This window comes from Salminus brasiliensis, chromosome 22 (genome assembly GCF_030463535.1).
Source record: "Salminus brasiliensis chromosome 22, fSalBra1.hap2, whole genome shotgun sequence".
NCBI lineage: Eukaryota > Metazoa > Chordata > Actinopteri > Characiformes > Bryconidae > Salminus > Salminus brasiliensis.
Window position 1 is genome coordinate 18,239,539 of NC_132899.1, and position 130,729 is coordinate 18,370,267.

The window sequence follows — 130,729 nt, forward strand, 5'->3', positions numbered from 1 at the left end:
ATAAAAGCCAGTGTTGCACTCCGCTTCAAATGCTGGCTTCGCTCCGTCATGTCTAACATGTCTTGTGGGGGAAGCAGAGCAAAGACTTTTACCACCACTAAGCAGACTATCCACACTGAGTCTACATCACTCAAACCAGTATTAGAACATACCACCACTAAGCAGACTAACCACACTGAGTCTGCATCACTCAACCCAGTATTAGAAAACAGCAGAGTTGACAAACACCACCAACCCCACAAACCAGCAAACAGTGCAGACCACATTTAACCACCACTGACAGTCAGGAAGCTAAAGGATTTGGGATGTTTTAGCACTAGACAGGGCAGTTCTGCACAGGAATTCACTGCTGTCTCAGCTCATGCTTGAGGTTCCACAACATTTCTGAATCTAATGTGGTTGATTCCAAATAGCAAAGTACATTTCATCTTGAGAGACAATGCACAGAACCTTTCAGAAGCCCTGCACAGTGATGCTTTACCAAGTTCGCCTGGAAAGGTTAATGCAGCATTCAGCCCCGTCCTCGATCAGTATCGGTGGCAGATTTACATTTAAGCAGACACTCTTATCCAGAGTGACTTACAATAGTGCTTCTCTGTTTACTCAGAAAATACCCTTAGCTAGTTTGTAGGATCCAAAAGATACCTCTAAGCTTGAAAACTATTAAATACAAAAATCAGAAAGGATACCACAATACTCAACATACACTGGAAGAGGTGGGTCTTCAGTCTGTGTTTGACCACAGCAAGAGACCCAGGGGAAGTTCGTCCCCCACTTCAGTGCCAGGACAGACAAAAGTCCGGATGCTTGTCTTCAGATTACACTGATTGTACAGATTGTACAGTACAGTACAGACTGTACTGAAAGGCTCTCAGCGATCAGTATCAGCTCCAAAAACACTGATCGTCCATCTCAATTTGTGAACAGGTTAAATAAGTGAAGCAAGTTTCCAGTTTGAGGTAATACAGTTTAAAAAAAAAAAAGAAAATGTAAAGCCGGTGTTTGCCTGAGTAAGAGATGTTTGTTGGAGCGCCACCCTTTGGTGTGTCAATGCTGCCGCTTTCGTACATATTCAGTCAATAGAGTGTGACCCTTTACAAACACAACAGTTTCTCATTAGGTTGAATGGGATTTCTGCCAAAGTTCTGTACAGCTTGTCCACTTGCTAGCAAAGAACATACTGTCGCTGTGGGCAGAGCGTGGAGAGGTCACTTCATACACTGCAGAATAGATTTAGTGTCTGTCTTGTTCACAACGTAATGCTTCTAAAAAGCTAATCCAGTCCTCAGACCGCAGGCCTGTAGCTCGCACATACCACCTTCCTAAAGAAAAAGGAGACGGACGTTCTTGATGTTCCCTTTTTCATTGAAGTATCTGGTCCAACATCATTCCGGCAGAGAGGAGAGAAGGTTGTCTCCATGGTGATCTGCCGACCGATTTGTAACTTTCAGTTCGGACTTCTGTAAGTGAGTGAACGTCCTTTGAATACGGCCAACACTGAAGAGTACATGAAGGAACTGTTGCAGTTGCCTCTGATCTAAAACCAAAAGACTTGCGAAAATGAAGTGTAAGTAGCGTGCGTTTGTCTTTAAGGGCTGAAACATGCTTCTGAAGTGCTTCTTATGCGTGTTTAAGACAGGTGTGCAGGCATCAGTAGAAAATCCAATTCTACCCAATTGTTCTCTAAAGAGGAGGAGCAGTGTCTTGGAATAGTGCACACACATATTTTTTTTTTCTTCTTCTTGATTGCGAGTGCCAGTCTCACCTGCATAGACCTCTCTTTGGTAACTGCTGGCTTCATCTGTAGTGAATCTGGGTCATGCAGTTTGGGTCGGGATCTTGACTGTGGAGTGCTTGGAGCCTGACTGTGAAATGGGCAATCACAATGGTCTCTGAGCAGAGACTAAAAGTGATTCATCATCATCCTCTTTTGACTCGGAAATGAGGTTCGGCGCTGCCACTCCTGTGATTCTTCGGATGATACAGATCGTGGGTTGAGGATGGCGCCATTTTTTTTTTTTTTTTTTACATCCTGAAAAAAAGTTTGCACAAGTTGGAGCATTTGTATTTCACTCTTATACAATATAAGAATACATTCGTAAACACCACAACCGTCCAATAAACACCACATCCACTTCAGCTTATCTACATTCAGAGTACAGATCATGACTGTTGTGGCCAAGTTCAAGTCAAACTGAATACACAGTGACGCACACAACCACTGTATGAAATGATGAAAAGACATGCATAAAGCATAAAGCTTCCATAGCCGAAACTAATTCAGCTGCTGTTCATTCACGAGAGACAGTGTGCTTAGGCTGGAGACCTTGAGAAATGCTTGAAACATTATAAATAATAGCAATGTTGCTCATTAAAAAAGGAAATGCCTGCTGCTGTAGAGTAAAGCAGTGAAGATAGTGAATACACAGGCTTTCAGAACAGGCCAGTACATGCAGCTATCATGGCCTGAAGATAAAGAGAAAGAAGCAGGCTTCCATGAACACTATTAAGTAGCTTCATTATTGGGGGGCAAGCTTTGGGAGTATCACTCAGTATTATTCTGTCACAGCTTTAATGGCTGTTATGTTAAAAAGCTACTGTCATTGCATTACATCCACTGAAGAGACTAAGATCAAAGTGGTCTAAATCATGGAAAATTAATGTTTCCTCAGTTTTTAAATAAAAAAGTTTGATAAAGTATGTAAACATTATTCAGGTTTTGTCACTGATAGCCGACAACTAGACCTGTTTTGAATTCACTGTGTTTGTGACTAATGGTTTTGCATATATTCAAATATTAAACCAACAGCAGTGAGCTTGGTCTGTTTACATTATAAAGTCACAAGTTATACACAGTAAATTAGCTTAGACTGTATTATTTAACATTTGGCAGTGTACAGCCAGATCATTTACATATCATTGCTGACACAAAAACCTTGTCTCTCCTAAATGGCAATTTTTAAGATGAAGGAAAAAACCTTTTGTCACTGTCAATGGAAATCATTGTAAAACGGGTTTATTCAAAAGCATTCTGAAGCATTTCTGTTCCATTTATCCTGAAATTTTGCCAGATTCAAATGATGCCAAAAAGTTAAAACTGCAAACTGCAAAACTGCATAAATAGTTGTACCAAAATGTTATATTGGTACAGAACACACAGTTAAAAGTTCCAAAAGATCCTTGAGGAAGTTTTGGAGGTTCTTCAGTTTGAAACTATGGTGGAACCTCCTAAGGTGCTTTGAGGAACCTTTAAGGAACCTTTTTAAAAAAAAGTTTCTTGACGTTTCTTCAAAGCACCTTCCAGATGTAAAGCTTCCTCCTGTTTCAAACTGAGGAACCTCCAAAAACCTCTCAAGGATCTTATACTTTTAATGCTATTACAAAAACAGTTGATGTAGGTGGGTTTAAGCCAGAAAAGCACAAACTGCGCAGGACAGACGCATTCGGCAACCAAAACACCAGTAATAATTTCAGCCCAACAAGCAAATATGCATATTCTGTCCTACACAGTAATCAGATTTCAGTCTGACTAACCGGAGATGCATTTGACTACCAAGTGCAAATGCATGTGGCTGAAGTCCTTCAGGATACAATCCAGATACTTGTCACATGAAGTGACCAGATGTGAATGCAATGTTTTGTTGGTCTTCCATCACCCAATATTATAGCTTTTTTTTTTATACTTTTTTTGCTTCAAACAGAAGCATCCGTTTAGGTCATGGATGTACGAGTGTGATCAGAGTGCTAGGATGTGTCTGCATAAAAGCTGAACCCACAATGTGGGCTGTGCTGTACAGTGGTAGGGGCCAAATGAGATAATTAGTCTTGATCTCTGTTCAAATTCGCCCACCATGAATTAGCACTGTTATTGTAAACACTGTAGCCTTCGAAAGGCTTGACAGGCTTTTGTTTTTGATTAATTATGTTTGATAATGAGTCTCACTGTTAGACATGATTATTACATCAATGGAGTAATTAGTGTTTATTTTGGAGTTAGCTTTGTGAATTATGCAAAGTGACAAACAAAAAAATAAGCCTCTTTGACACCAGTGTCAGCAGATGTAAAAATGTTGACGTATTAAAGGTCAGCGTATTAAATTTACATCTCGGCTGTATGAAATGCCAGGGCGCCAAAGCAAAAGAGCCACATCTCTTTGCGGCGTCTTTCTGCTCTCTCTCTCTCTCTCTCTCTTTCTCTATTTCCTCTAGCTAATGACAAGCATGAAGAAGTACCACTGGAACACTGAGGTAATTACCAGGTCATGAGGTTGCTGTGCACAGCAAGAAAGATAGGGCAGAAAAAGGAGGATAACAACACAGCATGGTAAGGACCGTCCACAGCAGAGTAAGGACGCAAACGTGAAAGGAGCGAAGGCAGTCCGGCACAAGAGTAAGCATGTTTTGGATGAGGCATGTTTAATAATGTAATTACATACCAATTAATACAGAACAATAAAGACAACAATTAGACAGCAGTTAGGTGCGATTAGGGGTGTACGGAGCATTAAGCTGTAATGAGACATGGGGGAGTGGAGCCCTCAAGGCTGAAGGGCTACCTGGAGACCAGAGGAAAGGGGCACGAGAAGTGGGGGGGGGGGGTTGCAATTAACACCATCTGCTAAAGCGCTAGAGCAACATGAGAAGCACAGATAAAGTTCCACTATGGAAATTAGGAGAGAAAGGGGCAGGTCAGGTAACATACAGCAACACATACACACACATACTATACCCTCACTAGTTATATTTCCATAGACGTTCTGCACAAATTACACACACTAAAAGGAAAATGCATGAAAATCTTGCTTGTTGTCATTAAACTGACAATTTTAGAAGGTCTATAGTCTTTTCTGGACATCGCTCTCTGCTATCTCTCCCTGTCAGAGGTGAAAAGTGGCATCAGTACTTCAAGAAAACATGAAGATGGTGCACTCAGGACACAGTATTTGTCACTAAATGTCATGTAAATGGAACAAATTTTCCTGTGTATGTTTTTGTTACACCTGGTTTACACCTGATCACTTCATGTGACCAGTATCTGGATTGTATCCGTATAAGATTTTAAGCCACTACTGTAGTCCAATGCAGTACTCAAGTATGTCTCCAGCTAGTCTGCCTGAAATCTGATTGCTGTGTGGGAGGGAATATGCAAATTCGCTCATTATGCTTTGATTATTACTGGTGTTTTAGTTGTACTTGGAGGTGTTTTGTTTGTCTAAAGTGTTTTGGAGAGACGGATGAAGTGGTTTGAGTGATCGGATTTGTATCTTTTTAAAAGTCTTGGGTGCTTATACACTTGCAGTTTTACATGGTTTGGCCTTATCTAGATATAATCCTGCTACTCAAGACACAGGAGGTGATCATGTGTAAACGGGGTCAAACAGTTGATACAGTAAAATTAAATGAAAATGTTCTATAAAATATTACACAACTTTCCAGTTCCATAGCCTTCATTTGCAAACCATTAAAACTGACCATGATCCATGATCATTTTTTGCATGCAAATGTAGCTACTGTCTCTCTCCATCATATTGATATATGAGTTTGATGTAACATGCATTATTACAATTATAGTGGATTCAGAAATCATAACTCTTCTCCAACACTGCCTTATGTTGAAACGAAACATGGTTGAGGATCTGAGCTAGCTGAGCATTTTCGCTCTATGATCGGGTGGGGCGGTGGCAGTGGGAGTTGAAACATGATATTATTAGTTAATAATGTGTTTTTTTCCCCCTATGGTGACATTGTGATGTATAGAGGCTGGCAAAAGTCATTAGATTTTGATGAAAGGTTGCAAGAATTCTGTCTTGTAAATGAGATGCTGTATAAAGCTTCATACGACCAGGCACATGAACTAAGAAGGATCATATCAAGCTTCAAAATGCACTGTTCACTTCCCAGTTTATTCGTAGAAACTAAGCCACAAAAACTGCCTGTTTTGTGATGTTATAGAAAACCAGAGCTTTTACACATGAAAAAAGCCTGCAGCAGTTGTAATGAGGAATGATTCTAAGGCTATGTTCACACAGCAGGTAAAGTGGCCCAAATCTGATTTTCCCACCAAATCCAATATTTTTTTTTGAAAATGACCAACAATGATCCAACAATTATTGATGTGCATGCACAGAAGGGCAATTCCTTATGTGAACTTTCGGCTTCACCTTCATCACAGAAGCTATCAAGGAATTCCAGTGTCTGACAGCAAGAATATGTTCAAGCTTTCCGTTCTGCAACGACCACTTCTTTGACTCGTGTCCTTGTTTTCTTTAAACTTGGCTTTTATGTATTTTTTTATTTTCCTGTCTGTTATCTTGATCTCCCGCCCCTAAAAACCTCCCTCACTGCTGTCCCCCATCTCCCCTTCTCCTTAGCAAATGTCGAGCTGAATTGATTGATTAATTCTGATCTGGCTGTTCAGACTGCCATTGCAAGTGGAAGTGAGAATGTCAGATTCAGTGTGTGTTTTGCCGTTCACACTGCCACACAGACAACACATCTGTGTCACATATGATAAAAAACAGATCAGGCTTTGGCCACTTTTACATGGTGTTTGAGCGAAGCCTAAGGTACAATACAGACTAACCAATCAAAAGAGGTCTCTGAAGAGTGGATGTTGGGGTAAAATCTAAGATATGGGACCTTTAAGGCATGCAGTTTTGGATGGTTGTGCACCTAAAATGACCATATTTTGACATCACATAGAAATCCTTTAGGCCTGAAGCAGCAAACACATGAGATGACATATACACATTCACACAGGCACGCACACACACACACACTTCAGAAAAGAGTTTTATTTAGGCCTGTCACACACACAGGCACCAGCGTCAGACACACCTGTCTGCTGAGGCACTGCAGGAGACAGAAAGAGAGAGAAGAGAAGTCAGAGAGAGAGAGAGCGAGAGAGAGAGCGAGAGAGTGAGAGAGAGAGAGAGAGAGAGAGAGGATAGCTGGAGGCGGAGTGAAATTAAAACCCATAGAGATGCTAAACAATGAAGCAACAACCCTGCAGGAAGTGAGAGAGTGGCAGAGGAAAAACAAAAGACAAAAGAAAGAACAAGAGGAGCAAGGAGACTTCAGGAAGAGAGAGAGAGAGAGAGAGACAGAAGAAAGACAAAAGCGACCACACAAGGGCACACTTGTGAGGAACAAAACACAGCAAAAAAGAAAAGAACAGAGTGACGAAAATCCAGAAGTGAGGAGGGGCTAAAGACCAGCAGTAAGCATGCAGCATTTAAAACACACATATTTACTCTGCATTAAACAGAGCACATGCTGGGCTTCCCTTACTTTCTGAAGACCACCAAGAGGAGAAAGAACTACAGAGAAGAAGGGAAAAAAACAAAAAGAAAGAAAGCCGCCTCCAGAATAAAGAAACAGCCACCAGAGTTGAGAGGCACTTAAAGAAAGCCTACCTGCTGCTCTGGTTCCATAAACTAGCCATCAAGATGATGCAGCAGATCCTCCAAGACATGTACATCGAGCCTGATCTGCTGAGGGAGCTGAACGAGGAGCAGAAGCAGATTCTGTTCTATAAGATCCGTGAGGAGCAGGTGCGTCGCTGGAATGAGAGGGAGAGCAGAGACCCCGGCCCGGCCGTTCGCAAGAAGTGTGAGTTCACAACCAGTCAGTTTACAATTTACACACTATACACATAAAGGTGCTTCAAAGGGTTCTGTGGAGAGTTGACATGGAAGAGGAACCACCTGTGGGTCAATAAGGACTTTGTAAAAGGTGGTGGTTTCTTCAGCACAGGTGTTCTGTTCATTTCCGAGGACAGGAGAATAACTTAATTAATGCCCACTGTCCACGACTGTACGCGATATGTACATTCATGAATTCATTCAGCTTCTTCAAGTTGCACTTATTGCTGATGCAAATGTGCATATGCACACACACACACCTGTAGAGAAGCACTGCATGTAGAATAAGACTCTCTGGAGCATATAAACAGGAACCTATTGGCACTGTGCCAATGCCAGACATGGGCATGAGGGGTACAAAGCCACCCAGCAGTGAGCTGTGGAGCAGTGAAAGAACTGTGTTCTCTGGAATGATGGTGCTCCATCCAGTACTTTTGGGATGAGTTGGGGGAGTTGGGGATGAGGTGGGGTGGTGATAATCCAACATCCTAACCTTACTAATACTCTTGCCACTGAATGCAATCAAATCCTCACAAAAATGCTCTAAAATTTGTAGAAATTCTGAAACAAAAGCAAGGTAAACTTTTTTTTTTTTACATACTTTTGGAATAAAAACAATGAATGAGCTGGTGTCCCAATACCTTTGTCCATACAGTGTAAGTTAGAGATAGACAGAAATTAGGTTGAAAATGGAAAGAGAGCAGAAGGTGGCACTGCTCCAAAGAACAGCTTTGGCACCTTTATGTAAAGAGCCTACGGTCCTTCTCAGCACTGGGACTAGTTCTGTGCAAAAGTCAAACACCACTCTTCAACCACTCTTCATTTATTACATTTACACACTCCATCTCTCTCTTTTATTGTTCTGCATTAAAGCCCATTCACACTGAAGTACGACTTTTTTTATGCATTTATTTTATTTCTGTGCTCTGTAAACTAGGCTAGAAACTCCATAGCTCTCACAAATTCCCACTATTTCTGGTTCTCAGCACCACCACTGGACAGGATCTCCTTGTGAATAAAAAAAAAATGATATGTACAAATTACACGTACAATACGTGCAAATGTTTTGAATGTCTTGAGGTACACTTAGCACAAAGTTTATGAGACCTTGTTGATTCAGTTATTGATCTTATGAAATATAAGGTAATGAGAGTAGGGAACTGAACTATTGGCACTTAACAGGTCATTGCAACTCAGCATGTCTCAAATTTCTAGAAAATGTGCATTAATATTTGACTGCATTGTTTATTTCAGATGAGAGTCTTACTTGTTACAAGTAATAGCGCAGAGCTGGAAGAGTAGTTATGTCTCAGTTTACAGCAACACTCCATTAATAATGGAATTTGTTTGCATCTTTTTTTCTAAAAACAAACATCAGAATCATCAAACACCATCAGCAGGTCATTCCATTTGCTCTGTGTGAAGTCTTCCTGATGAGACACCTCACAGTCTTGTATTGCTTGTGTTTTCTGTGGATGTTGTCACGTTCGAGCCGTTGCTTCCAGCAGCGTGTGAATAATCTTCTGTAACAGTGTGGTGTCATCTATTTGTTTTTGTTTTTTGTGGCTTTATCTTATCTGAGTTTCAGTCACGAAGGGAGGCTACGTTCAGTGCCAGTTCTCCTCACTTCTCACTGTGTGTGTGTGTGTGTGTGTGTGTACTGTATGTGGCCAGGCGGCCGGCGAGGGATCCGTTGGCTTCTGGGCTCAGATGGTGAGTTGTGGGTGTGGGTGATGGGGGAGGCCCCCGGAGACAAGCCATATGAGGAGATAGCAGAGGAGCTGATGGAGGAGAGAGCCAGGAAGCAGGCCCAGAGAGAAGCTCAGGAGCTCCGGTGAGAAAGCACTGAAAAACTAAAGCAGGGGTCCTGTGGTGCAGCTCTCAGCAGTGCAGGCAGGGAAATCACACTGGGGCCCACAGCACGGGTGGTCCATGGTGAATGGGTCCCATAACATTTCTGTTGGACTTCTTGTATAACTTCTTATGCAATGTTATTCCCGCCAAGGGCGTAGGTTTAATTTTGACATTGTTTGGGACATAAAAGCGGTCCACAGGGACCCTGGCAGCTGAGGCTTTTTGCATTTAAGGCTTTTAATCACAATTTCATGTTATCAACAGCCTTTATTTATATATATATATGGTGGCCAACACACTCATACAGGGAGGTTTTTGCAGTCAGTATGTTCCTGAGATAATAATTACACAATTTTGATAATGTAAACCAACAGCATTGCAGTTAGCTTTCTGTACTTCAAGAAAGAACATCTAAACAAGCAAACATTGGGAAACAAACTGAGAAAAACATGCTATCCAGGGATTTACATTTAGGTTTTTAATCTATACTGAATTCAGTCATCATTTAAAAGTACCTGTGACCCTGCTTGTCCACATGCCTCTCTTCTGTCTGAGCTGCTGCACAGTCAGGTTGTTTGACACCCAGCAAAATAACAGCCATATGAACAGTAAGCAAATTATTCATTGCTTTCTTAAGTTTTATTATTAGCAGTATTGTTGACTCTACACATTAGCAACTGAGACTAGTTCTAAAGTAGATCCTTATGTCCAACTGGCTAAGCATATTACCAAATTAGGCCACCGGTTCTGTATAATAGCAATTGTGGATGTATAATGCACGGTCCCTCAGTACGGGATGTGATTTTTTTTTAGCAACCTACATGTACATCTAGTTCACAGAGCATTGGTGCTTCTTACAACCACAGCCTCTCACACATTGTAACGTTTGGGGGGGTTGAGGCCGGATGCAAGTGCGAGTTACTTTTCACAATCCTTTTAATATCATTCCTGACAGAGGTCACAGAACCCAGAAGTGCAGAAATAGCCATACTATAACACAAAGAAACAAACCCCAAAATAAATACAAGACAAGGAACCCAAACCACAGCAAGCAAACCGACATCAACAATGCTAGACAAGCGACAGAGCAAACACAGGGGTTTAAGAGAACAAGACACAAACAGTAACACAAAGAGAGGATAACTAGGGGCAGGGCAACAAAGGAGACACAGGTGGGAACACTAATGACTAGGCGGGGCTAGGGCGGAGACAATAACACAAAATAGAGCCATGTGCAGAACAGACATGGAGCAGGAAGAGAAAACAAAGGCATAACAGAGACGCCCAATACACATGTTAGCAACGGCAAAGACAATCCTGTTAGCAATTTTGATTAGGTGGGTGGGGGTTGTAGTAGAGAACAAGAACTGGTAACCATTTCTGTATCAAATACATACATACATATACATACATACTGGTGGACCAAATTTCAATTTTTGAACAGAATTATTGCTAGTGACAAATCAGTAGTTCCTGGATATAGGTAGGGACATGTCCCTAATTCTGGGACATAGAACATTACCCGATTTTACGCCCTGACAATGGAAGATACATTTCAGTCACAGCCAGTGTGTACCTTTAAATACCCACATTTTGGCTAAACAGTTTCTCCTTACAAGTCAGATGTTATTGGTGAACCTGCTGCTTTCGCTTTCCCTCACAGGGTTCATCACTAAAGCAGCTCAATTTCTGGAAACTAAAACACAGGAAACTGTTAAACCTGATCCATTCTATGCCGCAGTACATTCATTCATTCGTTACTCTTCAGACAAAGCGTATCTGTGCTCCTAAAAGCACTAGACCCCTACTGTGTCTGGCAGGGAACTGAATTAAACAGTCTTGATCTCAGTCAGTTTCCTTCATATTTACCACTATGTAACATAGACTGCTCCGCCTCTGATCAAACGCAAGGTATCCACCCAGAAGTACCACAGGCCTGTATGTTTACAAGCATCACATTATCATTACAAGACAAAGAACCTGTTCTCAGTACTACATAGAACCCTTTTGCTTAGAGTGTGTAGCAATAGCAAATATATTAGCAAAACACACTGGATATTTTTTATTCATTTAAGTGATGTTAGTATGAGGAGACAATACAGTGTTTTAAAGATTTAAGAGAGAGAGAGAGAAACAGACAGAGAGAGAAGATTAGATTGATGCCATTGGGAACAGAGGTAGAGGGAGAAAGATGAAAATTGGTGAGTAGGACTGAGGAGGATGGAGGCAAGGTGTGAAGATTGACAGATGTGAGCCACCTAAAACAGCGAGGGGTAAAGAGAAGGGGGAGAAAGAGAATGAAAATGAGATGATAAACAGAGATGCAAGAGAAAGTGAGAGAACAGAAACTTATTGGGTAGTGAAAAACACAGACATACAGAGACACTCATAAAGAGAAGAGGGCTGAGGAAGGGAGAGGGAGAGTGTGACAGAGGCTGAAAGTAAGATGAAGAGGACAGTGATAAAAAAAAGAAGTGAGGCAGAGTGAAAATGGAGAAAGACTGAGATGAAGAGGATAGTTGATTAGAAGGAGAGTGGAGGGATGAGACAGACAAACAGACAGACAGACAGACAGAAAGAGCTTGGGTGAAGAGGATGTTGATAAAGAGATATAGATACAGCAAGAGAGTGAGACAGGCAGAGGGAGGGAGAGAGAACGATATGAATAAAATAAAGGTAAAGGTGCACGTATTTGTCACTGTACAGTGTACACTGTACAGCGAAATGTGTCCTCCGCACAAAAAAAAACTGTGGTAGTGAACACACACACACACTAGTGAACTAGGGGCAGTGCGTACACACACACCAAGAGCGGTGGGCAGCCAACTGGGTAGCAGAGAGGGTAAAGGGCCTTGCTCAAGGGCCCAACAGTGGCAGCTTGCCAAGCCCGGGAATCGAACCCACAACCCTGTAATCGATAGCCCAGTGCTCTAATAGCTGAGCCACCACTGCCACCATGAATAAAATGAGACAAGATTATAAACAAAGGAGTGAAAGAAAGAGAAAGACAGCTAGAGAGACACACTGATCCTGGAGGTCGTGGTTCAAATCCCGAGCCATGCCGATTTGCCATTAGCACCTAGAGTCTGGGAGAGCGCAATTGGCCGTGCTCTCTCCGGGTGGGTAGATGGCGGTCTTTCTCCTCATCACTCCTGAGCAGGTGTGGTGGATCTAGGAACCTGCCGCTGTCCTCCAAGTGCATCGGCTGCCCGGCAGGGTCACATCGGCAAAGGTTTAAATTGAGGTGGTGGCTGGCTTTGCATGCATCCGATGAGACGTGTCCTTACCCTCTTAGCTTTGCTAGCACCAAATTGGTCAGAAAAAAGGGGGGGGAAATAGACAAACAAAAAATTTTAAAAAGAGAGAGAGAAATACAGAACGAGCAAGACAGACAGTGAGACATACTGACAGTAAGTTGATGAAGAGGCAGCTAAAAGAGAAGAGTAAGAGAGAGAGAGACAGCGAGAGAAAGACTAAAAGGGAAATGATGAGAACTGTTGATAAACGAGAGATGAGAGAGAGAGACAGATAGAGAGATATAGAAAGTGTGAGAGAGAGACTGAAAGTGAGATAATGAAGAGGATACTGATAAAGAAGGAGCAGCATATGTGTGTGCGTGTGTGTGTATGTCACTCATCTCCTGCTGGATTTTCCGAGGCGTGTGAAGGAAGCAGAGATTGAAAAGAAGTTCCGTGATGCCATGGCGAAGGAGAAGGCTCGCTTTGTGGCAGAGAAATGGAGGGAGGAGACAGATGACAGAAAGGCAGCCAAGCACGAGGAGGAAGTGGAGGATCGCATTCGGGAGGAGCTGAAGGTGGGTCTGTGATAATGTCAGATCAAATATACTGTGCGCCTCTTAAAAAAAGATTACACGTCTGTGACCAAAATAAAGTCAAGTGGAGCATGACTCCCCTCTACAATCCTATTAGTGCAGTTCCACAGGGACACTGCCACCAAGATCACGTCGTGTCAGAATCCTTAAATTTCTCCTTCGATCAAGCCTTTAATTACAAACTCACAATGGTGATTGAGTTTAATTAGCCCTAATTGCTACGTGTTTCGTGTTCGTGGGGCTGAATTATTGAAGAGCTGGCAACCTTGAAGAATGCAGATAGCAATCTTAGAAAGACAAGGCCAGCGTTTGTAGGGCTGCTGTTTTTGATGGCCAGGGTTAAAAGCGTGATGTCCAGGCTAATGACGCAGTCCAGCAGATTAATCAGCACGATTCCCGGCCTTAATGAGACAGAACATAAGAAAAATATGATCGGCAATTGAGGGATTTTACTGGGAAAAGCTGATCCACTCTGGCTGGATAGGGAGAAAAAGAGAAAGACCATGGAATGAGTTCTCCATCTTTGTTTCCCCAGAAATGCGAGGAAGAAGAGAGGCAGAGGGGTGAGGAGGAAATCCGGCAAACGGAAGAAAGGCGGGCAAAGGAGCTGTACATCTCTCTAAAACAGGAGGAGAAGAGGAGTGACAGGGATGACAAAGAATGGCAGGAACAATGTGAGGGAACAGAGCAGAGTGGAACAAAGATCCGCCAGATGGGCCAGTCCCATTAAAGCAGCTGATTTATATTCAAATCCCTGTGTGCTTCACAGTGCGCCGCTCCAAAGCGGCCGACGAGGAGATGAAGTGCAAGGCCCGGCGTGCCAGAGATGAGTACAAACGCCAGTCCCTGAGAGCGATCGAGAAGGGCCTGGTGGCCGGCCTCAGTGGACTCTTCCAGAAGACCCATCTAAACGGCTCGGGTCAGAACCGGCGCCACGGTGGCGTCATCGAGCAGTCTGCCGCTCCGGCCGAGGCCAACCAGCCGGCCGGAAGTGCGCCCACTCCAGTTCATTGCCGCCGCAGACAGAACCGCAGATTCAGCAGCCCTGTGACACAGTCCATAACGGAATGGTACCCTGATCATTACCACCAACCTTAGCTACACTCTTTAACAAAAAAGGGTTCTAAAGGCCTGTATTACCAAAGAAATACTCTTTCAAATGGAACTCCTCTTCCTGCTATATATAGAGCTAATTTTAGACAGGAACAGGACAAAGAATCCATTACAGAGAAGAACAATTTAACAGTGCAAAGTACCATTTATGCATTACAACAATGTTCTTTGAGCATTTACAGTTCTATGTATTGAATTTGGCCTAAAGAACCCCTGAGGAACCATTTTAAAGGTGTATGACTGACCTAAAGCCCTTAAGCACTTTTCATGCTTTTTTAAACAATTTACTCCACACTAACGAGAAAAAAGGGTTCTTTGACTTGTAAGAATAGTTAAATCCTTTTTTGTTGCTAGAAGCATTTTAAAGGTCCTATAAAGAAAAAGAAAAAAAAATAATAATAATATATATATATATAGCAAAGAAGCCTTAAGCATGTTTTTTTGTTATGCACTTGTCATGTTTCTACACAGAAACATGACCTATTCTACAGATGCATGTGACCATTTTTTTCCCCACCTCATATATTAAAGCAGTAGAATACGAGAGGGACTGTGTTATCGTGAAATAACAGCTGTGATGGGTCATATTATTGCTATTATATATCTATTATAGCTATTATTTCACGATAACACACTGCCTGTCGTGTTTTACACACAACAATAAAGTCAGAAATACAGAAATTGACACATGAGTGTAGCATTAAATATGTTTTAATGTTACCATTTTCTTCCGGCAAATCATAGTTCCTTAACAAACAGCTTGTTGCTAAGTCACAGTAACGAACTCCACTCACTCACTGTACCACCAGCAGTTTCGTCTCCAGCTCTTATAAAGACATTCAGCAGAGTGATACAGTGTCTTACACAAAAACATACAGTCATGGCAAAATAACAGTACAGTCAGAATGCTTCTTAGCCAAACAGCTTGCGCTAGGGTTAAGGTTAAAGTTAGCGTTTAGGATTAAGCTTTAGTTAGGGTGAGGGTTATGAACTAGCTGTTGCTTAATGTTACAGTGAACATCCACAATGCCTTTGGATCAAACTATGTACTCATTGGCTATCTGTTATGTTCTGCTCTCCAGTCCAGTGTGGATTCGACCACCCAGGCCAACCTCTCGTGACTCCATCCTCCGCTGGTTTAAGGAAGAGCAGAGGCCAAGAAGGGCTGGATTCGAGCGGAGCAGCAATACTATCGCCCCATGGTTCCATGGTAAGATACACTAGGATACTGTGTTAAAAGCCTAAATAGCTGTCACTCCAACAAACTGTTAGAGAGTTCAGTAGATTAAAATTGTAATATGAACATTCATTTGCTTTAGCTATTTCTTTTTTTTTTTTTTTGCATTTTTGCATACAAACTAACAATATAAAGCCAATTCAGTCTTGAAACTAATTATCTGTAATTAGTTACAGAGATGGCATTTCAGAATTTATGGGTATTGGTAGCGGACCAATATCAGCAGAAAATTCTGGATCTGATATTGGAAGGAGAAAAAGAATGAATACAATCCAGTTTTTTCAGAGAGACTACAAATTCTTCTTGGTAGAGAGAATGGAGTATGGCCAGAGCAGGCATCAAACTTCCATGTCTGAGCATTTCACTGTGATAAGTAGTTCTGCCCAATATTATGAAATTATAAACCTACAAACAAAAATTTGGATTGAAGTGATTTGTTTGATGTGAGAACAGTCAAGTGCATCATCACTCACTACCAGTGTTAGCTGTAGCTGACCAGTGTTACACTTTTCTGAAGAAGGTTCACCCAATGTTTTACTTTATGCTCTAACTCATAGATTAACTGAAGATTCATCTACTTGATTTGTTATGTAAAATCCGTCACTCAGAGAGTTCAGCACATTTTACAGACCTGTAACATTGCAAGTTCAGCTTCCACCTTCATCCTCGTTAATGTGCAACAATGATCTCCATTTGGAAGAAAACGTTTATTGTTGTGAAGTCTTTGGCCAGCACAGCGAGATCTCACAATGACATAGGGTTCTCATGGGCTTCATCTATGTGATATTGGCCTAGCAGACAGAGATAGGGGTGGGGTCAGCAGCGCTGGGTACTGAGATGTTGAACAATGTCTCATACAGATTGACAGGAGATCAGTCTGAACACAGACGGTACAGATTGGGATGCCATTTAAAAAAAAAAAAGGTTTAATTTTTAAAAAGGCACCTAATAATATGTGCCGATGTCATTACTAAAATATTATTTTTAAAAAAGGAAGAAAAAGAAGAATTTTATTATTTACATATTTCACAATTTTGGACTAGTTAGAAAAGGCAGAGAAGATCAACTCATACTCAGCTGATCCTCAGCAGAAACCCAAGAAAAATTGGCACTGTGCCATCACTAATGCATGATGCGATTACATATTTAGACTGAAATATGCATGTCTTGTGGAAAGTGGAAGGTACAGCAAAACAATGCTAATAACCTGAAAGGGTTAGGCTGCAGGTATCTAAGTCAGGTAACAGGCGTTACAGTGGAGAGTATGAGGACACTAGTGGTTCCGGTGAGAGAGAGCAGTATTGATTGAGCTGAAGGAGAGTGATAAAGAGTCAGAGGAATGGGTGAGAGAAACAGACGGCAGAGCACAGGGCCAGCGCAGAGGGAGAGAGACTCAATAATTCACAGCTTGGGCTTCGCTGATTGGGGTCACCGTGTTTCACTCCTGATTGGTGGGATGATAAGATCAACGAGCTTCTGAGTGATGCCTTTCCACTACGGCAACACGAGAGTGACACTGGTGTCACGCCAAAACATCTGTGCTCTCTCGCACGTACAACCCATTCTTCGCTATCACTCTGTATCTTACTCCTGTCTGTCTTGCACTTTCTCCCATCTGCCCTGGGTGGCTCTTCTTCAATCTAAATGTGTCTTGCTCCTTCGCTCTCTCCTTCACACCGCGTCCGTCACCAATCCTTCACTCAATAAAAAAAGAACTAAAAGCCTGTTTGACTTACAAATTGAAAATATGTCGACATTAACTGCCATTGACCTCTCCATGCTCCTCCCACAAATGTGACTTTCATAGCAGGGATGATCGATAATAGGGATTTTCATAAGGCTAATATTGATTAATATGATCAGGTTAGTATTAAATAAACTGTCTTATAACCTGAGCACTTAGTGAAGTTGAAATAACTGCAAATAATAAATATGATCTGCTAGCATAAAGCAATCATTCTGTCATCTGTGGCTGTGTGCGCGCATGTATGTTTGTATGAGAAAATAAGTAGGTTTTTTTTCCATTTGCTACCGTTACTTTTTTCATTTTTTTCAGCATCAAAGTTTACTTTGCTTAAAGAAAACACCTAGTATTGACATTTTGTTCTGGGAGCATTGATTCACAAAAAAAATAAATGCCAGGACTGGAACAATCAATACTTCAGTACCTCAAAACAACTCATAGCAACTGTTGCTAGGCTTGACCAGTTTTACAGAACACAAACATGAAAAATTATAGTGCAAAATGGCAAAATATAGGAATTTAGAGTGCAATTCTTTTAAAATGCTGTAAGTGTTTGCATGGTCACACTGCTGGGGGACATCAAATGAAGGTTTTTTTTTGTCATGTAGTTGACGCAGCTTTAGCACTGAGGGAAAGATGCTATTTCCAACCTAGCTAGTCTGGGTTAGCCACATTTCTGTCCAGCTCTGTAATAAACGATTGTAAACGGGAAATTCTATAGCAATTCTAAACACACACTGTTGCCCATTTTCAATAGACTGAATAGTATATCTACTAATATATCCATTTGTCTACTAATTACTAATGTATCCATATCCAATATATATATATATATATATATATATATATATATATATATATATCCATTTGCAAAAATACATTTGATAAAAGTACTTGAACTATATTATTTTCCCATATGGGGGTATATTCTTCCTCTTCTCCATCAGACTGAATGAAAAAGGTGTGCAGGGCTTCTTCTGGACTACAGACAAGGAACAGATAGCTGTAATTTCATTACTATAATGATAGATGGAATATAACTATAATGATAGGCTGTTAATATAATAATCATAATAATATTATTAAATTAAGTGGGAGAGCATTCTAAAGAGTTTGCATGGCGATAAGCATTTACTCACCATTTAGAATAGTAAACAGTGGAGCTCAGTAGATTAAAACTCATGTTGGTTTAAGGTCACACAGATGAATTCATTAAGGGTCCAAAAGACCCAACTGAATAATAAATAAACTAATAAGGATATACCATATGGTTGTATATCCACTTTTTTTTCTATACAGTTTCCATACAAGTTCCAAACATTAGGGGAATATGCTGTACTTCGTGGGGTGGGGAGTAGCATAAGCAGCACAAGGAGCGCAAATGGTTCTACATTTACGTGGCATCTGCGTCAGGTTATCCTGCATTATTTTAAAACTGACAAACAATCAAAAAGTTCAGTTTGCTCACAGGGTCACAGACTAAGTGAACAAATGTGCACACGTTAAATCAATCCTTCGCTAAATGTTAAACCCTCAGCATGACGAGAACAAATGTGAAACTGCTCTGAATCAGAAGAGCTGGTTGCATTAGAGAGAGAGAGAGGGAGTAAGAGAGAGAGAGAGAGAGAGAGAGAGAGAGAGAGAGAGAGAGAGAGAGAGAGAGAGAAAGAGAGAGAGAGGAAAAGGGGTTCTCCAAAGAGCCCCCTCTGGCTACACTCTGGCAGCCATTCCCTTTCTATTCTCACTACCCCCAGGAAATCTCTTTCTGACTGACACTCTGAGGTTCTGTGGTTCTTCCCTTTTATCTCACCTACCTGTTGTCATCTGAGCACGAGCTGGTCTAACTCACCAATCCAAACTAACCATGTGTTAATACCTCCTCTTCCGTCGAGGGGCAGAGTGGGAATCTTACAGCGGAAAGATGTACAGATTGTACTACATGTGTGATAATTAAATTAAATCCATGCAAGGAATTCGACTGCCCTCTCTCTCTCTCTGTCTGATTTCCCTATAGGAATAATTTCACGGCAGGAATCCGAGTCTCTGCTGATGAACGCCTCAGAAGGCTGTTTCCTGGTAAGAGTGAGCGAGAGAATTTGGGGATACACCCTGTCCTACCGCACAGCCTCCGGCTTCAAACACTTCCTCATCGATGCCTCAGGCGATTACTACAGCTTCCTTGGGGTGGACCAGAACCGCCACGCCACCTTAGCTGACCTCATCGACTTCCACAAGGTCAGCTGTGGTCAGCTCGCCGTCCGCCTCCAACTTTTTCTCCAAGCTGAAACTTGCTTGAAACTCTGCCTTGGCACATGCACACACACACACACACACACACACACACAGACACACACAGACACACACACACACACACAGACACACACACACAACCACACAGTTTAGAGAAAGCACACACGCACAGTGGCAGGGAAACACACATGGGGTGATGATCACAGAGCTCTAGGGGAATGACTAACACAGACATGGTGAGCACAACTGTCCTTCCATCTGTGCTGCTGACAGAGAGAATTGATTTTGCTGCTAAACAAGGTTACCTATACCTGGGCTGTGGCTGATTTGCCTTCCTGTGTGCTGTGTGTTTCTCCTCAGGAGGAAGTGATAACCACATCTGGAGGTGAGCTGCTGCAGGACTCGTGCAGGCAGAAGGGCTCGAGTCTGGATTACGGGGGACTTTTTCAGTGAGACTTCTTCAACCATCCTCCTCTCTCAAGAAGCTGACCTCCACCTGCATATTACAGTAGATAATCAAATGATTTAGGCACAATCATTCTACACAGCTTCGTCTAGAAGCATGTCTGAAGTTTGCTTTTCATGTTTTGCACTGAAGACACAGCTTATGTAGCTACCAAGCAATGGAAGGTTACACCATTCCACCATCTGGGAATCTGCCAAGTGCATGTCAAAAACATAAATTATTTAATAATATCAAACAGACTAGAGTAACAGTTTCAATACAGTATTGTACCTGTGTCCCTGTTTCGCTTATTGCACAAAGTTGCATCATCCTTTGGAGCACAGTGGTCATGCCCATTAGTGACTTGTTAAGAGCTGAAGAGTAATTTGCAGAGTCTGGGTTTGCTCCTTTCATGCTCTCCCTTTGGTCTCTTCTGAGGGTCTCCCATTTGCCATCTTTTTAGAAACCACTGCCTCTGATCAAAACTAGACTAAATCTGGGTTCATCCCATAGACTGTATATAAGAGTAGCCTGGACGGCAGTGGTTGAAACATCAAGACAAAATGCCTTGTATGCCCTCTGGGGGTTGCCTGTAGTACAACTTTTCACCCCGCCCAATTCTATGTAAGTAAACAGAGCAGAAAGGTATTTCTTCACAATTAATGTTTTTCCAGATATTTGGTGATATTTAAATGGGTGTGCTGAAGAGGTGATTGCCAAGCTGATAGACAGCTAATACTTAACGTCTAATATTGTGAGCCTGCAGATATTTCCACACAGTAAATAGCATACGGATGTGCTTCCAAACGTGCCGATCGCTGTACGAGATCCCGTTAACAGGCTTTGTCAGTCGTGTGTTTATTGTCTCTGATTAAACCGAAAGGCCATTTTTGAGGTACTGTTAAAGTGAGCGGTAAAAGTAACAGCAACAAGCTTACATATGTACATAATCTTTGGTAGCATTGAAAGCAATAAAACTGAAGAAGCAGAAGCAAAATGAGAAGATGCCAGGAACCGTTCTTTGAATAAATTGTCATGAATTGACAAGATTGACCCAAATGACCTGACCACAACAAGGAAGAATGCGGTCACTGCTGCCTCCAACCTCGTTCTTGGATATAACCAACTGTGGTTGGACTGTGAACAGTTTGGAAACTATAAATCTTCTGAAGCCCACAGATATTTCATGGGTGCAGGATTTGTTTACAGAAGGACTACAGAAATACACATGCATTCAATTTTCCTCCCATTAAAGCAAGATGTTTCAAATATATTACAAATTTAGGCTGTAATGATGATGATAATGTAGTACTTAAGTAAAGCAGAGGATTGCAGGACATTTTACACTCTAAACTAGACCAGATTAATCCATTTCCGCTGCCCTGCATGGGTGTCTGTTTCCTAGCATGGCTAATCCAAAATAACACATGGATATAAAAAAGGTTAATGATAGCTACTTTAGAAGAGTTAAGAAAACTCACAACAAAATTCACCTACAAAAGAAAGTGAATGAAAAGTAAAAAAAAAAAGTAATCAGAGATGATTACAGAATACAGAAAAATTATGAATTAAAACTCTCTTTTTTTTTACGTCATCTGTCAGTGACTGATAGGAACAGGTATAGGGCTTGCCACTAAGAAATATGGACAGGTTTCGGAAGTCACAACTGTGCATGCTCTGGTTCCAATTACGCTCAGCACAAACAAGATGGCGGCTTCCATTTCGTACATATTATATATACATAGCCCTTAAAAAAAATAAATAAATGTATGTGGAAAGGTGGTTATTGTTACTACTCTACCTATGTGTTTCCTACACTGTATGATACACTGCTTCTTTTACATAAGACAAGGACAAAAGTATATAACGTACGTCCGTGCTGTACTCTGTTTTTATAGATAACTATGCCATGCACTATGTCTTGCACTTTCTCGTATCTGCCCTGGGTGCCTCTTCTTCAGTCTAAATGTGTTTTGTTCTTTTGTTCTCTCCTTCACACTGCCTCTGTCACCAATCCTTCACTCCAGAAATAAATAAAGAAATAAATAACCTGTCACATGAGTTGTGAGCTCGAGGTTGCTGTGCTTAGCCTATAGTCTAGTTTCTTTGGGGTTTTTTTATTTAAATTTTTTTTACTGTCTATACTGTGTATTCTCCCTAGCCCTTAGTATATGACCAGTGGCTATCTCGAGTTCTACTGTAATAATGACTATGGCTCACAGATCATCTGTAATAAACCTCCTCCACTTGCATCCTGCTTCCTCCTCAGCATTAACGTTAGATAACCAAGGGGGTTTGTTTGACTTACAAAGTGAAAACATGTAGACCTTAATTGCAATTGACATATCTTTACTTGTAGTAGGGATGAGCGTCACCACAGATGTTCTTTTCGACCTTTGATCCCAAGTAACACGGCTGATATTAAAGCTAATATTCTGACTAATATGCTAATATGTTGGCACTTTTACAGCTTTTAAAGGGCATGCACACAGTTGTAGGGGAAGAAAAGTTGAGAAGGATTTAGGTGAACAGTTTGCACAGTGCTAACTAACTAACTACCTGTCAACTGCATTAGTCGTATAGCTTTTGTTTGAAAGTAAAGAAGCAAGCTTTGGACACTTGACATGTCTTGGCTGATGGTCTAGATTTGAGGCAGCCATTCAGCCCAACCATCATTAAAAACGCTTAGACACGATGTAATAAGTCAATTACAACCCTGATTTTAATTTTCTGGAAGGCTCCTGAGGGAAAGAAAAGCTGTAAGCAAGCATAAGAGATTGTAACTGGTTAGCTTGTAGCCTTTCCTCGAATCACATCCCCAGGTTTGGCTTTCTCGTGTCTTACCCGTAAGAATAAGCCAGTACTTTTACTTCTAAAGTGTGATCAGCTCCAGTTTGTTTTTCGAGGGAGCAGACAATAGAGAGAAGAGATGGTTAAAGGTTAGCTTTTAACCTAGCTCAGATCCCGGTTTGCTTCCGCAGCTTTGCTGACACCATCGCTAGCAGCATCTGGTGGGGATGTGCTGCACTCCAGTATCAACAACTTGATCCTTAAAAAGTCACTGTCCGACCTTTGACCAGGGCTTCTGGCCTAGTATCTGGCTGCAGACTTCCAACGAGAGGCCCATCTCTCATACCTTTAGCAGGAGGACAATGTGACGTCATCTGGCGTCACTCACAAGAGGCGGAAGTTAGCTTCATTTTTAAATCCCCTTGGCGCCGCTTGCTGTGTTCACCGCGTTAGCTTAGCGCTACCTAATGTTTATTGACAGGGAGAATTTGAGGCCTGCCACACAATGGTGAACAGAAAATCCCAAAGAGTTTTCTGGTACCGTTGTGCTGCCCCGAATCCTGGAGATGAAAGAGGAGGAGGCTGCAGAGGCTGTTCAGCTCTACCTCTCACGCAGAGACAGCTGGAATGAAAGTGCAAAGGAGGAAAGCTGGTGTTCTGTCAAGTTGTGCTACCTTGTAAAAGCGTGCTACTGTAGTGTATATTCACAGGTACAGATGCCTAAATGTAACAGTGGTGTGACCAGAATATTGTCTGTTTCTATCATACCTACTATCAGAATCGTACCATACTGTTTAATTTAGGTGTCCGTACCTGTAAATATATACGCTATGGTAGCCCACTTTGACAAGGTAGCAAAAGTTAACAGAACATGCAAGCATAAAACCGCTTAGCAGTACATATCAGTGTGTAGCACAAATCAAAAGAACTCCTGGGCACTTTCTGTTTTGAATTTTAGAGTGGTATTTGTGGTGTGTAGCTTGTTGTTTATAGTGTACAGGCATGTTATTAAGATTAATATAGAGATATAGACTAATATCTCAGTGTACTGTGTTTATAGACTAATATGTTTTTAAAGTATATGATTTACTTCATAACAGCGTATATTATGCCAGTACCAAGGAAAGAATATGTTAATATAATGGACAGTATAAGTGCAGTGTTTAATTCTATGGATTAGTCAAAAGTTCAAATCATCATTCTCTATTTTTACTATATTTATATATCTCTAACATTAACTATTTGCTGCTTATTTTTAACCTTTTGTCTCCCCAATTTTGATCACATGAAATGCTTCCGATACTGGGAGGGTGAAGACCGGCATGCACCTACTCCAATATGTGCGCAGTCAGCCAACGGTTCTTTTTCGAAACTGCTGATAATGCAGCATCACCAGGCAACTGGTTCAGAGGAAAGCGCCAAGTACCTGAATCAGCCAGCAGATACCAGTGTCAGCTTCACAGCATCACACTGGAGTAATGCGGAGTGAAATCTACCCACCCTGAGGAGAGCAAGGCCAACGTGCTCTCTCTGGCCCCGGCTGCTGATGGCTAGCAGCATGATCAGGATTCGAACCAGCGATCAAACTGTGGTTCCTTAATTTGACTGCTTACTTACTTTCGATACAAATCTTTTGATGGCATAATCATTAAAAACACACAGTAAGTACACTATACTTCTCGTAAACAAGGATTAGCTAGCGCTTAGAGAATGCAATGAACACTAATCTCTTCTGAGAGATCCCAGATGACGCCACAGGGTACTTCCACAGGAGGCGTGAGAAACAGACCTCTCACTAGAGGTCTGCAGCTGGACCCTTCTTCCCTTGGTCTGGTCATTTTCTTTTCAGTGAAGAGACCACAGTGTTTAAGGTTCATTGTATGATCATTCCACATTGCAAACTCTCATTGTTCAACTAGGCCAAGGTGAATACTGTTTGGGATTCATGAGGTCCTTTAAGTATCATGTTACGTAGAAGCACAATTTTGGTCCACCATCACACATCATGCTTGTTTGAATTATGTTTAAACCTTTGGCAGCAGTAAATGAACCAATTTTTTATATGCATGTATTTGGCCACTTCGTCATACTGGGAATACTGGTACTGGTGCATCGTGTGTTGTGTGGGCCTGGCAGGATTAGTGTAAAGTGGCATGTGCAAGTCTGTGCCTCAAACACTCTCACTTCAGTGAGCTCAATCCTGTAGCGCTACAAAACCTCCCTCCTCCATTCAGCTTCCAGTTCCGTCTGCCTGGCCATTCACATCGCAGTCCACCTGCTTCCTCCTGCCTCGGCGCACTCGGAACCCACCCACGTACACACAAACACTCCCACACACAGAGGCGTAAATGGGGGCTCAGGTTTCTGTGAAGTGCATGGCTGACCTTGCTAAGCTGTGTATTGTTCAAGGGGAAGCAGCTATTTCGGCCAGTGGCAGAGACAAAGCCTTCACAAACGCGGCTCGCTGGGGGGGTTGGAGAAAGCACAATGAAAATGGAGGGAAAGGGGGAAGAGAGGTTTCACTTTACCTCCATATTTCCAGTGAAGATAGCAGAAACGTTTCCGATGGCCATCAGTTATTGATAAGGCCAGTGTGTGTAGGGGGAGTGGGGGTGGTGGTGGAACTGGAACGGAAAAGTAGATGCATATCAGTGCACACTTTACACAGGGCAGTCATTGACATTCAGTCTGTTGTCACAAAGCTATCATCCAGAGGGCAAAGCCTTCCTGCCACAAGGCAAAACACTGGCCAGGGTAACCAAACACTGCACGAAATGGCCTTTACCCAGCTCAGAGGGACTAAATGAAGCCAGCACAATGACAAATTGCAACACATTACCATCTTAAAGCAATTAATCTCCAAAACAGCGCAAAGAACTTGGTCGTCTTGATATTACTCATCAACTTCCCATTCTGTTCCGACCAGGGAATTCTTTCATCCAAGGAAATTAATAGAGCTGAACTGTAACAGCAAGCACTGATGTTTGCAAAGCCCCTGCTTTGCAATATTGCACTTAATTAGAAATGGCTTGTCCTCAGAGTCGTGCTCTCAGTGCCAAGCTGAAGTCGCATTCACAGAGTGCACTGGGGTGAAGGACAGAACAGATACTGAGAGACTTCCACTGACCTGAGCGCAGAGTTTGCGCCAGGGCCTGCAGGCATCAGTCTTCAGAGACACAACAGCTCCAGGTCAGACAGAACTCACTTCATGACCTAGACACCCATAACCTTGAACGGGAAGACAAAGCACTGCAGAAGCTTAATTACAAGCATTAATTACTCTCAATTTGACAGATACACGTTGTCTGACCTGCAGAGCACCCACTCATACAGTACACCAGTGCACCCTTTATTGAATACAATAGTCAGACGTTTTCTCTAGTCATTGGTAGATGTCCTACCCAAACACACATGGGCTTTTGGCTTGAAGGTTTTTGGGTTAGGAATGTTTTGATTCCTTTTTCACAGCAGATGTGAAGGTAAAACTAATGTAGCCTAATAGAAATGCACATTCTATGAGCACATTCATAATGTTATAATGCATAAGGAAAATTATTAAATGTGTATTATTACATACTAAATATTTTCATTACACTCAGCAACCACGTTTAGTACACATTATGAATTGCTTATGGGAAATTACTACACTGATCTGGATAAAATAAGAGCTCATGGCCATGGACCGTCAATGGACCGTAGTGCGTGTCTAATCACGACAGATGCCAAAACCACAATCAGCTTCAAGAAACACTAGTCATCTGTCAGAACATAAACCTAGTTAGTGCAGAATGTCAAAGGAAGAGACTATGTTCTCAAAGAACAACATAATTGCACTGAACAGGCTGAAATTCATCCTAAATGTAAAACACGGGTGGCAACATTGAGGTTCTGCAAGATTGTTCTGCCACTTCCTCGCCTTGGCAGTTTGTTATTACTGCCTCACGCAAACTCCACAGTGTAGCAGAGAACACTTCAGAAGGATGTCTGAACATCAGAAGAAAGCAATCTGTCAAAATCTGATAACACTTAAACAAATCCACTACAGAATGGCTCAAAAAGAAGAAATGAATTTTCTGACAGGCCAAGGCAAAGGCAGACAGCAAAAAAATATATAAATAAAAAAATAATAAAATAAACTCAGTTGCTGCATGGAGGACTTGCAGAAGAATGTACTGTACATCTAAGCGCTCAAGCAGTTCTGTTCTGTGGAAGAGGGGGCCTAACAAAGCCGAACACCTGAAAATACAGAAGTTTGGCACCATCATACGCTGTAAAACTCGGAAGAACTTTGAGATCACGTACATACATAAGCAAATCCAAGTGTCAGTCACGTTCACACGATTCGACAACTCTTGTTCAAATGACATTTTGTTGATTGTCTTTGCGCAAATCAAGCACAAATCTCATACAATGAAGAACTTAAATTACATTTTACCACATGGCAGAGAACAATTACTATATTTGATAAATGTAACATATCGGGGGAAAAAACTGCCTGTTAAAATGTGCAGAACTGTGTGTTTTATAAGGACGTGCACTTCTAAATCAACAATACACGTCATTTAACTGGGAGCACCCCTGACCGCAAGTGTTCTACACTAAATATATAAACGTAAGCTTTTCCAGCTATCCATTTGAAGCTGAATGTATACTGTCAATGCATCTTTTACCTATAGTATTGTCACATGTTAAAACATTTTGAACACAGAGGACATTACAATTGAACAATAAAAAAATAATAAATAAATAAAGAAACTGCAATAAAATCCTTTCAATATCATATAAACAAACCCACTTTCCTCTGCTGAATTGCTCATATGCTTAAGCCTTAGGCACAAACATACCCACATAGAAAGCATCGTCTTTGGGGCATCACTGACTAAACAGTCTTTCGTAGAAAGGAGAGGCGTACTTAATAAAAGGGCCCACTCACTTTATGCTTCAGCATATTTGTAAATGTCTGCATAAACATTATTCGCAAAAGCAATTGCATCCGTACAGGCTGAATCATACAGGAATCAGCTCTTTTACACTGTGCACACTCCATGGATGGACCTTCTTAAATAAAATTATGTTGAGTACCTGGTCGCAAATCCTCTACAGTCGATTAAAGCCTGAAATCTGCGACAGGCAGACATCAAACGCTGACTCTCGATGCTCTTCCAGATCTGGAGTGTAACCATTTTTCGATCTCTGCTCGTTTCAGCAGCTTTTTTACCCTTCAGTCTTGTCTTCAGCAAGTGCGCTGCATACTTAATAGGGTTCAGGTTAGGTGACACTTTACCAGCAAAGAACATTTTTACTTTCTGTCCCTGAAAACCCCAAAGCTGCTTCAGCAGGAACTTTCAGGTCATTGTTCTGCTGCAAGGTGAATCACCTCCCTCTACGTTGAGGAATCTGAATTTGGATCGGAGCAGAAATTTCTGTTCACCTGAGAATTCCTTCTGCTGCTGACATCATCAAGACAGGCGTACAGGTCTATGGTGGTATTGTGGTCGCTCAGGACCATGAGCATTTTTTTTTTACTCTCCACACCTCCCTTCACAGCATCTCTCCTAGACCAGGTTTATCCTCATCTCCAATTTGGCCTTAAGGATGTACAAGCTTTCTCAGGGCATGGGTATGCAGTTCTGGTCCTGGTGAGCTACCAGCCTGCAGAGAGATCGAACACAACTAAAGTGCGCTACACAATATGGACAAAAGTATTGGGACACCTGCTCATTTATTGTTCCTTCTGCATTAGCCATGGTGCTTCTAGGTCTATGTGTGTGTATTTGCACATCCGTGTCAGCAGTAGCCGGATGCATTCATTAGAAGGGGTGTCCACAAACATTTGCATATTTTTGTAGGGTGATAGATCACCAGGACCAAGATTTTGAATCTCTAGGTTAGGGTTAAACTTACTAACCGGGCAAAAACAAATGTCCTCATGGGCCATTACAGCCTATACTTCGGGCTGCCCTGCTGTAGGCTTCTGTAGGCTTTTTCTTCCATGGTCCGCTGGCTTGTTTGCTGTTGCTAAGATAACCAGTGCAGCCTTGCTTTTTAACAACATACCAAGCACTCAACTTAATATTCTGGTATGGTCTTTTTGATCAATTTATTCAGAATATTCAGCCTCCAGATGCACATGCCACATCTAGAATTAATGCCAGGCTGGTTAAGCTCTCTTGTTAATTAACTAATGGCATGATAGAATAAAACCCTGCAACAACTGAGCATTAAAAAGAGGAGAGTATGCTCAAACATGTGAAATAAAGAACATTGATTATGTGGTTACAATATCACCCGTCAAGAAGTGGGATCTACATATTAGGCAGGAAGTAAACAGCCAGTTCTTGAAGTTGATGTGTTAGAAGCAGGAATATGGGCAAGCATGAAGATTTAAGAACATCTCCCACATCAAGCAGGTTTTACGAGGTGTTCCCAGGAAGTAGTGTTCAGTACTTACCAAAAATGCTCCAAGAAAGGACAACCAGTGAACCAACAACAGGGTCGCTGTCGCCCAAGACTCACTGATGTGACCCATGGAGGACTCACCTCACAATATACAGGACTTAAATAATCCACTGTCAACATGTTGGTGCCAGATACAACAGGAAACCTTCAGAGGTCTTGTGGAGTGACCATGACCCTACCCAAACACTAGATCACCAGTTACACGCCTAAATATTAACCTTAATATAAAATCTGAAATAGTATCAGTAATTTTATCAAAGTTCAGATAAAATTCAGTACCCATTTAAAAAAAGTCACCATATTACAATAATAGTTGTGCTATATGTCCAAAAATGTAAGAGACAAAAGACAAAATCTTGTGAGGCAAGATCTCTGATCTCGTACATTGCTTCCAAGCATGTTTGTAAAAAATGATGTCCTGGAAGACCAGAGATAATCCAGTCACTGCCGCTGCTACTCCTACAGATCTGAGTCAACAGCTAGCAGCTGCAATTTTTAAACCACTATTTGTCCTAGTGATTAGTGATGGGTATTGATGTAAAAACTCCCTCATCCTCTCTGACAAACGCAAACTTATCTACAAGGACACAATACCAGCTGAAAGGGACTCGCCTTTCCTTTTATCTTACCTTTAAGGATCTTCAAAAGATTACTTCTTACGCTTTTGTCAGAAAAAAACAGATTTTTATTAAAATCATCTTCATGAAGCACTCACATGGCATCATGCTGATACGGCTGGTATGAATAAGAAAACCAGGAAGTCTATACACCCCTCCACAATTCAGAGCTCATCCACAGTGCCTAACTGGTAGCAGGTTCAGGAGGTTCTTGCTCATGTGGAGGTAGTAGGTTTAACGACATACAAAGTGCCAGCTTCACGTCTCACATGACTATACAAATCCACACGGGGAGGACCGCCAGCATGAGGTCCGAGTCACTGACTCATTATAACAACTCAACTTGGAGCATAGCAGGATCCGGTGGGTCTACAGGGTTGAGGGTCGAATAGGAGTTCCACACACACGCTCAGTCATTCTTAGACGCTCCCTTCAGGCTAGACTTTAGTTTCTTCTTCTCCTTTTGTCCCATGGCACGGTACACCTTCTTTCTCTCTTCCTTCTGCCTCCTCTGCTTCTCCTCCTCCTGCTTCTCCCTCTGCTTCAGGAATTCTTTGTGCTTTTCACGTTGCTCCACATGGGCCTTCTTGTTCTTGTGGTTATAAACTGTGCTCAGCGCAGTGAGCAACGCCGCCACCTAGTGGACAGAGAAAGCATTACATACGACTATAGATTACCTGTAAAGAGTCCTTTTAAAACCTCCAAAAACAAACAAACAAACAAAAACATAAACATGCAAGACAAATCGTGTGGGGCAAAGAACTCCGTACTGTAGCACTCATGCACTGAAATTGTTCATGAAAACAGAGGGACTTGAAATACAGGGAGATTTCAACTTGAGCAAAAGTAGGACAGTAGACAATTTCAGACACCTAAATTACTTAATCCAGGTTGGCTTCACAGGCAAGTGTAAATCGCTGGAGACCACAAATACTGACCCATACAAATGCCTACAGAATGCCAGTATGTTTATTACTATTCCTTTTAAACCGGAATAGAAACCTCAATCATGTCTAAAACCCTCTGTGCATGCTGCAATTTAAACAGAGACCAGAAGTAAGCATCTGTGCTGCTACAACAAAAGACAATTTTGATGTGCGTCTACGGTGAAATACACTGAAAATATGTTGGCTTCCCACTATTTGAATGGCACACAAGGATGACAGGGCAAAACTAGGAAGAAAAAAAAAGCAGCAGCTGAAAATACTACACGCCCTGTTCCGTTTAAGAACAGGGATTGTTTGAGAGATTTCATGGGGATTGGTTCAGGAATTGGCCAGCAAGCTGTCTGCGCTATTTGCCAGGGACAAGGATTAAAGAAATGTGATATTTAGAAAGCCAGTGCTCTGCAGGCAGCCTCGGTGGATTAACTTGAGTCTAATGATAGGTATTAGAACACGTTGGAAATGGCAGGAAAATAGTATTAAATTCAGTTAGTGATGCACAAAGCCTGTGTTCGGGACAGGATACAGGGTCAGCCTCTGCTCCTCACCTTTCTCTCATGGGGTTCCCGGATTATAGCGGGTCTCTGGAGGTCACGAGGGGTTCTGCCCTTAGCCTCCTGGTTTTTAGGCTTGTTCTTGAAGGGCAGGGCCTTCTGCAGCTCTTTGGGGATGTGCAGTGGGTTGAAGTGTCGCGTCTGCCTCACCACTGGCTGTAGGGAACAAGGACAGAGCATATTTGGTCATGCCTTTCCTAATACTGACGGCTCAAACGGTTCAGACATCATTTTTACAAAAGGACTTACTCTGTAGAGGGAGTCATTGTTGGGTTGGTTTCTTATTCCCAAGTCGTGTTTGAGTTGTCCCACTGTCCTCATACCAGCCCATGTGTCTTTCTGACCAACCGGCATCAGTAGAGACGTCACTGGGTTATACAGCTGAGGGACCGTCACAGGGTACCAGGAACGCAGGAATACAATATCTACACACGTGTACATTCTTTAGTTAGGTCCACAGTTTTAGCAAAAGGCCCAAATTCAGACGCATTAGTTATCCAGTCATGCGCAAACAAGTCACTGTGTCAGCAATAGTTATACAACAAGAGAGTTAAATAAAGAAACTTTTATAGATAAATAAAACATTTTCTTTCAAGCGTGCCGACTTCTAATTACTGGAGACATTGAACAGTACTTTGCACTTTCATTTTTGGGAACCAAGAATCTGGAGGAGCCTAATAAACACTGTATTTGCAAGACCAAGGCTTCCACATATAAACACAAGGAAAATACAAAATAACAGACTGACTTAAAAGTCTGGTATCCTAAAATCTCTTCCACACACATGATACAAATAGAAACAGTCATAAATGGATGTTTCCTTGTTTTTCTGGGAGAAAAACAATTAAAAACTAAACAAAAAAAAAACACCCAACACCTGTGCCGCTGTGGCAGTTGCTCCATTGCTCAACAGTTTCTTTTTTCCCAGGAGCATGGTGGGAAATAAACAAAATTTAGCTGCAATCTTGCAAATCGTGATGCTGCAATACTCAGTTTTAGCAAAATCAGCTAGTGAGTGATGACAAATTGAGAGCCTGTCAGACTTTAGTCTTTTAAAAGTATTTTCAAAATCTTTTTCAAAGTCTTCTAGCGTAAAGTACCAGACTAAGAGAGGTGAAAAGGGTTACTCACACTCACTTGATGAGTGTCTTGATATTTGACAGCGAGGTAGCTGGTGGTGTTCATGTTCATGGATTAAACTACAGCAAAGACCACACCCTCTCACTCACATGTTTATGTTCACACGTTGCTTGTAAAGCCATTTGTTGAAAGAAAAAAAAAAAACAGCAACTAAGAGAGGCTGGACTTGCCAGAATAGTGCATTTAAACATCTGGAGGCTTCTATGAAACTAGTACCACCCACTTGACCCACTCCACATTACACTTTATTGCAAATATAGCTCCCATGTCAGAATAAAAATTATTCATATTAATATTAGGATAAAAGGATTTTGAGCCTGAGGAGGTAAAATATGATTTTTGAAGGATGAACAGTTCTTTCATGTTGTGGATTAAAAATAAATAAATAAAGTGAAGTAATTCTTTAAATTACTATGTGGAAAGGGCACCAGTCTTGCAGAATGACTCACCTACTAACGTAAGACGTGTGGTGGAATGGCTTTGATGTGTATTAATGCACATTTGCCATATTTTGAGAATAATGAAAAGATATAATGATGATGATAGGAAATCTTCCCAGCCCTACAATGAGTTATAGGTCTACAGTAAACACACAAAGCTGTAGAAGTGTGCTGATGCAGTTTTCCGTGTGCTCTGTTCCACAAAGAGTGGCATCACAAGTGGTAATAATTTCCCACCATTTTGGGCTGAATGGCTCTTCTGGGAGCCATTACTTCCACAAGCTATCCTGGTGACTTTGGAAGACAAATACCAGTCCCTATGGCACACCCTGAGACTTCCATGACACAGTTATATGCAGATCCTAAAAAAAAGGGCCCAGCAGTGAAAAATATCAGCATGCGGATACCTAGCCTAACACAAAGTAGAACACAGCAATTCATTACGAGGCAGACAGTACTCACCACTCATGAGGACCCTGTCCTCGAATGTGGCACGGAAGGCCCCAGGCGGAGTGCGCAGAGCTTTTTTTATCTGGCCTTTGATCCCGCTGACCGTCCGGAGGGAGGCACCCTCGAACTTGGCGACCTCCAGCACTGTGTTAAACATTCCCTTTGGGAGAAAAGAAGACAAAGATAATTATATAAATAATATATATAAATATATAAATAATCAGGGCTTTAAAAAAAAGGGTCAACATTCATGTTAAGATCCTTCTTTTATTTTGCCCAAGATTTCAATTCTCAGTTTTTCATAAAACATCATCTGCAGGCCAGTGCATGTCATTAAGCTAGCTGTAGTAGAGGCAGCTGGGGTAGACCACATTTCTTGGCTGGTAAATCACTGTAACCTGTCTCATTGTGTAGAATCCTTTGAATGCTCATTTATCCCTCATGTATTGTAAATTTAGCAGAACAGCATACCTTCTTAACTTTCAATGGAAGTCGATAAAAATAAAATAATAATAATAAAAAAAACATATACAAACATACATTCATCATGATATTTTTAAACTGACAGATTATTATTTATTTTTTTATTTATTTATTTTTTCCTTCTTTCTATTAAGGATGAAACAAAATGCAACATTCTGAACTTTCCACATTCAATCCTTTTGACAAGTCACGTGTTTATTATTAGTCTCCCATACATCATTTACTTCATGTTCAATCCTGGGTATAATGTAAAGAAATGGCCATTTCGGTCACAGTATAATCAGCTAAAATAAAGATATTTAGCATTCTGAACCATCTCCATCTCCAGGTTTGTTATTGGTATTGCTGAAGATCACTGAGCTAGAACAGCACTTATGTTCAAAGCTGTGGCTGTGCTTTTGAATACTGAGTTTGCAGAAAGAGTTTCCCCTAATAAATAACAAACTAGGAAACCAAAGACATGCTAGACAGAACATCACATCCTTCTCAAAATCATACTCAAGACAAACTAATCTACAGATTAGTCCTTTCTCAAAATCCTTCTACAGATTGATTTTGCTCAGATTAATAGAAGTTTGCCTGCCGCTGCACCACCTAACAAAACAAACCCAATCATTTGAGCATGAGTGCATACATAACATAAGCTCTTCCCCCTCTTTGTCCACTTCACTCATTCACGTTGGTTTCCATGCGAGGCCTTGGGAAGATGCCGAGGCATATAACCGGTGATGAGGTTTTCAAAGCAGATACGATGTTTGAAACTGGACTTATGTATTCATATGTATTAGAGCTGGGCAATATGATAATATTTTATTGTATCATGTACATGTATCACTATGCTTCTATGAGTGTATTGTGGGTAGAGTCAGTGCTTACAGAGCACTGATTATCTGCATGTTTCATTACAAAGAGTGTAATCAGTCTTATTTATTTAAATGGAGTGAAGCATATTTAAAGCACATAAAAATCACAGTACTCCGTATGGGAGAGTATTTGGATTGCAGGTTTTAAACATTTTTACTCTGTTAGAGCATTTGGTCAACATGAGGAAATATTGTGACAAATATTGTGATATTAAATTTTTCCATATTGCTCAGCTCAAATATGTATACTTCTGTTATGTCCTCATTCTCTATGAGCAGCACACCATTAAAATGTACAAACACACTCCCACAAGTTCTTTTTCAAAACAAGAGTATTGCGTAAACAGTTCTGGTATAAAATCAGGATCTGTGCATTCACAGCCAAAAGACAGGAACTACTTTGCAAATGTTATAGCATGTTCATGACACTTCAGGGCACAGTCTTTAACATTTTCTGAGATAGAGAAGCATAAAGCGAAACAGATGAATTTGGCACTGCTTGACCCAACTTTTCCGCATGCACTAGTTATTTAACTTTTCTCCCCAATTTGGTCATAGCAATTTCTGACCTTCTGCCCAACAGTTTCTCCAATTTAATAGGCCAAAGGCTAGCACATCTCCGCTGGTGCATATAAAACCTGCCACTGCATAAACTATGAGCCACACAGGATGAAAAGGCCAAGTTCTGGCCTCTCAACAGGCTGTAACAATACTATTCTATAATCAGAGAGGTGGACCAGAAGTGGGCCTGTGTCGTCGTCCCCCACCAAGAACATGCCTAATTACATCCTTAGAGAGCCTATGGTTACAGATGGCATTCCACTGTGCCTCAAACCCAAATCCCTGCTGTAGGACCTGCCTTTACACTGCTAAGCAGTGCTTTCGAGAAGATGCAATGCAGCTCGAGATGACTACTCCTTCAAGGCCAGAAAGCTGCTGACTTTTCAGGAACAGATTTTCACCACTCCGCTTTGAGCAGTGCTGCCACAGAAATAGAAAACCAGCTGACTCTGCAGCAGCACCACCTACCTGGACAAAGCAGGTGTTCTTAAAAATCTTATAAGGGTATCCGATTAGCTTCAGTTTCTTTACAACGGTCACGGATTTGTCCAAGTCCAGGACTACTCCGGTGGCTGCGATGCGAAAATTTGCCTGTGGGAAGCGAAAAGAAATGGATTCAGAGGACCAGACAAAGGGGGGTGGGAGAGGAAACCACAGCAGCTATCAAACTAGAATCCTGGATTGAACTGCTACTGTTACTTCTGTATTTTATCTACCTTAATATTAAAGCGCTTACCTGAGTCCCTGCAACTGTCTGAACAGCCAGGAAGCCTGTCCCCTGAGGTGTGATAGGCCCTGAGAGAGAGAGAGGGGATAGCAAAGGCGAGGGAGAGAGAGAAGGAGGAGAGAAATGCTGATGAGAGAAATATCAGTTAATTGGGCTGTGATCTGGGAATAGTTTACTGCAGTTAGGTTTCCATCAACTTCATGCCCGTTTGGCAAGTGATAAAGTCAAAATGTGTTGGCAGCTCATTTCCATCAAAATGACTTATAGGAATAAGCATGAAATCAGATTTAGAAGCAGAACCAAGCAGAGATGTACAAGAAATTGTGCCATTTCCTGGAAGAAAAAAAGCTGTTGCATAAGTTTGGCTTGATCAAAAAAAAGCTGCATTTCACAAGAATTTCAGGTATAACAAATTATGCATACATTTGTTAGGCTTTGCTGACTTAAAATTCTATTTGTTCTGCTTCTTGTGTCACAAATGGATAAAATATACTCTCGCATGCAGGGTCTAAGGGATTAAACTTTCTCAATATGAACTCACGCTTCCCTTCTTCCCTTTTAATAACTATATTTGTCATAATTACCATCTATTTCATAGGTCCTACAATAGAGCCATGTGGAACTCCACAAGACATGCTAAACCAAACAGCTATCAAATAATAAGCATCAAATAGTCATCACAACAGTTTCAGCTTTAGGATTTATGACTGAATAATAAACCCAGGCTTATAATCCTTAGGTCGCTTCATTTACACTGTCATTTCTAAAAACAATTAAATGAAGGAAATCATAAGTTAAGGAGTTTCTCATAATGCAAATTATCAGGCATCTGCTGATATGAATATATTTTATAATCATAGAATATTAATATTATAATATTATAACAACTACCTAACTTTATTACAGTGTGTGATATAAAGTAGAGATTGGATCAGGGCCGATCCAGGCATCTGGCTATTTGAATAGATTGGGTATTATATATGTTAATCACAGTTATTTTACACAAGCAGTCGCCAGACAACAACAGATATCAGGCCAGGGTGTGTACAACCACACACACAGAGTGATCTGACTGCAGTTTTAAAACAACTGGGAGCTGAATGGTAAGGGAGGCAAGTCAGACTGGATCAAACAGATCCTGATAGCTCTTCAACAACAGTTGAAGTAACAGTAACAATCTTCATTCATTACTGGAGTTCTCATTTTTTATACCTTCCCTCTAGATTAGAGGCCCCACAAACAATGCTCCTGGATTTCCTCCGCCTTGTACATTTAGTTTCCTCTGCTTTGCCACACACACTTTAACACAATAACTGCTTGTTACCAAGTTAATTAGTTGTGTAAGTTGCTGGAAGAAGGGAAGGCACCAAAACATACTGGACGCTAGAATTCCTAAAATGGAAAGAACAGCACTGTCAGCTGTGAAACTGCTCAGGCCAACATCACGTTACAACAATCGCACAAGCCTCAAATAAAGCATGGGATCAAAGTGACACTGTAGTAGAGCGGTGCCCAGTCCAATCCACAAACAGCCAATGTAGCTGTAGGCTTTCATGGAAAACAAGCTAGATGAGGTGTGCTCCTACTTTACTGGAATTGGACACGCCTAGTTTATTTTGTTAGTTTCCTGTAGGAGAAGCAAATGGTGAAAATTCTTAGATATAGTACAGAATGTATGCGTATTTACAATTTTACAATAATTTGGACTAAAGTAGACTGCATCAGTAAAATAACAGGGGTAGACATTTGTTGCAGTAACAAGATCCCTCGCATGGTAACCTGCATTTTCTGTCTGCATAGTGATCCTCACCCCAGATAGAAGCACCACAGTGCATGTGTTCAGGAGTGTATTTAAGCAGGCGGTGGCGGCCGTTGTGGTCCTCAATATGGTAGAGGGGGATGGTCTGAAAACGTCTCCAGCCCAGAGACAGGATGAGGGGATCCCGGGTTTTTAGGATACGATTATACCAGCGATGTTTCTTCAAACGCATCTGTTGCCACACAGAAGGAGAAGAAACAGTCAAAGACGGCCTGTATGAAAGAATTTCCCATGTAGGCTATGTACGTTTCAGCAGCAGAGCAAATTTTCCGTTACAGGACTATTCAGCCAATGTTCTTCATCTTGACAAAGTGACATAAATGTACTGCTTCAGGGTATTTAAGAGCAGTGCAGGTAAGAAGAACAGAGTTGTTTGGCTGTCTGGTTATGAAGCTTACCTGCAGATAGCCTATATTGCCTTCACTGGCTCCCAAAGCACCAAGGATGATGGGATAGTGAGGATCAAAGTTTGTGACAAATTCACACGGCAGGGCAGGAATCTCCAGACGCACATACATGCCAGGCCTGAATCCTTCGTACTGAACCCGAGCCTCATCATCCAGGTCTTCAAATTCTGCCCTGTTCAGCTGTAGGAACAGAGAAAGAAGGCTTCTTACAATCTTTGAGACACACTTAACTGTTAAGAAGTTTGTAATCAGTCTGCAGAAGTGTATAAACGGATGCCAACATGCTAGTGTAGTGTGTAACTTCACAAGTTTTACGCAGTTAGTAGTCAGCTAGTGTTTACAGATATATAGTGTAAAGGTACCACAGCACCTGAGTGAACTGAACTTTTTTTAACATTTACATTCATGCTTATTCCAAGCTAAGTTATTATTAGCCAACAGAGCTAGCAGTGCTAGTTTCCTGACACTGTTGGCAGGGAAACAACCTCTCTCTAAACATCAACAAGACCAAAGAGCTGAAAATGGACTTTAGGATGACTTTAGGAGTTCATACCCCTATCTCACAATGTAATGGGACAACTGTGGAGAGGTTCAGCAGCTTCAAGTTCCTTGGTGTTTATATCACAGGGGAACTTTCATGGTCAAAACACACCACAAGGGTGGCAAAGGAGGCACAACAGTGCCTCCTCTACCTCAGAGGTCTGAGGAGGCTTGGCATGAATCCCTGCATCCACACCTGCACTGTGGAGGGCATTCTGACTGGCTGTATGGTGGCAATGTCAGAAACTATCCTCCCAATTCCAAGGCACCGTACAAGCAAAATGACATTAAAGCGGTCAATGTAAGCTGAAGTTGATAAACAATGTTCCTTTAAGACCTGGCAACATCAAAGAGAAATGTTAGTCATGTGACTTCTGACCTCAGCTTGTTTCTGCATCTCTTCCTTGAGATCATCAAAGTATGTAGCATCAGCATCATCATATTCTGCATCAAATCTCTCCTTCAGTCTCTTCTTTTTCTCCAGACGCTTTTTCTTCTTAGCTTCATCATCATCAACCTTCACTACGAGAGCTTCTTCTTCCTCATTTTCTTCATTGCTGCCATCATCATCATCATCATGTTCCCCCTGTATATGAGGAAAATACAAACAGATTGAAATAAAACATGCAAGACAAGATGAGGACCAATGTAAGAGGGTGAGACCGGTTTAAGAGTCTGATTAATCAAAACTTCACCTCAGCTTCTTCTCCCCTTGCTTTGTGAACCTCACCGGTCTCCAAGTCTTCAAAGTCTCCATAAATCTCATCTAAATTTAGAAAACAAACAAATAGCCAGTTAGGCTGACTTAGAAACAAACAAACAAACAAAGGGGCTAATACTGTAATACTTACCATCCTCCTTAAGTAGAGTAGCAGCGTCTTTGTCTCCCTCCCATTTCCCAGTAACAAAGCAATCTCTTATGGAGGCCAGCATCTGGAAACACATTGCTATTATTGCACACCCACACATATAGGACGTCATGAACACCAACATGATTCTAAAATCTTTCTTTCTTCACACTGAAGTAAACACCAGAGCTTAATGAGGACTGTACATTAGTCACGTTGCTCACCTCCTCATTGTCCCAGTCATGGCTGGCGTCTGGCTGGAAGCGTGAGCAGTCTGCAGCATCTGCTCGAAGTTTCTTACTCTTCTCAGGTCGAGTAACTCTGAACAGACCACCCAGCTCCTCTTCCTCGTTGTCTGCATCCTCTTCCTCCTCCACCACTGAGAAAAGAAACACATCTATTAACTATCTATAAGACTTTCGATAAGACATTTTAACCCACTGTGGAGCTAAATAAAATTATCTGGAGTGGCATTTATTTTGAAGATGGTCACTAAATCTTAAGGTTTAGAGCGTGACAAATAATCCTCTGAATAGAAAATCCCAGTTCATTTAACTTATTGTTAAACTCACAAATTGTTAGCTGTGCAATTTAGAATAATTTAATTTGCAGTTAATAGTAATATTCCAAGTTAAATGTGAGAAATAATTCCATACATTTCAGCAGTACTTTGCCATTGCCATTACTTTGCTTTGATATTATAAATATAAACCTTGACACTGGCCTACAAAGCCAAAAATGGAACAGCCCCCTCATACTTGTCTGCGACGGTCAGAACCCGTTCTGTACCAAGAGCCCTTCGACCCACCATCCCTTAAGATGCAGAGATGATAAGCATCCGGCCTTCTTGTTGTCCTGGCACCCAAGTGGTAGAACAAATGTCCCATGGGTGTCCATGTTTAAGGACTATTTGGGTCCTTAAACACTCTTCCAAGAGTACTTAAATCAGCGCTCGTCTTTTAAGGCTAGGTATGCATACTGACTTTTGGTTTTGGCAGCGTCTAGCTTGAGGCATCTTTTGGACTCTTCCTACATTTTTCTGAGTAAACCGCAAAGCATTTTTGTAAGTCGCTCTGCATAAGAGCATCTGCTAAATGCCTTAAATGTAAACGTAGATGTTGATACATCACAATGAGTGGCAGCTAGTCTTCAGCTCCATATGTTCTCGCAATTGGCTCTCACCTGTGCCATATACAAGCTTGCGCAGGTTAGGGGCAGCACGTTGTCGTTTCAGAAAGGCTTCTGTTGCCTTTTGGGCCAGATTGTCCTTCCACTGTAGTGCTCCTATGAAGAAGACATAAAAAGAGGCAGAAAAAATTAAATTAAAAATGCACTGAAGTGCGTATGTAGAACAGACCATAGAAATATACAGCATCGGCAATAACATGAAGCCAGGGGAAATGTATCAAACCCAAGAACACCACTTGATATGGATCAATTAAAATATTAATTGAATAAAATATTCTCTTTATGTCTGAGCCCCTTTGCAAGTGTCTGACGATGAAAAGCCTTTGTCAAGGGAAATTAACTCCGGCTCAGGGAGAATGACTCACCTGCAGCTCCCAGCTCCGCTTCCTCTTCCTCAGCATCCATCTCCTCATCTTCGTCGTCTTGTTCTTTCTTTGGCTTTGCAGTCTTTTTTCCAGATGTTTTAACATTTACCTGGTCTTCCATCTCTGAGTCATCTTCATCTTCCTCATCATCTTCATCCACCCCCTCATTGTCATCATCATCATCACAATCAACATCCTCCTCAGAGCAGTGTCCAGAGTCTGGAGGTGCTGAAGCTTTCCTATCCTTCTTTTCCTCTTCCTCCATCTCCTCATCTTCCTCATCATCTTCCTCTTCTTCATCCTCATCTGACTCCTCTTCTTCAGCTTCTTCCTCGTCCTCACTCTTCTCCAGCTCGTCCTCACTGTCTGCAAATGCAGGCATCTCCACCACTGCCTTGCTCTCCTTTTCATTCTCCTCCAGCTTCTGTCTCTTTGTAGGGGGTGCTGTCTCCTTTGATTTCTTCTTCTCCCCCCCTACCTCCTTCTTGTCCTCCACCTCCTCCTCTTCCTCCTCCTCCTCTTCCTCCTCCTCCTCCTCTTCCTGTTCTTCTTCACTCTCCATCTCTTCATCATCCTCTTCATCTAATTCCTCTTCGTCACTTCCTTCACTATTGCCATCCTCCTCCTCTTCAGTGAAGACAGCTTTCCTCCGCTCTCTCTGAGTCTCAGGGTCCCACACTCGACTCTCCACAGGGCCCCGCTTTCCACTGTGGAAAGACAAGAGCTCAGAACACCCAATAAACGGAGAACACAAACCATGTAAATCTAAAACCATAAAAAAAACGGCACACTGTGCCTTGTATAATATCTTAAAGGTACATTTCTAATTGCTGATCATTTAAACTAGCGACACAACGACACAACTGCACAATGCTGCGTAAAACTACACACACCTGGATTAGCATCACAGAATATAATGTTTACTTCTGTAGGGATATGCATGCAGTAAAATGAAAACATTTTAGCTGTAGAAATGTTTTATTTAAGTCCCTAAATGTTATACTCTTCTTGAGTTAAATCTGAACATCTGTCGGATGCCAATCATTTTGAAAGCTTGTAGTACTCAGTGACAAGTATTTGCAAGGCATTCTCAGACATAGCCATCAAACACAAACATCTTCATAGGTCTACATTGCTAATGTTTAGAATCCTACATAAGCCAACTTTCCAACTAGCTGTCGAACGAAATTAAATGATAAAAATATGCAAGAGTTTCCATCACATCCGTAAAAGTGAATAACTCTCTAGATTACATCTGAGAGAAAAAAGGGCAGAGTTTAGAGAAAAATCTTTAATACTGAGCAGATTCTCATTCCGCTTTCACTGCATGGCTATATTTTACGCAGCAAGAGACAAAACGCACTGGCAATTATAATGACTCAGGAAATGTCCATTATTCGACTACAGATTCTTTATGTCTGTTTATGGTCTAATATCACCACTGTTTTCTTTACTTGCCAGGAACTCTGTGGCTCAACTAATGGCAAATTGATTTTATTTAGTACTACATGAACAAAAAGGTACTAGGAAACACACAAGAGCTTTTATGACATCTCATAAATATGGAGTTGGTCTCCCCTTTGCAGCTTTAACAGCTTTCATTCTTCTGGGAAGGCTTTCTACATGATTTTGGAGTTCTCCCACTATCCCAAATAGCAGAGAGGACCTGGCTTGCAAGCTCTGTTCTAGTTCATCCGAAATTAATGGGGTTGAGGTCAGGGATCTGTGTAGGCCAGTCAAGTTCTTCTACGCCAAACTTACCCAACCATGCATTTATGGACCCTGCTTTGCACAGGCATGCTGGAACAGAAAAGGGCCTTCCCCAAACTGTTTTTACAAATTTGGAAGCATACACTTGTTCAAAATGTCTTGGCATGCTGAAGCATTAGGCTTTCCCTTCACTGGTCTGAAGTCAGCAGTTTTGGTGACTTCTACACCATTTGCCTCAGCACTTGGCAACCCAGGTCTGTAACTTTACATGGTCTGCCACTTTGTGGCTGAGTTGCTGTTGTTCCTAAATGTTTCCACTTCGCAATAATACCCTGGGAGTCCTGACTAGTGAGTGGAAATTGGAAATTAGTAAATATTTTTGATGAATTCTGGACATAAAGAGGATACACTACAGTAGGTGAAACCCTTGTGCCCATTTACTTGCAGATCACCACTATGAAATAACCATTTGTCACCAATCTCATCTACCATGTTCTGGAATCTCACCTGTTGTCCTGAACTTCTTCTGGAGTCAGAGCAGCCGATCCCGTGAACAGCGAGACTTTGCTAGCAGCCATCTTTGCATCTAATGTGGTGTGTGTGCCCATGAGGGATTGCACCAGTTCAGCAGTGGGACGCACCTCCTCCTGTCATAGAAAGTCAGATGTACCTCTTCAGACTAAGTATTTACAACCTGTGTCTGAATACACACCGCCATGTCTCTTGAGGAATGTTTGGAGGTTCTCCGATTTGAAACTGGAGGAACCTCTTACGAAACCTCAAGAAAAGGTTTTTAGAAGAAAAAGGTTCCTTGAGAACCTCACAAAATTTCTTACGTGTCTTAGACTTTTAACAGTGTGCTCCGATATGACACCATTTTAGTGTCCCAAAAAAAAAAAAAAAAAAAAAAAAAAAAAAAACACAAAGACAAACATGAGCAACACTATTCAGGAGCGCGGACTAGGAGTGGACTAACCTGTTGCTGTTTTATATGGCTTCCAGGCATGTCAATGTACACTGCATCCTTATCATACACCAGTCCTCCAACCCCAGCCATGGGAGCGTACAGCAGTCTCTCCTTTTCATTCAAAGCCCTCTTCTTTAGCGTCTCAGGTAGAGGACAGGGGTCAGGAAGAAAGCTGACATCGTTCACAGAGAAGTCCCCTACACCTGTAGAGAGTAATGTCCATATAGTACAAGCAAACATGATTTTGAGAAACAATCAATCAATACAATGTATGGACTGAGGCAATGCTAATTATTCCAGATGTCTGTTATACATACCAGGAATGTGAACCTGGCCTTTGTTCTTCAGGAATGTCCCACGCAGGTAGCCATAGAGAGAGACCGTTCGGTCACATTTAGGATCTAACCTAATAGCCTCGGGATCCGTCAGGTCTTCCATTCTGAGATACAGAAGAGTTTTTTTTATCAACAGCAAAGGTTTAAGGATTATGGACTGACCTGTTCATGCTCCACAGCAAATGCTGCAGTGATGGACAAGCTTGTCACAATGTTGGAACAGACCGGTGACAGATTTCGCTTTTGTTGTAATCAAGTCAACTTTAATGTTGTTTACAACCTGATTAGTTTTAAATAATCAACAACATAGCCTGGTTTTGTAGCATCTTATCTGGTAGCTAGCATTTTTTACCAGGAAGATTTGAGAAAGCCAAATCCAGCGAATCAAGCGACGGCAAAGCTAAAAGCTATCCAGCTAAAATCTCTTTAGCTGCACACAATAAAAGGATAGCAACACTATGGTAAGTAACTATTTGTATGGGGCATTTTTGCTCCAACCAGTCACATACTATGTATAAATCAAAAATATTTACAATAATAAATGCAGTCTTTGATATTTTTACATATAAAAATATTTTCTCATCTGAATCTTTAATTTAGGCCCCATCTTCAACATTAAAACGGTCCAACCTTGCAACAGTTCTTTAGAATGAACGTATTTGTGGGTGAAGCATGGATATGTCCATCAGATTGTTTTACACATGCTCACCGGTCAGCCACCACATAAGGGTGGGAGCTTTGCCACAACAGGGGTCTGAACTTCATGACTGAAATGAATCGTCCAAGGTTCTTCACTTCCCGCGTCTGGTACTCCCCATACACCATCCCTGACAAGTAAAACAACTTGGCCCCCTTCAGGTAAAACAAATATGATGCAAGTTACACACACACGAATGTCCACGAATGGCCTGAACCCAAATGGTTGATGTTTCCACTGTGCTGCAGCTTTACCTGGTAGACTTCAGTCCAGAAGCGATGTTTAAGGCGTTTCTTGGTTTTATTGAGCGACTTGGTGTTTTTGAAGGTGTCCAAATGTGTGAGCACGCCCATGACACGAGGGAAACCATGGACTTGACAGATGTTGAGGAACTCAAACGTCTCCATTTCAAAGCCAAAACTCGCGTCTATCAACATCAGAACCTGGTGGAGAGAAAAAAAGTGTTTCACGTATGTAGCAAAGGAGCTAATAAACATTAATATAGTAACATTAGGATAATTCTGGCTGTAATGTGCAAAGTTTTGTGAGGCGTACTCACCAGATCAGCAACCTTTGCCAAATCTATCATGGTATTGATGTCATTGTTACATTCAATGAAGGTTAGTCGTCGTTTCTTCCCTAAAGGAAAGTCAAAGGGAGATTTTCAGCTCACAAGTAAAAATAAAATGTTGTGCCACACAACTCTAATATGGATAAAAAAAATAATTAGTAATAATAATAATAATAATAATAATAATATTAAATAAAAAAAGAAAAGCTCACCCGACACTATAGTAACAGGTCCGCAGATATCTGCAAGCTTCTGGCGCGTGTAGTTTTTGATTAGGCAGCGGATAAGGGTACTCTTGCCCACTTTTGGAGGCCCCACTACGACCACCACAACAGGCGGGGGCTCAAGAGGAGCGCGGTCCACCAGAGGGATGTGATGTTTCTTTGTTTTTATATCTTGAGTTCTAAAAAGAATAAAATATATTAAAAAAAACAGGAACATTAACATATATAAATATTCATCAATGATCTGTGTCAACCTCCTGAGTAAACCTAAATTACAGCAAAAACTGCATCAGCTCCTCCAGACTTATATAGTTACCATCAATAGCAACAACAGTCATTTATCCAGTTTTAGGTTACTTTACTGTGAAATATATATGTGATAAGTATTCATTTCCTTTATACTAAATCAGATATGTATCTTTACTGTAGTTAAATGTCTTATAGTTAAAGAAAAACAAAAAACATTCAAGTCAGGTTCTGAGACTAGTTGATAGATGCTCTGATGGCTTGGCTGGTGTGTACAGCATGTACAAATTTTCACATTAATCAGTTTGCCAGCACTCCCACCTCACCTAGATTATCGTATTATGCAAGTAAGCAATTCATTTTTTATGAAGTTTTTTTTTTTTTTACACATTGTCAGAAAATTCTTCTGGCCTTTCCTTAAAAGTGTGTGCCTATTTAGCAATGTAGTGAATAATGAAGGAGTTAACAAGTTCAACACCAGCATGACTTCTGAGGTTTTACTGCAAGATAAAAACCACTGAAATGCCTTGAGAAAGGCCAAAGTACAATCTCCAAAAAGCACAGAAGTGAGGAGCTTCTTCTGGAAAGACAAAATGAGGATTCATTTCTAGCAATGTGAGAGTGAAAGAAAAGAAAATACCCAGGAACCATCAAGCATATAGCCTTATCTGTGAAACAGGGTGCCAGTGGAATTGGTTAATTTATCTTTATTGATTATGTGACTGCCAACAGCAGCAGCAGGAATTCTTAAGAGTACAGAAGCATGTTAACTCCTCAAACTTCATTCAAATGCAAAGGGGGCTTCACCTTGCAGCACAGAAATAATCCAAATCGAAGTATTTTTGACTAAACCGAACTGAATCATAGTGATCAGGGTTGGGATGTAACAGAATGTGTATTCAAAAGTCAGGAGTCAGAAAAGTTTTGACAATATTTTGAAATGAAAAATCTGTACAACTACAACATTATAAAGAAATTGATTCTGAAGTCACTATTTATCCATCACCCTGCACCATATATGACCATTACAACATTATACCCGTTACAGGCCTGGTAAAGCATCATCAGAGATGACACTAGGTATTTCATTCTTCAAGCAGTCACTGACTGCAAAGAAGCTGGGAAAACGTACTAAATTCTACGATTATGTGCAAGAAGAGATTTACCACGCTGGCAGTGGTGGCTCAGCGGTTAGAGTGCCGCGCTATCCTCTAAGGTATTCCTCATACCTTCTGCGTCATTGGTGTCATTTAAGACTCAACGTGCAGAACAGAACCAAACTTACTGCAGACATACAGATGAAACTATGCAGTGCAGATGATAGTGTAGGGTGCTGAGGGCACCCAGGATGGTATAAAAGTGAGCCCTGACCTGTGAAAGTTCCGGGCCATGCGCACTGCCGAGCGCACAGTAAACGCCCGTGGGTTCCTTCTGCGCTCATCCTGCTCCTGCTCAGCTCCCTGCTCCTTTTGCTGCTTTTTCTTCTTCTTCTCAGCTTTTGGGCCGCTGTGCTTGTGCTGGTGCCGCTTCTGCTCCTTACCCTCCATCCTCACACCCTGGAGGTCTTTTTAAAACATTAGAGAACATTAGCTCTATGGTTGGTCTGAGAAATTCTGCTGCTTACACACTGGCATTGGACATTTTGGAAAGGCTTTGGAAAGCTTTGCAACACCAACTATAGCAGAACTGCAATCAACATCAAATAGCCTCATTAGGAAAGATGCAACACTTAGAGTTAAAACACTACTGAGAGCTTTTTTCTCAGTGTATCATAGAAAAGGGTCCCAACTTGGGACCCTCTTGTTTCTGAATATTTAGCTCTGTATATTAGTGCTCTAACATGATCACATGGGCCTCGGCTTTACCACAAGCTTTTCAATGCATAGTTTATCTTACGCGCAAATTACAAGTCAACCTTGACTATCATTTTGAAATACGCCTTTCTAATCATATCATGACACTTCATATCTAGAACCCTGAACAACTGCATGTTTACCACCAAAGAGTATAATTAGTGCTGAGTAATTTAATGTAGTGATAAAAATAAAAAATATTGAAGACCACTACTTTTTAAAAGTGGGATCACCAGTTGATTCATTTGAAAAGGTTTTAAACAAATAAAGTAAGTGTATCATGATATTACCATTTATACCAATATTATCCACCCCTGCTTCTGTTTTCATTCTCGAGAGATCGTAGCCCCTTTCCCCCCCAAATAGCTCCAAAATGCAAGGGTGCAATACAGCACCATATGACAGGACTGTTTCACTTCAGTCATTCACATAAACGCGCTGGTACAGTAGCCAGTTAAGCACTTTCATTCAGTAATGGTGGAAAAATGAGCTACACTATTTTCAGACTATACCCAGAGCACAGCAGAGCTACTTTTACATCGAAGCTAAAATACAGCAAACTAACATTACCAGCCAACTAGCAGCCAGCGATTAACACTACTTTATTTCTCTGTGCTTTAGAGAAAGTGTCTAGTCCCTCACTTCGGAGCAGCTTCACAGATCAGATCAGCTCAGCTCAGCTTCATTCAGCCTGAAGACCCTCAGCTAAACACACCCGAACCGACCACACTGAGCTGTCCTTACCTTACGCGTATTGAGATTTATTAAACCAGTCGGTTGTGAGAGTCAGTTCGATCTTATTTCTTCTGTGTGTGCTTGACTCCTCATACCACAAGCTCAAACCCCCTGCTCCAGCACTGTTTACACGTGTGCTCCACTTCCGCCCGCTACACGCTAACGTGCTAAGGCAGGGTCGGGCTAAACACGCTTCTCCGGAACAAAGGTTCCGGGTCTGAACAGCGCTGCTGTATTTCAGTAGGAATAAGTCTGAGCAGAGAAGGAAAGACAGGGGCGTACAAACACACATAACAGCATAAACGCTGTTAATGTGAGTTCTGTGGCTCAAGTAAAAGCCAGAGTAGTTCGGATTAACACACTTTTAAACAGACGAGATATTTGGAGTGAAAAAGTGTTATATGGTTGTGACTGTTGTTGTCGCTACACTGTAAAAAGATCCAACTTGCTAAATGTTTGGCCGATTGAACAAAAATAGCAACGTTTGCTCAACTTTCCTATAATGGTTAAATTGGCTGAATCGTGATATTTAATAGCAGACAAGCAGACTGAACTGATCATCTGAAGTTGAGGAAACGTTGAACGACTCCCGCTTTTCCAATCGACTCTGACTCTCGACTCCTGACACAGTGTGTTGAGGGGGTACACACTGTATGTGGTGGTTTACAAACAGTATTAGGACACATGCTTACAGATAACTAGTCTGTTTGAAATAAGTTCTGTATTTTTAATATTGATTTCTAATATTTATTGATACCCGTAATCATAAAGAATATGAAGAGGCGGACATTTAGATGAGCTGTGATGGTAAAATCTGGGAATTACTCACTAGACTCATACTCTTCCCAACAATACACCAAAGGTGTCAAAAATATTCACATTCATTCATTTTTATAGAAATTGAAGTATCAATTTAAGGTTTTTATTCAAGTAAAAGTGTAAGTGCTGGTTTCAAAACTAATACTAAGTATAAAAGTAAAAGTAATGTGAGGATAATAAAAGCCAAAAGCTCAGGCCGCACCACAGGGGCCTACAGTGCACTACCCCCAACCCCCAATAACTATAATGTTATATTAAATGTTAATGTTGAAAGATATTGGGATACACTAGGCTACCTGTTTCAGCTGCAGATCTGCCCATTGAAAATGAACGCATTTTAGTAATATCAAATATATTAAAGGAGCATCTATGTGCACTACTGAGCATTAACATGTGTTTCATGGAGAGAACATATGATGAGTAGTTGCCTATAAGTATGTAATGCTGTAAAAAGTCAAACTTCAGAGGTGTGTTATTTACTTTAAAGAACGTTTTGTTGATTAGAAGACAAAAGACATATTTAAGGGGGTATTTCCACAGAGAAAACAACTATTGAACATTTCTTGAAAAAAAATACAGTTAGATGTTAAGGCAGTGTTTTGATGTCATTGACTTGATCTTAAAAAAATAGATGCATCAGTCACTAGCTCTAGTTCACAATTCCTTACTTTTCACCCAAGAACACTGACTTTGCATACACCAGTCACCCATAACATTAGCACCACCTGCCTGAGGTTCCCATGTGTCTGCCATTACAGACCCATATTTCAGATCAATATTTGTTTATTATCAATATTTTTTCTTCTTCTGTTACACATTAAAAGTTAATGTCCTCATGAGACTCCCACGTCTCACGCAGTCTGTTAATTAGGGAATTATTACTGTAAAAAAGTAACTGTGTCAGTAAAACTGTGTTAAACACTGTTACGGTTAAACCTTTGGCGATTAATGAAGTTCACTTGCTTCCTGAATGGATTGAGGGTTATCCGAGATCCATCGCCCCATCATAGACTGCAAGACATACTGTACAGTCTGTGTACACCACTAGTGGTAATGCATAAACACCTCAGTTTTGATATCCTGAACATATGATCAACACTAATGACCTTTTCCTATCTTTCATTCAGTCCTTACAGAAATGGTCGAAATGCCTGTATCTGGTTTAGAATTTAATAAATTGGCAAATTATAAATTGGCCGCCTCCAGCTGAGGTCAGAAGTTTAAGGTCATCATGGACCCATGTATGTCCTGGCAGTATTGGGCTTTTGGTGATTTGTTAGAACGATTATTTTACAGGGCAGAATAAGTGTAGAGCATACAACTATAATTTGGGATTGGGGACGCTGTCTGAAATTACAGACACCTCTTTTCTAACTGTGTGCTCAGTGCAGTTATTTACTGTGTCTTGGCATTAGCTGACAATGTTAATGTTACACACTGTTGGCTAGTTGTGTGCAGCTAGTTTAAAAAAAACAGCAAACAACAAACAGCAGTTATACCCAGCAGTCAAATTTAGTAAAATCTGTTTACATCAGCTCTTACATCTCTACTGTCTGAATAAACAGCTCCCCCGTGTATCTGGCAGCGCAGACTCGGACATATCTTGATATACAGTGCCCTCCATAATTATTGGCACCCCTGGTTAAGACGTGTTCTTTAGCTTCTAATAAATTGAGTTTTTTTCTAAGTAATATAGGACCACGATGGAAAAAAGCGTAAAATCCAACCTTTAACTCAAGTGAATTTTAAGGGAAAAAAGAAATCCCTGACTAAGAAATAATTATTCTTGATAAAATCACCTGTTTCACAATTATTGGCACCCCTAACATTTCTTAGGAAATAAATGTAATTAAAGTATTTCTGTCAATTCATACAGTAGTTTACGAAGTTGATCAGAGTATGTAGGAACATTTAATTAGTAATTCACAACTTCCTGTTTCCCTGGGGTATAAATATGACGTGACACAGAGACCATTTCTCTTCAACATGGGAAAGACAAAGGAACATACCATTCAAGTAAGGCAGATGTGTGTTGACCTCCACAAGTCAGGCAATGGCTACAAGAAAATAGCCACTCACCTACACCTGTCCATATCTCCTGTCAGAGGAATTATTAAGAAGTTTAAAACAACTGGAACAGTGGTGGACAAGCCTGGACGAGGACGCAAGTTTATTTTGCCACCACGCACAGTGAGGAGGATGATAAGAGAAATAAAAAGGTCTCCAAAGCTCACTGTTACAGAATTGCAACAAATGGTAGCTTCTTGGGGTCACAAAGTCTCCAAAACAACCATCAGGCGCTATCTGCATACCAACAAGCTGTTTGGGAGGCATGCATGGAAAAAACCTTTTCTCACTCACAATTATAAACGCAAACGTACTGGAACTTCAACTGGGACCGTGTGCTTTGGTCAGATGAAACTAAGATAGAGCTTTTTGGCAACAAATGCTCTAAGTGGGTCTGGCCTAACACAAGTTGTGAGTATGCAGAAAAGCACCTCATGCCCACTGTGAAATATGGGGGAGGATCAGTGATGCTGTGGGCCTGTTTCTCTTCCAAAGGCCCTGGGAACCTTGTTAGGGTGCATGGCATCATGAATGCTTTGAAATACCAGGACATTTTAAAACAAAATCTGGTGGCTTCTGCCCAAAAGCTGAAGATGGGTCGTCACTGGGTCTTTTAGCAAGATAATGACCCAAAACATATGGCCAAATCTACACAGAAACCTGTGGAAGCTGAAGAGGAGAGTGCAGAGGAGAGGACCCAGGTCGATGGATGATTTAGAGAGATTGTGCAAAGAGGAATGGTCAAAGATCCCTCTATATGTATTCTCCCATCTTGTGAAACATTATAAGAGGAGATTAGATGCTGTTTTGTTGGCAAAAGGGGGTTGTACAAAGTATTAACATCAGGGGTGCCAATAATTGTGGCACACATGATTTGATGTTAAACAATTATTTCTTAATGTGGGCATTTCTGAGGCCTAAGAACAAACTTGAGTGACATTCAGACACTCTTTTCCAGAGCGACTTACAAAAGTGCTTCACTGTTTACTCAGTTAGCAAATTTGAAGTCAGGTGTCTGGTTAGATGCCTGAACAGGTTTTGTACAACAGAGTTTATGCACAAGATTGTAATTAGGAACTACACTATAATGCAAAACTCCACAGTTGGAGTGTTGTAAGAAAAGTTGTATATATCAGAAAAAAGTTCAGACTGTTATATGTAGACTTGTCACTTTATTAAGAACAGTTCTGCTCTTTGTGTGTTTGGTTGTCATTGTGTGTGATCTTCATTTAAACAATTTAAGTGATTTTTTTAAAATGTTGTTTTAGTGATGAATCTTTAATGCTGAGTTTATGCTCTGTAGTTTTTTTGTAGTAGTTCTATAGTAATTTTTCAGAGAAAAAAAAACTATTTAAATCTGCCAACTGCTTTCCTAAAGTAGTATCTTCTGAAGCCGCACCAGAAATGTGTCTTTACGGTCTACACCTACATGTACACTTGCTTGTTCATTAAACTAACTAAATAAAAATCAAATCAAACTAAATAAAATAATAATCAGGGGTTAAAGGTTAAGACTTGTGGTCGACCTGATCTAAAATAAATACATTAGTCACCAGCTCTAGTTTTCAATTCCTTGCTTTTCACCTTACACGCATCACCCATAATAATAGACCCTTGTGTCACCATAGCTGCCCTGGGACATGGCTTTTCTTGACAGGCTATTACAGACCCATATTTCAAATAAATATTTGTTGATCTAGTTATTGCACAGGACAGCACAATGTTTAGTCTGGGTTATGTCTCTGAAATATCTGCATTATATTTATTTTATGTCCTTTACAATCCTACAGAGATGTTCTCTGTAATGCTAATCCCAGATTATATGGTTTATATTTTACAGATATTAGCAGATATGAAAAATCAGTTATCAGCATCGTCCGATCAATAGAAAGTCAGAAAGGAAGACAACTAGGAGAGGTTTCATTTGATGATGAACACTTTATTCAAGAAATAAATTATTTTACAAAATAAATACATTTTCCATCCTGCATTCCTACAATATGGTGAAATAAATTAGAAAATAAATAGTGTAAGAAGGACCAAAGGTCATAAATACTGATACTCTTGCAGTGTGAGGCCATATGGTGACCTACTATTTGGAAGAGAACCATCTTAAATAAATAAAAAAAAACTTGCTTGATATTGCTGTGTGACCTGCATTACCACAATATCATAATAGGTTCATATCATACGACCGGTTCAACTCATACAAATCAAGTCATCAAATAAGCACAAAGCACCTCCACATATTTCCTTGCATGAAAAATCAATTTGATTTGTCTGAAAAATCTAATAATTTCTTCCTCTAAGCCTTGAGAGGAACTACTGAAGCTCAATCTGTCCACTGATCCTCCACCAACCTGGCTCGATCTCTCCAAGAACTTCCTCCACACACTGAGAAGAAAGGTTGGGCAGTGGGGCCAAAGGCTGCTCCTGAGCAGGCTCGTCCCACAGGCTGCCACCCTGGGAGTATGGTACAGATGGAGAGGAGTTGTCCAGTCCCATATCCCAAAATGCAGAATCAGGAGAGCCAGGGGAGGCGGAGAATGGCTTCACACCTCCAGAATATCCAGTGCTGATGCTGCCATGAGGATACGGAGGCGGTGGGTAGAGGAAGACTTGACTCTCATCTGTGCCATTGTTTCCCATGGCCTGAAGTGCTGGGCTCCATAGAGAATCTGAAAAAGAGTGTGCTCTTCCTTTTACAGGGGCCCAGCTGACTGGAGTGATCTCCAAATCAGAGGGAAGAGGAGAAGGGCTTAGGCTGGTGCCCATCAGCCTGTCCTGTCGTGGCCTGGTGGCTGGAGTGCTGCAGTAGGTGCCACTCAATGGAAAGCCGAAGTACTGGGAAGACGTGTCAGCATAGTAACAGTCCTGCTCACCATCCTCTCTCATCTGAGACTGGGTGAAGCTAAAGGGTGCTTCTGTCACGCATCTTGGTTGACCATTCTCCATCATATCAACCATGTGAGGTGGCAGGAAGGGGCTGGGCAGAGAAGAAGCCACTTCTGGTTGAGGAGAGGTCCTAGTAGCCCTGTTCTTCAAGGTTCTTGCTCTCTTGTTCTGGAACCATACCTGTTTGACACCAAAGAAGTTCATGTTAGATTGTGAAGTAAAATTAGCACCAAAATTATGAAGCAATAGGCTCAAGCAATATTTTGACATCTGTCTGGACACCTACCTGAATGCGTGACTCTGGAAGGCCAGTGGCTTGAGAAAGGCTCTCTCTGACACTAATGCCGGGGTACGGGTCTACACTGAAAGCCATTCGGAGGAGCTCCAAGTGTTCTTTGGTGAAACTGGTTCTCTTCCTCCTGCCTGCAATCTTGCTGGCCTGGGATGCTCCATCTTGAGCTGTGGTGGAAAAACACATAGATGTTACATTTATGAACAACATGGATATTTGAACTACAACGATTCTTAATAGAATGTAGAAATTAAGAGGACAACAAAACACAACCAAATACACACAAATACCTTCAGACTCTTTGGGTAGGGGACATCAGGGACCAAGGGAAGGGGGACAGGAGGAAGGCCACATCAAGAGGGCACCTACAGAGAAGGAGGTGTCCTTTTCTGCTAGCCACATCCACATAAGACAGACATACACATATAAACTGTATCTAGTTTACATATATAAAAACACTGACAAGAAAAGTGTAAAAAACATCTAGACACTGCTAATGTTTACAACACAGACACATATTAGCTACACAACAGTGAAACTTTAGCTAGACACTTAAAGACAGACAGTTTACTGAGACTTACCAATGCTGCTGTCAGTCCACATTTCTACAAGCTGTTATTGGAGTGACTTGAGGAAAATCTCTGCACAGGTTTACTGAGAGGGAAGATGTACCTGTTGCTTCTTCAGATTCTGCCTCTGGACTGAGAGCTGCCTGTATTTATCCCAGAACTCCTTCTTGCAGATGTGGGTGGAGCTGTGAAATTCTAAAATAGAGCTCTCTGATCTGAACTAATGACCATCAGTGACCATTTTCACCTGCCACACCCCAATTCACACTTCACGTCACACCTTTATGCTCATACAGAACCTCAGTATACTCTTTTGTTGTTTACTTCAAAGACACTTAGGACATGTTTAGACAGTTACCAAAACAACTCAGATAATAGCTTTTTCACAGTGAGGTATGTTATGATATCTGGATGTCCTATTGCATGTATACAAATATACATGAGGAAGAAGGTAGTTGACTGAGACTAAGACAGAAAAGTCCTGTGTGTTTGAAGCCTATTTACTGACCCCTTTACTAAGCCCATAATATTGTATTAAACACTGACAATTGGCTAAAAAAACAATAAAGATATTTAAAAGTGTGTTTTAGTAAATGCATCATAAAAAAACCCTCATTTTAAAGTTAACAAGTCATTTTTAAAGTTAACAAGTTAAAATTGCATAGCCATATGATTATCATATTATGAGATTAATACTACAATAAACATTCACAATGTAATAATGTAGTGCCTATATGTTTTTTCCCTGCATTTTAGCCATTTATTTACAATTTATTAAAATATTTGAATTGACTGAAAACATATTGCAGGTTATTGACATTTTAATTTAGGCTATTTTCAAGTATTATTATTATTATTATTATTATTATTAGTGGAGTTTATTTATTTTCCTGAAATCTTAGCATAAAATATTCAGTATGGGACAAAGAAAGTGTTACAAAACAAATAAACAAAACAACAAAAGACAAATGAAACAACAAAAGACATTTTAAAAATAGCACTGCCACTTGCATTAACTTGCAGAACTTCTAAAATACTATTGTATTGCCTATATCTTTCTTTAAACTTCATTATTTTGAAAACTATAACCAGTCAAACGTCCCAACATTTGCATTTAATCATGTCCTATATTTCCTCTTATCCTTCTGTCATCTTTGTGCACAGTTGATTGTTTTTTTCTTGTCATGCAAACAGTATCTTTAACATGTAAATATGTATATTCAAAAACATATATCTTCTAAAATGATTGTGGTGGCCTTACAGCAGAGGACATGTGCTGAAAACAATACTTCATACTTTTCATAATATTGTAAACTTTATTTTTTAATGCCATGTCAGCCAGTTTAAAACATAACATGTCAGGTTTGATATGAAAATCAATTTAGTTAATACAGGTTGATCTGTATTAAAGACATGCATACTTAGATATGCTTTAACCATTAACCTCCTATTCAATGGAGGGTGGATGTTTTTATGTTTTTGGGAAAAGCTTTTCATCTTCTGCTTATTGTTGGGATGATTAGCATAACAATAGTCATGATTAACCTAGCCCCCTTACGATGGATGATTGATAGGCTTAATCAATGCAAGGGCTGTTAATGGCCACACTTGATTAAAACATTAAATATGTGATAAGTCAGATAACTCTACCTCCATCAAACAGCAGCCTTATGACTTACCTTTCCTGGTGTTTTCACACCTTGGTACACATTTTCTGGTTTGCTGAATCTGAAACAAAAATGTATATGTTTGTAAGATGGAGATCTTTATATCTTTATACTAAGATTGACCATTTCCCATATATAAGTAGCACCAAAAAGGGTTTCACTATTGTAAGTCTAAATCAGAAACCTTTACTTCTATTAGATATGTATATATAGTTGCCAAAGATGGACTGTAGTATGCTACTACATAAAAAACACTACTCATACCATGAAATAAAACAATTCAAGAATAAAATTGATATACCCAATGAATCATCAAATCTTTATTTATTACTTTGTACATTTTTTTTATATTTTAACAGCTTTTTAGTTATAGTAATCCTGTGATCATAAAAGTCTTGGGCTGCTAGAGGCCATGCCCTGAGAAGACAATACAACACAGTTCACTATGACGGCAAGAAGGCGCCCTTGAAAAATGATCAGTAGCTGATTAAGGAGGTGTCTCACAGCACGTCCTATGATAACTGTGCTGTGCTTACACAGTGGTCTAACCTAAGGAAGGGATTCTTTTTTAATTGATTGCCACTTATCCAAGATAAGTATTAAAAGCATTCATTAAAATGGAGACTATGGATACTTCTTTCAAAACATTTCAACTCTATACAGTATCTGCAAGTACAGATTACAGATGCCTTCAGATGAATGGTACAATCAAGCTATCTGGATGTGCTGAGGCACTTATACAACGGTAAGCATGCTCAGTTGTCTTAAATTATGGATCAAATCAGATTTTATACATATATATAAATATATATATATATAAGTTACCTTGAAAACATATTCATTATTTGGGTACATAAATCAGAAGCCTATGAATGTGACATCAGTAAATCAGAAAAGTCTGCATTCAGTGACAGTGTTGCCTGTGCAATCGTGTGATAAGTATAAGGAAAACAGAAGAGCAGCTGTAGGGAATATAAATGCAGCATATGATTAGACTGTATCAGCAAAACAGTGAGAGGGTGGCAATGCATAAACCCCTCATTACAGGCAGACACTTATTTAAGATTCGATGGAGCTAGAACCCTAGACGCTGGTCTAGAGAGATCTGGTCAGATTAGCCACCCAGATAGCAATCAGTCATTGAATAGATGTTACATCAACACTTAACTGTCAACATTAACTTCAATGATTTAGCGTTCTAATCTGATGTTGATTCATCATCACTTTTGCACCCTGAATTAATATTGAAATGACATTGAAATTGTAACAAAATAACAACAGAAGTGCAACACTATCTACACCACCTTTAAACTTTTTTAAAATCCTGGTACTGCAGTAAAATATGTTAAACCAACCCTGCATTATGTACAGCAAGGGACATTTTGTGACATTTTAAGTTTCCATTTTTAATTTATGAGCACAGTAAAATAAAAATATTCGCATATATTAAATATAAATATAAAAATAAAAATATAAATATATGCATAAATGTATTTGTATAAAGAAATACATAATTGCTGCATACAATCCTGTCCCAAGACACTACTTTCATATAAACTGGGAAGGTATAAACTTCTCTCAAGTGCCAAGGTGATGTCATTTGATCAAAATCAGAATCATATGCTAAACAAAAAATTTCCATGTCCTATTTTTCCTTGTATGAGGTTGTGCCGCACCCTCCCCTACATGTAATCTAAATGACATTATGTGAGCAATAAATTCATGCATTTCCATTAACAGCTGAGAACATAGCTAGTTAGCAAGCCATAATCTTCAGTCACAACCAGGCATTTTGTTGCTTTAAATGCTTTAAATAATCAATATTCAGTTAGAACCGATTTATATGACCAATAATCACTCAGCGACCAAATCACCCTCGACCAAAATGATGATTCTGATCACAATCAATAATGTATTAACATAATCTTGCTATCTGGCCATTCTTCACTATATTCTCTACAAGTAGTGTAAGTGTGTGTATGGGCTCAATCCCTACAGTCAGGGGTAGATGCTTTGTGATTTTGTGATTAATCCACAGTTACAAGACTACACCAGTAGAGTCCTTGGGCTTTCTTTGGATAAGAAAATCAGCCAAATGCCATAAATCTGAATGTCTGAAAATCTGGTGACCATTGCTGGCGACTCCACCAGCGAGAATATTCAGCACTATGTTTTTGGCACCACTGCCACTGCCAAGTCCTTATAAGCAGGTCTGTTCGCTTGGTGGCCATCTTTGCAACACCACCGGTCAGTTATTTCCAGTCACACAGACCAGACTTCTATCTTTATGAATGGGAAGAGACCAAAATACTCAAAACTGAAGATTGTCATGTCAAATACATGTTTTAAATCACTGATAAATTCTGACAAACATCTCAGGAATAGTTTTTCAAGAGTTTGGCTTAATAATGCACAGATCCATAATATTTTTTGTCTTGTTCGACCTACTGTACTTGCGCAGACCTCCACATTGAGCTGGGGGTTCTTCTGCTCATGGCTGATTTTGTTGAAAGACAGGACTTTATCCATAACGTCATGTTCAGCATTACGAGAACTGCCATTTGTATTTCAACCAGTCTCCTTAATTGTAACATCCCAGCCACTACATAATGGCAGACCGCCAAAGTAGTGCACTATATAGTGAATAGGGCACAGTTTTGGGTACAGCTTATTTCAGCTGGGAAAACTTTATTTTGATTTTTTATTATTATTATTTTTTTGCTTTGCTTTATTAGAATCGTGAAACCAGTCCATGTAGACCCAGCTAAAATACAAATCCTGCTGGTCTATAAGCTGGTTATGCTGGTCTGGTGATGGGGTGAACCAGTGTTCAAAACACAACCGAATTGTTTGTGCTGGTTAAATGCAGATGCATGGGGTAGCTTTCTCTAAATGTATTATAATAAATCATTTTTTTCAACATGTTCTAGCCTACTCTAGCTAACCTGCTCTCATACTACAGTCATGCCTGTGGAATCTAAATAGTACAGAGCAGTGATCAACCACAGAGCAGGGTTAACAGATGCAGCACAGGCCATGTATGCTGTACAGGTTCTTGTGTCTGGCAGCTACATTAACATTTAGCAGAGCTCAGGAATAAACGTTGTTACAGGACGGCTTAAACTGGGCAAAACAAAAGAGCCTTATGTTGTAGACAGTGGTGTAAAATGGCGCGCTGTGGTCTAGAATCAGACATGGCGTCTGTAAAGTCTACCCGGAGCTCTTCAGTAGTTACTGCTGTGGACTCTGTGGGCTTATAGTGGTGTTATAAACACCGCCAAAACATCGGCGCGACGTGTACAGAAACGTTCATCGGAGCACCAGCTACATTCGGTGGTTAACTAAATGACATCTGAGGCTCGTTTTTTGGGGGGCGACAGTATATTAAAAGTGAGAGTTAGAGGAGAAGGAGATGATTAGAGTTTCAGGTAGTGATCCATATTCATCCGCCCCGAGTTCCTGCTTCTCTCACACACACGCAGCAGAGGGAGCCGAGTGTTACCCGGATGGAACTGTCATGGCCGCCGTCACTGACCTGCCAGTCTGAAGAGAAAAGAAAGGTATATTCGTCTAAAACAAGCTTTTATGGAAGATTTAGGTGTCATTAATGGCTTCGCGGTTCCTCATACGTGTGCAGTGTACTTGTTTACCAGCTCCAGTGTTTTGTCGACTTGCATACGGTCCTGTTTGTTTGATGTGTTGCGTGGGTGGGGGCGAGTTGCTGTATTTTTGTGGATTTGGCTGACTAATAGGGTTGCCGAACAGACACTTTATGTGACCTCGGGAAATGTCCCAAGGCTGTCCCGCACGTTACAGTAGCCGTGCATGTCTAAACGCGAGTCTAAGTTGCTTACACTGTAGTAATGGCACTTCCTCGGGTTTTCTGTGTATTGTGTGTGTGTGTGTGTGTGTGTGTGTGTGTCCGTCCGCGTTGCTCAAAGTTACTGATAGTCAAGTCCATTGAAACAGCCTAGCTGGTGTTGTATTGAACACACACTGCTCAGCCCCTGAGCCTCTCTCGTGCACAAGTTGGTCTCACGAACTCGTCGAGCTGTGCTGCTTTGGGCTAAAGGGAGTGATGATGATTGTGAGGATGATGAGGATGATGATGATGATGATGATGATGATGATGATGAAGAAGAAGAAGCGCATCATGCCAACGCTGGACGCAGAGTCACCAAAACTTGATTTGCAGGAGATGTACGAGCTAACACTGGATTATGTGCTTCACGCTGGCCTACATAGACTCGTGTAAGCTGTGCATAGCCGAACTTGATCCTCTAACAGCATTTCAGCTCAGAAGCGCAGAGAAACCCTTTCAGGAAAGTTTCATATACATATCCAGTGATGTGCAACATCTCAGATGCACCATCAAGCCGCTGGGGTATTGATAATCTTGTTGGAATCGTGTCAAGTTCAGTCGACTGAATCTGCATCAGCACCAAGTCTGCTTGCTCTCTCACGCAGACTGTGTGTTGTCTCATGGGGAATTTATTTGTCAGTTTAGTTAGGGCATGCCATCTATTCTGGTGATGGATGTTCAGATGCATTTAGGCTAATCTTGGGCAGTGTCAGATCCAGGCAAATGTGAGTTCTGCAAGTTGTGGCACTTGTCAGTTGTTGTGCTGGAGCGAACGAAGAGTAGCCTGATAAATAATTCCCACTTAATCCCCCCAGAGCACTTAGCCTTTGCACTGTGCGTTTATGAATCACTTAAAGTATAAAGCAAATAACACAAAGCAGATGAATTTTAGCGGACAGTCTGTAATAATGATAGTTTAGGGTTAGATCATGTTTTCTGTATGTTAAAATATTTGCCAATTATGTTCAAGTTTGTTTATTTGTGGTTCTGTTTCAAGGCCTTATCAAATATCAATGTAAATGACTGCTGATATTATGCACATTTACATTTTTTTCATTCTCATTTATGTGCGTTTTATTGCTTTATTATGTACTATTTGTAATATTTACACAATAGAAATAGAAAGGATGATTTATTTATAGGTTGTTAATAATGTCATAATTATATTGTTGGTTTATTATAGGTTTATTATTCTGTTTAATTACAGTAATTGTATATGGGACATACATGCTACAGGTTAATACTCTTTTGGTACTTCCAAACAGGAATTTAGGTCCTGATATAGTTAATTATGGAAAAAAAAAGAATTGTTTTATTATTAAGTCTTCAAGTTTTGTTTTTTGTCTTTTACTGAGCCACACTTATGTCACTTCTGAAGCCACTGTTATAGCTATTATGTGAATATACTTTGTCTAAATCCACTAAAGCAGCTTGTATATTGCACCTGATTTTGGTCTGTGCAGTGAAATGTGTTAATTGTTATAAATGTATGTGTTTAGAAATATATTCCTCTCTTGAAAAAATTCCATTCTCTTTTTTTTTGAAAAAGAAAGAAATTGAAAAGATTGAAAAGATTCCTCTCTTTTCTCAGTCTCAGTTCCATCATGATCAGGAGTTCTTAAAGAAAGCTGGTTTCACCAAACCAAGAGTGTCCAAACGAAAATAGCAGGTGTAATAGGTGCCTCACCACTGTCCAGACCAAATGACCACAATAGGTGGTATAAGTCCAGATCAAACTGAATCAGGGTTTGTTTCAATTTTTTTTTTTTTTTTTTTTTTTTGATGATTTGTACTTTCGGACCAATTACAGGAAGTTAAGGCAGGCTGTTGTCATTTATTAAACAATAGAAGTAGAAAAAGAACTGGGGAAAAAAAGTAGAAATGAACCACGGTAGCACATGGGGACGGTTATATCTACAGTGGTGATAGGATTGTTGCGTGACAAACACACTGAATACAGTAAATCAAAGTAGATAATAGGCTTAGTGTTTATTCATAAGTCCTGTTTTTGAAAGTCACCTGACATTTTCTTTCAGATTTAGTTAGTTTGGCTCTAGATTTCTTTCACCTGTTTGAGCTTCCCAGAGATTATTGAGAAACAATTGCCATTTAAACCATGCTAGTTAAACCAGTTAAGTTTTGTGATACATAAAACATAGCAACATTTAAACTTTTTGGATTTAAATATGGTTGCTTACTCTGTCTTATTAAACATTGTTGTATAGTATTCATAGTGTACATCCCACATGAGGGCTATTTCAAATTGCAGTTCTAAAGCATACTTGTAATTAGATGAGAAATTATCTAATTAGGCATTAATGAAACATTTTTAGAAAACTTTCAGTATTTAGGCCTGAAGGTTATGGCCTAAAATTAAAATCAAAATTTGATATAGATGGTAATAACACACAGTGTGCCTTAGGGCTGGAACAATGACTAATAGCCTAGTTAAAAATGTTCCTTTTCAAAGAATCTACAGTGAATTTCTGGTGATTTCTGGTGATGATGGCACTGCCTTCCACCAAGCCTTCATACTCCAATTTATGGGATTTCTTTGCCACTTATATTACATTACCCAACGTTATTCTAGTCCCAGTCTCTTCAGAAACGTCTTCAGTGGAGAAGATTCATTATATGTTGAAACTGATTATCATCTGAGAAAACCTTTAAACTGCAGTTTGCTTCAAAACTTCATGCTCTGATGAATTTCCTGTCTCTTTCAGGTACTTGATAAAATATGGAGGCCACTCCAGATGACCCACCAGAAAGCCATGACCAGAGCAGGGATGCTGATGAAGATGTCTCCATGGTCGACACATGGCCTCCTTCAACAGAACTTGCCAATCAGACATCAGAGACAGCATGCAATGAACACAGTGACCAAGATGACACACAATCTGGGGAGACAGGTGCTGATGATTCTCAAACAGAAAGCAAGGTCTCTGAGAAATCACCGTGTAAGATGCAACAAGGTGCTATTTTCTCTGGGAAAATACTGAGTTTCTGCTGCTCTGAATGTAAAGGCGATACCACTTATAGCCCCAATGACTTGCTGAAACATTTTCAAGGAGCTCACAAGGGAACCCTCCCAACGTATCCCTGTGATCTTTGCACCTTTGTCACCAATGAGTTCTCTTCTCTCCAACGGCATCGCATTGGACATCGCGACACTTTGGTCACTTGTGAGATTTGCAATGATGGAGTACAATACTCTCTACTTTTGCTCACCAGGCATTTTATTATGTGCCATAGCTGTAATGGACTGTTTCGCTGTAAAAAATGTGACTTTTCCACCAGAGATGCAGGCACCTTTGTTCAACACATTCACCATCATAACGAGGGTAGCCACAAATGTGTGAGGTGTCCACCCATAAGTCCGACACAAGGAAAATCCCACTCTGGGACGTTTCCTTTCACCTGTCAGTTTTGTGGCTATGGTGCTGCTCGGAGCGAGTATCTAAATAAGCATCTGTCTGTGGCCCATGGAGATGAAATTGACAGAACAAACAGATGGAAGTCAATAGAGGACAATGCTGGAGTTAACTCTCCTGGACTGAAGCTGCTGCTTAAAAAAGGTCCTGCTGGAGGATCCAGGGAACCACAGTGGATGTCGAAGCTGAACTCTCTTCCTGGAGTAGGTCTGCTTGACCACAATGGCAGGTTGTTTAATCCAGAGAAGACGCTAGAGGAAACGCAACAATTTCTAGAAAGAGCCGTTGGTGTGAAAAAAGAAGGTAACAAGTGGACTAAATCTTCACTCAAGAGTGAGCCACAGTGTTCATATCCCGTTACACTGACTACTCCACAGCCAAAGATGCAGGAGAATGAACTCAGTTCTGGGTCTGGACTTGTAAATCCAAGCAACAGTAATGGACTGACTGTTCTTATGGTGAAAAACAAAATCTCCATCCCTCCTAACTGCACCACAAAAGTCATGGGCTTTAAAATGGTAGATGGTAAAAAGCATTTAGTTTTAAAAGTCATACCAACAAAACAGGACTCCTCTACCAAAAATGAGATGTCACTTGCTGATGTTTCTGAGGAGGATAAAAAGACAGCTAGCTCTCCTTGCTCCTCGTTGTCCCCAAGATCAAAGTCCCTCTTTAATCTGGACTCTGAGAAAAAGAGAGATTTCACTGCTTCAATAAAACTAGAGGCACATGACATAGAAAAAGACACTGGGGACCAATCACCTTTATTACACGAGCATGAAGCAAGTCTGGGCAGAATTAGTATAGCTGCAAACCAGGTTGGCGATGAAGCTGTTGAAACATCTAGCCAGTTGCTCAGCCTTCCATCAGACTCCCATTGTGTAGACTTAGTTTCCACTATGACCAAAGAGGCCTCGTTTTCCACAAACCAGAACAGTTGTCCAGATAGGAAGTCACTGCATGATCATGAGCTCCCTGTTGATAATTCCCAATCCATAAACTCAACTGCCACACTCCCAGATGCAACTCTAGGGGAGATCATGCCCACAGATGTGCTCAGGGTGAAAGAAGCTCCTTCACAATCATTGGCCAAACACAACTCTGAAGTAGATTCAGATATGAATGAAATACAATCAGAATCTGCAGATGAGCCCACACGCCCAGTCCTTTCTAATGTGAAACCAGATGTATTTTCTGTATCAGCAAATGATGACCAACCATCTGCCCTGATCCTTAATTGCATGGCAGATGAGGCCACTCCCACTCCTGTCTCAGGCAAGTCTCCTGGCCAGATGGGTCATTTAGTGGGGAATAAAAGTTGTAATGATGAATCCACTGAAGAGTCTGCTTTATGTGAGGGAATTGTAGAGCAGAGTTCAGCTAGAACACCTGTAAAATTGAGTCCACTGTCTATTTCAGCAAAGAAACAACCCCCTTTTGTTGTTGTTGTTGATGAAGATGATACTTCATTAATAAACAGTACTGCAGCCTCTTCCTCTAATTTAACGAATGGGAAGACCTTTCACACTTATTCAGTCGCTGACCTTAATCTGCCTACTGAGTCCTCTTCAAGTAAGGAGCTAGCTTCAGGTAATACACTTGTGCGTAGCAAGTCCTCTGGTATAACTCTAAATGGAACAACATTCTCAGATGTAAATTTCCAGGATAAAACAAGGGCTGATGAGTCCCCGATTCCAATAGACAGCAGTATGGAAGCTGAAACTCTGCAAAATTCCCCAAGTCAGGAGGTCTTTAGTTTTCACAATTACTCGAAAGACTCTTTTGGCAGTTCCCCCGATTCACTGGAAGTCGATAACCAATCTCCAGAGGACTTGGAGGATGACGAGTGTGACGAAGAATTTGACGAAATCAAGCTGTCTTCAGACTGGAGCTTAACACTACCTGCATCCCCACCACTTGAACAGTCTGAAGAAGAAAATGTTGGAAGTGGCGGAGAAGGTAGTGCAGGTGATGAAGCACTGTCTGCAAGTGAGAAGAAAGCACTAGAAAGAGTGTCAGATAGCGATATAGAGGTTGATGAGTGCATAGCTACTGTTGATGAAGAGTTACCCCTTCCAGTGACACCAGAGACTGAAAAAGGAACAGCATCTTTAGCAGAGGCACTAAAACAAGAGGAGAAGGGTGTGTCGCCTGTGGTCGAGAGGGGAGCTGCGACTTTGAGTAATGCAGCTGTTCTGGGCAAGATACTTGAAAAGCACTCCGATGCTATCATCAGCCAGCAGCTTGAGAAAGAAAGGATGGTATCTTCAGCTGCAGCGTCAGATGCTGTCAGGCCAACCAAAACAACACTTAGGATACTGCAGACTCCTGAGGGGAAACAGCAGATGTTCCTTCAAACCACAGAGACTCCATATGCTGTACCAGTCCAACTGAAAAGTAGTCCTGGGTTCAAGCTTATTACAAAGTCCTGTGCTTCCAAAGTTAATGTCTCTTATGTGAAGCCGGGAATCGAAAGGCCTAGCAAAGGTACAGGGTTATCTCTTACTCTAAACGGAGGCAGGATTGGAATGGCGGCTCAAGGTGCAAGTGGAGAGGGCGAAGGTTACGCATCTCTCCTGCAAGCAGTAAGCAGCAGTGGAGGCCGCTACTTTGTCAATGCCTCTGCCCTGAAAGGGCCTCTTCTCTTATCAAGTGCTGTGAAGCCGCCGTCAGGAGAGCAAACAACAGACACGCAACCAACTTGTTATTTAGTTCAAAGACCGCTTCCTGTTGCACCAGTAAGTAATGAGTCAACTTGTTCGACCTCGAAGACTGTGCTGACCACTCGCCCACTATTGGCTATGCCTGTGAACTCCTCTGACAAAGCAGCTCCTTTGCAAACTGGGCGTCAAGCTTACCTGGTTAGATACATCTCTCCAGCTAAGTCAGGGATACTGCTAAATAGCGCCGATGGGAAGGGCAGCCATGCTAATGAAGGAGGCAAAAGCAGAGTTTTCCTCAAAGTTCTTCGAAGTCCTAATGGCACTAGGTTCCTCTCCACCGCTCCTTGCACTTCAGCCAAAAAACCTATTTATGTGGCCGCAAGTTCTCTCCAGTCACCTTGCTTTCTTATGTCTTCAAATAAAGCTTTTACCAGTTTGTCAACAGGACTGAAAACCTCCAGTACTCCTAAACTCATTCCAGCAAAGCTTAAAAACATTTTACCCCGATCGGGCATTGACATTAAAACCCAGGATGAGGATGGTGGTGAGATTCAGAAGTCTTCACGGATCCCAATGCACATTCGTCAACGAAGCCAACGGAAAAGAAGACGAAGGGCTCTGTTTGAGGAACAGTTTGGGACCTGCAAAACAAGGAGAATGTCAAGCAAGTCCCCTGCTGAGAGAGAGGTTGCCTCACTATGGGAGCCTGCAGCAAAAGATGTCGAGAGAACACTCCGGCTCTCTCCCTTCAGCCCACTTCAGCAAATCAAATGCCCTCGTCAGAACCAGCCAGTGGTGGTGCTAAACCACCCTGACGCTGATATTCCTGAAGTGGCAAACATTATGAAGTCAGTTAACAGGTACAAAAGTGAAGTTGTCAAGGTGGCTTTGTCCCAGAGTACAGTCAAGGCCCTCTCTGAATGGAGCCTTCTCGGTCCCGAAGGCACCCTCTCGAAGCCAAGTTCAAGAGTCCGGTCCTTAGAAACCAATGTCCGAGAGCGATTCATCCTAAAACTGAAGTTGAAAAAGAAGAGCAGGCGCAAATACGAGGTGGTGAAGTTGTCCTCCTCCACAGGGTCAGAGCAGTTGCCGACATTCAGCTGTTGGTTTTGTGGCCGAGTGTTCAACAATCAAGAAGAGTGGATCGGCCATGGACAGCGGCATCTCATGGAAGCTACAAGAGACTGGAATAAGCTGTTCTAACGTTATCACAAGGCCCTTTGGAATGGTCAAAAGCCGTCCGCTAATGTAGAAACGAGACTGATATGCGATTCTGATCTCTTTCTTTCTTTCTTTCTTTTCTTCTTTCTTCTTTTTTTTAACTAGTACAGTTAGATACACTTAAGCTGTCAATATTATTTTTACATAGATATCCCTCCAGAAGTTTTTAAATGGGTATAGTATAATAGACAGAGTTTGGTACCTGAACCCGATTTGTATGTAAATAGTTTTAACCCATGTATATTTAAATCTAAACCCTAGTGTATGTACAGAATGGAACTGTGAAAACTGGACACACTGTATGTTTATGGTGCATGCAAAAAGATCACTGGTATAAAAAGCAGGTGCTGTCTGTGATGGACCTCTTTCAATGCAGTCAGTTAACAAATTACTCAGGTAATTTCATAATCTTCAAATGAACAGTCCAGTTTGTAAAGAAATCCTTTATATTAGCTCAGCATATGTTAAGAGAGGCGTGATTTACAGTTTCGTTTGTTTAGGTTGGCTGCATATATTACCCGTTGCTAGAGGTCATAGAGGTTCTTTTACATGACGTTTGTTTTGATCACACCTTAATTATGAATCTGTCCCTTTTTTTTTTTTAGCATTGAATCATGCAAATGTTTATGACATGTGGCAGAACATAGACTGGTGACATGCAGGCATACCTTTAGGTCTTTGTTTTTGTTGTTTAAAGAATTGTGCAGATTCAGCTAGAACCAGACTTTAAGGTTTATGTAAAAGTTGTTGCTTCAGAACAGTTGTTTCATCCAGGCACTGTATTTTTTTTATTTTATTTTATTTTAATTTTTTTCCGTTCACCTGTTCTCAAGTTGAGTTTAATTTGTGTCTTGTTGGTACAATTGCATCTTTTTTAACACATCAAAATGGACCCAGTGTCATTTTAGTAGCAATAATCTTTTTCAGCACAGTTTTAAACAGCTCATAAAATGGTCCATGGCCGATTTATTGTCTGGTTTCACCATTTTGTTTTTTCTTCCACTGTATTTCTCTGGTTGAGTGAAGTTGGGAACCTGCAAAGCACAGTCCCACTTCAGTTAAGAAGAGGGAAAAACAAAACCGGTTGAGATGCAAGCCACCAAATCTCAAATGGCCAACCAAACACTAACTGCATTTTGTTCTCATTCTCTATGATACTAGAGTGCCTCAACTTGCCTCAAAGTTTTTACCAAGTGGTGATTCTTTTTCTCTGCTAAACTTCTCTGTGACTTTTCTGTATGCTTGGAGAGTTCATGGTGGCGATTACTTAATTCCAAAAATTTTAAATACAGGTTTTCACAAACTGAAGTACTTTTATTTGGCATGTGGGTAGACTGTCCACAGTACAGTGTATTGTAAAAAGATACAATTTTGGTCCAGTCTGCAGTTTAGTTAAACCGGGATGGTTCGAATCCATAGAGAACAAAGTATCGCCACTAGAGAGAATCTGTACTTTAACCTGTTGGTCTGTCTTTGTGGTTAATAACTTATGCAAATCTTCCTGCCAGCCATTCAGAGTAAAATGGTCAACTTATGAATGACAGGTTCTACTTTACCTCACTGTTGCTGCCAGCATTCACAATATCATGTGCATTAAAAGCCAGCAATTTGAGCAGTTTTACAAATGCACAATTGTCTTTGTTGTTGTAAATAAGGGTTATATTTGAAACTCATTCGCACTCACTCATTTTTTTTTTCCTTCCCCTTATTTGTTTTAGGTCAAGTCCTTCACTGTGTTTTGTGCATTGCTTATGCATCACTTTAACTAATTTGGTAAAATATATTAAGACATAGGTTTGCTTATTTAATATCCCTCTTTGTGTTTTTTTTTATTTTAACTCCTCATACATCACTTTCAAATGTTTCTACTCTTCGCTCTTGAGACAATCACTATTCCAACTAAAATCAGTTGAATGAAGTTAGTTTACCACTCCTTTCTCATCCAGATTCCTCCACTATTTGTTGATATAATAAGCGTTATTGCATTATTAGAAACCTGGCTCTCTATGATGTTCTCCACTCACTGACCTCTGACCTGTACTCCGCTCAAGTGACCCTGGCTACTACACTACCACTACACTATGCCATCAGCAAGCAAAAAGCATGACCACCCTCACTTTGTCACATGCCAACAGGACAGCAACCAAATAATTTTATCCTGAGGCAAAAAAAAACAAACACCAAACAAACAAACAAACGGTTGTTTGGTGTTTAAAGCTCACGTTTAAAGCTCAAACAGGTTGTTGGGGTTTCTTAGGATGTGAGAAATCTATTTTTTTATGATAAGTGCCTAAAATGTGATGCACCAGGTTGACACTATATTGTACTGTATTTGCCTCCTTGCAGTTCCTCCTTGAATAAATGTAAATACTTTGAAAGAAGCTTTGTTGTGTGTGTGTGTGTGTGTGTGTGTGTGTGTGCGCATGCGCACCTGTGCTGCAATTGCAGTTGATTTAAAAATATATATTTTTGAACAGTTTTCCAATCAAATGTGATGGCTTAACTTGTGTAGCATTGCAATTGTGCTGTTTGCACTGTAGAGGGCGATATAATGTAAAGAACCTGTGAAGGCCATAACTTCCACCCTTGGCTTTTTGTCTGCTTCAACTGTTAATGCTCATGAAGGGGTTGTATTGAACTGTTACTCTGTTACAGAGGGGATAGGCTAAATGTGGAGGTACGCAAGACCTCAGGCTTTGAGAAGAGTATATTTTTATACACCGCTCAGGACTACATAGCTGACTGTAAATTTCACACTCTCACATTCTCTGCCTTTGCTGCACATAAGAGCTGAAACTGTCGGTTACATCGAGAGATGTATGCATGCTATGATTTGCTTATTTACACTGATTGACAAGTTTAAGGGATTTCATCACCACATACCTGTCTAGACACCTTTATTTTGTATTACAGTTCTTACAGTTCATCCATATTTTATGCCTAATTACTTCATAAGCCACCAGTTTATAAACTGTCAGCAATTAACATGATTACCACGCCAGCACTGATTGATGACTGACTGATTCGAGAGTTGATTGATTTTCTGCACTGTCATTCAGTGCCAGACCACGGAGAGCCAATGTGTGCCTACCCGATAGAGGGGAAGACAGTTCTGCAGGCTTTTGCAGGATTTAAATAGGTCAGGCTTGTAGCAGAGCTGTCTGTGGACTGCTTCTGACTTCATGCCACAGAAGTGGTTCAGGCCATGGAGTGGCCTGGAGGGAGGGGGGTGGTGGTGGTGGGCTGTTCCATGAGAAATGAAGCGTTAACGTGCAGAGTTGAGAAAAGGGAAGAAGAACGAGGCAGCAGAAAGAGACACTGAAAATTCTGATTAGACCTTCCTTATAGTCTCTACCTTCCTATGCCAGATGGTTGCAATGACTAAGAAATTACTGATGGTATGTAGTGCATGTGAAGTAGCAGAGGCCAGGCTATGATGGAGTGATGAACCTTTTGGGTTTGTTCTTATTCAAAATTATTTTCTTTTTTCCACAGCTGATCACTTTTACAGCCAGTAGGAAACAGTAGTATTAACTGCACTGAAAGCTACTTCATACTCCACTTGCATTACCAATATACACTAAACTTCCCTGCAGGATAAAACAGCATGGTCGTCCTAAGCTGGTTGAGCTGCCTGGCCAGCATCGGGTTTATTTTTGTTAGAGTTTGATGGTCTAGTTGATCGGAGTTGATCTGGTCTACAAGCATGATCAATCTTACCAAGGTAAACAAACAGTGTGATCAAGCCTTACCATGCTGGTTGACCAGCATGACTATTACCAGTATAGGATGTGTTTTCGTCCAGATTACCAGCTTTTAACCGCCTTGACCATCAAAAACCAAAAACCTTCTAAAACCAGCTTCCAGCAAAAGCGATTCTTGAGCTGAATTTTTCAGCTGAGTTATTTATTGTGCTGCATGTCTTTGTAGATCAGGCCCCATCTTACCAAAGGCATCATAATGTTAGGTCATCTATTAGTCTTCAAAGTCATTCAAAGTTTTCGCTACTTCAGTTTCTTTGAAGCATCTAAACAACTTAAGAAATCCTAATAAAAATCCTAATATTTTGATTACAATATTTTGTCCCTTAATGCTTCCTGGAGGTCTTGCTTTGAGTTTAAGGCCTCTGTAGTAGAAGCCAGATATTAGACATAGGGATGGCTTTTTTTTATATCGAGACAGGCCTTGTAAGTAGAGGTGTAATAATCTTTAAAGACTATAAACTGCGACCAGAGGCCACACTGCGCTGCATTCGTCTTTATTCATCTCTATATCAAGCTGTTCATTTATTGCTAATTATCTTTATATTGAGAGATGCCTTCACACAAAGAATGACAATAAATGCAATAAGGCATTTCCAGGCTTTGCTTTCTTTACTCTCTGCTCTCTAATATCTCCTTTATATTTTTTAATGACTTCTGCCAAGTGTGTAATGCCTACTTCCCTCTACTCTCCCTCTAATGTCCCTTTAGCCTCCTTAAGTGGATAAATGATTACATGAGTCTTTTAAATGAGTTATATGTCAGTTGCGTGAGGTTACTGTAGGTCTTGTAGGTAGATCTGTAAGGACCTCAGTAAACCACAATGTGAACAGACCTGTGAACAGTTCATAGGGTGACACAGGATAAACTGACATTGAATAAGTGAGTTTGGAAGTGTAACTATTCCCAAGATCTGATGTTCCCAGAGCCGTATGTTTCCTCGGCTCTTTTAAGGATAGAAATCTTACTTTGATAGGGACACATTAAGAAAATTCCAAGAGGTTTCATAAAGAATCTGCACAAACTTTGAATGTGTCCATTTGCTTTGTGTAGTGGATGTTGCTAATTGTGCATAGCTCTTAGCAGTCTAATAAATATTTGGACATACACTATATGCACAAATGTTTGTGTACACCCCCATCTAATGGATGTATTCAGTTACTTTAAGTTGCACCTATTGCTGATGTGGAAATGCAAACACAGAACTTTTGTAGTCCCTGTAGAGAAGCCTTTCAAATACACTAGGACTCTCTGGAGCAGATAAACATGAACCTGCTCTGGAATGATGGTGCTCCATCTAATACTGCTGGAATGAGTTGGGGAGTTGGGGATGAGGTGGGGTGATGATCATCCAACATTCTGACTTCACTAAGGCTCTTAATGCTGAAGGCAATCAGATCCTCACAGCAAAGCTCCAAAATCTAGTCGAAAGCCTAACCTGGACCGTAGAAACAGTTTCTCTAATCAAAGCTGGGCAAACTCTCTTTTTTTAATACCTTTGATTTTGGAAGCTAGAATAAATGAGCAGGTGTCCTAATATTTTTGTACTTATTAGACTTATATTCCCTTATTAAAATACATTTATTTGGTGAACATACACCATCAGAACAGGTATGTCTGTGAATGCAACAGAGGTATGGACAAAATGGACAAGTATTTTCATGTCGTGAAAGTTGATACATTGGGCCCTAGGAACATAGGGATGGCTCTTTTTTATATTGAGACAGGCCTCTCAAAGGCCGTTAGCAGAGGTCTAACGGCCTTTAAACACTATAAACTACCACTGCAGGGCACACTGCACTGCATTCATCTTTATCTCAGTGCATTAAGCCGTTCATTTATTGCTAATTGTTTTTTATATTGAGACGTGCCTTGTAGGTAGAAGTGTAGTGGCTTTTAAATGCGGGAAAGGGCCTCAGTAGGCCTGTTCCAGGTTTTTATTTGTTTGTCTTAATTGAGACTGGCCTAGTTGTGCTGCTAGAGGATTCCCTTTTCCAATTTGTGGTAAAGCTGCAGTCTCTGACCCATAAAGTCAGACCAAACAAGGCACACATACACACACACACACACTTCATTCTCAGCCACCCAGCCAGCACTTCACCCTGTGACAGCATCACCCCAATAAGCTGTTGACCTGTGGCCAGTCAGAGCGGTGCTCGGTCACAGAGAGAGTGTGAGAGCACCAGCAGATGGCAGTGAGGAGCGGTGGCAGCAACAGCGGCATCAGCAGACCCTGCAATTTTGATGTGATGCGAAGTGAAAGCCCTCATCTCTATGGAACATTTTAACGACAGTGCCCAACACTAGCTCAGTGAACTCAGCCCTCATTTTCCCCACAAAGGCATGTGAATTAGTTGTGTAGCTTGAGTGGATTTCTCTGTCTCTGTTATCAGTGCCACACTTCGAAAGGAGCTCTCTGTGTTTCTCTGCTTTCATCAATTTTTCCCCTTCATTTGCACCAACTATAGCTTTTTTATGCTTATCTAAAAGCTACTTAGATGTCTTCAATTAAACAAAAAGGGATTTAAAAAAATAAGTTGCCTACTATACGTGTCAAAGCAAGGATATGCCATTAAACGTTGATTTAAGGTTCTATGACTTTTACAACATGCAGGGCCTTTTATGATGCTACATAAATTCATTTTGAAAGGTTATTTAAGGAAATCATATCTCCATCATGGACCTATAAAATACTACTGCCTCTACTATTCATAATAATATTCAATACAACAAACAAACATAACTTTCCCATCTGAGATATGACCATATATGCACATGTATAATAAAGGATTGTATATATTTTAAAATATATGCAAATATCATATATTGGACACATGCCTGTATTTTGTTTGGTAGGTAAATAACAGAAACAGAAATGATTGAACTTTCAATTATTATTTCAACTGTTTGCGATAAACCAATCAACCAAGAACAATTGAAATATCTCAACACAACTAATATAACTAGTGCTTTCTCCAAAATTTGGGGTTTGTTGACTGTGATGATGTTTGATTGCATGTTAGAAATACAGACTCTGTCAAGAGAGTTGTCCGAAAGATTCAGAGAAGAGCTCATTGCCTTGCACAAAAAGGAAAAGTATACAAAAAGGATCCGAATGTAGGTATAGTTTACAAGTTCAAAGTTAAAGGAACACTGACTATGTTACCTAGATGTGGCAGAAAGAGAAAGTGACTGCCAAAGACCTGCAGCAAGATTTGGTGGCAACAGGCACTAAGGTTTCATGTTTGCACAGTAAGACGCGCACTAAATGCTGGCGGTCTCTATGCCCTAACTCCAAGACATACTCCTCTACTGAACCAAAACACATAAATAAGCCACAGACCTTTTGAGTTTCTGTTCAGCAATTCACCAAAACTGGTAGGCAAAACTTTTCTGGCCTATGAATCAGCAGTATGTCTGAAGGAGGAGGAATGAAGCATATGCTAAAAAAAAAAAACTTCCTGCCTACAGTGAAGTGTGGCGGTGGCTCGGTGACGGTCTGGGGCTGCTTTGCTTCCTCTGGTACTGGAAACCTGCAGTGTGTAGAGGGCAAGATGGATGCAATTATGTATCAGGAAATTGTAAGAGGAAGCTAATGCTTGGGCGTCACTGGGCCTTCCTACAGGACAGTGATCCCAAGCGTACCAGAAAGTGTACCATGATTTGGTTTCAGAAGAAGTCCTGGAAGATTGTGGAGTGGGTGTCAGTCGCCTGACTTGAACCCCAATGAAAAGTTTCGATGGGATTTGAAGAAGGTGGTTGCAGCACGCAAAACCAAGAATATTAGTAAACCTGAGGCCATTGCCCATGAGTGATGGCTTAGGATTCCTCAGGAACGCTGCCAGAAGCTGGTGTCACGTTTGCAGCACATCAGATCAGCAAAAGGATGCTCTGCTCAGTTCTAAAGATGACTGTCATGAAGTGGTTTAGTAATTCTGAGACTGCAGTGTAATTAAAAATGGCATTTTGCGTTGAATTTGGAGAAAACACTTGTTATTTTAGTTGTGGTGAGCTATTTAAATTGCTCTTGTTTGGTTGGTTTATTGTGTTGATAAACTGAATTTGCAATGGGGGTTGAATCATTTCTGATTTTATAAATCAGTTGTAAAAGTCCAATTTTAAATAAATACCTCCTATATGTCAACAAATATATGCTGGACTTGAGGACAGGCCATCTATATATGGCCATATATCAGATTTCTGTACGGGTTGTAGAGGTAACGCCAGCATAAGCATTTGAGATGGCATCATTCTATTTATAGCCATTGCCTTTATTAAATGACTCTTGAAGAAGCCCCTTTTTAAGAGTGTTTTAAGGACCTTTCCTCTGGCTAAAAATTCTCTCAGACATTTCTGAGTGGTCGGTTTAAGAACGAGGTAGGCCATCGTTCATCCCCTCTTGATTCCTACTGTGCCAGGGCGGATGGCAGAGTCCTTGACAACAGAATGCATGAGAGGGGATCAGCTGCAGTGTGGAGGGGACTGATGAATAAACAATCGTCGGAGCCCTGCAGCCCTGTAAGCTGTCAGCACGAGCCGAGACACAAACAGCCATGATGAGCACACGCCCAATGCCAGGCCAAGGCTGTGTCTTAGCTTTGCTTGGCGCTGAACTCCAGACTGAGGTAGACTGAACGGACTGACCTTCAGATCACGCTGGGGAAAAGCTCCGGTGAGCAATTGATCTGGTTAGAAACAGAGCTTTTAAAGAAAGACCTTGAACCCTGAGGCTAAATTCCCCTGAGAAAAAGCAACCTCAAGTAGTGGTGATGCCTCCTGTCCATTAGCGCAGTTACACACTGACAAAGAGGGTGCACTGAGTTGACTTTGATGTGTAGATCATTTCTACATAGATAAAACATCACATTGTGTCTTTCAGTTTACTTTGACAGTAACTGTGTTGATATAACCCATCCATCCATCTTCTAATCTCATTCTTATTTGTCAGCGTCATGGAGGTTCTGAATGAAATCATATATATCCTCTGCACAGGCTACCAGTCCATCACAGTGTAGTCATTCTGCAAAACTGGTGCAATTTCCATCTGCAATGATCAACGAGATGCATTAAGCACAAAAAATAGACCAAAGTGTTTCTAAAGCATAAAGCTATTCATGTGTTAACAAGAAATATGAGAAAATGCTATTTCTTAAAGAATAATTAAAGAATATATCTGTAATTATTTTTTATTAATACATGTCTGTATTGACCAACATGACATTTGAAACTAATATATCACCAAATAAATGTTATTTTTTCAGTATATTTGTGCACCTGTTTGCACAAGACATATTTATTTAAAATTACATTAAAAAATAATTTTTTAATACATGTAAAAGGCAAAAATTATGTGCCTCCTTATCACCTACCACCCCGTCACACTAACCTTTTATGTTTACAAACAATGTACCATTGCTTCACATAGACATAGTACAGCATATAGTTCTTTTCCGTTGTTTATTTGTTGCTTTTTTATGTTCGACAGCCCATCTCCCAAAATAGACAGGGAAAACTGTTTATTTTTTGTTCAGTACAGTTTTTGTGTTCAGTATTAATGAATCTGAATATGACTCCCATGTCTAAATAAAAGGATTTTTTTTCTGAGGTGGGAAAATATTTTTTGTTCACAACATGAAAAATGTGTTTAAACTCAGAAGAGTTTTGTAGCATGACAATTATATATGTCATGTTAATTATGTGATAATGGGATAATGTGCATGTTTGCTAATGTAGTGCATCTCTTTATGTTTCATATACTGCAAAACCATGACAGAGCAAGGCGAGAACCGCACATGGTGATAAAATACATTTATTGGAAACAGTGGCAAATGTATAAAAGAAACAAAATGGCTGGCTTTGGGTTAGGTCACAGCACAAGTCACATGTACTGTACAAAGGTTAATGCAGCGCTTTTCATGTCCTATCAAAAAGAGGTGGGTGTACATACGGCACGACACATGGAATGAACGAAATGCATGTAGACAGATTTCATCTCCCTTCCATAAATGAAAGTAAAGGACGAGGGCAACGTGAAGTCCATCTGCACACCTGTAGGCAGGGGGCAGGGGACACAGTCAGTGAGGGCAGTGTATAAAACATCTCGCTGCAATTCGTCTTGCTTTTCCTATTTAGTGACAACTCCATGTGGTACACAGGGGCCGACGGTTAATTGCATGCACGTACAGTTTTTCGCTTGGCTTTACTGGTGAAAAAATGCGACCTGATCCCTGAGCTCACAGAGAAACACAGCACAACCCAAAACAGAGAAACAAGGGATAGACTGTTTCAAATGTTCAGCATGACTCCAACACTGACGTTTGTTTTCATCATCATCCCTATCAATTATACGGCACAATCCATTTAAAACAAATGTCAAGACAGATGCTATCTCACAGGATTAACGTGGCATTTTCTTGTGTGACAGATTGCAATTCTACACCAGAAATGAGCTCTCAAATGTGTAGCTACTGGCGTATTCTCTACGATCATGTGGTTCATCTTTTTTTTTTTCCTTTTTTTCACTGCACGTTTTACAGTTAGATAAGCTGGAATTTATACGCTCGCGCTGGTCAGAAGAAAAACGCTACAGAAGAAAATGTAAGAAAGTAAGAAATGAAGGGAAACCGGTGGCGGTGGACAGGCATAACGTCAAGAGTGGTGACCGGAGAAAGACGTGAAGCTTTTTGGAGAGTAGGCTCTACTTCAAAACACCTCAGCTTTCAACTTCTGATGCTCAATGACTTTGTTTACAATGTCAGGTAAGGGCTGCTCCCACCCCCACATATACACTGTTACTCTAAAACTGCTTGAATGATTCAGTGCAACATAAAACTCTGGATCGATGCAGAACTGACAGACTCAATAAGGCCATTGATTTAGATGCGCACCTCGCAGGAAAACACTATGTGCATATCATGTGCAGTTCAAAAAAACACATGCTGGTTGGGTACCTTGCTTCATGCTCTGTCACCATGGTAACAGACAGAGGACTTGTTTGTTTTTTAGGTGGCAAAAAAAAAAACTCAGTGTGGCTTAATGATGATGGACGTCGCTCTGTCATAATTTCCACCATCAAAAACAATGAGGCGTCGGACTTTCACTGGTGCTGTGGCTTATTTATAGAAACTTCTGGCAAATCTTCTGAAACATGACCTGATCCATGAAAGGTACAACTTGGTTTCATTTGCATCATCCTCTAAATGCACATCCTCTAAATGTGACAATTCACAGTTTGTACACATCAGTTTATAGTGCTGGTGTGATCACTTTTGGCAAAACATCTGAAATTCACCTAAATCTCTTCTTTCACTAAGTCCATGTGTACACACATGAACATATATGCATGTTACCACTTGTACACAGTCTTGAAAATAAAGGTGCTTTAAAGGGTTCTTCCATCAACATCATAGGAGATCCATTTTTTTAATAATAATATAATTTTTACCCAATTTCCTCCACAGTTTAGCTGAGCAAATTAACCCACCAACTCACAAGAACCACCCCCCCCAATAGGAGTGAGGACAAGCATATGCCTCCTCCGCTACATGTGATGTCAGCCACTGCCTCTTTTTAGAACCACCACCAATGCAGCATCACTACGTAGCAAACATGCTTGGAGGACAGCGCCAGATCCCCAGCTCTGAAACATCAGCCAACAGACTCCTGTGCCAGGCAGCATCACGATGGGAGTGATGCGATGAGACAGTGCCACCTACCCACCCAAAGAGAGCATGGCCAATTGTGTTCTCTTGGGCACTGGCTGCTGATGACGAAGCAGCATGACCCATGATGTAAATTCGCAATCCTTGGGCCATAGTTTTTAGTGGGCCTTAGTCTGCTGAACTACCAGAAGAGTCACCTTTGATTCAATAAAGTACAATTTTTGTAAAAGAGATGATGTTTGAGTATGAAGAATGCTTTGATGAAAAGGTTTTTTTAAAAACAATTTAATAGTTCAAATTCCAATGTATTTTTTCTATGGCATCGCACAAAGAACCCTTTGAAACACCTGTATTTTTAAGAGAGTGTATGTAGGGGGTGCACACAAACACATGCACTCGCACACATGTTCACTCATACTGAAGTAATTGCACATTTGTACCCAAGAACACTTAACATGTACAAAAATCAGTGCGTTTCCAACCTCAGGACCAATTTAAATGGCGGAAAAACTTAAGGTTAAACCAAAAGATCTACACAGGTCAGTAGAGTGTGGGAAGCAAAACCTCTCAAAGCCATGAAGTTATATTTAGTGGTAAAAGTGAAGGTTTTGAGGTTTAGGGGAGAATGCAGATGAGAGGGCCACAGCGGAAGGACTACACAGTAGTTTAGTTCAGAGGTCAAAGAGCCTTCTTAAGGGGGGACAGCCCTGGGACTACACAGTAGTTTAGCTTGAGGGGGAGAAACAGGTCCCAACCCATCAGTCACTGGGCTACACAGTGGTTTCATTTTTCCATGGCCCAGTCCTAATGTTACCTGTGGAGTCAGAGCTGAAGGCGTAATCCTCATGTAGGCTGCCATTGCGGCTCAACGTCCCTCTTCGGCTGAGGGTGCCCTTTCTGCTAAGTGTGGCCTGAGAGCAGGGCAGAGTGGCCTGAGAGCAGGGCAGGGCAGCCCGCGGAGGGGGGATATCCAAGTGCAGCATGACATCGTCCTCTTTATCGGCCGGTTTGGAGCCGCTATACATCAAGGAACTCGGCTCAGGGTCCTCCGTCTGGCAAGCGCTGGCAAAGGGGTCTGCTCTGGGGCAGCAGAAGCTGGAGAAAGGGTCAGCCTTGGCGCAGCAGGCATGCCTGTGGCAGGTGTGTCCATCATGGCCATCCAGTTCCAGGTGCACGCTGTGGCAAGAGATGCTGTCATGCAGACTATGCGAGGCCAGGCCCTCCAGATGTGGGCTGGGGCTTGGGCAACGCAGCTGGTTCTCTGGGTGGGGGCTGTGGCAGGACAGCTGGCTGTCCAGGTGTGATGCATGGCAGGTGAGGGGGTTGTCTAGGTGGACACTGTGGGGGCTGTCTAGGTGCGAGCTGTGCACGCTGCCATCCATGCTGGTGGAAGCCATGTGGTAGGCGTAGTCCCTGAGGCAGGGGCGTGGCCGGTTGAAGGAGCGCGACTTAGTCCTGTCCTTCAAGCAGCTCTGCAAGGGCAGGGTGGGCCGGGGCAGTTCGTCAGGAAGCGACTGAGGCCGAGAGGAGCTCCCCAGCATGGGGGATGAAGAGTGCAGAGCAGCACAGCAGGTGCTAGTATGGTTCTGAGCAGAGGGCAAAGGGCTAAGCTTACAGTGGGGTGAAGTGTGGAGGTGGGGGGAAAGTAAAGGTTTCACAGAGCAAGGCGGCTCTGCTGGACAGTGGATTTGAGTCTGGCTGTGGGATGGAGGGGTGTGGCTTTGGATTTGAGTGACAGCATTACCAGCAGCCTCTCCATTTACCTCCACTTTAGGTTTAGAGGGGCAGCAGGCCCACCAGCGGTGCCACACGTCGTCCCGTTTGGCGCAGTGCTGAATCAGTAAGAACAGCCCCAGTGTCACTGAAAACGCTCCATACAAGCAGCTGAAGATCATGTCCAGGAAATGGCCCTGCGACACAGCCAGCGCCCCAAAAGCCCACGTGGCCAGGAAAAGGAAGAGGGTGAAGGCGGTGGCCCGCAACTGGGCCTTAAAGGAGTGCTCATTGGCCAACATGGAAGCTGTGATGGCTGTGCAGCCCATATGATCCCCGTGCTCTCCATGCTCTCCGCCGGCGTGGCAATGTCCCATCTCAGCAGTGGCCAGCCTCTGTTGCTCCTCAGTCATGGCCTTCAGCTCATACTTACGCTCTGGGTGATGTTTCAGCTGCACAAACGTGCACAGGAAATAGATACACATCACCAGGACCAGGAAAGCAGTAGGCCCATAAAAGCCACCCAGACTGGGCTCCCACGCCATCCAGCAACTATAACCAGAAAGAAAGAGAGAGAGAGAAAGAGAGAGAGCGAGAGAGGGACAGATTAGAACATTCTATAGGGAAATATGTAGCATTTTGTAGTGATGTAAATAAAAACCCTAGTATTTCTATTTCTTTTTCTTTCTCATATTTGTGTATTGCTAATTTCTTTGGTGAAAATGACAAAGAAACATTACTGAATTCCGCACAGACAATTTAATGTGGTTAAGGATATGATAATGACTTCCTTTAAAATTAGAGAATTCAGATAGCACCTGTTTACTATCCAGCGTGTTTATTTGACTCACAGATAAAACATGAACATTTCAGCGCTAGGCTTTTCTTGGCCTGCTCATAGGATGCCAGCCAACACTCCTATAAAGACCAAACTGGTGTATCCATTTATGTATTTATGCGATTTTACATTTTTATTTTTAATATTTATGTATTTTATTTTAGATTTAATTCACACTTGAATATTTTCTTCTCTTCCATGATGTTCACACAGCTTGGAAAGAACCCACACGCTCGGATTGGTCACAGCTGCTGTTTTAAGCGAATTGTGGGTAATAGGGTCCTTGCCGAAGGGCTTAATAAGGGCACAAAGAGGGCGCTTGTGAACACTCTTTAGTTCGGCAGAATGAGAAATGGAACAACCCACAGCCTCGTGGTCCTCATGCGCACGTGCAAGGACCGCAAGTGTGCCATTTAAGACTGGACTATTGTTGACAGCCCAGCATTTGTTAGTAACATTAGTCCAGCATCTCTCCTTCTGAACTAAAGAATACTACTAAAGATACCAAACTTTTCTTGGCTGACTGACGGCACTTGGGGCGAATGATAAATAACGCTATTTTGATTTATCGGTGAACAATTCCATTAACTCTTCAATTAGTTTTGAGTTTTCTACATGATTTTAGAGAGATGCAGAAAAAATCTAACTTCTTTGTGGGTAAGCCCACATTGCTCAAGCCCACATTGCCACTGCTCAAGTTTGACTGGCAAAGCAAAACTATTCTGTGGCATTTCAACTTTTGCTTGAGAAACAAGTGTTAGAAATATAGTTTGCATAAGATTAATTTTGCGAACTGATGACCACTTTCTGAGGCAAGGGAGCTCAAGAAACTGGGATGGGCATATTTTCATCACAAGAAGATGAGGTAAGAGGAGTATTTGTATAGGGTGTGTAATAACGGAGTAGAGGGGTTTGGGGGTGGTCCTTCTCCCAAACTTTTGTTATTTCATAACTCTATAAATGAGGGCTAAGGAGACCACTGTTTACTGCAACTTTCACGGCGGGTATGTATAATACAGTAAAACGGGCTGCCGTGAGAATGATGTAAATCCCAGTCATTGCTGGTAAAAGTACCCCCGTAAGTCCTGGCTTTTAAATGGGAAATGCACATTAGAGATAAAGAGCAGAGATAAAAAAGGGGAACAGAGAGAGAGAGAGAAAGATTCAACAACTCAGTCAACAACATCATTAGTGCTCTGCTTTATTAAATTACAGGCCGCATGGTAATTTGTATTGTTAATTAAGATATGTCTCTCAGAATCAATGATGCTTACGAGAAGTCATTTACTGCCTCACTATGAACTCCACGTCGACACATTACAACTGATAAACACAATCCAAAGGAACAGGACTGTTGATCTAACGGAACACTATAATCCAAGTAAGGTTTCTTGCTGTGTGTTATCTACATGCACCAGTGCTCGCTGATTCGGTGCCCTGGTCACGATTATCATTTTGAACATAGTGCTCAGGGTTAAAGAGAGAGCGAGGGAGGCAGAAAATCAATGTGAGCATGATTAAGGCTAAGGTTGTGATCTCTTGACAGTGCTGGTGAACCGTGTACTTACTAAGGGGCATCGTCTCTGCTCCCGTAGTTGTCCAGGCTAACAGCAGCGGTGACCCCCACAATAATGAGGGGAACCCCACCACTGACCAGATAAAATCTTAAGAAAGCACAAACAGAAGTTGTGAGACCAAAGTCACGGTAAATGAGCTCAACAAACATGCACAGACTATGAGCAGTGGCAAGGAGATAGCAGGAAAATTGACTTCTTCTTATCTTCACTGAAACTTGTCACTGAAAACTGGCCTGCTCTAATGAGTGACAGCACATGGAAGTGTGCATCATTCTGACACCTGCTGCCGTTGCCTCGGTAACTGCCCGTCATTCCAGCTTTGTCTTTTTCCACTGCTGTCTTCTATTGTTTCTGGATTTTTCCCTCGATATTCTGTTTAATGTCACCTTTCCACATTATAATTCACTCCTATTATTCGCTCATGAGGGCCATCACCTTTAGCACAGGCTAAATGCTATAATCAGCCTCTGAATATTATTTCACAGCTTTTATGTGTAATGTGGGATTACAGCCTTTTATTTAATTTAAGAGATATAATTATAACTACAGTGGCAGCAGCATATAATCATATGCCTAGTTCAAGTGTGTTATTAAACAAAAAAGGGCAGAAAATGATATCTTGCCAGTATCTATAATCTAGTCTCTCTCTCACACATATATGAAATTATACACTGTGTGCAGAATTATTAGGCAAATGAGTATTTTGATCACATCATCCTTTTTATACATGTTGTCCTACTCTAAGCTCTATAGGCTTGAAAGCCAACTACCAATCAAGTTAATCAGGTGATGTGCATCTCTGTAACGAACACCCTATATAAGGTGTGCTTAATTATTAGGCAACTTCCTTTCCTTTGGCAAAATGGGTCAGAAGAGAGATTTGACGGACTCTGAAAAGTCAAAAATTGTGAGATATCTTGCAGAGGGATGCAGCAGTCTTGAAATTGCCAAACTTTTGAAGCGTGATCACCGAACAATCAAGCGTTTCATGGCAAATAGCCAACAGGGTCGCAAGAAACGTGTTGAAAAATAAATTTGCCACCAGTTTTGCCATATTTCAGAGCTGCAACATTACTGGAGTACCAAAAAGCACAAGGTGTGTGATACTAAGGGACATGGCCAAGGTAAGGAAGGCTGAAAAACGACCACCTTTGAACAAGAAACATAAGATAAAATGTCAAGACTGGGCCAAGAAATATCTTAAGACTGATTTTTCTAAGGTTTTATGGATTGATGAAATGCGAGTGACTCTTGATGGGCCAGATGGATGGGCCCGAGGCTGGATCAGTAAAGGGCAGAGAGCTCCACTCCGACTCAGACGCCAGCAAGGTGGATGTGGGGTACTGGTATGGGCTGGTATCAGCAAAGATTAACTTGTGGGACCTTTTCGGGTTGAGGATGGAGTGAAGCTCAACTCCCAGACATACTGCCAGTTTCTGGAAGACACCTTCTTCAAGCAGTGGTACAGAAAGAAGTCGGTATCGTTCAAGAAAAACCTGATTTTCATGCAGGACAATGCTCCATCACATGCATCCAATACTCCACAGCGTGGCTGGCCAGTAGGGGTCTAAAAGAAGAAAAAATGATGACATGGCCCCCTTGTTCACCTGATCTGAACCCCATAGAGAACCTGTGGTCTCTCATAAAATGTGAGATCTACAGGAAGGGGAAAACAGTACACCTCTCTGAACAGTGTCTGGGAGGCTGTGGTGTCTGCTGCACGCAATGTTGTAAACAGATCAAGCAACTGACAGAATCTATGGATGGAAGGCTTTTGAGTGTCATCGTAAAGAAAGGTGGCTATACTGGTCACTGATTTGTTTTTGTTTTTGTTTTTTAATGTCAGAAATGTTTATTTCTAAATTTTGTGTTATATTGGTTAACCTGGTGAAAATAAACAAGTGAGATGGGTATATATTTGTTTTTTATTAAGTTGCCTAATAATTCTGCACAGTAATAGTTACCTGCATAAACAGATATCCTCCTAAGATAGCCAACTCTAAAAAAAAAAAAAACCCACTCCAACTTCCAAAAATATTAAGCTTTAAGTCTTTTGTGTTGATTGAGAACATAGTTGTTGTTCAATAATAAAAAGAATCCTCTTAAATACAACTTGCCTAATAATTCTGCACACACTGTATATATACTTACTGAGCACTTTATTGGCAAGACAAAACTAATACTGGATAGGGCCGCTATATGCTTTCAAAACACTGTCAGTCCATCATGGTATGGAGTCCACAAGTTGTTGGAAACATTTCTTTGGGATTCTGATCCATGCTGACATGACAGTGTCACACAATTACCGCTAATTCTTCTGGAGAACCTCCTGTTCTACCACATCTAAAAGGTGTTCTACTGGATCTTTGGACTAGGAAGGCCCCTGAATGATATGTAAAACACTCAAATCGTCTAGAACATTCAAGCAATGTCTGACAGGTATTAACAGACCAAAGTGTTCCAAAAAGACACTCGGCACACCATTACACCTCCACCAGTCTGAACTGTTCACACAAGGCAGGTATGGGTCCAGGGATTTATTCTGTTGGCCTCAATTTCTGACCCAACCTTCTTTGCGGTCTGTCCACAGCAGCCTGAGCTCTCAGACATGGTCCTAGCCTGTCCACCTCAAGGTTTGACATGTTGTGCATGCTGAGATACAGAGTAGTTATCAGAGATACCGTAGCCTTTCTATCAGTTCAAACTAGACCACGCATTCTCTATTGACATCTTTCACCAACAAGTCTGCTCTGAACTGCTTCTCACTGGATGTTTTTTCCTTGTTACACCATTAAACCAAACTCTGGGGACTGTTATGCTGAACATCTGTTCTCTTGCTCTTCTACTAACAGAGAACAAGCAGGTGAGTGATTTCTGGACTGTCATGAGATGCTCTTCTGTTGGTTTACCTGAATAGGGTGGCTCTGGGGCGGGGCTGTGCAGGCGGATCCCTGCCCTGAGGTGGGGGCGGAGCCTTTGAGACCTCTTTACATATATTCCTGGCAGTGAACACCAGCCAAAGCATGGTGGACAGAGAGGAGTAGTGCAAGATGATGCCAACCTGGGAGAAGAACACACAAAGACAGTGAACACAAATGCAGCCAGCCTGGGCACGGGTGAGAGTGTAATCACAGAGCAGCTCAGTGGTGAGCGGATGGCCCCTTTCTGAATGCGAGAGAGCGTGCGGAGTGCTGCTTGCTGAAGGGGAAGAGAGCACCCAGGTGCACTGTGTGGAGTGGATGAGGTAATCCTTCTCAGACAGCTGGGCTATGCAGGTGTCCTCCTTGCCTCTGTGAACACAGCACTCAAGCCAGCAAGCTCACTAACCTTGCTCAAGCACGCTGGTGGCTGCCAGAATACAATAAACACACACATACAATCACAAAATGCGGCCATGCAAGCATACCAGTCAAAAGTTTGGAACACTTCTTATATCAGTAATTGTTGTTGTGGAGGTCCACATTAGCTAAATGGTAGACATATTTATACAATACTTCATGATTTTAAGGACAAAAAGAAGTTCATTGTATTACAGTACTAGAGCTGATTGTACATCGATTCCAAACTTTTGAACACACAAATACACAGTTATGTGTCACTGAAGCCTGGTTTACAAGCAGTTTACAGGTAAAAAGCTAGTGGACTCAGCTGTCATTAGTGGCACAAACATAAATAATTAGTTTACGACTAACATAAACATGCAATCAAATTATTATGATTCACTGATCTGCATTACCAGCAGTGCGTACTGAAGAACACAGTGTACACTGAGAAAACAATCCCCCAACCCCAATGTATTATCCTCTCCCTGCTCAGCAGCTCAGGCAGAGGGAGGACTGTGTGGTTTGGTAATTGAAAAGTCAAAGAGGCCATATGTTAGTGACTCTGAGCTTGGAGCTGGGGACACAGGGCATGGATAATGCAGTTGGGGGTGGGGGGGTGCATGATTAGAGCGGGAGAAGCCTCACCACTTGGCAGACGACGCGGTACTTGATCTGGTTGATGCCTCCTGCAAACACCCCGAACGTCATGGCTGTGTGGAAGAGGAAGTTCAGGAGCATGTGCCATCCTTTCCTGCTGATTCGGATCACACTTCACCCAGAAACAGACAGAAGACAGAAGTAAACCCCCTAAATCCTAAGGGCCCCTTATGCTGTTCCATAATTGAATTGACATATGCATGCTCCACCCCCTTCATTACAAAGGTGCCCAGGTTTTAGAGAATCCAGCCAAAAATCCAATTCAACCCAATGAGAAATGTTATGGTACAACTTGTTTTTATCACAAAATAAATCTCATAAATTGTTATTTGGGGGAAGGTTACGTGTAGTTTTTATTGCTGTGTAAATGAGCTACCTTTAGTATTCTTTCAAATTTACTGTTATTTCCAACCTGCATAATTGTATACATTTACATAGTACAGCATTCGGCATAGTTTGGCATGGGTCGAAAGTGTTAACACAAACTTCTATAAGAGAATAGCCCCAAAGAATATGCCCTTGGTGTCAAATAAACATTGGAGTGTTGAGGGTTTGAACTGGAAACCTTACATTATGGAGTGAACCTGATCTCCAACTGAAATTCATTAGGTTATGCACAATTCCGCACAACTTCGCAACAGTATCTACTGAAGAAAGTATTTGTGGGCAGTACATGGATAGGTCAATTGCTTTCATAATTATATATAAATAACATTCATTATCCAGTTACAATAACATGGATATGTATGCAGCAAGTGAACAGTCAGCTCTTTTGGGTGATGTGTTGGAAGCAGGAAAAATGAGCAAGCATAAGAATCGTTAGACGGCTGAGTCAGAACATCTTGGCAGGTCTTGTGGGTAGTTCCCGGTATGAAGTGGTCAGTATCCAACAAAAAATGGTCCAAGAAAGGACAACTGATGAACCAGTGACAGGGTCATGGGCACCTAAAGCTCACCTCACAACTTACAGGACTTAAAGGATCTGCTGCTAACGTCTTGGCACTAGATCCCACAGGACGTCTTCAGAGGTCTTGTGGAGTCCATGCCTCAACAAGTCAAAGCTGTTTTGGCGGCACAAGAGTAACCTGCACAAAATGAAGTGGTTTTAATGTTATGGCTGGACAGTGCTTTTTACACAGTACACATTTTCTAGTAGTTACCAAAGTCAAGCAAAGGAGGGCCACATTCATAGCGGTTGCTAAATAATGAGTCATAAGATTAGTAACCAAAGAATAAGCCTAAGGTTCAAGGGCTTAGAAAAAAAATCAGACAAGAGAACTGCAGCCTTCTAAGCGCAATGTCATGACTAAAGAGTGTTGGAGTAATAGTGCCTCTTAGAAAGAACTGCTGCGCTCCAGCAAACCAAACTTGGCATTGTCCCTTTTAGGGTGGTATGAGACCCCCCTCTCCTTGCAGCAAATGTAATTCTCTGGGCTCAGCTGTGACAGCCAGGGCCATGAAACTGTAAACATTAGTAATGTGACTCAGGGAGAATTCTGCACCATGACAGTCTGACCCAAAAAATTGCCCCACTGAGGCTGTCCTCAGCGACAGCCTGAGCTGGAAATGCTGAACTCATGCAGTGGCAAAGAAAAATCTCCAGCTCTCTGGTAACTAAAATGTAAAGGACAAAGTGTTCTACTGAATACTGGAAACACACACACCTCAGTTACCCCTTCTCATAACTATGTAACTAACTTTATTAGTTTATTAGTAGTTATGACATCATTAAATAACACATTACTAGAATAATATCAAGTGGTTGCTGTGGTATTCCATGTGGTTGCTAGGCTGCTATTTTATTTGTATCATCGTGCCATAAGAATGTTGTACAAACCTTTGCACCTCATTCTTTGAAAAAATGCTAAACAAAAAATAGGTTATATGCGAAAAACGTATATTCGAAAAGTTAACTTGGAGGCTTGGAGTTAACTTTAATGTAAAAATCACAATCCAAAAAAATAATCAAGGGTCAGAACCACAAAAATCGGCAACCAAAACGGAGTCAAAATCACAAAAGCCAGGAACCAGAAAACTGAGTCAAAATCAGAAAAAAATACAAACTAAATAAACCACGAAAAATAGCAAAAAGAAAAACAAATACTTGGTAGATAACAGTGGCAATCTTCTGTAATGTTGTAAAGTACATATATGCCACTGCCTGTGAGCGGATTTCAACCAAAGCTCCTCTCTTTATTGATCAACACCTGCCACCATCTAACCAGCACCATGGTTTTTGGTTATGTGTGATAAGCGTATGCTTACATTGAGGTGCTGTTACCAGATATTTAAAAATAAAAATAATAGAAATAATGTTTACATCTATTTTTTTTAATGGGTCATCAAAAAATGTCAAAATGGCATCAAAGAACGTGGTCGCTAGAGATGGTGGCGCAAGAAATGAACATAGAGCAGTGCAGATGGTCCAGCGCTATGACGCATGTGCAGAATGAACCAGCCTTTTGGTATTTACGTAAAGATGAACAGTGATTGGTTGCTTTTCCCTCAAACTGGTCCCTCAAACTGGTTTGAGAAGCATTTTGGACTACAGAGTTGGTAGAAGGCATGGCAAACAATCTGCAGTTGGAACAGTGTCGATGTCTCAAAAACTGCGGGATGAGTTATACCGCCAAAAAAGAAACTGAAACCAGAAAAGATATATATACATTGGATAAAAATATAGTTGTGCATTGCTTTGTAATGCCACAGTGAGTTACAGTGAGCTTCAGGAGAGAAACTCAGACTCAGACTCAAATCACTCCACGCAGTGATAACTGGATAATGACGTTTGATTAAAAAATGATTGGTGGTGTTTTTCTCGGGTAGCTAATGTTGCAGTTAGCACAGACTGGTATGTAAAACATGCCACAAAGCATTATTAAACACATACCTGTGGTGTATAATGTATGTCATAATTGATATCAGCAGGCAGAGTAGCATAACCGCTGTGCATGCGTACACAACCGGGTGCAGGTAATCTCCTGGATACGGAGGGAAGGAAAGCACCCTCTTTAAATCCTGCAACACAACAAGAGACATATAGAATTAAAAATGTGCACATTTACAAAACACCACAGAAAAAAGGAGAAAGAGAGAGGCAGAGAGGCAAAGAGAGAGAGAGAGAGAGAGAGAGAGGGAGAGAGAGAGAGAGAGGGAGAGAGAAAGAGAGAGAGAGAGAGAGAGAGAGAGAGGGAGAGGGAGGGATAAATAGATAGAAAGAGTAAGCTTTGTCCCTGTAAGGCAAAAAGAATACACCCACCCACACACACACCCCAATCATTCTCTGCTAGTGCTATTTTATCACCCAGCCTGAAAATTCCCCTTCGTTGTATAACTGAGAGGCTCAATCCCCACTGGCATGCAGCATTTCTCTGTCTGTCTCTCTTTCTTTCATTCCATCACTCTCCCTTTCTCCAAATACACCACAGATACTCTCTAAGCATGACAAAAACTGCACTGTGAAATCCCAACACTCTCTCCAGCAATATCAGAGTGATACACACATCTCCAGCCCACTGACCACACCTCTTACTCTTGCGCTGGGATTTCTGTGCGCATGGTGAGTCATCTAGGTGATAGAGAGAGGGCTACTGGATAGGAATCGTTTATGAATGGGAAAGAAAATAAATACACTGTAGCTGCTTGACCTTATCAGTAGGGATGTACTGATCCAGTTTTTCAGAAAATCCCCTTTTTGTAGACTATTTACTGGCAATAACAAGGGATGTAAGAAAGTCTTATGTTGAAGTATCGCAATATTATGTTTTGTAACACTGTATATTTTACATGTGAAGATTCATGGCAGACAGTGGTTGATTTTGTGTTGTGTTTAAATCCTGTCCGCTAGATAACAGTGTTGTGTTCAGTTCTCGCTCGTCTGACTGCATAAAAGGGACTTTTCTTTTACTCAGATTTTATGCATCTAGTGTGTTTTTAGATGATGAGTTTTCCTAAAATGTGATTTTAAAAAATCGCTGTATATCACCTTGCTTACAGCATCGCAACATATCACAATACACTATATTCTATATATAATTGCAACACCAATTTTGTGATACGTATTCTAAAACCAGGGTCTTGACAATACACAGCCCTATAAATAACAATTTTTTCAGCCAGTACTGAAAGACATGATCTATTTTCCACAGGGATTTGGTGACACAGAAACATGGCCATGTTTGGAGGGTGATGTCAAAGCACTACAATTATTAGTTTATTATACATTTTCACACTAAACAGTAATATTGTTAATGACACCTATAACACCGGAGTAAAAGAGGCACTGCATATGATTAAAAAAAACAATGATTAGCATAGTATAATATGTCAATAGCCAAACTATTAAAATGCCCCCTTTCTGATCCCTGGATATAATTTGGATATCCAAACCCATCCTTGCTTGTTCAGCACCCTGGACAAATCCTACCCAGAGCGACTGATTAAAGGAGTTTTTGTGCACAACTATAATTTGTTCATTCATCATTTTTATACAGACAACTGCACTTGTTTTCCCAATGCCTTAATTAATGGAAAAGTACGGACTGTGAGCACAATTAACTATTTACAGTGAGACCATTTCTTTTATCATAAATTATACATTTGTATTTTAACAGAAAATTTCTGCTGATTGAAATATGATTCTGATATAATGCAAATACATACTTATTGAAGGCTTCCTATCGGAAGTATTTAAACTTTTGTATTGTAAAGACTTAAGTCTTTATGTTTTTGTGTGGCCATAACAATATAATGGCAATATAATGATAATCATTTTTAAAAGTTCTTTAAAGCAACACTATGTAACATTTTTGCCTTAAAATAACAGCTTCAAAATCACTGTGATGCTCCATTGACTGTATTAGGTAAAACAGAGTTGCTGTTGTTGATACTCCATATGTAAGCATGTCCTTCAGTGGTAGCTCAAAGCACAAATTACATATCCCAACTATGGGGGGCAAGAAATACTCCACCATAGAAAAGAACCATTAAAACTTTCAAATTCCTATATATAACCACTGCTCTTACTAAAGTTGAAAATGAAAAGGAAATTACAGAAATGACGCATGAACAGAAACAGAAACAGGTATGAGAAGGACAGATCCAATTTGCTGACATGACTTGTTGTGTTTTTCTTTCAATACCTGTCACAATACACTCTTAAATATAACATTTTTTTAAAATGGTTCTTGTCTTGGACATACACCGCTAGGCATAATCTTTAAATTGTATAGTACTTCTACATCATCCATGGGATTAAAACCTTAAAAAAACCTTTATACCTACCTTCAAACACTTTGAACCAGTGAATGGTTCTTTATGAATCCAAAAGTGATTATTCTATGGCAAGGGTGGGGAACTCTGGTCCTGGTCGGCTGGTTTTCTGCACAATTTCATGATTTATCAGAATTAAACACAACTCCACTGATCTGTTAATTACGAGATTTAGGTGGAAGGCTAACAGCAGGGAAAACACCAAACCTTGCTGGATTTCGGCCCTCAGCAATTTTTGGCCTCTTTATTTTCTGAAGCAATTTCCTTGGCTGGAGTCAACTGGGACACTGATTTGGATTTATACTTTAGATAATTAGTTGTATGTAACAGTTCTATCTGTATTTATGTATATTTCTGCTATTTGACAGATTTCAGAGCCCGTTTTCATATGAGTCACCTCTTGCATGAATACTCCTGTTATTTAATGTGGTATAGTGCTGGACAAAGATAGCAGACATGAAGTAGGCCAGTGTTAAAAGCTCCCTAAAAAATCAGGTCAAGGTATTGCCTGCCTCCAGTATAAGAGGAGCCTTTATAAGATTTTAGCTGGAGCAGAGAGACAAGAGGACTGGCTGAGTGGTGGGAAAGGACCTGCTCAGCATCCTCCCCTGGCTGCTCAGCCTGCTCCAGCTCAGGCCTGCTCCAGCCAATCAGCACACATGCAGAAAAAAAGGTCAGTGCACAAAGAGGCTGAGAAAGGCTGAGCCGAAGCAGCGCAGGGCTCCGCCAATGGACACACACAGAGAAAGAAGGTCATCACTTACTCGGTAAGGACAGTTAGCATTCTGTGCACTAACCTCGTTACTGCTCTAGTCAAGGGTGCATCTTAGTTAGAGGTGTGTTGGAGGAGTGAGGAGTATGAAAAAAAGACAGTATTTTAGTGATCACAGCACAAAAACAGAATCTATGGCTATTGGACAATGTTGGGGGAACAAAACCGTGTTATTTATGTAGGCCTAGACTAATGCACTGAAGAATATAGAACAGCTCCAACTTCTGAAGATTTAAACCAATAAAATATGAGAAGATTACATGAGGTGATAAATTTTTCATTGCTAGTATGACATCATCTTTTCCATAGAAGACCATGCTGAATAAAAGAAGATGGTTAAGATCTCTCTATAATTTAAACAGAAGCAAATATCAAGGCTGCATAGTGCGCTATAACTAAAAAAAGATGTTCTAATCTAATCAGACAAGCTATGTTTTCATACTTTGGAGAACAAGACACAGTCAGTCTGTTTTCCAAGGGGTGGATCTGAACCCAGGTTTATATTTTACTAAAAATGTTTACACGTATACAAACATGACAAAATCTGACCCATCATTATAAAAAATTATGCAAACTTGATAATAAAGTGGGTCAATATGTGATTGGTAATAAAACGTACACTATATGCACAAAAGTATTGGGACAACTGCTCATCCGCTCATTTTGGAGTATTGCATTAATCGACAAGAGTGTGTGGTACAGTCAGGGCTCCCCAACTAATACCCAACTCAAGAATTAGATTAAGCACAACCATTGCAGAACACATAGTTCCACTGCTCCACAGATTACTGCTGGTGGGCTTTACACCTCTCGAGCAACAACCAGGCATTAGGCATGGTGCCAATAAATTCATGTTTATTCGCTCCAGAGAGTCCTATTCTATTGGTAATATTTCTCTACAGGAACTAGACAAGCTGTGTGTGCATTTGTACAATTGTATCAGCAATGGGCACAACTTACGGTAGCTGAATGCACTCCCTTGCGCAAATCCTGATATTTATATTTGCCTTATAATGGAAAACTGTATTTATCTGTATTTAAGGAGACTGGTACATGGAACTGACAGACTGTGAACCTCAAACACTGTTGTTTCTTAATTCAAAGGCAAAACCCATGAAAGTAATACAGACTTGTAAAACAGCCATGACTGTTAGTCTTGACTCACATATCCAATATGAAATATGGAAGTGAGGTTAAAAACGCTAACACTAGCTGATGGGGTGAAGCACCAAAAAGTGGAAGTACCACTGTAGATACCTGCACCCAGGGGGGAAACTGCTGAAGCGAGCAGGTGATAGGCTAAAAGCTAACCCTACCAGACACTACTGCAGTCTCTAGTTAACGCAATGTGCTGACTGGACATTGACAGGACGGCAACTATCCCAGCAACTATCTTGTATGACTCAAGAACAACAAAATACACTTTATTACAAAAAAATACAATTATTTTCCTGTTAGGAAAAAGTTAGGACACCCTTTGGTCCAGTAGTTGGTATTTCCCTTATCTGAAATAACGTCAGTTAGACGTTTCCTATAATGATCTACCAGACTCTGACATCAACTGGGAGAAAGTTTATCCCACTCCTCCATGCAGAATTCTTTCAGCTGTGTTACATTTCAGCTTTACTTTTTAGACAGATGGTCTCACATTTTCCTCAAAAGCCCTCTAACACAATAAAGCATTCTTAGTGGATTCTATGTTGGAGAGCTCTCCAGGTTCTTCTGCAGAAAAGCTGCCCAAAACGCGACATTTCCACTTCCATGCTTCACAGTTCTTCTGCTCAAATGTCTGGTTTATGCCAAACATCTCCTCTGTGTCCAAATAATTCTACTTTGGATTCATTTGTTTTTAAGGCACATTGTTCCAGACGTCCTGGTCTTGGTCTATCTGCTCTGATGTTTCTTTTTTTTTTTTTTTTTTTTTTTGACAGCAAAGGTTTCCTCCTTTCGTGTCTCCCATGAAAATTCTGTGCTCTGCTGTTGGACTGAACTTGCAAGGACAGCCTGACATGGCCATATTGGCAGTTGTTGCACGTATTCATTTAAAATCCCTTCCCAGAGTCACTGACATCTGCATCTTTTTTAAGGCCTCAGAAAGCGCAAACCAAATGAAATGTCTGAGGTTTGAATAAGACAGGCTCCTCCGAAATGTGGAGTTATCCTAACATTTTTCTCACAGTAAAATAATATTTTTTTGAACTGCATTTTATTTTAAATGAGGATCAGATGTTTAGATGTTTAAATATATTTAAAAAACAAAGGTTTTCATGGGGTGTCCTAACTTTTTCAAATGACTGTAGGCCTTTCTTAAATGGCTTACTGTAGCAAGTATTAAACACATATATAAAACAGAGTTAACTCTCACATCTCAGGCAAAGATAACGTTCTTACCCCATTCTTCTGCGTGCCTCAGTGAGCATGCTCAACTCGGAGACAAAACTTGGTCGATCATTGTGCTTCAGTGAGCAAGCTTCTCTCTCTGAGAGAACATGACTGCCTGTATTTGTTTCAGGCAACACAGATGCACACTGGCTCCCTCTCTCTCTCTCTCTCTCTCTCTTTCTCTCTCACACACACACACACACAGGCACACACACAGGCACACACACACATACACACACACACAGGCACACACAGTTTCACACTCTCTGTTTCTCTCTTTTGCACACTCACATAAAGGACTCTGACCTTACAACCAGAAGCTCAACTTTAAAAGACCTGTACAGTTACCAACATAAAACAACCAACCTCAGATCTGAACCACAAACACTGCAGTGTTCCATCTTGCACCAGAAAATGCTAATGAATCACTGAATCCAGCCCATATGGCATACAATTGTTGATTACAGTGTGCACTCACATTTGCATTCGCTAAATTACAATAAGCACAGAGAGGGATTTGTGATATCCTGTAATATGGTTTGTACAATGTGCATTTTCTTTCAGGGCTAAAAGATGCTGATCCCGATGTCCTTTGTGGTCTGAATCTCATTCATTATTCCTGGAACTAATAGTCTAAAGCACAGAACAATATAACGAAGGATATCATTAAAAAGAAATAAATATATTCATGTTTTTCTAATACTGTACTACACACAACAGTCTATTATTAATATTACACTTATTAGGGATGAACTGAAAGGGGGATGGTGAGCCGCTGTCTGATATGTTTCTGGTCTATATCTGTCGATGTTGCTACATAAATGTTTAAATATTGTCCAATAAGCAGAACAGAGATTGTCACACAAAAACTTTGGCAAAAAAATCTCCATTTTTGCCAATAATTTGAATCTGGCACTGTATCAAAACTTCATTACAAATGGACCAATAGAAATGCACCAAAATGACTTGAAATTAAATCTTTTTACACTGACTTCCATTGACAATTGTGATTTTTCCCCTTTTCCTAGAAAGTTGCCATTATCATATATATATATATATATATATATATATATATATATATATATATATATATATATATATATATATATATATTCAGTTTTACTATCTTTTTTATGACGCACGTCAATTAAAAAATGAATTAAATGGTATCGTGCTCAGACTAATCAAACACTCCACTGCAAGAAACACAACAAACACATGTTTTAAGCTACATTCCTTACAGGATTTTTTCTCCCTCCTACAGGCCTATCTGATTCAGGGTTTTCTGCTGATATTGGCCCAATATCCATACATATTAATAACAATATACCATTTCTGTTTACTGCAGAAAATACACAAAGCACTCAGCTCTTAACCAAAAATGTCCAAAAATCATCATCTAATATTATAATCCCTACAAATATTTCATTTTAAAGCAATTATTTTCCATGAACATACTTAATAATTAAATAATTGTTATGATTTTATTTCGTTTTATTTCTTTTTTTCCACTGTTCCTCAAATAGCCACTTGTTTTCCTCCTCGTCCCTGTCCTTGGTGCTTAAACGAGCACTGTCTCGCTGGCCTTCTCCATGGTGCTGAGGGCCTCTCTATCAATTGCTGTAATCACAGGTCTTTTCTAATCATGAGTTAGACCTGATTGACAAACATGTGTGAGCGGTTGGACGGAATATCGAGCGACCTGGGATCTGCACAAGCAAGAACTACGTCATAGAGCAAGTAAAAGGACATGATTAAATGCCCGTGATTAACGACGCTGCTCACGTCATGACAGACGAGTCCCGCAAGTAACAGCCTTGGCAAAGAAGGAGAACCTTAGTGAAAACACTAGGGGTGTGGTAGGTCTCTACCAGCATAGACTCTCACAATACTCACACTATGCTATCAAAATGACTCACATTGTGCCCATTAGAAAAGACATGCAGAATAACAAGCCCGGTGAGGGTCGGTGTATTTGTTTCGGTGTTCTTTTTGTTCTTTTTTGTTTTGTTTTTTTTAGTTTTGTTTTTTTATTCTCATACACCCACGCCCCCCAGTGTTGGTCCCATGAGCTCTAGAAGGAGGAGCCCACCCGGCCACACGCGCCATAGCCCCCCTGCGACCGGGAGCTGCCAGCCACTATTGATATTCAACACACGACTCCTCTAGCTTCCACACTCACCGGCACGGTTTGCCCTCCAAGCAAAATGCTTCTGTGTCATGTCTACCCGCCTCCGACAGAGGCTCCATGAAAAGCAAAAAAATGCTTCCCCTGACCTGCCTATTCCACAGCCGAAGTGAATTATTTCAACACTTTTGAGCAAGCGCCCTGTACTGCAGTGAGCGAGTAAAGCATGCAAGAGCCATAGGTTCAGGCTGAAAATACAGCTTACGTGGACATGCAACAGCCCATACTTAAAGTAGCCCGTAGTTCATGGTTGTCACTACTAACTAGAATACAACACATCACTTCACGGTTGTTTACAGTGTGTTTTTCTGCAGGGTTACAGCCATAAAAATCTTTCAGGTCAAACTATTGCCATCAAACTATTACAGGTGTAGTTGCAGAACAAGAGCCCCGGTGCTACACATACAAAGTTAATTCACTGTTGCAGGTTTCAACACCAGGAGTCAGTTCGACACCATAGGTAACACTTCAAAGCTGCTTTGGAAAGTTCAGTCAGCACTGCGGCTGTTAAATACACACTAACTGGGTTTCTGGTTAGGGATTAAGTCAAGTCTTAAATGAAAAAGCAATGCCAATGATGGATCAGGAATGTTAACATTCCTTTTAGGCCATCAACCCTAATCTGGGTCAAAGAAACAGTTAAGTCTTTTATCCTTTTTATCCTTTAAGTCAAGGTTAACTCAAAACAGGGAGTGAACACTGTAGGTGTTAAATCAACACTGTGGGCATTAATTCAGCACCAACGGTTCATTCAGCTCAATTAGTATTAACTCAATGCTGTAAGTGTGCATTCAGTACTAAAATATGATTCAGCACCTAGTGTTGTAGCAAGACGTAATTGTAGGGGTTGCAGTGTAGGGATTAACTCAAAATAGTAAGTGTTAATGTAGCAGTTCAACATTGAGTTAAATCAGCACTGCAGGTGTTAATTCAGCACTAAGGAATAAATCAGCACTGCAGGTGTTAATTCAGCACTAAGGGTTACATCAGCACTGCAGGTGTTAATTCAGCACTAAGGGTTACATCAGCACTGCAGGTGTTAATTCAGCACTAAGGGTTACATAAAGCACTGCAGGTGTTAATTCAGCACTAAGGGTTACGTCAGCACTGCAGGTGTTAATTCAGCACTAAGGGTTACATCAGCACTGTGTTACTTCAGCACTAAGGGTTACATCAGCACTGCAGGTGTTAATTCAGCACTAAGGGTTACATCAGCACTGTGTTACTTCAGCACTAAGGGTTACATCAGCACTGCAGGTGTTAATTCAGCACTAAGGGTTACATCAGCACTGCAGGTGTTAATTCAGCACTAAGGGTTACATCAGCACTGTGTTAATTCAGCACTAAGGGTTACATCAGCACTGCAGGTGTTAATTCAGCACTAAGGGTTACATCAGCACTGTGTTACTTCAGCATTAAGAGTTAAATCAGCACTGTATGTTTCTTTGTAATTAAAGACTACTCTAATCCACGTCCAGGGAACCCCAACCCCAAAAGACCTAATTAACTCTCACAGCTCACACCTGTATGCGTTAACTCAGCGCTGAAGATTCTGCCATGACAGTTTCCCTTCACCCCAGTCAGACTCTCCAGACGAGCAGATGTCCGCTCACTCACCATCAGCTCTGCGAAGTCTCGCTCCAGCTTCAGTTCAGCGGTGTGTGCGCGCTCTCGCAGTCCGTCAGCAGGAGGCCGCGCGGCACGTGGTCAGAGAGCGGTCCGGAGCGCGAGCGGCGAGAGGAGGCAGCGCGCGCTGCACCCGCCGCCGCGTCCATCTGCGCGCGCGCGCGACCAGCGGGGGTTAAGACAGACAGAGAGAGAGAGAAAGAGAGAGAGAGAGAAAGAGAGAGAGAGAGCGTGAGGGACAGAGAGAGAGAGAGAGAGAGAGAGAGAGAGAGAGTCTGTTCAGGTGAAGCGCTCGAGCCGCGCGTCCTCCCTCCGCCGATCGATTATCAGTGAATGAACACGGAGCGCGCCGGCAGCGCGCGCACGGGCTGCGGAGTCACGCGCTGGGCGTGACGTGAGTGTTTGATTTTGGGGGGACGCCGGAGAAGCTTTTTTTTTTTTATAAAAATGAGAAAAAAGGACAGGTGACGTCTTGATGACGACAAGCTAAAAACGTTGAAAAAAGGTGCTGCAAACGGAACCACTGACCACCAGTCGATTTACAGCATGCCGTCGTCGTTTGCACTATCGTAGGTTAGTCATAGTGGCGAGCATGTGTGTGTGTGTGTGTGTGTGTGTGTGAGTGAGTAATCCAAGCCAACACCCCAAAGCTCGGTCTTCACAACCACAATCACCGACCGCTTCTTAATTAGCTCTCTGAAACGTCTGAGACCACACAGACCACACGCCGCCCTCAGCCCTCTTACCTACAGAAACGAGAGCAACTGGTGTGGAAAGGCTTCTCAGCGGTCCATCATCTGGGAGACTGGACGGGTATGAAAAAAACGCCCCATTCCCAGTGGAAAACAAAAACCCAGGCTCATATAAAAGCTCCGAGCTGTGTGAGAGAGTGAGGTCTTTAAGTAGACAAACGGTCGACTATTAAAACACATCTGCTAAAATAACCGAGCCCTGAATTCCTGTCGGGTCGTGCTGCCCACCCCCCCCTCAACAAGGCGATTGATAAGTTTCCACTTGAGCGTGGGCGATACCAAGAGGCCCACAAGAGAGGGGGTGGCGCCCGGGCGCTGTGCTGAAGGGCCCCCGCTGCAGAGGTGGAAGTGGTTCTTCCCGCCAGCGCTGGAGGGCATATCATCGCTGCAGCACTGATTTAAAGAGACAAGCTACCAGATTTTAGCCTTCACATACAGCTCAGTCGGGGGAATCTCATCAGAACACAGGGGCTTCTCCCCATTACTGCTGCTGTGGAAAAGGCTAGGGCTACGGAAATGGTACTTCCTTCACAAGCCCTGTACCGAGATTCCCTCTTCAGTGGGCGTGTGTGGGTGGAGAGAGAGAGAGAGAGAGAGAGATATTCTTAACACAGTGGTTGTAATGTTCATTAACACATTAAACAGCCCACGTCCTGCAGTAAATAGTTCATAGCCTACTATACCAGTCACAGGGATGCACAGCATAGCCATGCATATTCCCCAGCTTTTCACTCACATAGTATCCATGTCCTTTAATTATCCAATGTAGAGATTAAATATTTAACTAAAAAGCATTAGAGGCTACTCTGCTTCTTCAATAAGCCATGCTGTTCCCCACAGAACAAAAGGAGACGGAATCATCATGGCTGGAAAATAACATGCATTGCCCACGCCTCAATCTCTTATCTTACATTATATGACACCCCTTCTTTCGAGGTGCTTTAAGTCAATCATAATGTATGAGTGGAAGTTCAAAGGAGAGCAGAGCATAAACTGACATCAACTGGCACATTTCCTTCACATCAGGTTGGCTGTTTAAGTGGCAGATCGATGGACAATGCAGATCGATGCACCAAATGTCCAAAAGTATCCAGGCCTCCCTTACAATTAGTGAATTCAGCTGCTTTGGAAAAAAAAAATGAGTGAGGTGCCACCACTGTTGACTCAGGCATTCAATAGTGTGCATCCACCTTGTATAATCTCTATGGAAAAGCCAATAAAATAGGACACTTTAGAACAGCTGCACATGAGCATAAGGTCAACATGCCCAATGCCAAGTCAGAGGGTAGTAAAGATCTCCAGCACTGGAGGCTGTGAAGCAGAGGAATTGGGTTCTCTAGAGATGGAGCTCCATCCAGTACTTTGGGGATGAAGTGGAGTGATGTTAGTGAGCCAGGACTAATCATTCAGCATCACTAATGCTCTTGTGGCTGAAAGCAATCAAACCCTTAAAGTAGTGTTCCAGCTTCTAATGCAAAGCCTTGCCAGAGGACTGGATCTGTAATGGCAGGGTAAAGCTGAGCAAACTCCATATAATTGTCCTTCATTTCAAAAGAAACAACTGTCCACAAGCTATTGGACATACAGTGTATCCAAATTCATGGTAATGTCCAGGAAAACACAGCATATCAGGGATTATCATTACTATGACTTTGACCTGGACATGAAAGTCCTTCTGTCCCTCTCCTCCAGATCCCAGGCCCTCTGTCCACTGTGGGAAGTTTGAGGCCTGAGATTCTGAGCTATAGTTTGTGTTGTTCATAAGCTCATAATGACTTACCTGTCTTATCAGCTGTAAAACAGCTGCAGACTGAATTCAACACATTTGCTGTTTTTTTAAAAGCCCTTCTATTGTTTTTTTTTCATTCCTATTTTCCGTCAGATTCATTATATTCAGTTACAGTACAATGGCGTTCAATATGGTTATATTAGCATGCTAATTGAAATTTTAAAATGCGATTGCCCTGGAGAATGCTGAAAGGTCCCTGATCCGGCCGCCATCGTGTTAAAGGCATAACTAGTCAAGCGTAATTAAACCCTGCAACTTGGTTTCCATGCCAACTGGCCTGCCTCCCCCTCCCTTGACTGCTTCAATTTGAGCTTAGATGAGAAGATTCCTCCCAAGAAAATGAAATGAAAGTGGATTTCATTACATTAGATAAAGAAGAAATGAACTGACCACCAAGTTTCTAGGGGCTCATTGCAGCAAAATGCTTACTGGTGGATAAAAAGGCTTACTTTCTGGATGCGTGCCAAGCAATACTGATACAGTACTACAGGAGAATGTCAGTGAAAGTCCGATACACAAGCATACACAAGCCATAAACCCTACTAGGGGTGTGCAATATGATGATGATTTTATGGAATCGTGATCAGTTTTGTTTTCGTGATCCAACAATATCATGTACAATTCTCATCCATGGTTTCTATAAACACACAGTAATTATCAGACCCGCTCTAGAGACTAGATCAACTGTCAGGTTCCTAAAGATTTTACTAAACTATGAAGATTTTAGCTGCAGTGCACCAGTGAGCTGGGATTTACTCCAGGAGTCTGTAAAACTCGGCTCACTGGTGTCAGTTCATCATTTAAAACTTTCTAACCACCTTTAGACAGCCTGTAACTGTTTAACTTTTTTTATCTTTACTTTTCATTTCATTATTAGGATTATGATGATGATGATGATGATGATGATTATTATTATTATTGTTATTATTATTATTATTATTATTATTATAGTAGAAGTGTTACTTTTTAATACCATTTTATAACCTATTTGTCCACTTGTCCACTTCCTTTAATGTTGATATCTTATAAATTTCTTTTGGTTTTATTGAAAATGTTCCCCTTCTTAATTCAATATTAATTCGTTTTTTGTTTGTTATTTATCTTGGATAATTGTACTGTTAGTTTTGTAGTTTATTCTATTATTCTATTATTTGATTTTTTTCTGCAAAATATATTGCAAATTCACCAGCTTGAATAACTGATTGATCAATGGACAGATTTGTAAACTTATCTGCTTTAGAGGGGGATTTAACAGCATAATGCAGTAGGTGAGATAAAAAACATTTAAAGTTGTCAAGCAGTTGGGAAGTTGTTGGGAGATGGTTCAACCTTTTAACATGGGTGTAAAGACCAGTATTTAGTATTGGATAGTACACCATTCTTCATTTTTACCAGTGCAGCCACTGTTAATGGTTGGTTATGCACATTTTAAAATCTAAGTGCATTTAGTTACCTATTTATCTTTCCACCTACAGTAAATTGACTACTCTGCTAGCGCAGTGCCAGTTAGCTGCCATTTTTTTATGTTGCTTCAACAACAAAGCACTTGAACATGATGTACTTGCAATAAAAGTGGGAAGTAGGATCTTCTGACTAGCATGTGAACACAGCATAAGGTCACTGCATCAAGTGCTAACCTTTGGGGTGAGATGGAGAAGCAAAACTAATTATCCAAGTACCTGAATTCACCAGTGGGCTTGGGTTTGAATCCAACTAAATCTTCACAGCAATGACCCATCATCTCGCTAAATGTTTTCCTCGAAGAGTAGAGGCTGTTTTGTGGGAGGTGGATTTATTCAGCTTAAAATGCCCTTGAGTGAAAGTCCTTCACTTTAACTTGATTAATTTCAAATGCAGAATTCTCTGCACCTTGCAAACCAACAGCAGCAGCTTATACAATATATACTGTCTGTTTACCATACACAGCAAATTCTAGGGTGGCTGTGGTGCTGTTTCAGCCTTTTCTTTCCAGATTAGGGCTTTAAATAGTTAGCTACTTTGGGAAAATGCAGGTACACATAAAAAGCAAAGGAAAAGTTAATTTCTCAAAATGTCTCCAGAATAACTTATGCGGCGCAGAATAGCTAATAGTATAAATCTCCGAAAGTGAGACTGTGACAGAATTCAGATGGAAAAAGGCAGACATTTATGACTGAAAAAGAAAGTTCACATTTTCCAGAGTGCATGACAACTTTCTGGGAACTTTACTGAAAGATTGTACAGTATTACCTCTCAGGCTGCTGAGCTACATTGTTTACTTACAAACCACAGTCATGAACAAGGACTTGGCCAGTGTACATAGCCTCATGAATACATTTATCATGTAAGTAAATCACAGTAAATGGCTTAACAGTGCAGAAAAAGACCCTAAGTGGCCTTTCTGAGTAGCCTAGAAAAACAGCAAACAACAAGACTGCTGTTTTGTGCAGCATGTTATGCACAGTGAGTCAAAGAGCGTTTACCACACTACTCAGCTGCTAATACTACTCATACTTCTAAGCTAAGCTAATTAAAGGCATATTATACCTGGAACCGAAAGGTGTTAGGGTATCCACAGAAAACCGAGCAAGGCTCCATTGGATAACGTCACATAATGTGGTTTGTGAGCTCTATAATGGCTGACGACACTACATACCCTTAGAGAGGCCTGTGAAGGAGATCAAAATAATTTGATCAGGCTAAAGCTCTGCCTGTCCCTCAGCTGCTACATACAGGAACGTTTCTCTAATGGACATGTCATGTTATAGCCTCAAAAAGGGTCACATGGAACCCCACCCAGCACGCTCGTAGGCTAAATGCTATCTGCTGAGACTGTTCAGCTGCTTTGAGTCAAAAGGTGGAGGTTAAAAGAACACTGCTTTAAAAAATGGAGTCCGGCATGCACGTTACTACACGGATCCCTTGATTCATCCTATCGTCATCTTGCCTTGATTTACTGACAGCATTGTCTTGGACAGGAAGTGCCTGTCAGCTGTCACAATGGGATTTATAGGCCGGCTAAATATTTGTCAGCGCCCCATCGAAGTGAATATGTGCGCCAATCACTGCTGTCAGGAAGAACGCATTGTGCTCCAGTTACAACACAGCAAAACTGCAGCTGAAGTGACGCTGGCTCAGATCATCATCACTCATCACTCGTCTCCCAGCATCACCCCTGAGAGTCTGATCCAAGGCTCATACCGCACATAAAGGAAATAAATCACAGTCTCCTTGCCCAGTTCATGGATAAGCTGCAAATGAAGGTCTCCTCTATCTCAACAGTGAACCTCAAGGTAAAGATGCCCCTTTATGTGGAAACAGTTCCTGAATAAAACCAAAAAAACGTAATCAGGCTAATTTCCAATTCGCTGGTTAGCATTGTCTACAACACATGATGCTGCTATAGTGTAGACACACTGTTGAACTCTAGGCCATAGATGCCCTGATGATGGAGTGAACCCTTAGACACCTGCTCCCCTCAGGAGTATGAATGCTTTTATTAGGAGCTGCTATTTTAATGATAATTATATATTCTACTTCTCCAGATGTTATTTCATTTCTGCAAACCTGACATTATAGACTAGCATTTATAACAATGCCTGTTTTAATTTGTTATCATTTTAGAACTGAATAGTTGTGTACATGTATTGTAAACTATTATGACAACAAAATTAATGGATTTATTCATACATAAATTAGCTATCATACATAATAGATGTAATATTGCCAACTGTGCTCCAAAGAAAGTACAGGATCATTTGAACAAGCATCCTGTTAAACATGAAGCAACAGTATGTGCATAGTTGCGCCACTAATTCACTAATAACCATAATCAGGTTTAATAACAGGTTTAATATTTTAGCTATAAAAATAAATAATAAACAACCATATTAAGTTTTGAACCATTGTGACATACTGGGGAAATTCTAATTTTTTGGTCTTTGTAGAAAAGTAGCAAAAAAAGCACAAAGGCAAACAAAATTACACTTGGGTACTAATAATCAGCAAATTAGCATTTGTTTATTTGTTTATATTTTTTATATCTTTAGATCTATTTCCTACACAGTTTGGAAGGCCCCAATTACTTAATCCCTGTTCATGTGAACTCCCCTATCCCTAGCAGTGTCCCCAACACTATAGGAGGGTGAAGACTAGCACATGTCTCCTTCGCTTCTTTTCTAACTTTCCGCTGATGCAACATTGTTAGGTAGCTCAGAGGAAATGTGCTCAGAGAAAAGCACAGCTATCCAGCTCCAATACAACAACTAAGAGACTCCTGTGCTGACCAGCATCACACTGGGAGTGATGTGGGGAGGAAGCACCATCTACTCACCCCTTGGAGTGCAAGGCCAGTTGTGCTCTCTCAGACCTCGGATCATAGTGGCAGCCCACACAGAGCCTTTTTTCTTCTTTTTTAAATCACCAACAGATTAAAATCCTCATAGCTCTTTTTGTAAACACCATGTAGAATGGCAGCAGTTATGTTCATTGACAGAGACCATTACATCCCATGTCCAGAGAACAGTTGTTTTTCCAGTGCAGATATCTGAACACTGTTTGTTCTGTTGTTAAGAAGCAAACGTAATCAATCTGGCAGATCACAGCTGAGTATAGTAAACTGCTGAACAGATGGAGAACGCTATGCAGGATATAGGAACAGATGTGTTAAAGTCGACTACAAAGAGAACACACAAGCATGACCTCAGATTCTAACATCTAGTAACGCCTAAGAACAGAAAGGTCAGGATGCAGCTCATGAATCTGTACATCAACAAATGTAAACAGCTCACGATCCGAAACACCATCTGTGAATCATGGTGGAATAGACATGTAAGCCTGCCAGTGAAACTCATTTTTCTGAGGTATTCCGAAATGGAAATGTCTTACCTGCTCAGATCCAACTAAATTACTTACAACTCAAAAAGTTGATGATGCTTCACTTTGCAGCGGGACACTGACCTGAAATATACTGTTAAAGCAGCTTTGGGGTTTTTCAAGGCCAAAAAGTGAAATGCTCTCACTCTCATTCAATCACCCAATTTGAACTCTACTGAGCAGTTCACTTAGTGAAGACAAGACTGAAGGTAAAAAGCCCCTGATACAGGCAGGAACTAAAAACAGCTGCATTACAGACCTGGCAGAGCACCACCACAGAGGATACTTAGTGAGTGCTGATGTCTGTCTGTCAGAGATTTTAGGCAGTCATCGTCTGCAGCGTGATTTGCTACCAGCATGACCGCTTTATTTAAGATTAGGTTCATTTATGTAATTACGGTCCTATAGTCTACTGAACTCATATAAAAGGCTTTGATATTTAAGCAGTAAATGAACAGTACAGTAAATGAACACTTATTTTCAGTTTTGTTTTAAGCATAGTGTCAAAATCAGTAACTTTATTGGCTTTTTATTCATCAAATAATTAATTAATGTAATCACATAGTCTTAAAACTAATAACAGCCTGAGTTGATGCCCCTAGACTGTGTGTCTAGAGCATATGCATGTCTTGGACGGATTACAATAAAAAAGTTAAGGGTTCAGAAAAATGCTGAATGCTGTATGGCTGGCCAGAGGACTGCTAACACAGTCAATAGCCAGTGACAGCAGGATTGGCTAATGTGGCCATTGGACAATGAAAGAATAATTGGCAAAAAGTTTGCTGAAGCAGCATAATAGGTTGCCTCATTAAAGCCAGTGTCTGCTACCCAAACACTGTAGTGTACCGGCGTATACTGCAGGACTGACCATGTAATTTAACATTTATCTCAGTGGTGCTTAAAAATATACAGAGCTCACAGGTTTGTTTTGTATTTATTTTGTTTCCATGTTGTTTGTCTGGCCTTATTTTGAGTCAATTTTTAACCTCTCTTTAATCCTTATAATTAAAGGTTGGTGTTTTTGGTAATGTCCATTTAATGTCCATCTATGTAGAAGGCTGTTGTGTGTTCTGCTGTACTCATATAGCAGGGCTTTATGTACCATCACTGTCATTTTTTAGTTTTTAACATAATTCAAAAAGCTCTAGTCACCCTTTGTATTGTATTGTAAAATACGTGACAGAGGGAATAAAAATCTGGTATAAAATCTGGTGACCTGGTATAAAAATCTTTACACTGATTTACATTTTTGAGTGTCCTGAGATTTTTTTTATGGAGGCTATGAATGAGGCAAACTATGCAGTTCACAAAACAGTTGTAAAAGGATACTTATTAATGATCTGTAATAAAAAACAGAATGTTGCAGAAATGGTTTAGGGGAATTCTAAAATCAACACAGGGCCAGAATTATACATGCAGGGTGAAAAACTTCCATACACCATACATAGATTATTAATTCAGTGGTGCTGAAAATTTCCAAATGCCTTAAAAAACTTGTCATGGTCTGCATTTGAACCTATTTTTATTCATGAAAAAATTCAGATCACTATAATATAGAACTATTATTGGGATCAGAATCTGAAAAGGTATTGAACGATTTCGGACACTGCGTTATATATGTGAGCTCACTGCTGTGTGTCTTCTTCAGAGAAGCTGTGAGCAAATTTTCAAATTCCAGTTCTGTTTAGTGTACATAATTTCTACACTATATATTGTGGCACATTTTGGGATTGTTATAATGCACTGTAAATTCAACACTGTGTTTCCGGACACCACTACCAAATGGCCAAAACCCTGATGAAGTGTGCAATTTAGTGAATAGGGCACAGGTTCAAACACAGCTCTGGTTTACTCCAACTATTTTTCATCAAAAATAGTTTTTTTATTTATAACATTAAAATGTTTTCTTTGATTTTTTCTTGTTTGGCTAAAAGTAAACACTCACAGCCTCTGTAGTGCCTGATTTACAATGCCCCCCCTTCCATTTACATAAAAATAGTCCTCCCTAAAAGTGACTGGAAGTTGGGAGAGACGTGTCATGTTACGTTTAAAAGAAAAAACCTGGTTACCAGAAACACAGAGAAAGAAAACAAAGACAGGAAGAAAGGTGGGTGCAGTCTGGGAGCGCTAAAAATGATCCTGTTATCTTAGTACACAGTGAAACAGGCTGACGTTAGTTATTTAATATCTTCACAAACAAATCTGAGTGTTAACAGTCACTCCTCTTTTAGCTGACATTTAATCAATGCAGGGAAAAGGTTTTAGCAGCTATTCAAACTAAATGAGTTGCCCTTGCTTCTGCTCTGTGCCAGAACAACCAGAAGCAGCTTCAGGCTCAGCAGCCCTGCCTCTCCATCCCCAGATCACAGCCCTACTCCCAAATGAAGAAGGAGGTGAAAGCACTGTATTGAATGACTTGTCAGTTAGCATGACTGCAGGGACCCAGTATGATTATTATTATTATTATTATTATTATTATTATTATGAAATCTTTACAATTAAGTTAAACTAATGTAAACACTGCTATCATGTTTCTATACCCTGTCGCAAACAGATGCCTTATGCTGGTTGCCTTATGTCTATGTTGGTTTTTGCTGGTCACCCATAAGATGCCAGTGCTGGCTGTCCAGCATTACAGCATTTACAACATAACATATGCTGGTGTAGCTAGTGACCAGCCATGAAAGGATTTTATAGTCAGTTGAGACTGAGATTAAGTTGTTTGACCAAAATGATCAATGCAGTGGCCTCATAAAGACTATCAACACTTAAGCATGGTGGTGGTAGCATCATCAGCTCTGTGGCTCATTGTGGACTGGTGCATTACACAAAGTGAATAATGAAGAATACTTCAGCGTAACCTCAAATCAGCTAGATGGTTAAAATGTGGACACAATTGGGTGACCCAGCTGGAACCTGGACCCAAACACACATCAAAGGTGGTTGTGAAATGGATAAAGCAGGATAACATTAGGCTTTTTCAATGGCCTTCCCAAAGTCCTGATCTGAACCCTGTTGAAAATGTGTAAACAGTCAGGTCTGTGCCAGGAAACCAAGAAATGTTTCTGTGTAAATTAGTCCATAGATAAGCTGCGGGTGTGTGAACTAGGAAACAGGAAATAGGAAACCATACTCACACATATGCATATACCTGTCAGCTAAGGAGCGTGTCTTATTATTCAGCAGCACAGAGAAGCAACAGAGCAAATCAGTGATGTCACACACAGGAGCAGGATGAGTGACGGCTGATGTCACTCAGGGGAGTGAGTCACAGCTCTGATTACGCTTCCTCTGCTGAGTTGTCGTGTCACTCGGGCTCTGTGCACCAGCTCTACGCCTCTGTTACCATGGAAACCAGACACTTTGCCCACACACACACACACACACACACATACATACACAAAAACAGTAGTTTGTATGAGGTTACAGGTCAAACCAAGTTTCAGGTTGGAAGACACATAGTGGAACTGTGTCAAAGTCCACAGAAACCAGTATGGTCATCATCAGTTTGCTGTGTTTGCTGTTTCATTGCAGGTTATACCAGTTTCAGGACAGTTTTGTCCAAGAAAAGTACAAAAAATGTGTGTTATATTATACAATCCCAGCCAACTCACTAAAGTTCCATTATCTACAACAAGCACAACAACAAAAAATGTATTGAGCGCCAGAGGCAGTGTTGTTGGTTTTAAAACAGTCCTAACCTACTTTCTCTTTTCTCTGTTCCCTTTTCTTTTAAACCAGATATTATTTTGGCTCACCATCTTGCTCGGAGCAAGCTTTTGCTCATGAATGTAGGTAATGGACTCTCCATTTGATTTTAGTCTTCATGACAAATCACGAGAAGAGTTGTCTCAGTGAGGACTTTCACAGTGGAACAATCTTTACTGACCTATGCTTAATAATATGCTCTTTATCTACTAATTACCCTCCTTATGTTAGCGTGATGTAAATACAGCAGTACAGCATACAATCCTAATAAGGCAAAGACATAATTAAGACTTTTTCAAACGTAAGATTCTCAACATGAGGTATTTCCAACCTGAATAACTGAAGACACAGTTACATAAGCTTTAAGAATTTAACCCATTTTACCCCAAGAGACTTTTCTCATACCTACATAATTTCAAAATGTTGTTTATTGTAGTTACTGAATAATGAACAGTGCTTTCCTTACAACAGATCTTAATACTGGTCACCTTTAATTTTGTGGGTCACTAATACATTTTCTATTGATGCTCAGATTCTTTGTTTGGTGTCTGGTAGTTATCTAACATTATATAATGTTATAACATTTAGGTCAAGGAAAAAGGTTGTTTTAATGTTAAGGTTTGGTTTATCTTAAGAGTTACATCTCACAGAATCCAGCGGGGAACCGTTAGTGCTTTCTTTCAAAGTCTTTAGAGAAGGCCTAATGATTTCTGGCTAGGAGATATGTGTGTTGCACAACCCCAGGAACCTGGAATAGTGGGTTTAATGCTCATTCGGGTCATTGCCTGAGAGGAGTTTGGTGTGTGCGGTGTCTCTCAGTGCCTGCGTGGGTTTCCTCCCACGCACGAAAACACATGGCAGGTGACTTGGCTATGCTAACTTGGCCCCAGGTGTGAGTGAATGGGTGTGTATGGTAATGTCACCCAATAAAATGAGGGGCACAGGTTTGATGTTTCATTCGTTTTGGAATAATCCTTTTAAGAACCAAAGCAACATGGGACGCAGTGGCAGCAGCTGACAAGATAAATAACATTTACATGTTTACACTTACATGTTTAATCACCCCTAACATGTGGGGTGATTTTTTTTTTTATCTAAATAAAATTCATGCCATGGGTTAAAGAACTTTAAATGTTCCTTACCAAAAATTTTTCTTACTCCTACGTTCTTTATGAAATAAAAAGTGCATTTACTACAGAATTGCTCAAAGAACCATTTGTAGCTATTTAATAGAAAGACAGTGACTATCAATTTTTTTTTTATTGTAGAGTCCAAAAATAAAGTGTTAGCCTAGGCTAGTGTCTGCGTACTCATCACATTGAAAAAAAATCTGAAAATGTAGGCAAAGTATGTAGTGTGAGAAAATGTTCTGGAATATTTATACAGCAGCGGATAGTTTTATGTCCTCCATTTTAGCCAGGGTCAAACTGAAAGTGCTCCATTTTCCCTTTCAGAGTGAGAGAGAGGGGGAGCGTGAGAGGGAGGCAGAGATACAGAGAGAGAGAGAGAGAGAGAGAGAGAGAGAGAGGGAGGAGGTGGAGCACAAGACATACATCTCCATGTGTGTGTTGGTGCTAATGGCAGCTAAATGCACTGATTGCTATGTTCTGTTTTACTAAATCATATAATGAAAATGATGAGGAACAGCGTCATAAAATTAACTTAAATGAAAAGTGATGCAGAAATACTGCAGCTAATATAGTCAATAAATGGCCCACATCAGGGACCACTGGCATTCCTCTGCTTTTTTTAAATAAAGGAGTGAAGGTGATGTGTTAAAAGCAAGAAAAATGGGCAAGCCGAAAATCGGAGCCACTTTGACAAGAACCAAACTGCGATGGCTAGATGACTAGATCAGAGCATCTCCAAAACATCAGGCAGATCTTGTGGGTGCAGTGTTCAGTATCTACCAAAAGTGTTCCAAAAAAGGACAACCGGTGAGACGGTGACAGGGCCATGGGCACCTAAGGTTCACTGATGCGACCCATCATGGAGGCCCCACCTCACAATATACAGGACTTCATAGATCTGCTGCTTACATCTTGGTGCCATATACCACAGGACGCCCTCAGAGGTCTTGTAAAGTCCATGCACCAAATGGTCAGATACTAGACCACTAGATACTATACTACCACCAGATACTAGGTGGTACTAATGTTATGGCTTATCTTTAAATATCCACAAATTCAGCCATTATTTATAATATCCACCACAGTTATTCCCTACCCATTCATATGGCAAATTCTAAGGGGTGTTTTAGCTTTCAATGCTTTTTGAATGAGGCCCAATGCAGGGTAGTGAATCAGAGCAAAGCCCATTTACGTTATATCCATCTTAAAGGCACAGTAACAGAAACAGCCTGTTTAATTCTAAGGGATACGGTTGGAAAATGGTTGTGTAAAACTGAATTCTGACTGGTTTTGGAAAATAAAACCACACAAACATTATATAAGTGGACACCAAGGGGGAAAAAAATACTAGAAAAATGTAGGATATGGGGCCTATACTGCGATTACACTGCTAGCATTACCTAAAGGAGGGCATTTTAAAGCACTGTATGATTTTACTAATCTCACATTTCATTTCAGCTTCTTAAGGGAACATGTTCCAACCTTGCAGCGGCGGATCACCGACTTCAATTCCCTGGTGTTAACCAGTGATTAAATAATTCAAGCTAAAGGTGTTTGAGTGTCATTGTTACGGCTGACTGGAGAGCCAAAGGCTAAACAGAATGAGACGGCAGACCGGGGGAAGGTTAGAAAATCCTCTATTTGGTGAAGATAAAGCGCTGCAGAGACAGACATTACATGTGCCATTAGCTTCTTTTAAAACACCCTTCACACTTCCCCAGCCCAGAGCAGAATCAAATGCAATCTATTGATTTGCTTGTTAACCAATTAACCCCAGTTACTGAGGGGAGTTTTTGGGCCCGGTGGTGTCTTTACCATTCCTGGGGCTCAGAGATCAGGCTAAGGCTAGAATCAGCTAGAAAATGTATGTATAAGAATCAATAATATGCACAAGTCTTCATATTGCCTTCATTACCAGCTAAATGCTTTGGAAATTCCTAGGATTTACATATTCATGAGTGCAGCCTCATCATGTGTTTGTATGGGTGAGGAGTCTATTTGTGTCTGTGAACGAGAGCTCAACGGCTTAGTTTTCTTAATCCTGCCATACTTATGAGTTCATTCGCCTATCAAACAAAGTTATTTGTTTTCTCTTTAATACCTCGCTAGAGCTGAAATTGGCTGAATAATGATGGAGCATCTTGTGGTGTTGCTACAAGTTGATCATTCAAAGGCAAGCTCATGAAAATGCAGAGGGACAGGATGTTTTAAAAGGTTTGGTTTGATATCAAAAGGCAGAACATTTAATTCTTGCAGTTATTTTAAAGAGATTTTTGTTTGTAAGGACTGCTTAACGAAACAGCATGTGATGGGGAGATGTCGTTAACCCTTTCATTGAATGAGTTCTGGCTGAAGGTTATACAGCATCAGATTTACGTCATCTGACCTTCAGTGAGGACTGAATCAGGGCGACTTCTCCTGCGGCTTCTTACAGATTTCCTTTAGATACAGATGAGGATCAAGCAGTGTGGAATGTGTGTTTTATAGCTAGATGTTCAGGTGTGAGGTAAAATGCATTGCTTTAGTAATCTGGTTATTCAGCTGCATTATGCTTATAATCTGAACTGTGCCACTGTACATTAACTAATTGGCTTGTTTAAACTGCCCTACAATGAAGAAAGCATTTGCCTTAAAATATGGCCTGTTAGGAAGCTCAAACTGTGTTGTCTCCTCATTGAAAAGAAAATTCAACATAACTTAAACAGGGGTGTTACGTAACAGTCTTGACTAATTGTATTTGCGCCCCCAAAATGTACATACTCCCCATCCCATTAGCATAATGCAACACTGGAGAGCAGCACATCACCACCATGACTCATGGTGCCTTCCCTTTCCTGAGTCTGTGTCTGCAGGAGGGTTGCTTAAAAGTACCATGGTTCAAAGGGCGGGGCTTCAAGTAGGCCTAATTGTAGGTCATAGCAGTGTGTACATGTGAGGGTGGGAGGGATGTAAACACTGTTTAAAAACATGCAACTACATTAGTACATTAGCATATACTCATTTACTATGACCAATATATAACCTTAACATGGCCAAATCATCATCATTTTTATTTTCATGACAATATAAAAATGAAATGAAATAGTTAGCAACCTTAAAAAACAAAAACCACACACACACACACACCGGACACTTTTCAGTCCTCCTGGTCTGTGCCACAGGCTATAACTATGTGATTATTGATTTGGACATTTTAGAACATTTGCTCCACTCGGTTCTATGACTGATTTGTGTATTTTGTGGCTGTCCTGTGTTTTTCATTTTAGGCAGTTGTTCTTTATATTGTGGTACAAGTTCATGATGAATGGCTCACAGAAAGTCTCCAAAATGACTTACATTGAAATGTAAGATGGGTTTTCCTTCTGCTGTAAACTAGTCTGACCAATGGTTGTATAGATGCATGTACATATATGCTGTGGATATAGATTATAGAAGCAAACACTGACATAAAATCAAAGCTAATTTTACACAGTTTGATTAGATCATTAAACGAGGATATGTCCAGGAAAAAATTATGCTGCAGTGCTAAAAACAAAGCTATGCTACGTGACTCATGTGCAAGCTGCTGTGGTGCCATAAACCAGGTAATCAGAGAGGATCTCGACAAATTAGGAAAATCTGAGGCAAAAATAAAGTTGTAAATGGCCATATAAAGCTGTACCTGGGGTGTTGTCACCCAGCCTTGTCTCACAACAGCCTTGTAAGAACTATTTACAATACTGACCAAAATCCATGTCATGGACATGTAATGTCTTGCCAGGTACAGCACATGCGGAGACACACTGCCTTTTAAACACAGGAGTCCTAGGAGACTCTAGTCCTCTTTGTTGCACATGGGTGATTTTATCAATATACTGATTTGGGGGAGGACTGAAGGGCTTAGGGCTCTTCAAAATACTGTTTGAGCAAGATCTTTTTAGCTTTGCTAATGTTGGATGCTGTACTCCTGATAGGGTTGCTAGCCACAATACTTTTTAAGGACTTGCAGCCAGGCTCGACAGGGTTGGAACAGGTTAGCTGTGGATGCTGGATGCTGTACCTTTGACAGTGGTGCTAGCCATGATGCCATCAGGAACAGCTGCGGTGGTTGGAGTTGGAACAGCCGGGCTCAGCGGAGTGGAGCGGGATAACACACGTGGCAGCACAGCAGTCAGGTAAAGACAGGAATCACACAAAACAGACTACGCAAGCAAGACATGGGGAAAAGCAGCAGTCACAGGAAGATGCCAGCGTTCTCTCATCTGGAGATGGTGGCATAGACTCAGTTAGCTCTGCTTTTGCTGGTTGCTGTACTCTTGACAGACTGTCATACAGAGGGGTGTAATAGTATTTAAATAGTATTTCTTCAATTTGAAGCTCCTTCTGAGATAAGTTGGACAACACCATTTAGATTAATAGCACTAGACAGGACATAGCCCAACAGCACGCTCATGAGTGTTTACACATAAAGAGGACAGTGGGCAGCTGCATAAGTAAACACCAAGTATGTGCGTGTGTGTGATTGCGGGTCTGTGTGCACATATGCACACACAAACATGTACACACACAAACATCCAGAAGGCCAGATAGATTTTCTGTCTTGTGATGGGATTCGTTGGAGAGCAATCATTATAACCCAAACGGCAGCGCCTGCAGTTCAGAGGCTGTGCAGGCAGCCCGCGGCTCAGCACTGTTAATTAAATTAGTCTCAACCTCAGAGCGTAGAGAGAGGCAAAGAGGGAACATTAGTTATTATATCTTGATGCTATCCTCCACCTCCCTTTCAGCCCTTTTAATTGGAAAAGGGTGGTGAAAGAGGGGAGTGAGGCAGGACTGTTATGATTTGTAACACGGCTCTTTGGCAGACAGTAGGTGGGGGATCAGCTACACCATGGGGGGTGGGGGATTTGGGGTTTACTCATTGACAGCATCTTCAACTGGACAGCAGCCCAGCTCCAATGCTCAGTACCTCTACATCTAACTGCTCTGTTGTTGTCATCGTCTGTGTTCAGCAGACGCTTTCTCTGGGCTGCAACACTGTGCTGAGAACATGAACGGGACGAGGGAGGCATGGCTGAATTCGAAGTATTTGTTTTGGTCTGAGATGCTGGTGCTCTTGTGGCAGAAAGGATCACAGCGCTCCTTTAATAATGATTCTCAAAAGCAGTAATAGAAAGTTCATGCATCAGAAAATATCAACATAATGAATGATGAAACTATTAAAGAAGAAAGAAGGGATGCAGGGGATTATGTAGTAGTTGCATAATGTGTGTATATATATATATATATATATATATATATATATATATATATATACATTATGCAACTTTTTAATATTCACATATTTGATTGTATTAAGAAACACCAATATAAATGTATTGAACTGATGAATCGGTTTGCAGTTGTTAAGCTGTGTGTTCATATGTTAGGCTGTTCCTCTACTAGACTGTAGATGAGGTGCTGTAACAGGTGCAAAGGGTATCGCAAAATTTACACATCCACAAACGGTGTGACTCCCGAGGTGGGTTTGTGTACCAGCTACAGTGCTGCCCACTGCAAGCTCACTGCGATGGTCAGCCGCAAGCATCCAACCGAGCATGAAAGCCCAGTCCAGTTTATGCAATGCAAGAAAAACCTGTCTCAGTGAGTTACCTCTGCAAGGCCAGCGCGCAGTTAAAGGGAGTCCACTGTCAACATCTATCATTTGGCATGCCATAAGAGATCAGCTGCATGGGTCCTTCCATCTCCCTCTATCTGTGTCCACTGGCCCTATCTGCATCAATATGCTGCTTGAAACAATTACTCCAACACTACTTCTACACTGCAAGAGCACTCAAATTAACACGCGCATTAGCACAATGCCAGCTGTGCGCCTCTATAAACAACAACAATAGCCGTGTCACTGGATTGTATAAGCAAATAAGCACAAGCGTGTCAGTGACCATGTATGCTTCTTTTATGTGCATGGTGGAGCATCCGCCTCGTTTGCGTAAATACACACATTAGACATCAAGTGAGATTGAAAGCGAGAAACATGTAGTCAGGGAGAGAGAGAGAGAGAGAGAGAGACAGAGACATGCATAGAGATGGAGAAAGAGAGCATGCGCAAAGCCATAAAAGCTTCATCGTCCTTCTCCTCGCTGAGGTCAGAGTTGACCTTAGGTGCCGCTCCGAGGCACAATAAGAGCTGTTCACAGCTCACTTTAACTCAGCTCGCTTTAAAGGCATTCCTGCTGACACTTCCCATACACACGGAAACATTTTTAGGCACCGCACATCTACACCCTGAGGATATGTGTAAACCAGCATGCTAAAGGTGTCTGGACTCTAAAATGGCTCAGTTTCTTAGAGGGCAAAAACAGTTGCAAGGGGTCAAAACATCAGTGTGATTAGCCCATCACCTGGTGTCCACCATTGTTTCTTTAAACCTGTGGCCTCCAGGTTACCATGATGTATCACGCTGCAGTACTCTCTATCCTGTACTGAGATATTTGCTCATCATATACTGCATGTTTCTGGTGTACTTGCACTATAAACATATGTGCACATACAATACTACATCACTCTCCATTTTTTGCACTATTAAAAAGAGGGCACATTCCACACTGCATCACTAGTGTATTTGCACCATTAAAACATGTTAATGTGCACATTGTTTATTACATCATCATACTGTACTTACACTATTGAAATATTTGCAAAATATTTATTGCATCCTAATACGGTATTTGCACATTATTACATCAATGGCAGCATAACTGTATTTGCACCTTATTTATTGCATCACAATACTGCCCTTGCACATTATTATATCACAGTACTGTATTCGCACATTATTTATTACATTTATTATTTGTTATTGGCATTATTTATTGCATCACAATACTGTATCTGCACATTATCACAATACTGTATCTGCACATGATCACAATACTGTATCTGTACAGTATCACAGTACTGTATCTGCACATTATCACAATACTGTATCTGCACATTATCACAATACTGTACCTGTACATTATCACAATACTGTATCTGCACATTATCACAATACTGTATCTGCACATTATCACACCAGAATACTATATCTGCATACTATCACAATACTGTATCTGTACATTATCACAGTACTGTATCTGCACATTATTACACCATAATACTGTATCTGTACATTATCATGCCACAATACTGTATCTGCACATTATCACACCACAAAACTGTAACTGCATATTATCACAATACTGTACCTGCACATTATCACAGTACTGTATCTGCACATTATCACACCATAACACTGTATCTGCACATTATCATGCCACAATACTGTATCTGTACATTATCATGCCAGAATACTGTATCTGCATATTATCACAATACTGTATCTGTACATTATCACAGTACTGTATCTGCACATTATTACACCATAATACTGTATCTGCACATTATCATGCCACAATACTGTATCTGTACATTATCACAGTACTGTATCTGCACATTATCACACCATAACACTGTATCTGCATATTATCATGCCACAATACTGTATCTGTACATTATCATGCCAGAATACTGTATCTGCACATTATCACAATACTGTATCTGTACATTATCATGCCACAATACTGTATCTGCACATTATCACACCACAATACTGTAGCTGCACATTATTTATTGCATCACAATACTGTATCTGCACATTATCACAGTACTGTATCTGCACATTATCACACCACAATACTGTAACTGAATATTATTACAATACTGTATCTGCACATTATCACAGTACTGTATCTGCACATTATTACACCATAATACTGTATCTGCACATTATCATGCCACAATACTGTATCTGTACATTATCACATCAGAATACTGTATCTGCATATTATCACAATACTGTATCTGCATATTATCACAATACTGTATCTGCACATTATCACACCACAATACTGTAGCTGCACATTATTTATTGCATCACAATACTGTATCTGCACATTATCACAGTACTGTATCTGCACATTATCACACCACATTACTGCATCTGTATATTATCACAATACTGTATCTGCATATTATCACACCACAATACTGTATCTGCACATTATCACAGTACTGTATCTGCAAATTATCACACCACAATACTGTATCTGCGCATTAATACACCACAATACTGTATCTGCACATTATCACATCACAATACTGAATCGGCACATTATCACACCACAATACTGTATCTGCACATTATCACAATACTGTATCTGCATATTATCACACCACAATACTGTAGCTGCACATTATTTATTGCATCACAATACTATATCACTGTACTGTATCTGCACATTGTCACATCACTGTACTGTATCTGCACATTATCACATCACTGTACTGTATCTGCACATTACTTATTGCATCACTGTACTGTATCTGCACATTACTTATTGCATTACTGTGCTGTATCTGCACATTACTACATCACTGTACTGTATCTGCACATTACTACATTACTGTACTGTATCTGCACATTATTACAATACTGTAGCTGCACATTACTTATTGCATCACTGTACTGTATCTGCACATTACTACATCACTGTACTGTATCTGCACATTACTTATTGTATCACAGTACTGCATCTGCACACACTATCAGTGCTGTTGTGTGGCAACGAAAGAATCCTGAATTGTGATTCTTTGAAACACAGCGTGAGGCCCCGAACATCTGTGTACATTTCTATTTTATTTGGCCTGAATCTCCTCTGGTGCTGCCTCTGAGAGAAGCTATTCAGGTTAGTCTGACTTCATGCTTCACCTCATGTGGAACGTTTCACTGCGCTGGACGTCCTGCTGCGGAGGTGTTTCGGATATTCCTGTCCGAGTAGAATGACTCAGTTTGAACAAAATGGGTCTGTGGAGAAAAGGCCTTCAGTGTTTGGAGCCCTGGGCTCTACACAAAAACATGTTTTTGTGTTTTTTTAAGGATAAAGTGACTGCGTGTTCTGACTGTGTTGGGAAACCAGAGAAAAAGAGGATTATGATGTCAGGACTAAGAAAACAGTCCTAAGGTTGTACAGTGCTCTTTTACAAAAACTACATGTTTAATTATTTATAACTGAAAGAGCAAACCCTTTTTTGGGGAGGTTACTGAGGTTAAGGTTACGGTTTGTGCATAAAGATTATTACATTATCCACTTTTGGGTCCATAAAAAAACATAAACCTTTTTTAAGGTCTAAAGAATCACACATCTCCAAAACAAACATGGTTCTTTATGGAACCAAAAGGGGCTAAAATAACCATGGCTCAAAACCACATCTGAAACACCTTTATGCTTAATAGTGTATAGGCCCATGGCCTGACAATGTATAAAAACAAGTGTGCATGTATTACGCATGTGTGTGTGTATGTGCACGCTTAGATATGCAGCTGGGCATAGAGATGAGCTGCCCTAGATTTACAACGTGCCAAACAACGCCACTCCCTGTGTCTGAGCAGTGTGCTCTGAACCATACACTCCCTCAGAACTTCTACACGTCCTTCATCTCACACCCCCCCCCCCTCTCTCTTTCTCTCTCTCTCTCTTTTTCCACTCCCTTCGCTCTTTACTGCCTTCATCATCACCCTCTCGCTCTTTTTCAGGCATGTGGATGCCTTGCATTTGAGGCTGCATTACACTGTTGACTATGACAAGGTTACGAGACGTGCTTTACGTAGTAAGATGTTACGTTGCTGTTTTCTGCTCCTGAAAAAAAGGGTCTCATGATGTATGGTTCATGGAGAGAATGTGAAGAATAGCTATTCTTTTTTCTTGCTTTTGAGAATCTGGTCTCATGAAAGGCAGGAGATGAATATTCATAAGGGCCCCGAGGGGTGGATCTCTGGCTCACTGCAGTGTATCTGCAAACTAAAAATAAAGGGCAAATAAAAAATGTAAAAAAATAAAACAATGATAAAAATGTGGTGGGACTCAGTCCTATACCCCCGCATGAACCTCTTCTGCCAGTCACGGCAGGGTCTGAATACACACTGACATGTGGAATCACGTCCCACATGCCCACTCTTCCACATCTGCACCTGAGCATCAGACAGGCAGCACGAATCATTTAGCCATCTGATCAGAATACAGCAGCTCCATTAGACTGCATTTTTAATGCATCCCTGGCTCTGCAGGAATCATGCCTCATTACTCTGGACTGAGTAATATTGAGTAACATCGGCAGATAGTTTCTGATAACAATTGCCTTTCTAAATGCCCTTCTAATGTCAAAGGATGCAAATTGTGTGAAAAACTATAGGCCAAATATGGAAATTAAGCCTGTTTAGAAATTTGCTGTGTTTGTAATTGCATTATAATAAAATTCAACGCAATGCAATGTAACAAGCAAAAGTCTATATGATGCAAATAACAACTATTTAGTCATTGGCATTTTAGCTCCGCCCATTTACATTACAATTAATAGCTGTGTTCCAAAGCCTCAGTTGGGCTGGTCTTTGGTAGGACTGTCCTCTGAAAACTCCTTCTTAGTTATCTATTGGTCACACAAATGAAACAGTCTAACCAGGCTGTAAGTTGATGTCAGTCTTGCAATTGCGGCATAATTGTATTATTTTTTATTTCTTTATGGAAATAATTGTAATTATAAAAATGAACAATTTTAAACAAACTATGTTGTTGAAGCTTCGCTTTACGACATTTACTGGTACTGTTTTTCCCTTTTTTCGTTGTATGTGCACAGAGAATTCTAGATATGGTTGGAAAAGATATGGCAGTAGTGTCCTCCAAATGTCGCTCTGAATGTAGGCTGTATTCTAGGTTGTATACGAAGGGTCCTTCACATTGGAACAGCCTTCTATGACATAGCAGTTGAGAAATGTGGCCTACCTCGGCAGCAGCCTAGGCTTTCGAATGCAGCTATTATTTCAGCCTGGCCTGCTTTTTAAATTAAGCACATTACAAGGCAGTGAATTATATATATATATATATATATATATATATATATATATATATATATATATATATATACACACACACACATATATATAGTCTTCAAGCCACAGTCAAAAAAATTAATTGGCTATTGTAGTAGGAAGTAGGAAAACAAATAAGTTGATGTGAACTGAGCCATTTTTAAAATGTACTTAAAGTATTAACACAGCATTTGAAATAGGATATTACTCACACATTACTCAACTATTTTTGTTAGGGAATTTAGTTTCGCCTGTTGCCACTGGGCAGAGCAATCAGTTCACATCAGCACATTTTTTATGTTATATCATTACATTAATTTAAACAATCAGTATAAATGTGGCTACTTAAATTGCTCAGAAGTTGAAATATGTTGAAAAAAAATACAAATTGAATCCACTCATTTTGAAAAACCTTTGTTTACCCTAGTTTGAATACATGATTTAAAAAAAACAACTAATGTCATCACTGTCATTAGTCAACACTCGATATCTCAAAATGAATAAAATCTAAGTAAAACAGAGCCATAAAAGGAGCCAATTACAAAACCCTTTTATTTAAACATCCAACATTTATATACACCCAACCCACTAGTGAAAAGCAATTGAGCTACTTTGAGAGAATATAGACTGCACTGCACTGCAGCTGTACGTCATTCTCTTGTCGGTATTGTGCCCATATTTGGCACTCTGGGTCCAAGCTTAATTTTTAATGGCAAAAATGGCAAATAAATTCTGTGGTAAATGAATATTATCGCTGTCCAATAAAAAACCTGTCTCTCCTGTCTCTAAAGTTGTTAAAGAGTCAAAATATGATATTTGAATATTACCAAATGTAAGCTAATGCTGCTGTGGACTGAACTGAGGTGAATCGACTGAAGTATCTCAAGCAACCACACAAAAAGCTGCATGCTTTGCCAGCATGATGGTCGAAACATTTATCAAGTTGAAGTTGGGCAGCAGTTGTTAACCACACTGGTCTATCAATATGACCAGCTTGACCAAACTGGCAAACCGCCTTGGTCACACAGGCAACCTAAACCATCAAACTCAAATGAAATCCCTTCTTAACATCATTGCATATATTTACTCCTGGATGACCAACTATTTAACCACCTTGACCATCAAGGGCCAGTTTAGATCATCTGAAACCAGTTACCTGCAGATGCTGGTGTTGAGCGAGGTTGTTCAACAGGGAAGTAATGTAGGTTACCATGCAGTTATCTGTTCTTCATCTAATACCCACTGAAACACGATAGAGCTTTCCCTTCTTAGCTTGCTTTCACAGCTTGGCCCTACAAAGCTGTCCTGCACTCAGACAACACTGCATGACAAGACGAAGTGGTTTTTGCCTCTTTTAATTCGTTTGTGGTCATTCTTAAAGAAGGTGGACAACCCACAACGTGATTTTACTGTTATAGCCCACTTTACTTTGGTGTGATTTATTGACATCTAACTGATGCATTAGCTTGCATGTATCACTATAAGTATTACGATTGTTCAGAGATCTTATAATTGAGAGGATCCAGTGTTGTACACCGAACAATATAACACTGAGTTCTGAACATATTTATTTACCACAGAACAGGATAGAGGATTGAAAATCTAGCTAAGAGAAAATCTACCCACAGAGCCAAATATGGGCATAATGGCGTGGCCCAGGCTACAAAATGACAATCCGACTTCAGTGGTCTATGGATGTGAGGCTGAGAATGCAAAAAGCTAACACTAGATGGACTCTGGAATAGAGAATGGCTGACTGAAAGCTGAAATCTTAGGCTAGGCCACACCTTAAAAGGTGAATGGCTGGCCAGAACCTAAAAGCCAACTTGGCACTCAGGAGAAAACACTGCTGTGGTTTCCACACCAGAGGACTGCTTTATGGTGCAGTGCCACTAGACTGGCTAAAAAGACTAAAAGCTAATGTACAGGACTCCAACACCACCCAGTAAGACTCTGGAATTATTACAAACAATATGTTCTGTGTTTATTTGTTCTTGTTACAGTTATAAGCAATGCTATGAATGCAATGAATGAGAGCATTGCATCTGGGTACTTTTCCCTTGTGTAATACCCCCGTCCCTTTTTCTTTGAAAACAGTCACTCGTATTTATCTGATGGTAAATACAAGTTTCCCAGCCTTTGACAATGAGGTTGCATAAAATATAAAATAAAGAATTTCTGGTTGATTTATAGCTATTAGGAATCCATAACCTATGGCCAGCCAGGCTAACAGTATTATCATGTTGATGTCTGTCAATGTTCAGTGTCGTTATATAGAAAAAAATGAAAGAAATAAAGGCTGATGAGTGTCCTTTTTAGTATGTCTCTGTCAAAGAGGACAAACAACCCTTCTCAGTGTGTGGTATGTTGACAATTCGACTCCCTGCATTAATGCAGCATGACCATAATCGTGACATAGAAATACTTCCGGGAACAGGCAGGTGAGGCTGTTTTGGTACTTATGTTTCAACAAATCAGGGCAAAATCCAGCTGGTTGTGGTCAGTGCCAACTAGCGAGCTGTTAGCTAGCATTAGCTAGCTTTAAGCATTTTGTTACAGGCTGACATTAAACTCGAATTTCGAATTTTTGTTTTTTTTTTTGTTTTTTTTTGTTTTGTTTTTTACCATATTCCACATTTTGCACTTTTAGTGCAAGATTTAAAAGGTTAAATCTTGTATAACTCTATACACTGTTGTACCAGTAGAAGACAACTTAAAAAAAAAAAAGGAAAATGGCGAACGTACCCTTGGAATAGTAGTTAGCTAGCACCCTGCACACTGTTTCTGAACAAAACATGCACATGATTAATTAATTAAAAGTAGAAAACAAAAATGACTATTAATTAGTGGTCCTGAAGATGTATTCAGATTTAGCATACTGATGATAGATTCAGCTCATTAATCATGACAAACTGCTCTCCTCTACAGGAAAGTACATGCACTGCTTTCATAAATACAAGTATTGGTATTAGTATTGGTATCAACCCTGTATATTGATACTGGCCATGTATTTACTTGGTATCGGATCAATACTAAATGTAGCAGTATGGCACACCATGACTGAAGACCACCTCAAGCCCCTGAGAGGTCGGAGCACAGCCACATGATTCTGAATCGAGATCTGATTGGTTGATCAAACTGTCAATCCGCAAAGATTGTTTTGTTTTTTTGTTTTTTTCTTGTGACAAAAGAGGATAAATTACCCATAAACAGAAGGACTGGAGCAGGGATGTTCTGGGGTTTTCGCCTAGAGACAACGGTGTGTAAAATTCTGATTGGTTAGTTTTTACTTCTTAACAACACAAACGTTGAACTGCACACAGGTCTGAGGAAACGTTTGCTAATAGTAATCATTTTAATATTTTTCTCAATATTTCTCAAACATAATGGACAGAAAGCTGTTTGTCACTGCTGTTTTTGCAAAGAACAACTTCTAATAGCACTTTTTAAAGGAAAAAAAAAACGTTTTACATTTTTGCTCACAGGATGAGATTGGAGTGTGTGCAAAATGAACTAAGTGCACTGTGTGTGTTTGCCCTCTGTGCAGTCCAATGGTTTCATCCCATGGCGAAGGGTGCATGCGTACGAGGGCTAAATGTGAAAAGAGCAACAGACTGTTTCCCCCGTCAATCCACGCCCAGACATCGACTATTAAAGTGCAGGTTCATTGCGGCAAAATCAATAATTTATCACTCTATATGTATAAACACAGCAAAGAGAGCAACCCCATCAATATTTCAGCTCTCTGTTGTACTGTCCAAATATCAGACTCCTGCACACACCCGCACACAACCGCATGCACACCCGCGCAGAGCAAACATCCACGCATCCCTGCTCGCAACCTTTGCAGAGCAGAGCAGAGAAAGTGCGTCTAATGCACACAGTTCTGCGCATCTCAGAGCAGCCGGAGAAGAGAGAGTGCAAAACAAGTTGAGCTCGAGGCGCTTTTGTTTAAATTTGCCACGCGCGCGCGCGTGTGTGTGTGTGAGGGAGAGATGTGTGTGTGTGTGTGTGAGCAGATAGGAACGAGGCGCAGCTTTTTAACACTCCTTGAAAAAAGATGAAACAAAGAAACACGAGTTTTTACAAAGCACTGTGTGTGGATCGTACGACCCCTCTCTCTCTGCTCTCACACACACACACACACACACACATCTCTCCCCCAGCAAACACACACTCGCTGCTCACTGACTCTGCTCTCACACACATTTCTCTCCAACATTTGCCTATGACTCCCTGCACATATACACAGATACCCTTCCCCCACCAGCAGTATATACACACACACACACACTCACTGATCTCATCAGCCTTACACACCCAGAGCTCTCACGTGCCATATACGCGGCAGTGGCCTATTTTATTTATTTATTTATTTATTTATTTATTTATTTATTTATTTTAAGGTAGGCCAAGTTTCTGGTCTGTCACTGTATAAAATCCATCTTTCCGTTCGATATCTACAACCACATAGTATTGATGTGAATGTATTACCCTACCCATTCACTTTCTACACAGGCCTACTGGGAGTACTGGGCTGTTGGGACTACTGGTGTCACAGTAGTAAAAATCTTTTTAATGATCTCTTTAATCTCTTATTTATTTTAATTTTTTAATATTTGTTTCATTCAATCTTCTTATTTTAACCGAACCAATCAGGATGTTCTCTGCAAACAGTGGCAATGCATCGTAAGGTTCCTGTGAGCAGATTAAACACACTGGGACAGATGTATTAAAACTCACTAGATTTACAGTGACGTTAATGCTGTGTTCACGTGTTGGCACTGGAAAAACAAAAAAAAATGTATCTCAGAGCAGAATAGTGATTCTGTTTGCCTGCTATGAGCATTTATCAGCTGTCTTTTAGAAACCAAAAAAATTTACATCCATTTTTTCTACCACTATGGTGAACTGTGGCAAATTAGGAAAATTTGAACTCCGAACAGAACATTCCAGTGTCCTGCCATCGCCGCCTGATTTGCATTACTGCTTCTTAAAAAACAATAGAATACATAATATTATAGTAATATTAAGAAATATTAGCAGATTGCTAGTCTGTTTTATCATCCGTGTAATATCTGGCCCTCCTGCCTCTTCCATATGCATGCACCTATATACCCCTTCCATATGCATGCATCTTTATACCCCATGTGTCCAACAAAGAATTAATGAGGAAGAGTCTGAAAGGTAAATGTTTCACTACAGTGATGGTACTGTATCTATCAGCTCCTTCATAAAAATCTGTCCTTTAGTATTGGCTCAAAGCGCACATCACACGTTTCGACTGTAAGGGGAGCCCAGGAGCTAAAAAGTATATTTTTTCCATAGTGTTGCTTTTGATCGTCTTTTGTACAATGTTTTCAAACATGTTGGCTCATGCTGGTAAGTCTTAATGCATATGGACACACACTAATTAACTCTCAGATCATTTTGATTCTGTTTTGATTGAGCATCATGGGAAACATTTTTGGGTTCCCTCCACAGTTGGGAAGTACAATTCAGTTTTCCACCACTGCCCTAAATACAAATGACCCAGTTCTGGCCCACACTTACAGTTACAGCGTCTTTAGTACTTAGAGTAGAATAGAGCATTCTTCTGCTGTTATCACCTACTGCAAACCTATAGCCTGACACCAGCTTCAGACATCGCTTTTGAGGAATCTTTTCTTCGCCCATTCCTCATCAAGTCAGGGGACTGTGGCGGCCACTCCAGAATCTTCCAGGACTTCTTCTAAAACCAAGCTTTTTATGGACATGCTTAAGGCATGCTTGAGGCATCCAGTTGTATGGTCCAATGATGCCCGAGCTTCAGCTTAGTCACAGAAGGCACTCAGTTGAATCTGTCTTGCCTTCCACATGCTGCAGGGCTTCAGTGCCAGGGCAAGCAATACTGTTCTAGAGTTTCCCCGAGCCATCGCCATGCTTCACTGTAGGCAGGATGTTCTTTTCAGCATACACTTTATACTTCCTTCTACAGACAAACCAGTGACCCAAACATCCCTGAAAACATCCAGTTTTGCTTTATTGCTCTAGAGCGATGGCACACAACTTATTGTCAGGACATCGTCCAATATGAACGCCGATTTGACGTAGATTAGTGACGTCAGCTGACTGTTTTAAGTTGTGTTGTTAAGTAAGCAAAAGCCAACATTTTTCAAACATCACATTCCAGTGCCATTGTGATGTGAAATACCTACATTTAGTTGAGAGGTATGGTGTCTAAAGCCCAACGTCTGCTGAACGTCATAAGGATATCATCCATATACAACATGAAATGTTAACATTTTTGGATGCAGCTATGTTGTTGGTTTTAAGTCATTAAAAGCAATCATAATTCAACACAGAAGACAGATGTGGGACTTTGACTTCCAACATTTAACATCTAAAAAATGGCCCATTTTTATCAAGCCTCTCTGAGTAAGAATGCTGATCTGGTATCAGTGAGTTCAGCTAATCTTAAATCAATGCTTTTACACTGCTTGATAGACGAGGCGCAATGCTGGATTTTCATGACAACCTGATTTTCATTCTCGACTAAAATTCGACATTCAAACATCTGTTCGACGTTAGGGTCCAACTTCTTTCAAGTCAGATTGCTTGCTGGGAAAAAAACGAAAGAATCCAAAACCAATCCTGTAACAAATCAAAGTCAAAAACAGCACACACTCACACTGTGCAAAGTGATGTTAGTTGTGTTTCTTTCGGTGGGACAGTAGAGTGTTTAGGTAGCTTTGAGTATGAGAGCATGAGAGCTCACTGTTAGACTGCTCAGCGTTTAGTTGAAGTGCTGCTCTTAAAATAGCTTTTTTTAAAAGCACAGTAGTTTAAGTGAATGCATACAACAAGCATGCGCACACACACATACACTGCGTGTTACCATATACACATCCACATGTACACACACAGGACTGCTCTACTGCCATACATGCCTGTTGACTCATAGTGTTTTGAGATCAGGGGGGTTTATCTGGGTAGAGAGTGTGTTGTGTTGTGACTCAAGTGCATTAAAGCGGTTTTGCTCCTCTCTCAGTTCCACTGCAGCACGTAAACAAAGAAACAGTAATGCACCAGCATGTGCCTCCAATATTCCTCCTGGAGGATCCATGATTGTATGAAATGAATCTGGGGCTTTTCTCCTTTGCTGCTGTGTCCCTGAGGCACACTGGGTTACAATGTGTCACACAGTGATGATCACTGGATAACTGGAATGAAAGATGCTGCTGTTGTATTTTATCAGCATTGTTGTGTGGTTTAGGACCCATCACCAATAAATCAATAGTGATTGAAGTTTGGTGTGAGCTGGAGACACAGTGAGCTAATGCTCTGATGGCATGCGCAGCCTTTTCACCTTGTGTGCCTGCATTCGCTTCTCGTATGAGTGACGGGTCATATTTCTGATGAGGTGAGCTGATTATCGCCTTGGTAACCTTCCCACTTATTCTACATCCTCATTTTGTTTGTAATGAAGCAGCAGCCTGGGTGAATATTAGGCTTCTGGTGCAACAGATAACAAGCCAGTAATATTTGCAAACCACAATGCATCCCTAGAGAATGTCTCCAATATACAGCAACAAGGAGAACAGGTTCAATACAGCTCTGACAGTAAAATGACCAAAGCAGAATTATCTGCTGCTGATGGATTCCATTT

General features: G+C 40.8%; 5 protein-coding genes across 5 annotated transcripts; 2 read left to right on the forward strand and 3 right to left on the reverse strand.

The window, feature by feature from the left end:
• Positions 1 to 7,448: 7,448 nt before the first annotated feature.
• Positions 7,449 to 20,140, forward strand: sh2d4bb (SH2 domain containing 4Bb). The gene is made up of 8 exons (XM_072667579.1): positions 7,449 to 7,611; positions 9,318 to 9,477; positions 13,155 to 13,311; positions 13,865 to 14,003; positions 14,099 to 14,399; positions 15,525 to 15,652; positions 19,438 to 19,658; positions 20,034 to 20,140. The coding sequence occupies exons 1-8, from the start codon at positions 7,449 to 7,451 to the stop codon at positions 20,124 to 20,126; spliced, it is 1,362 nt and encodes a 453-aa protein (XP_072523680.1). The 3' UTR covers positions 20,127 to 20,140.
• Positions 20,141 to 30,029: 9,889 nt separating this feature from the next.
• Positions 30,030 to 48,777, reverse strand: bms1 (BMS1 ribosome biogenesis factor). Its single transcript, XM_072667691.1, has 23 exons — positions 48,661 to 48,777; positions 47,435 to 47,627; positions 45,806 to 45,996; positions 45,582 to 45,661; positions 45,277 to 45,465; positions 45,035 to 45,177; positions 44,308 to 44,429; positions 44,000 to 44,193; positions 43,531 to 43,670; positions 41,314 to 42,020; positions 40,943 to 41,044; positions 39,985 to 40,139; positions 39,764 to 39,845; positions 39,608 to 39,678; positions 39,292 to 39,498; positions 38,364 to 38,552; positions 37,957 to 38,137; positions 36,156 to 36,214; positions 35,888 to 36,010; positions 33,525 to 33,672; positions 31,732 to 31,907; positions 31,477 to 31,638; positions 30,030 to 30,621 (listed from the first exon to the last, which is right to left on the reverse strand). Exons 2-23 carry the CDS (start codon positions 47,608 to 47,610, stop codon positions 30,394 to 30,396), a joined length of 3,825 nt encoding a protein of 1,274 aa, XP_072523792.1. The 5' UTR covers positions 47,611 to 47,627; positions 48,661 to 48,777; the 3' UTR covers positions 30,030 to 30,393.
• Positions 48,778 to 53,782: 5,005 nt separating this feature from the next.
• Positions 53,783 to 59,489, reverse strand: mxtx2 (mix-type homeobox gene 2). The gene is made up of 3 exons (XM_072667942.1): positions 59,414 to 59,489; positions 54,719 to 54,891; positions 53,783 to 54,612 (listed from the first exon to the last, which is right to left on the reverse strand). The coding sequence occupies exons 1-3, from the start codon at positions 59,487 to 59,489 to the stop codon at positions 53,860 to 53,862; spliced, it is 1,002 nt and encodes a 333-aa protein (XP_072524043.1). The 3' UTR covers positions 53,783 to 53,859.
• A 791-nt stretch (positions 59,490 to 60,280) lies between these two features.
• Positions 60,281 to 70,518, forward strand: LOC140544258 (zinc finger protein 518A). Its single transcript, XM_072667704.1, has 2 exons — positions 60,281 to 60,520; positions 63,546 to 70,518. The coding sequence occupies exon 2, from the start codon at positions 63,560 to 63,562 to the stop codon at positions 68,117 to 68,119; it is 4,560 nt and encodes a 1,519-aa protein (XP_072523805.1). The 5' UTR covers positions 60,281 to 60,520; positions 63,546 to 63,559; the 3' UTR covers positions 68,120 to 70,518.
• A 7,173-nt stretch (positions 70,519 to 77,691) lies between these two features.
• Positions 77,692 to 100,886, reverse strand: adgra1a (adhesion G protein-coupled receptor A1a). The gene is made up of 7 exons (XM_072667970.1): positions 100,653 to 100,886; positions 99,898 to 100,055; positions 90,558 to 90,685; positions 87,656 to 87,779; positions 86,597 to 86,748; positions 83,679 to 83,774; positions 77,692 to 81,824 (listed from the first exon to the last, which is right to left on the reverse strand). Exons 2-7 carry the CDS (start codon positions 99,898 to 99,900, stop codon positions 80,330 to 80,332), a joined length of 1,998 nt encoding a protein of 665 aa, XP_072524071.1. The 5' UTR covers positions 99,901 to 100,055; positions 100,653 to 100,886; the 3' UTR covers positions 77,692 to 80,329.
• Between the last annotated feature and the right edge of the window lie 29,843 nt (positions 100,887 to 130,729).

What these genes read in the sequence shown, in the direction of transcription:
- sh2d4bb (XM_072667579.1), top strand. Translation starts at nt 7,449, where the DNA reads ATGATGCAGCAGATCCTCCAAGACATGTACATCGAGCCTGATCTGCTG. An exon ending in AGAGAAGCTCAGGAGCTCCG is followed by an intron (nt 9,478 to 13,154) that starts GTGAGAAAGCAC and finishes GGATTTTCCGAG; the next exon opens with GCGTGTGAAGGAAGCAGAGA. An exon ending in ACACAGTCCATAACGGAATG is followed by an intron (nt 14,400 to 15,524) that starts GTACCCTGATCA and finishes TCTGCTCTCCAG; the next exon opens with TCCAGTGTGGATTCGACCAC.
- bms1 (XM_072667691.1), bottom strand. Translation starts at nt 47,610, where the DNA reads ATGGAGGGTAAGGAGCAGAAGCGGCACCAGCACAAGCACAGCGGCCCA. An exon ending in ATGGCCCGGAACTTTCACAG is followed by an intron (nt 45,997 to 47,434) that starts GTCAGGGCTCAC and finishes TATTCTTTTTAG; the next exon opens with AACTCAAGATATAAAAACAA. An exon ending in ACAATGACTCCCTCTACAGA is followed by an intron (nt 31,639 to 31,731) that starts GTAAGTCCTTTT and finishes TGTTCCCTACAG; the next exon opens with CCAGTGGTGAGGCAGACGCG.
- mxtx2 (XM_072667942.1), bottom strand. Translation starts at nt 59,489, where the DNA reads ATGGATAAAGTCCTGTCTTTCAACAAAATCAGCCATGAGCAGAAGAAC. An exon ending in CAATGTGGAGGTCTGCGCAA is followed by an intron (nt 54,892 to 59,413) that starts GTACAGTAGGTC and finishes TTTCCACCACAG; the next exon opens with CTCAAGATGGAGCATCCCAG. An exon ending in TTCCAGAGTCACGCATTCAG is followed by an intron (nt 54,613 to 54,718) that starts GTAGGTGTCCAG and finishes GGTGTCAAACAG; the next exon opens with GTATGGTTCCAGAACAAGAG.
- LOC140544258 (XM_072667704.1), top strand. Translation starts at nt 63,560, where the DNA reads ATGGAGGCCACTCCAGATGACCCACCAGAAAGCCATGACCAGAGCAGG.
- adgra1a (XM_072667970.1), bottom strand. An exon ending in ACATACATTATACACCACAG is followed by an intron (nt 87,780 to 90,557) that starts GTATGTGTTTAA and finishes TTCTGGGTGAAG; the next exon opens with TGTGATCCGAATCAGCAGGA. An exon ending in ACCGCGTCGTCTGCCAAGTG is followed by an intron (nt 86,749 to 87,655) that starts GTGAGGCTTCTC and finishes TTCTTCTCCCAG; the next exon opens with GTTGGCATCATCTTGCACTA.